Source organism: Balaenoptera acutorostrata, chromosome 19 (genome assembly GCF_949987535.1).
Source record: "Balaenoptera acutorostrata chromosome 19, mBalAcu1.1, whole genome shotgun sequence".
Taxonomy (NCBI): domain Eukaryota; kingdom Metazoa; phylum Chordata; class Mammalia; order Artiodactyla; family Balaenopteridae; genus Balaenoptera; species Balaenoptera acutorostrata.
This window is the reverse complement of record NC_080082.1, coordinates 32,314,478-32,458,656: the sequence shown is the minus strand read 5'-3', so window position 1 is coordinate 32,458,656 and position 144,179 is coordinate 32,314,478. Positions and strand designations below refer to the sequence as shown.

Genomic DNA, 144,179 nt, shown 5'->3' with positions numbered 1-144,179 from the left:
CTGTTTTCTAGAATGTGGAATGCAGCAGGTACCACTGGTGACACACAAATATTAAAGATAAGACGCTTTGGGTGGTCTGGAATATGTGATTTCAAATGACACTGGAATGCAATTTTAAATAATATTGAATCTCTTAGCAAAAAGTTAATCCTTTTCAAGCCTTCTCACTACTCAAGAAGACTCAGTTTAGTACTAATAGGCTCTCTAATATCTCTCTAACACTTGATAATCTCTCTTTTAAATAAAGACGTACCAGGACTCAGGCTCAGAACGTTTAGCATTCAATAGTATCAAGAGAGAATATGATTAATATCATTATATTTTATTTGGGTTATCTGTATAGGTTGCTTTCTATTTATCTCAAATGATACCACTTTTTATTGTGATATAAATTTCCCTTTCAATTATTTTTTCTGAAAGGAGAGTAAACGAATTTAAAAAGAAATACTAAGTAAATCATTTAAATAATAGAGTATGAATGACTCTCAAGAACTCACTTATAGGACAGGGAGGGCAGGCAATTTCCGGGGCTGTACTCCGTCAGTAGAGATTAAGCCTAATTTCCAATACCAGCTCAGCCTGTATCTCCAGGCCTTGACCTTCAGAAAGATGACCTAAAGCCTGAGGCATTTGTCATCAGTAAAGAAAAATTCCATTCTGGTTACTACACAAATTACTAAAGTAGAAAAGTGACTCACATATTTCAGAACAACTTCTAATCACAACATTTGAAATCAAAAGGGTTCTGGATTACCCAAAAAATTAAAATATCAGCAACAGTCAATTTCTCCAAATTCAGATTAATTGAATTTGGGTTGGTCTTGAAGAGAAAACTTATGTTTTCTAATTTTTATAAAAGCTACAAGTTTTTCAATATACACCTTGGAAAAAAACAGAAGAAAAGTATCACATCATCTATATAAATACAGATGTCCCTAAAAGGGACTATTAAGATTTTGGTCAATTTCCTTCTAGTCTTTTTTCCTCCATGAGATTATAGTACCAATATACATATAATTCTGTGCATGATAGTGTAACTTTTTCTTTTAGATTTTAATGAGGATTGTATTGTGTGAATAATAAAAGAATAAATAAATGACTTTATAATAAGGGTTTCTATGTCTACATTTTCTATATATAAAGTATATCTCTCAGCTTTGCTTTGGGCTACAAATAACAGAAAACCTATCTCAAATTGGCTAAAACAATAAAGACGTTTATCAGGTCACATAACAGAAAGCCCAAAGTAGAGCAGACTGCAGGACTTTGACATCAAGTATCCAGGTTCTTATGTCTTCCTAGCATGGGCTCCATCCTCAGACTCGTAGTAAAAAGTTTCAACAGTTCTAGGTATCAAGGCCAGCTTTCCACAGAAGAAGAAAACAATCTCTCCCTTTAGACCTTTCTTAGGAAAAAGAAAACTTTCAGCAGAAATTCCTCCAATAGACTTCTCACTTCTCATGAAATGGAGTTGGATTTCATGCCCACTTTTGACCCAGTCACTCCCTGGTCAAGAAAAAGGGCATACCCTGATTGGCTCACGCCAAGCTTCTTGGGCAGAATGTATTTTGGTGAATCAACTGCCATTCCCTTCAAAAAAGGAAAACAGGTAGGGAGGTCTTTTTAGTATATTGACATAGCAAATAGTGTGGTGCAATGTTTAAAGAAGATATTTAACCTCTCAATGGCTAATTGCTTTTGCAAAGGGCATAAAATTTAACTAGCCTCTAGATAACTTTGAATCCCTCTCTGCTTTGGTCCACTCTGTTTCTCTAGCTTTATTTACTCACCATTTCCAAGATATTTTTACATTCTAATCAATGTTTATTCTCTCTTGTTCCGTGAACACAGCATTTTCTTCCCCGATGATGTCCTAATCAAGTTTTACTTCAACTGCCACTCCATAACCAACCGCTTATACTTACTCATATTTATAGAGCACCTCTTAGTTAAACAGCAACCCCCCCGTCCTGTACATTTGTTGATTTACCTCCTACAGCCATGTCTTACATTTTTCTATCTAATATCTACTCTCCTGTGTGTCTTGCTGATGACACCCTAAATTTCCATGGAGAAATACCCCTACCCAACTGTCAATCCATGTGACTCTAATCTCTGCTCAACAGAGAATAAGGACCAGGCAGCCCCAAAGACTACTTTAAAGAGGGACACATGACCCAATCAGAGTCCATTGGGCTGAATCCCAGAAATTTTAGAACCGTTTAGAAGAGAGAATTTGCTTTTTGTTGGGATTGCTGATGAGATTTAAATCTGGAAATCCTGGCAGATATCTTGCTACCAAAGAGACAGCCTGTCTGGGAATGAAGGCAAAGCAGATGTAAATCAAGAGATGGAGAAGATGAGGGACTTCCCTGGCAGTCCAGTGGTTAAGACTCTGTGTTTTCCACTGGAGGGGGCATGGGTTTGATCCCTGGTCGGGGAACTAAGATCCTGCATGCTGCGAGGCAGGGCCAAAAAAAAAAAAAAAAAGAATAACACTGAACATCCAGGATCCAGCTATGCCTAACACAGTACTACCTCTGGGCTTTCAGCTGTGAATCAAAGCATTCCCTTTTTCACTTACCCCAGTTTGAATTTGATTCCACCACTTGCAAACAAGACAACCATGGTTAATATGGCCCCTTTTTCATCATTCTAATTCTGTTCATCCTTAAAGCCTTAGTTCAAGTACAGTGCCATCTCCTCCAAGAATTCTCCTCCATCCGTTCTAAGCTTCACTTTTCTCTCTTCTGAACGCATAGCACCCAACCCAGAAACAGTTTCAGCTACTTATGGCTTATTGTGCCTTTTATTAAAAAATGAGTTTTAACCCTAAGTAAAATATTGCAGGCAAAAGCCATGTTTCAGTGAGCTTTTGTATGCATATCAAGACTTGAAATAGAGCTTAGCACATAGTAGAGGCTCCCTAATTTACTGTATGACATTTTTTTAAATAAGCTAAAGATGCTTGCTATGCATAGGGTCCTTGAGAAGGGACCAAGATGTTATTGGACTTTTCAAATATAATGTGAGTTTCCTGCTATGACCCAAGAGGACACACCTGTTTCAATCTCAGAGGGAGGTCCTTGAAAATAGAGGCCCCAACCACAGCTGGCATCTACGTAAGCTGAAGAAACAAAGAAAAAAGATGAAGGCCAAAACATCCCTCTTATGAAATTAATGGAGACCAAAGTGGAAGATGAGCCATCAGGAATGGCAGTCCCATGAGTTCACTAATCCTAAAGCCCATATCAGAAAGAGTTAACTATCTAGTCTTGGCAGCACTGGGCTGGAGACGCTTCCCTTGGAGTGAAAGGAGAAGCAGAGAAATCATGCTCCCTGCGGACAGCTCACTCCCAAGAGGAATAAAGTCAGATTTGAGCCTACCGTAGCCAGTTATTGCCTTCATATTTACAATCAAATATGTCACTCTCCCTCCCCAAGGAAGGGATGGAGAGGAGAAAACCAGAGGTGCCACATCTGAAGCGCTCCCTCCACCTTGAAGGAAACATCAAGGGCAGGAAAGAAGCATTCCCAGCCCCAAAATGTGCTCATAGCCACTTACCTTGCTCAGACCTTAGGGGCACGTGACTGATGGTTGCTAATCTCTCCTCTTATGTTCCTAGTGGGTGAAAAAGGTTCTCCAAGTGATTTTGTGGAACTAGTCTAAGAGACTGGGTGATACCAATGAGGAGAAGTAGACACAGTGTCACTTCACATGAAAAATGTCTCCTCTTTCATTATTTCCTGGCTTTTTCTCCTTCAGGGTTTGCTTTCTAAATCTTTCTTTTCCATGTTTTTGGGACTATGCTGAAGTGGAATTTTATGCTTCAAGAAGAGACTTGATGAATCATGGAAAGTGTAATTGACAAAGAATTGGCATGTTTTTCACTCTTCTTTTTTCTGCATCAGCTGAATAAGATTAGTGTCTTACATGGATTATTTTTTCAATAATAGGGAAGGCTATGTTGGCAACAAAAATTGCAAAACAGCAACATCATAAGCTTGCCTAACCATCCAGTGGAAGAGAATTTCAACTTGAAAAGCACTCTTGGTCCAGCAAACCAAGGACCTGAGTAACAATTACAACTGACATCATTAAACATTCACTTTTTTTCCTATGGAAAAATCAGATCCTCTAGGATTCTTAGAGGGAAAAGCAGAAACATTAGGGGAAGACCTTACATGAAAACCTTTCTGTAAAGCTTGGATGGCACACATGATTTTGTGAGACATCCGAGTCACATGTCATTAATCAGAAATGACAGTCTTTATTCACATATATTTGACTGAAGCTGCATAATTTTAGACTCCAATAGGTCCAGATAAATGACCCTAAGTATTGTACTTTTTCAAATTGACAGTGATTGATGATAGAGGAAAAAAATAAATGCTGAAAAGGAACCCTGAAGTAAACATTGAAAATCAGTTACACTACCTTGGGGGAAAAAGTTTGGGGATTTTCTTCAAGACTTTTCCTCTTTCTTAGCATCTCTACCTCTTTAATTTTCAATTTCATCATTTGTGCATTGCCAAATGATCCATATTATAACTCAAATCTCAATGAAATACTGTGACTGATTTAGATATGCTTGTTGAAATAGGAAGGAAAGATAATGACTAATAAAAATTCATCCACTCAACAAATATTTCCTGGGACTATTCTATATACTAGGGATTCAGGAGTAACTGAGAAGGATACAGTTTTAGTTCTTTGGGAGCTCACATTTTAGTGGAGAGAGACAGGCAATATCCAAGTAAACAAATAAATAAATGAGATCATTTCAGAGTGCTAAGTTGCATAAAGAAAATAAAATAGAGTGATTTAACAGAAAGTGATGTGAGATTTTGGCTGAATAGGAGCCAGGTTTTTCAAAGAGCATATTATGCAGAGGGAGTAGCAAGTGCAAAGGCCCTGAGGCACAGACAAGCTTAGTACTTGGGAAGACTAGAAAGGAAGCCAGCATGGCTCCTTTAGTGAGTAAGATGAGAATGGTAGTAACTCAGGATGGAGAGGTGGTCAGGGTTCAGATGATATAAAGCCTTTTAGGTCATTATAAGGATTTTGGGTGTTAGGCTATGTGAGTTTTTAATAAAGTGAAAGGAAGACTCAATCCTATTAAAATAATATCTATAAACCATTGGACCTTTATGTGCAAGGCATTGTGCCAGATAACACTACATTTCCATTATTGTAGTACCTCCTTGCAAAGAAAGGGTTATCATTGCCTTTTAAAGATAAGGAAATAAGCTCTGAGTAAGATCACAGAGCTAGTAAGTAATGAAGGCAAGATTCATATTCAAACTTCAATCCATCTAGTTCCAGAGTCAAACACTGCCCACTACCCCACACTGAGTCCCATCATCTCTATTTTCTTATTTTCACAGAAATATTAAGGAACTAATAACACACATATACCATATTGTTGACCTTAATTAATATATAAGAATGTTTATGGACGTGGATAGAGTTCTCTTTATCCCCTGAAACTAGTTAATAATTATTTACATTAAACCTTCCCAGTTCAAATTACTCTATGGCTTCTGTCTCCTGACTGCACCCCGACTAATACCCATACCATTCATAGCCACATCCCCCATCCTGCCTGCAATGTCATATTGTTCACTGGTGTAATAAAGGCTCTAAAAAGTACCAGTTCAATTTTGTTTAACTATCAATAACTTTCCCAGGTTTATTTGACCATGAGACCTTTTTAATAGCTGAATACTTGTTACTCAAGTACCTTAAAGTGCACAGTATTCCACAATTCAGTTTCAGAAATGCTGCTTTGGGGACTCATCACTAATCTAATTAATGTTTCCTAAGAAGGTAAAAGTGCTCACAGCCTCCAAAGGTATTAATTTCAATTTAATACATTACTGAATATCTAAAATGTTCAGGATACAGAAAGCTTAACAATAAATGGAGATGGAAATGTGAAAGGTGAATGTGAAAAATGCCATAGAGAATTTTTGGTGGAAAAAGAGAGGAGTGAGCAATTCATCTTGACTAGAGGAAATATCAGGAAAATATGCTTTTTGGAAGCAGGGATATGTGAATTCAATAATAGAGAATGAGCAGATTTTGACAGAGATGCATACAATGGATTGGGAAAGGGAAGGAAAAGCTGACGTATGAAACAGGATGAAAAGAGGTATAAGCATTAGTCAGGACTCTTACGCTACAAATGACAAAACCCAACTCAGTGGCTTCAGGAGAAAAGGGAATTTATTGGCATGAAGACTTGAGAAGTCCAATCTATGATGCAGGCACCTGGATCCAGAGACCTACATCATGTCACCAGACTCAGGTTGACTCCCCCATCTCTTGGCTTTACTTTCCTTGGCTGGACATCATTTTCACTCCCGGAGTGTCTCTCCTAGAGTTAGCTGCAATAAACTTATGCTTGTTCCTGAGCAACCTGAGTTAACAAAGAGATTTTTCCAACCCTAGAGATCTAGACTGTGACTGAGTCACATGCCCATCTCTAAATCTAACCCTGTGACCAGTAACGTGTGATGCTCTGTTTGGTCAGGGCTGCTTCACATGTCCATCTTTGGGGCAAGAATGGAGTCACTAACACCCATACCACATAGAAAGGGGAGAACCAGGATTCAGTTACCAAAAGAAGAGGAATAGCTACTAAGCAAGCAAAAAACCTTACAGAGTCTACTTCACTACAAATATAGGAAAGAATAGATGAAATGATGCTAAATTTGATACTGAGGCTGATGACCCAAAAATTAAGGCGAGTCTTGTCCATACGTGAAATCATGATTTAACACGTGAAAAATAGAAAAGTCATAATTCACTCTAAGGCACACATCAACTTTCTCAAACTACCAACAAAACTGGGGGTGGGAGGTGGGGGAATCCATAAACGTAGATTAAAGACAGTTTCACGACAGCAGAAGAGACATCGAGATTTGAGGCTTTTCAGAAGTCATGGGGTTAATTCCACTCTGGTATTTTTTTGAGCAACTTTGACTGATGACACTTTTATGGGGAGGATGATAGGGACTTAAAAGTAGGACAAGATGATACTGCTTCCTGACAGTAGGTTCATAAAGCTGATATTACACATGCAGGTGCAATACAAAAATAAGGACAGCAAATATTGCCCCATTTGAATGTTCTTTCTCAATTCCTCATTACCCAGGAGCCTTAATATTAGATTAACAAACTAAAGCTGCCACAATGCTGATGGGCCCTGGTGAGGAACTGCTAACAAGATGTGAACACGCTTAATAAAATGACCAACTCTTGCTGATATAGAGCCAACTAATTACCTGCCACATAGCCAGGCTGTGTTCTCCTGGCTGGAATTGATAGCAGGCTGTCAGTGTGAGAGGGGACAAAAAAGCAGTTCAGGGCTGAGAATAAGAAGAAAGGGTTGATATATTACAGTGGACACTGTTACTTTATATCAAATTATCTTGGTTTGCCAAGAGCCACACTGTCAGGCAAGTCCAAACTAGTATTTTTAGGGAAGTCTAGAGTGACTTAGAATCCCAGCCACATACCAAATATTCGAGAGGGGGTGATGAAAGCTACTTTAAAGTTTGGCTTTCAGGAACAGAGAAAAGAGAAAGTATACTAGTGCTGTAGAACTCAATTCAAGAAACATATCTTTTTGCAGATATTCTGTACTCTGGGATCCTAAAATATGCATACATTACATTCCTGGTATAAAGAGATTCCTTCTTGCAAAAATAATGTCCATTTGGGAAACCTCTGCTTGTTGCATTGCTATTAATTTGAAGATCACTGAGTTGCAAATCTTCTAGTGTTTAAGACTGAAGTTTAGCTAGAGATTTCTGGTTAAGTAAAAAAAAAAACTAGCCAAGTAACATGACCGCTAGAGTTTGCCCTTTGGCAAGAAAATCCATGTGCATTTAGTAGACTCACCTCACTTAAGTAGGCAGAAGCTACCTCCCAGTGCCTGGGAATTAAGAAACTTTGAATGAAAACAGAACAACCCACTGACTATGTGCTCAAGTCAAGGCATTTGGCCTGCTGGCCTTTCTTGACCCAGCTGTCAAACAGGGGACCATGGTGCTTTTTTTTCAGCCACATGTTTATCTCATACATCAATGTTACATCCAAAGATGAACGTTCATTCTCACACAAAGGGGATATTGACCAAGAGAGCCTGGGGCATTGGCAACTTTCTGAAAATAAAATGATAGGAAGCAAAATAAGGCAGCAGACACATAATAATAGTTCACATAGGTCTGCAAAACAATAGCTACAGTTTGTTCATTTGCTTAAAGGGTCAAAGTCCCTCATTTATCATGTTTTTCTCCTTTCCAGGGCAAATGAATGGAGGGCATACTATAGAACGGAACCTTCTTTAACCAGCTAGTGGGTTTATTCCATTAGCCCATCTACTTCATATTCATCGGTAATGTCTTTCCTCCTCCAACTTCAGCATGTAATACCCTTTGGCTGGTCCCTCAAGACACGGTATATTTCCATATTAGCAGCCTTTCATTGTAAGTAGTAAAAACTAACTCTGATCAATTAAAAGACAAAGGAGAATGCATTAGGCTTATTTATGGAATGAAGTGTTGAACATTCACAAGAATTTGGCAAGGAAGAACCAAGCCTACTATGGAGATCCCATAGAGGAAGTTCCAAGACCTTCTCTTAACAAGTGTTTTCTAAATCAACGTGATGATAGGAATCACCTAAGATTCCTTGTTAAAACTATGATTCTTGGGTCCAATCTGGACCTCCTATATCAGAATTTTTCAGGGAGTAGCCTGAAATCTGCATACTTAACAGAAAAGACTAAGAAACACTGAAAAGTGGTAATATGAATTCCACTCCATTGGCCCTCTGGCTCTGTTCCAATTGGCAGTTCCAGGAAGGGATAATCTGATTGGCTCACCTGGGGACAGGGGTCCCTGATCCATCAGATATAACCAGAAGGGCTGTGTCAGAGGACTCTGTCCTATGCATCAAGAGGCAGTTCCAAAGAAGGAGAAATCGCGAACAGCAGGGAAACCACCACTAAGTCATTCTACCACCAGTAAAATAAGCCGAAGTGTGTAGAAATTCATTATCAGGTCTTTACAATGCATCCAGAGTTCTGAAATATTATATCAATAATTTTTAAAAATTATGAAACAGAACTGTGCTGGAAAGTTGGAGGAAATGTCCCATTTGCAAATCCAATCTGGATTAGGAGTTTGGATAGAGCAAGTGGAAAGAAATCAAAACATAGAGACTTATAGTGACAAATGCAACATCGGGGACATCATTTATGTTATGTAGGGCCAACCCCTCTCCCCAGTCCCCAGGCCCACACCCTGAAGTGTTCCCAAATAGGAATGCCTCCGTACTGCGCTGTATGGAAAGCATCAAGTCAGTGGACAAGCCTGGGACAGACCCAACACCCCACTCTCAGCTGGCTTTAGGGATGTTACCTTCCATGTCTTCTGCTCTTCCCCCAGGAGGCCCCACAAAGACTGATTTTGCCAATAATGGCAGCTTTACAGTCTTCTTTGTCCACAAGGTCTTAGTCACAGTGAACATTCAATAGATGGCTTTGCTGCAGGCGTACTTTCAAATGCCAGAAAAGCATCTGACGATGTTGGATGTTTGGAGAGCTATTGTTTGGAAGATTACGTGCTGTCCCATGTTCAATCATTTATTCGACAGCCAAACAGGGAACCTAATGGGAGGAGGCAAGTGAGGCCTGGGTGTTTCAGTGGATGTTGCAGGGAAGAATTTCTCTCCTTATTTTATACGTAAAACCAAGGACAGGGAACCTGAACAATCTGCAGGTTATATGGCCTCACTTTGAGGGACAGGCTACTGGAATAGACTCTAGGCAAAGTCCTCCCTTAAAAGGCAGGCTGAGGGCAAGAGGCTGAGGGCACATTCCCAAAGCCAGAAAACTAATTTTGGCACACAGCAAAAGCAAGTGTACCCTTTCCCTGGACTCCTGCTGGATGCATTGTATCAGCCAACTCTCTGAAAAGAATTTCCTTTGCAGAAAGTATTTCACGTGCACTGTTCATGCCATCCAGTGGGCACTCTCTCCTTCTGGCAACAGTACTCCGGTTTTCATAGGGGAACCACCTCTCCCTGTTCTCAGTCCATGTATTGATACTTCTAGGGGAGTTGAATCTATCCTCTCCAGGGATGAACAGGTGACTTGAGCTTAACCATTCAGAGCAGGACATTGCGGTAGTCCACAGTGATTGGTTTATGCTCGGGCACAAGACCCAATCAGAACCAAATTAACGCAGTGAGATTTTCCTGGGATGGTGAGAGGGTACATCCTTTCTTCCATTGAGAATGCCAGCAGTAAGGATATCGTGAGCTGGTACTTCCAAGAGTCAGTGAGTGGAACCTGAGGATGCAGATGGCACAGTAGACGGCAGAGCAAAGGCACAGAGAAAATGAGCCCTGACTTGTCTATGACTTGTTTGTGCTCTTGGCACCAGCTGAGCCTGAAGCCAATCCTGTCCCTGGACTTTTCATTTACTCAAGCAAATACATTCCCTTATTTTCCCTTGGCCAATTTGATTTTGGGTTTTTATCTCTTGCAACTGAGAGTCCTAATTAAAACAGGAATGAAGAGAATAATGCACTTTGTTAATCCTGTTTCTTTAAAAACTATCTATTGAGCACCTGTTCTGGGCTTCTAAAGAAGCAGAAGGCATCGTCCTTCCACCAAAATTTGCTTCGTCCCTGAAGGAAAAGACAATGTTCATGTGTGCACAAGGTATGGGGTCATTTCTACTTAAAACAATGAAGAGGGTCACTATACCAAATGATATACCAAGAGGTTGAGGTGCTACAAAGAGAAAGATCAACATGGAAGGTAAAAGGAGGTTGTCTTGGAAGTGAGATAAGCTGGGTTTCTTCCCCCTTATGGGCCTGGCGGAAAGGGCCTAAGCTTGACATAGTATTAAGTGCTTTGCTCAACTCTGTAATCCTCTTTGGTGCCACTGAGAAATCTAACGAATTCAGCTTCCCCTTCTCATGTGCTCTTTGGTAAGTTGGATTTGGGGAACCATTCCAATGCTCCAGAGGCTAGTTCAGATCAGCTGAAGTCATCTTGTCATCCCTCTGCAATAACTGTTAGGGAATGAACTATTCTTAAATGTCTTACTATTGATTTCTCATGAAATTATCTAGAAATCAGTCAATCAACATCTTTAAGTATTTTTTGTGGACCTAGCACTTTCCTTGGTGGTGAGGGTATACAAATGGTCATGTGTAAGACATGACCCGTGTATTCCCTGCGATGTAAAATCACTAGTGACCTACACAACAAATTAAAAGAATATTTAGGTGCTTATTTCGTATTAACTAAAGAGCAGAGGTTGGTTCAAGGAGAGGGAGGTCAAAATGTAAGCTCCCTAAAGACAGGGTTTGCATCTTAGGCAACTTATTCCCACTCAGTACAATTCATGGCCTTACAGAAGGCACACTCAGTGGATGGATGTGGATTGAACAAGGTTTATTGAAGGTTTGCTGAGAGTAATATTTGGAAGATACAAGCCAGGACGATGGGAAATGCTCCACTTCTACTTGTGGGATTCCGTCACATGGGAAAATATGCTAGACTGTCATTGAAAGACTGATTGGCTTGGCTGAACTTCCAAACCATTCTGTACATTCACAAGTGAGGGAAAGATGGTTTACGAGATGCTAGGTTTCTCCATATTGGACTCCAAAAGCATTTCTTCTTTCTAACCTTTAACTTTGCCCTTCTCATTAAAGATCAGAAATAGGGCAAAGATTGGAAAAGTAACTGGGACATAATTGCCTCAGGTAAAGGAAGTCAGAAGTCTTAAAGGACAAGTGACTTTCTCCTGCTGTGGGATTTTCCCTGGGTCATCTTACACTCACGTACTGTATTCTAGCCAATACCTGAATTACCATTACCCTTTCACAGTAAATCATCCTAGCATATTTTGGAATGTCCCTCGTCCAGGAGTGGTTGGGTAGAGTGAGAATATGTGTGCTCAGCCTACCTTTCTATGTGTCCAACATTCTATTACAGCCCTCACCAAACTGTTTCATAATTACTTTTGTCTATAATTGCCTAGATCTCCTTGCTTCTGCCCTTGCTGCCCTATAGTTTATTCTCAACCCAGAATGATCTGTTTCAAACATAAGTCAGGTTGTGTCATTCTACTGCTCAAAATTCTCACTCCCTTTTTCACTCAGAGGAAAAACCCAAGTCCTAATAATGGCCTAGAAGATCCTGTACCAGTTATTCTCAGGGGAATAGGAAATTAACAAAACCTAGGGAGGCTTAAAATAAACAAACAAAAACAACATCTATGCTGTACGCCAAACCACTTACACCAATCACTGGAGCTGTTATTTGTTTTTAAAGGTTCCCCAGGTGGTTTATTTTTTTGTTATTATTACAGTGAATTTTGAACGTACACAAAATTAGACAGAAAGTATACTGACATCCATAACTCAGCTCCCACATCTCGTAACCCATGGCCAAAGATGTTCCTTCCCCATCCCCATCCACTTCCCCCATCTTGCATTATTATGGAGCAAATCCCAGACATCATCTCATTCTATCTATAAATACTTCAGTAAGTAGCATGAAAAGCCAAGGACTCATTTTTTTCCAACATAAGCACAATACCATGATCACACCTGATATTGTGTGATCAGGAAAGAAATTAACAGCTATTGTGATCCACTGTAAGGACTGAGAACCCTCACCCTACACGGCCTGACTCCCTGCTTCCCGCTTGGAGTTCATCTGCTTTCTTCCACACTCATTCGCCTGCAGCCACACTGGCCGCCTTGCAGCATCTGAAACACACCAACTGTCTAGAGCCTTGCACTAGCCATTCTCCCTGCCTGGATGCTTTTCCCCCAGATGGACATCCGTTTTTTCCCTTGCCCATCATCACTCTCTCTGTGAGGCTTTCTTTGACTACTCTATTCATAACTGCCGTCCATCCTCTACTCATCCCTTGATACCCTCCCTATCCCACTTCCCTGCTTCTCTTCATCCACCGCATTTGATACCCAAATTCTTATTGAATTAATAAAACCATATCCCCAACACAATGTAATTCCATGAGAGAAGTCACCATGTAAATATTTGCTGAACAAATGCACGAGTGAATGACTCAATTGGGTAATATTATACCTACCTGTGAACCAATGAGACGGTGGGATAAAAGGTAAGAAGTAAAATAAATACTCTATTTCATAAAGATTAGAGAAAACCCATACAATTTGTAAACATGAAAAGGTAAGACTGATTAATAGGTAACGCATTCACAGAGAGCTATTAATGGAAGGTAGGGTGTTGGAAATAAAATCCTAAGCTCTGAGGTTAACATCAGAAAGGACAGCTGTTCTCTTTTATTAACAGTCCCTTGGGCTGCTTATACCAGAGAATTTAGCCAGGTTGGTAAAAAGGGACACCACACAAGACAGTCATAAAGAAACAGTTGGGATTTCCCTGGCCGACCAGTGGTTAAGACTCTACGCTTCCACTGCAGGGATCACGAGTTTGATCCCTGGTCGGGGAACTAAGATTCCACATGCCATGCAGCCAAAAAAAAACCAACAAAAAAACAGTTGCGATATATTGATCAAGCTTAGCAGTACATATGCACGTGTTGTTATACGTTCTACATAGAAATAAATGGAGTGTGCAAGACCGGGTCCAAGTAGGCAAAACCCCAGCATCCTTGCTCACTAAGCATTCATATTCTCTTTTGCAGGAGAACCTGATCTCAGGGCTCATTGTACGGGCTGCTGCTCTCATGGAATCAGGAGCATTCCTGGTCATCTTCCAGGTGTAGGAAACAGCAAGACGGTTGAGAATTTTTGAAAGGCTGGGGCTGCACACAGGCATAATACAGTACTAAAGCCATACTTCACTACCTTCCTCTTCTAGGGCCAAGGAGGACGATTGGAAGCAGTCCCTTTGGAAACCATAGTTAAAACAGGTTGTTTCAATCCAGACTTGGAACATTAAGTATTGGCTGCCGATATAACAAGAGAGGTAACCCTTACTCTCCCTGGCTGCTAAGGCACAGACGTCATGCTTGTTGGTACCTGGCGGGTAAATATTCAAGGGCACCATCATTAGGGCAACAGGTGGTGGATGTGCACGAATAATGGTCTCCCGCCTGGCACCCACTCCTCTGCCTTAGGAATCATGGAAACTAGAGGGGTGTCCAGACAGGAAAGATGCTTCTCACTTCTCAACTATAACATGGTGCACCTTGGAAACCTGTGATCCTACTGTAATAAAGACTCCAGTCATCAAAGCGTAGCAGTTACCTTTGAGAGTCTCAGGCAAAAATTCAGCAGTGGCTGCACACCCATGAGTCGGAGAGAGGGGCAACGGGAGAGCTGTATTCACTTCCATGCCCAATACACGTGTGTTGGAAAACAAGTCTCTCACCAAAGTCTTTTGTTCTGTAATTTACTGTCCATGCTCTACTGTTCCGTGCAAGAAGAGCCGCCGAGTTCTTTGTAAATGCAGGCCTGCTTTGTAAATGCAGTTAAGAGGAAATGAAGTTTCTCTTAAAACCCTAATGAATTTTCTTTTTGGTTGCTTTGCTTAGGGGTGATAGGGACCTAGGCTCATCATTTTTTTCCTTTTAGAAGACATGGGTGTTTATGTATATAATGATGGGATGTCTGTAGATTCATTAATTCCATCCAGAAACATTAAAATAAGCATTGGGCTGATGTGCAATGGCCACAATTTGGCCCAACAGAACTTTCTTTTGCTGGTTTGGAGAAAGCTGAAAAAATGAGTACTTTCCACAGAATAGACCCATTTTTTTTCTCTCTCTCTTCTTTTACCTGTTAAAATAGTTATTTGCGTCCACCCATTCATCTGGGTGGCCTAATGCAGTAAGCTCCTGAAGCCCCGTGGGTGACTAGAAAGTGAACTTACTGCTGGAGGTGAGTTAGGGTAAGTGGGTCTCCCAAGGATGCAAAAAAGAGAACCTGGCCTTTTATATTTGCAATTTTGCCAAACCTTGTATAAGTTTGTAAACATCATAAAATATGTTACAATGTTTATAGCATATGTCTCTTATTGTTAAGAACTATTGTGAAAGTAGGAGCAGAGTCTACTTCTTAAAATATTTTTTATATAATAGTTATGGCATCCAATTATACAATAGTAATTGTGAATAATTATACCAAACCCCAGTCTGTTTTATGACTACTTCTCACGCTGAGCTCGTATACTCTATATAAACACCATCTGTATCAAACATAAAACTCTTAGTTGTTCTAAGAACACAGGCTTACAAAACGTAGCTTATTAGTTCTGGAGCCAAGTAGTTTCATGGCTATTGCCCGGGTGCCCACAAACCCCATGAATCCAATGATCTCCTTCTTCTCGGGCTCCGTTCTATTTTTTTGACTCAGAGCCTAGTTACCTATGTGCTCAGGATCCTTGTGGGAATCGTGGCCCACGTGCCCAGACCACTGACACGCTCCCGCAGAGGTTTTGCTTATCATTCAATGTGCTTACTTTGCTCTGCAGAGTTCTGTTCATTTTCTGTATATGTGGTGGTGATTTAAGCACTTGAAGTGGGTCAAGAGCAGTGCTTCCTGAATTTCTCTTGGTCAAGTGGTATCGAGGTCTTTGGGTGCCAGACTGTTCCTCCAGAAATCTCCAAATGAAGCTTTCCCCTGAAGATGCTCCTCACTATGTAAAAAGTTTTTAACAATGAAAGGGAAGAGCAACTTGAAAAAACATGACTCTGGGCTCTGAACAGTTTTTGGTTCAAGAATTTAAACCATAAGATCCAGCAATCTCACTTGTGGGCATATATCTGGAGAAAATTATAATTCAAAAAGATACATGTATGCCAATGTTCATTGCAGCACTGTTTACAAGCCAAGACATGGAAACAACCTAAATGTCCATCGACAGATGAATGGATAAACAAGATGCGGTATATATATACAATAGAATATTACTCAGCCATAAAAACGAATGAAATAATGCCATTTGCAGCAACATGGATGGACGTAGAGAGTGTCATACTGAGTGAAGTAAGTCAGACAGAGAAAGACAAATATCATAAGATATCACTTATATGTGGAATCTAAAAAAATGGTACAAATGAACTTATTTACAAAACAGAAATAGAGTCACAGATGTAGAAAACAAACCTATGGTTGCCAGAGGTGGAAGGAGGGGGAGGGATAAATTGGGAGATTGGGACTAACATATACACACTGCTATATATAAAATAGATAATTAATAAGGAACTACTGTATAGCACAGGGAACTGTACTCAATACTCTGTAATGACCTCTATGGGAAAAGAAACTAAAAAAGAAAGTGGATATAAGTATAATTGATTCACTTTTCTGCATACCTGAAACTAACACAACATTGTAAATCAACTATATTCCAATTTTAAAAAATGAATAAAAATAAAATAAAATACTAAATTAAAAAAAAGAGAAAAGATAATGTGCACCCCAGTGTTTATTGCAGCAATGTTCACAATAGCCAAGACATGGAAGTAACCTAAATGTCCATTGACAGAGGAATGGATAAAGAAGTTGTGGTATATATATACAATGGAATATTACTCAGCTGTAAAAAAGAATGAAATAATGCCATTTGCAGCAACATGGATCGACCTAGAGATTATCATACTAAGTGAGCTAAGTCAGACAGAGAAAGACAAATATCATATATCACTTATATGTGGAATCTAAAAAAAAATGATACAAATGAACTTATTTGCAAAACAGAAACAGACTCAGACTTCAAAAACAAACTTATGGTTACCAAAGGGGAAATGTGGGGTGGAGGGAGGGATAAATTAGGAGTTTGGGATTAACATATACACACTACTATATATAAAATAGATAATCAACAAGGACCTACTGTATAGCACAGGGAACGCTAGTCAATATTCTGTAATAACCTATATGGGAAAAGAACCTGAAAAATAATGGATATATGTATATGTATAACTGAATCACTTTGCTGTACACCTGAAACTAACACAACATTGTAAATCAACTATACTCCAGTATAAAATAAAAATTAAAAAATTTTAAACCTCTTGTAAATCAAGTATACTTTAATAAAAAAATTAAAGAAAAAAAGAATGTAAACCTCTATAGACAATTACCTAACCACTTCAAGAATCTGACTTTCATATTTTGTCCAAAATATGAACAATGTATATATTTTGTCCCCAACAGACAAATAAGTTGTTATTTGGCAATAAACAAACTTCAGACATGACCAACAAATAAACAGAAATTTCTTCACAGTAATTAAGCCCAATCCCAAAAAGATCATTTGTTCCCACTCTAAAAAGTCATTCTGCTTTGACTGGTAATTTGTGTCCAGCAGTTAAATGAGCCCCAGATGCACATTTCTGGGCTCTTGAAGATCTAGAAGCAAATATTATTGCCACCTTTTTAACATACTAACGTCTTGCAAATTTTCCCTGATAGAAAGTCCTGATCTTCTTGCTAAGATTTTAGAATTTATGCTGCAAGAAAATGTAATAACTTTTTGGTAAGAAGTTTTCTCCAATTAGCATAAACAACAATGATTTTATTTTCTACATGCAAAAGGATAGTGCATTTCCCCCATGGAATTAGGTTCTGCTTTGGAGAGAACTGTAGTTGTACTCACATTCCTTGACCAAAATATTCTGAATATCATTAAAAAGTTCCATGCTAGGTATGCCAGCCTTCGGACACAATTTATGAAAATGGTGCAAGTCTTTCCAGGTAACTGTCCAAATGGCCAAAGATGGATATCTTAATTTGGCATCCAAAAAAGCACACAAGAGGTCAGACTGTATGTAGGTAATTTCCTCAGATGCTATTATTTGTCCCCCGGGATTCCACATACTCAATATGAATTGCAGAGGAGAGGATTAAGAGTGGGCAGAAAGGGTGAGGGTGGAACAGCAGGCCTGAATGATTTGGGCAAAGATCTTGTATCAGATTTGCAAATTACCAATGAGGACAGGTTTACAGCATGACATCATTTTTACTCATTGTGACAAACTGGAAATTAAGGTTCCCTCTGCATGTCAGAGGGATGACATTTAACAAGGAATGTTATCAAAAGACTCTTACTTGGTAACAATAGATCCTTGGAGGCAAGGCAGACTGACCAGAAAGAAAAAGTAGGCCAAAAATCTGAAAATAAACCTAAGACCTGGATCTCAACATAACCATGATCCTGCTGACTCTGTGTAAGTCACTCAAACACCTTGTGAATGAAAGCCTCAAAATATTCGTTCACCAGAGTGCTGGCGCCTGGTATTATGGTTGAATATGTTAGAACGTTATTCATTTTTATTTAACCTTAGCAAGTGATTGTTTTCAAGGTATCTTTAGAACTCTGTTCATCTAAAGTTAAGACAGTAATAAAATCTTGTGGACAGGGGACATAGGATTGGAGGTCCTTACTCCCATATTTCCTTTGACAAGTGGCGGCCTGTAGTAAAACACACCCTACTTAGCAAGGGGCCTTGGAAATGAAGAGGTAACTTGTGAAGCAGGGCACAAGGTCACTACCCATAATCCCCAGGGAGACGCATTCCCTATCCTGTCATTGATTTCCCGTGTTCAATATTGATTCACCAGATTCCTTAAATAATGCGTAACAATGCACACCTACCTGGTGTTTACCCATCTCAATCTTCCCTGAAACCTGCTTTTTCTCCCTTTATAAACACATAGAGAAATATTACGCTTCGGCACTTTTGTGGCACCTCCAGCCCCAACATTCGAAGCCCACAAGTCAAAGCTGTTTGCCCGAATACAAAATAATTACAGAGAGATCTTGGTAGGGAAAACAATCAGACTGGAAGGTATTCACACTGAAAAAAGTGCCATGTGGCATTATGCCCCATTGAGAACACGGGCTAGGGGGCATTCACTTTGGTTTACTGCCTGACTAGCCATGAGGAAAACATGGATTAATTATTCTCTTTGGTACTGTGATGGATTTCTGCCATCTATCTATTATCTATTTATATTTATCTATCACCCGTCTATTCACACACACATATTTATTTACACATCCTACATACAAATATACGACAGTTATAAATACATGTCAAATATATACGCCATACCTATACAAATATTAGAAGGTAAATGAAATAACAGGTCTAGAAGGAGAAGATTTCCATTTCAGTTCTGACTGTGTCTCTTATAAGCAAAGAGATACTGGAACAAGTCACAACCCTCTCTGTGCCTCAGTTTCCTTTTGTGACATGGGGTTCACTCCTGTCCTATCTAGAGCGGGAACTAAATGAGAGAATACACAGAAAACTGCTTTGAAAAGTACAGAGTGCTGTATAAATGCTGGGGATATAATGAGATGTTTTACAAAAGAGCATTATTCCTCTGCTAAGAAGTGTACATCCACATTCACGTTTTCTATCTGTGAACGTTCTTCTTTGAAATTAAATTGGGACCAGAACCAACATCCCTCCCAGTGCTGCCTGAGGTTTTACTCAAGCGAAAGAGCAAGGCCTTCTTTTTATCATTCATCGCATTTGAGTTCAAGCACCGAGAGGTACTTTTTACCAGTGGTGAAAATAGCTTTCTTTTCACAGCAGAAACACAGAAAAGGATCTCCCCCTGGATGTTAATATAAGGATGAGGTTTATTCTGCAGTTGTCACCAAAGATGCCTTGATTCGGATTTGTCGATGGTGTGTTCCTGCACCAGGAAGTCGGGAGTGGTGTGAGAGCACGCGTGAAGCCATCACTTTATTTATTTATGTGAAAAATTAAAATATTGAGATACGCTTTCAAGTGGGTATCTTGTTCCATTTTTCATTTGGCTTTTAGTGCCAACCGGATACTTCCTTCTCAAAAGTGAGTTAAGATAAAATCCTTCGTGCATTCAGTCAACTCTGATCCTACGTTCCTTACTCAGACACCTTCAGTGCTTTTTGAATTAAGCACAAGTCCCTGGCCGGGTGTACAAGAGTTTCTACAAATGTAATCCCAAACCTCCTTTCTAGCACTTTCTCCCGCTCACCTACCCCCAAAGCACTGTGTGTCCAATTTGCTGTATTCTCTCTCTCTTTTGTACTTTTGGCCTCACCGTGTGGCTTGCGGGACCTTAGTTTCCCAACGAGCCCCTGCAGTGGAAGCGCAGAGTCCTAACCACTGGACCGCCAGGGAAGTCCCTATTTGCTATATTCTCTACTGCTGTTTTGATGGTGCCTGTGCTTTCCACCCAGGTGGCTCTTCTCCTGTTCCCCTTTGTCTGTTCCCTCCTTCTTCTACCAGGATAGGACTTCCATCTTGGCCTGGTGAAATTCTACCTAACCTTTAAGTCACATCTTAAATGCCAGTAATCCCAGGCAGCTTTTGCTAATACCCCTAACCAACTGCAATCTCTTCCCTTTCTAAATAAATTGTGATTTTCTCAGATTACCAAAAAAAAAAAAACCAAACACCACCACACGCACACACAACAACCCACATGCGTTCTATATTGGCACACTGATCATCAACTACTGGGTGCTTTCCCTCACCACAATGAAAAAATAAAAGCTCCTAAAGTTAAGGATGGCTTTTATTTTTTTTAACATGTATTATGGAAAATTTCAAACATATACAAAGTCAACAGAAGGCCCTGTTTATTTTTGCATCTCTTTCGGGACCTATCATAGTGTTTGGCATGTAGCAGAAGTAAATTTAAGTAATTAGGGCCTTAGGCAAAGAGAGCTGTCGGTCTGCATATCTGACTCCACGTTTGCTGGATGGTTAAGCTTTTCCTCGGTAACACACCAGCACATACAACCCACACACCTGTAGGATCACAGTCAATATGGGTTAAACCCATTCACCAACTTTCAAAATTCAGGGAAAGTGCTTATTCTCAGGGTTACGTCAGAGAGTCAGCAAAGCAAACTGCGTCTGAGAGGATGAGGAGAAACACTTCTACGGTTAAGAATATTTTCTAAGAGAATTCTAATCTGGTTGTGTATCTGTGTGATTTTCCAGGTGAGGCACATTTCTTGTAAATGTGAAATATTTGACAGATAACCTACAAGTGTTAGGGCTCTCTCCACATATCAGTCTTAGCCTTTCTTTACCTTGCATTATTAACTGACACAAAATATCATCTTGAAGAATCCTCCCTTTTTCCAAACCCTCACCTCAGACCCTTAATTCTACTATTTTAGACAGACTTTTAAAGAAATTTTGTGCCTACTTAGCCCATTAATTTTTGCTATTATTGTGCGTGTGTGTGTGTTTTGGGGAGCAATGAAATCCTCCAAGCAAACCAGAATTCTAGAGTGATAGTTTACATGCCCATGCTGTGTCATCTCCAGTTAACTCAAATTGACTGTACACTTTGTTCTTCTGTGAGTGCGTGGAAGATCAATAAATACGGGGAATCTCCAGCCCAGCTCCCCACTTCCCCATCCGATGCGAGTAGGTCTGAGGCGGATCACGCTCCTGCGATGTGTGTGCTACAGCTCAGGCAGGCAGGTGGTGCGGGGACACCACTCAAGCTTGGCCTATTCAATCCCGAGTCCTGTACCGCGCATTCATGCATAGCAAAACACCATCTGGTCCTATTTTGCCTTTAGCAATCACAGCTGACCAAGAACGATAATAACAGCTGTTGCAAAACAAAAGCCAGACAAAGGGGGTGGGGACGGGGGCGAAGGAAAGGTTAGATGGAAGTCCAGTGCTGAAAAATGCTCCATGAAGTGAGAAATGGGAAAGAAACCATTCAGATGTCTGAATGGACACAGCAGAGGACTGCTACTTAAACTTGAGATATTAATCCATCTGTCTAGAACGCTTTCAACCCTCCGTCAGGTGGTAATATATTGCAGAAATTATGCTGCACGAAGGCATTTAAGCTTCTGTTCTTTGAGTCGGGAGCTAATGACCCCGTGTCAGCTAAAAACGAAAACTCCTTATCTTCTTTCATCATAAGGCAGGACAGGTTAATGCAAAAAAGAGAGTCTGTTTAGCCAGAGTAATAAAATAGTGTGCACATGGCAGGGGAGAGAAAAGGTGTGCGGTGGAGGACGGGGTGAGGGGGGGAGCCTCGTTAATGTCTGTGGACCACTTAAGAGGGAAAGCAGTTAGGCCGTTTAGGTGTCCCGCTAATCAGATACCACATTACTCATGCCTATTTTTCATTACCCTGATTCATTTCTGACCTGTAAAAGTACACCACGTACTTACTTATGTCTCAGAAATAGGAACCAATCCTGTGTACAAAGTGAAATACAAGTTGACTCATAATGTGCTTTATCGGATCCTGAGAATAATATGGTAACAAGGTTGGGGAATTCTTTTCATGATTCAAGCTTTTTGACATTTTCAAGACATAGTTTTGCCTGGTGATTAATTCTTTAAACTGTAGTAATTAAGCTATTTTTTTTTCTTGAAATTGACCATCAATGGCTTAGCAGTGTTTAATCAGATGTGATAAAACCCAAGATTTATAAAAATCATTTAATAGATGATACAACACCTGCTTCTAACTGCAAACAGTTGAAAACAGACTTCATTTGCAATTCAGTCTTATCACTAGTGACATTTTTTTTCCAAGCAATACTTCATGGGTTTTCAAAATGACAATTACAGAACTAATACACAATTACTGTCACATGTAGTTTAGCAATTAATTTTGAAGACATTTGTCTAAAGGTTTCACAACAGAATATAAAATGGTTCTTATTGTTATGTAACGTTAGTTTCAATTCACAGAAAATCTTTTACCATCAGCTCTGCTTCTGATGGGTTTGATGCAAGCAGCTCATTTCTTTGTGGAATACAATTGCTCCCTTGTAGATGCGATTAGGCATCATTCTTAGACTGTTTGAACACTGGTACCTGTCAACTAATACATCTTATGAAAAGCTTCAATTTAGACATAAATTTTCCTACAGCCAGAAATCTATAAATTTATAATTAGAATCTCTTGCTGTTCAATATTTGTACATAATGCAGGGGACGAGAAGATTATGAAATATTGAAAGCTGAATTCATTATTCATAGCCCACAACACACAGTAAATATTCTTTGAAATACAACAACAACTTTGAGGAATCCATATTCCATTATTTTTTGAATGTCTTGCACACAGTAGCCATGGATACCACTACTCACACCCTCATTTTTTTCCAGATTAGGATTCTGGTCAGGGTTGACACTTGCTGTTTTTAATTTTCATTTTATCATAAGCAGTTGAAGACTGTTGCCAGTGGTAATTTGCAATTTTTATCAAGACCTCTTCATTATAGCTTCTGACAGGACAGATGCTGTAATTAATCATGCAGGACAACTGGGGATAGTGGTCACACTGTTCTCAAAGAGGAGTCACTACAGAGCAGGAAAAGGGGGGAAGAAATGGGCACCGAAATAATTATTTTGGCTTAAGAATTAGCATTCACCATCTATTTTAACAGCAATAAAAACAGTGCCAGCTAGTCCGAGCCCCAAATAGAAGACAAGTGCTTTTCCCTCTATACTTACCTTGCCCTTGCATCTTAACAAAATGATAATCATAAAAAATTTCTAATGGTTCTATTTCTTTTCCTTTTTTTTTCTTTTTTGGCCGCACTGCTCAGCTTGCGGGATCTTAGTTCCCCGACCAGGGATCGAACCTGCGCCCTCGGCAGTGAAAGCGAGCAGTCCTAACCACTGGGCCGCCAGGGAATTCCACTAATGGTTCTATTTCTAATGGTTTATTTGTTTTTTTACAGGCTCTGGTTAGGGGCCATGCAATCCACATTCTTGGCTATGAATCTCTTATTTCCAGTTGAAAATGGAAGAAGATGCTTGGGCTCAAACACAGGTTGGTATGGGACCTATTTCCCCCATCTTCTACATACTCAAGGAACCAAAAGTGAAATTTGACATATTTTATTTTGAAAAGTGAACAGTAGTTGCCTGGTTGTTGCATCAAAATACAGTCTGCAGTTTTTACTGAAATGTGTTTATTCTATAGCAAGATAAAAGCATTTTTGTTTTAGTTAAGCAAAATACAAACAACTTAATTGCTGCTATCATAACTCATAAAAAAGTATAAAACAGCATAAAAACACAATAAGCAACGTAGCAATGAATGGTTTATGTCACCAGTGTTTACGTTAAAGCCTCGTTTATGAAAACTTTACAACACATGATATGAAAACTTACAACTTTGAAAGAAAATATTTACATTGATTATTCAGATGCGGTGCGCCTTTTAAATATTCTACCGGTATTACATCATAATAAAAACTCTTGCTCTTTTTTTTTTTTTAAATCTTAACTTTTGTAATAACTGTCTCCATTTAAGTGCATTTCCCTTTTAAAAATACAGTGTTTTTCATTTTCGAAACTTGTCACTCAAAACACAGAATATAATATTCACATTCTTTTCTTCTAATTGGAATGAATATAATGGGCTAACAGTGGTCATAGATATTGTTACAACATATACTGTGGCTTGATTTGGAGAAGTCATGGGTAAAAAGTGAAAAGGAGTCAATAATTGAAACTAATCACTTGCATTTTTTTTTTTTTTTCTGGAGAGATTTAAGGAAAAAAATAAGAGCTTTGGCAAAAGTCTGTGATTTACATTATTTTTTTCATGACAAAAAAATGCCATCAACGATTGACGTCATACAAATGTTTGTATGAAACTGGATTTTCGTATTTCAGGTAGTTACGACTGTGCTTTTTATTTTTAGGGCTTCGGAAGTTCCAATCGCCTTGAAGTGTAGTTTCTTCACTTCGGGAGAAATAAGGCCATTTGCTATGACTCAGAGAGGCCAGTTTATTATAATCATCAGTATGTCCCAGGATTCATTAAACGGTTTGATTCACATATTGTAGGTAGAGCCTGAATAAATAAAAAAAGGCATCACGTAAAAGAGCACAGCTTTTCTTGTTTAAAAACAAAGTGGTTTAGAGTCAGCTAGAAGATGATTTTCAGCTACACTGTAGTTCTTATTGCCTATCTAATAGACACTTGAGAGGACCGCGTGATCTTTTACACATTTCTGCATAACCAACACCGACTCACGAGTTGCAGCCACACATGGTTTACTCTCGGACGCCACTCTCCTCCAGATGCGCAAATCCGCCTGCCACGTGCGTCTTCAGAAAATACTGACCTGCGATAATACTTGAGTCTGTGTCTGAGACTGTATCTGTGACTGGTGCTGCTGAGAGGCTGGCTGGGGGCTCCCGATGGTGGGGATGGGGGATGTAATCTGGGAGGTGACAGGGGAGTGCTGCCGAGGAGAAGGCTGGGATTGATGCTGCATGTGCTGCAGCTGCTGCAGCTGGAGATGCTGCTGCAGCTGCTGCTGCAGCTGCTGTTGGTTGATTTGCTGCTGGAGGTGCTGCTGCTGCTGCAGGTGCTGCTGCATGTGGTGCTGAAAATGCTGCTGCTGCATCTGCTGCTGGATCTGCTGATGCATCTGGTGCTGCTGGAGCTGCTGCTGCTGCATCTGTTGCATCTGTTGTTGTTGTTGCTGCTGCTGCTGCTGCAGCTGCATCTGATGCTGCTGGGTCTGCACTGAAGGGCTCACTTGGGTGGAGGACGCCGAGCCCACCATGGAGCTGATCAGCGGAGCCCCAATGTTCGATGGCATGTTGGCTGCGATGGTGACCGAAGTGACGATCTGGTTCATGGGGAGTCTCATGGTTAAGGGTTTGGGAGCGATTGACCTAGGGAGCGATTGTTGGAGAGTCTGAGGGGAGGCCGACACTGTTCCGTGCTGAGACAGTGGAGGGTTGAGAAGGAGGGAGGAGGTCAAATTGGTGGACGCCAGGGTCTGCTGAACAGAACGAATGGTCTGGGCTTCTGCTGATTCGGCAGCAGCCTGCATTTTGGGGGAGAAGGTTGGGGGTATTTTTAGTATTGTAAACTGATGAAAAAAATGGCCACCATTATTCATGCTTCCCTGAACCCAAGCACTTTGTCACGTGGCTTTATAGCTCCTTCCAGAGGTGGAGTGGAACTCCCCACCCTTTGAATCTGGGCTGGCCTGGCACCTTTGCTCTGGTCAACAGAATGTGATGGAAGTGAGGCTTCAAAGTCTGTCTGTCTGTATCTCTCAGAACCTACCACCTCATGATGACAGCCATGTGGCCCAGTTACCCGTTCAAGAGCCAGCTCATTGCCAGCCAACTGCCACGTAGGTGTATGAGTCCAGCACCAACCCCCTGATGCTGACTGCACACAGACGAGCAGGACTAGCTGATCCTGCTGAGTCTTGCCCTAGATTTAAAGACCCAGCTAGTTAAATGGCACTTTCTGGGATAAATGCTTATCTTTTTAAGTCATTGGGCTTGGGGCTGGTTGTTACACAGCACTATTGTAGTAAAAGGTGACTGATACATATATTTAAGAGTAACAATTCTTTAGCATTTAAGTCTGAACTAATGTTACCACCAAGAACCATTTTGAAAGACAACAGAATATAGACTGCCTGAGTTCAAATCTAGCTCAACTACTCAACAACTCTGTGGCTTGGGGCAAGTTAATTCACTCATCTGTTCCTCAGTTTCCTCATATATAAAATAGCGTTATATGGTATTCACCTTGTATAGAGGTTGTGAGAATTAAACCAACTCATATTTATTAAGCATTTAGAACAGTGCCTGGCCTACAGAAAGCACTTTGTAAATGTTAGCTATTTTCATTAATTAACAATTACTACTACCAGAAAGCAACTGTTACCAGAAAACTTCAAAGCCCTGTATATAATAATCAAAGCCATGATTATTTATAACAGTGCTCACTTGAGTATAAGAAAAACATAACTGAATTCTTTAGAGACACTAAATTGAAGTACTTTACAATTTTAGAAATAGTTTTAGTTTACCAAATATTTTCAAAGATTTCCAAAATTCATCAAAGGAGTCATACATAAAGGGAGAAAGTTCAGCACTCATGTGACTGCATAACCTGTTATAAGATAAACAAATGACCTGGGGCTCAACATGGAGAGAAACTGCCTAATATATTTTGTACTAAAAACACATAATTACCTCCACAAAAATAAATTATTTTAAATGCAACTGGGATTAGGAATAATTCCTCTTAAAGACTATTTTTTTCCTCTTTTTCTTCATAAAATTTGGGTTTTTTGTAGGGGGGTGTGTACGGGGGGGACCTTGGTGGCATCAAGCTGCCATCCACTCTCTTTAATGATTCTGAATGTTTATTTCTAGATTTTTACTACTCACATGTATAAAATCTACTATTAGAAGAAACCTGAGGAGTGACTTTACATGGAGAATCACTCAAGGTAGGAAAAGCCATGGCCGATGGCTTCTGTTCGAACACCTGATCAGTGTAAAGCTCCGTCCATCGGTGGACAGTTCTCTGGTTTTGTACAAAAGCTCAGGGGGCGCTGCATGTTACTGGAGGGTCGTGTTCTGAAGCCTTTGGGTAAGAAGAAACCTGCAAATACTCATTATTATCTTTTAAAAAAACCATTAAATCACCCACAAAGTAGAATACACACAGTCTTCTACATATAAACATGAGCATTATTTTTATATACTCTAATATTTAAAAATTGCCAAGCCAGTCTTAAGGAAGAAACCACAAGGAGAGTCTATATTTAAACACCTGGGCAATCACACCATTATGCCTATGAGCTGCTCCCCTAGTGGAGAATGGAAAAGGGTGGATGGCTGTGAAGAGCTCCTGCTCACCTGCCGGGTCTACTCCCTCACGGTTGAATATTAAGCTTCTATTAATTTTGTTGGTTGTTGTGAAGATTAAAAGTGATAGTAGAGTCACATCTTAAGGGAAAGTCCCGGGCTCTGATGTAGAGACTTACGTTAAATGCACATGTGGTGTTTATTATTTCTAATGTTGAGGCTGAAATCTCGCTCCCTTGTAACCTCACTCCTTGGATGAGTTCTTCCATCCAGGGCACAGAGATCAAGCTTAGGCTTCCCTTCCATGATGGATCTCATATTTGAGGACCAAAATCATATGCCTCCAAATCTTTGCTTCCATGATTCTTTCAATTATTTAAGTATTATTGGATTTTCGGTCCTTACCATCGTGGAGGCAACCTGCTGGAGGGCCTTCAATTGGTCAACCATTGGGAACCAATTCTTTAGATGTGATCTAATCAGCAAGCTGTACAGTCAGATGCTGCTTCCTGTGAGATCCCATATTAGCAACTATTTCACACTTTGGGTTCAGGTTGAAATTATTCTAAATTTATACCTCAAGGACTATTTTAGTTGCCTGTCATGCCTCTGACTATAAATTTAGGGTGCTCTCAACTGCACTTACCTAATGAAAAAAACAAAACAAAAACACACCCCCTAAACAATTTGGATTTATTCTTTTTAAATTCCATCCTATTGAATAGTTTTTTAGAATCAGTGGAATCAATCAATCCATTTGGAAACATTTCCGAATTGGATTTTAGTATCCAATGTAAAATGTTTAAGTTATCCCTTCAGACCTGATCAGCCCAATTATGGATGCTATTTCCAGAATGCCTTTTGAGTTACTGGCTCTTGGCTTAAATCTATGTATGATCAATTATTCATGCTCTAATGCACAAAGATCACCTATACCTGCTTCTAGGTAAATGAATGAATAAACGATCCACGTAAGAAGTACATGCACATTGTTACTCTATTCATGTCACTCTGTCTAATTAGCCATCAAGTACACCTCAATTCTTAACATCTGTGGCCCACACATTCTACCAATGTGCAAATCTGCATCCAGAATAGGTTTTCTACCAATGTGCAAATCCCCATCCAGAATAGGTATATCTCTCAATGTGCACCTTCCAGAGTCTCAGAAAAAGCTTTTGCTATGGACCTGATGAATGTTTTCTCTTTCTAATGAAGTGGGAAGGGTCCTAAGAGCTATACCAACGAGGTATAGGAGTACCTCTCTTGATCTGGTTCTGAGCAGCTGCCGAAGGTAGATCTTACAATTCTGGTGAAGATGAGAAAAGAGGGCTAAACCCTTTCTAAGTGGCTCTGCCGGCAGCACTGACCATGCCCTGAGGCCCTATGTTGTACTCTGAGGCAACAACAATGACAAGGAAATGGGATCTCTGCTTGCCAGGGGAAATACATCACGAGCAAAAACATTAGTTCACATTATCCTCCCCAAAGCTTCTCTAAATTCTAGGAAGGCTAAGGACAAAGTTAATTAAATGTTAAAAATATAAGGTAACAGCTCATGCTCCTTTTGGATCAAGGTAATAATAATCCAGAGTGACATTTGCTTTGGACTACTGTTGCATTTTATAATACATCAGGGCCCATTGTATATTCTATGTATAATACATGCATACATGTCTTTTTAAAAGTACTTGGAGCATAATTTTATTTTAAATAATCGTGAGGCTTATTTATTTATATGATGTGGAAGAGTTTGGTCAAAAACGCAACATTCTCTATTATATTATATCCTCTATCATGCAACCATTGGAGAATTTATGACCTGATGTCCAAAAATGCCTGACAAAAATACTTCTCAGTTTAAATAGAGGACATTAACACAGATCTCAGTCCCCGACGGGAAGAAAGAGGCTGTTTGAAATCTGTCTAAATAGCTTCAACATACATATATAGAGATCAGTGACTCTTGGAAACAATTTGGATTCATCAGCTTGAGTGAACACTTATTTTCCATGCCATCCTTGGGGTGATCTCTAATGGGAACAAATAAGTTTATGAGTTGTTCGAGATGCTTTTTTTTTTTTTTAATCAACTCGAAGAGGAGTTGCATTTATGATTTCAATGCTCCAGGGCTCCTAACTCTCTCAGACACTGGCCGCCCCTGTCCGGGTTTACCTTAGAAACGAGGCTGGCCCTATACGCAGCCAGGGCTTTCAGGTATTCTTTTTTGGCGGCTTCCGTTTTCCTTTTATAGACCTATTAAAAGACCACAATTAGCACCACTTTTAGCACACACATTCTCAGCCATAAAATAACTGCTGGGCAAATTACGTCGCAAGAGAACTCACATAAAAAGTTGGTCTCCCTGGCTTTGATTTTTAAATGTAGAAACACACACACAGATATTAAAACGAAATGAAACTCTGCCACCCTCACTGGGGCCCAACTCTGACGTTTACTATGGCAAACAGAAAAAGATTTCAGGTTGCAGCATGGAATTCATGAGAGTAACAGCTAAGGGCCTCCTGTTCGGGCAGTAAATAAGGTAACAAGGATGAAATTTGTGGCAAATGGTTTAAATTATAGAAAGTTAACGAGCTTCTCCATCCATGTCTTCTTTCCCTCACACCCATCTCTAAGCGGAAACAAACCAGAGGATGAAAAACCAACAATAATAGGGAAAGTGTGTGAAGACAGAAGAGAAAAGATGGAGGCCTTTCAACCTGGGTTTTCTTTTGGAGAAAAAAAAAGAAAAATCAGAGATAGTGAAAGATGAAAGATTTCCATTAGTGAGACCAGTGAGTTCCATAAATATATTCCAGTATATTAAACCTCATTTGGGCTTCCTTTTCTTAAACCGTGGTGTCTGATGGCTGGCTGTTATACCAAAGTGCAACTATTCTTTTCTCCAGAATTTAAAAGTTAGATGCAGCAGTTTGCCAGCCCCCTTAGGATTACATTTCTAGGGTAGAAAATCAGTCTGCCGCATAGAGCATGAAGCTCAGTGCCAACAAACAGGCAGATTCTACAGTTGCACCATCCCAAGGTAACCAGTTGGTAGGAATGAGAAGGAAGAAAGAAAGAAAGAGAGAGAGAGAGAGAGAGAGGGAGGGAGGGAGAAAGGAAGGAAGGAAGGAAGGAAGGAAGGAAGGAAGAAAGAAAAAGAAAATCAAGGGTTTTCCACTCCTTATTCCTGAAACAATTATTCTGGTTTATTACTAATAGGGGTCTATTCTTGTGAGGATATGGAAAATCAACGCCTATGAATGGTCACTGGAGCTTCATGCAAGGAGCCAGGGGAGGACTGAGCCCCAAGGAAACCATTCTTCTCTCCATTTGTGTAGAGGACTTGCATGGGGAAAGATGGGAAGCTGGACCCTAAGGAAGTGTCTCCCACCAGCATGGCTAATCTCTCAATGCCTCTCATACAGCCACGCTTTCAAATGAACTTGGAATAAAATTTCAAATGCCCGATGACAATAATGAGACACGCAGAGTCAGCTTCAAAGTTTGGAAACCCCCCAGGAGAGCACAAGAGTTCAGAAAGATGATCAAAAAAAAGGCAAGCAGGATGGACCTAATCCCTTTGTAGTGCCTTTTTTGAACAAAGGGGGGAAAATTCCACATTATTTAAAATGAAAAGATTATCATCAAAAGTTGATGCTTGCAGGATACTGCCTGGATCTCCTCCAACTCTCTTCTGAATGGGTTCTGAACACACACCCTTAATGGAACTGAGAAATCCATATAACTGCAGAGTGGTTTGGGTTTATATGTTTGTGTTTTTTAATTCCATAGCTTAGAAAGGCTTTCATGAGAAGCAATCATAGTAAGTGGATGTATTCACTCAGAAAAGGTGTAAAGAATAATCTTGCAATGACCATGATGGATCTTTGCCTCACCTGCTTTTGCTCTTCTCCAAGGCTGTCCCACATAGATGCTACGATTTTTGAGACCTCTCCAAAGGTTGCGTTAGGGTTTTGACCTTTAATTGCAGCCTGTGTGTCTCTGAAAAACAGGGCATATGCTGACACTGGCTTCTGTGGCTCATTGGGATCTTTCTTTTTCTTTTTCTTTGGAGTCTTGGGCTTCTTGCCAGAATCTGGAGCAGCTCTTTTCTCTCCAATGGCCTGCAAAGCAGGAAGAAAATTCACTGCCTAGAATGTACTTGCAGAGAATGCAGAAAGACTTACTCAGGTCCCCAATCGTTCTTTTAAGGTTTTGTTAAACATCATCAACAGATGAATCACCACCAAATGTGGGGGAGGGGTAAATTTGCTTAGAGTTAACTGGACAGCAGAGATTAGCATTTAGAACATTGATTAATGAGACCCAGAAGTATCTTCAATGCATTCGCAACATATGCTCTAAATAGCAATTATGAATAATGAAAAACAGAACGCTCTGTACCAAGTAATGCCATATATATATGGGCTACACATGTACCCATAAACAAAATATTTTACATTTTCAAAGGTTTTAGAAGTAAACCTAAATACTATTCAGGATGTTGATCATATTCAGATATTTTATATAAGGTCCCTTAGCCATAGAGGCATACCATATGTATGATCAGTCTGAATTGATTTTTTTGAGGCTTGGTCTTTTATTTTACCAGAATATGACTTTGCTAATGGTCTCCGGAAACTCAAATGGAAATTAGTTCTAATCCCTAAGCTTGCACAATAAGGGAAAGGTCACTTTTATTTTCTAAAACAATAAAAAACTTCCTAAAGAATAGGATAACAAGAAATGTAAAAATGTCAAAACTCTAAGTAGAGCTAGAAAGGAAATTGATACTCTTCATAAAATTAAAAACCTGTAAAAGAGCAGCAACAGTAGATACTTAAAATTGCCAAGGCTAAAAAGAAGACTAATAAGACAATGTTTATTATTACATATAGTAAGTAACCCTGCCCACAAGAATTCTGGCCTAGAGACGCTCACACATATTCACAATGAACTCTGAAACTGAAACCATAGAGATGACATGGGTACAGTTCCCCAAATTTATATACCACTGAGCTCCAATACTCACCTGCTACCATCATCTAATTTCAACAATCATATAAAATACTCATCAGAGAAGCAGGGGAAATGATTTATCAACCTTGTTTTATCTCCCCCTAGATTATGATATGACTATATTGGAGATAATTTTGCAGTTAACTTCATCAAGAATGCTGAAGTGTTTGACAAAATCTGTTTTAAAAGCCAGCCTTGGGCAAGATCAACAGAGATAGATTCAAGTAGTAACAGATTGGTTTTTAATGGCCTTGAGTCTTGAATCTTAATTCAAATTTTCCAAGAGTATCATTACTTTCTGAAAGAGGGTCATTGGGAACTTAATCCAATTACTAGCATTCTTAGGGAGGAAACTGATAAGTAACTTTTCTTTGAGAGCTCTGAACCCTCAAGGTGTTAGGAAACCAAGATCCTACTTGTTGGTGGGCCTGTTGTTTGTACTGAGTGATAACCACACCCATACTTTATACAAGTAGTTTATGCACTTCAGTAGGTGTTAAGCTAGATCTCACCTCTCCTCCAAAATGCCATCTTTCATAACTCACACGATTAATTCAATAAAATTCTGTAGACCTCATAGTCTTTTTTCTAAATCCTCAGAATAAGTGCAACTTGTTTAATCTAGTTAATGAATCTGAACTTGCAAGGGAGTCAGATGTCTTTTCAATTAGAGCTTCAATTGGAGCCAAGTTATCCTTCAGTGAAAAAATATTACGTAAGCCACATGAAAAAAATATATATACACAGAGTTTTCTAACTGAGTCAAACAACTCTATTCTTTTCTTGGAAGAGAATTTGGCACTGTTTGCACCAACAATACCCTGTCCAATGGCAAGATGAAAGTTATTTCCAGTTAAAGCTTTTTCCAAATAAGAAGAGTTCTATTTCACTCTTTGTAAAACAACATTCAAGTGTTGACAACATTTGATGTCTTTCTTGGACAACCATGACTTCCCCTAATCATCATTAGCTTTTAAGAATAAACCCGAAATGAAGAATCTCACAGTGTAAATAAAAGCTCAGAATTAATTCTCCTAAAGAAACTTCTGCATAGTTGACTCAAAGGGCTGTGAAAAAATGGAGAAATAGCTTTACCCAAAAGACATAATCAACAATAATGTTAATCTTCCTTTTTCAGCTAAGTTGCTTAAGAGATATATTGGATTCCTTGTCTTTACACAAAACCTAGACCCTGGCTTAAAATGGAACAAGCTAAGAGTCACATAAAAGGTTCTCTTTAGAGGTGACAATTTCAGATTGATACAGAGGTAAGTATTAAGATCAGTTGGAATGTGAACCAAATGAAAGGACTCCACTTGTACTGTGTAATAGCCAGTTGTAACTCAGCTGTATCTTACACACATCCCTCGAGTTTCTTTATTACTTCCCACTTCATCCCACTGAAGTCCTTGTGAGTGTGAGCAGAGACTGCTAAGTGCATTTCCCCACCTTGTGTCCAGTGGGGAGTTAACATAATGGGATAGACCAAGCCCTCTTTCTTAAAATCCCTGCAACATTTCTCCTCTTTTCAGCTAAACTCCCTCCTCTTTTCATCACCCGCAATCTTTTCTAGCTCCTCTTCTTCCATTTCTATTTAAACATAAATGATGCTCAAGGTAAAAATAAATGATGCTCAATGTTCTGGCGTTGCTCCTTACGCACGCTGAGAAATCCTGATTACTTCTATGTGCTCACATCTATGTGCAGATGGTTCCCAAATCTATAGCTCCATCTCCAACAGACTGAGTTCTAGACTCACATGGAAGCAACTCAAATTCAACCCCCTAGCATGTCAAACTCTCATCTTCCCTGTCGGGAAAAAAACAACACTCCTCTCTTCCTGGGTTGAGCCTCTCCATTTACTGATATCCACGCTGGCTCTCAAACTAAAACCCAGTGTATCTTTTATTCCTTCAAATTCCAGGGGATCACCAAACCTTAATAGATGATTCTTTCTCTTGAATGTCTCACTAATCTGGCACCTCCTGTCCATGCCTTTCTTTGCTAAAATAAAAGCAAACACTTCATAACAAAAGGACGTTTTAATTGAGTTCCTTCTCTCTGGTCCCTCTCTTTATAACACATTCTATATACAGCCCAAGTTATCTTTCTAAAGCATAAATTTGCTTATGCCATTCCTCTATGCAAATCAATAATCAGCTCTCAACTACCAACAGGAGAAAGGCTACCACATTTCAGCCATTTCTTTCTTCAACTCATTTCTTTCTTCCCCCATGTCACACTGCTCACGATACCCATAAATGGACATGTAATTTCATTGCTCTTTCTACCAGAATGCTGGCCTCTCTCTTCTGCCTCACAAACTTTTATGTATCCTCTTAGACCTAATTCAAACATCACCTTCTCAATAAAGACTTCCTCAAATCACTCTCCTAAGCAGAATCGATGACCATCTCAGCACACCAGATACATCAATTATACCTCTAATCACATCTGGAGCTAGTTTTAAACATTGCTATTTGTTCCCAGTGGGAAGTCCCAGGGGCAATAATTCTCTTAGAAATCTTTGTATCACCAGAACGAAGTAAAACGTCAAGCACAGAGTAAGTGTACCACACATAATTAATAAATGAGGAATGAGTAATTGTGTACCTACAAGTAAGTTCAGTGAAACAGAATACTTTTCTAGGCATTCAGAAAAGTCATACCTGCAACTAAGTTTTTACTACACCTTGTGCATATTTGAATCATGTGTCATTTCCCTGACAAAAGCAAAGATGTAAAACGACTGGAACTTACTACGTGATAAACCTCGTCAAAGGTGCAAGACTGTCCAATGCGGTAGCAGTTCAGCCAACTAACCAGATGAAACTTGCCTACCTGGACATTAACTTAGAACCAGAGCAGTTCAGAATTTCTGGAAAGTCTAGTGCAAGCCTTCCCTTTTGCTGATTTAGGAAAATTAAGCCTACAAGAGTTAAGTGACTTACTCAATGCCTTACAACTACTAGGAGAAGCCAGATCTTCCGATTTTCAGTTGAATACACTTTCCACAGAAAATAAGTAAATATAAAAGAGTGAAGAAAAAAATTAAACCACCATAAATTCAAATGCTACTCCAAATCCATGAAGCAAAAGAAGGTACTACTGTGAATGAAATTCAAAGACATGCGCATGGGGTGATTCCCAATTCTCTGGTAGGTTATATACTAAAGGCAATTAACTCACTCTGTTGGATTCATCAGCATCCTCTTCGTTGATGGAGCTAGAAGGGGAGGGAGTCGCCGATTTGCTCGCTGGAGGTGAAGGAGACGTGTGGGGCACACTGGCACCTCCCAAATTCAACCCCAACTGGGCGCTGAGCTGAGACTGGTTGATGGTGGTGAGCTGGGCAGGAGGCATGATTCCAGAGCGAGCAGCATCGGTCATGTGGACGATGGACCTCATGATCAGGGAGGGATCCTGACGGTATTGTGAAACTTGTGTGTGGCTCTGATCCTAAAGGGGCAACAGCAAGGGGGGGAATTCTTAGTTTTCCCAAACATCAATGAGCTTACAGGGGTTGGGAACGAAACGGGGAAGGGGGATCAAAAGGTACCAACTGCCAGTTACAAAATAAGTACATCATAAGGATGTAATACACAGCGTGATGGCTGTAGGTAACGGGACTGTACTGCATATTGGAAAGTTGCTAAGAGAGTAGATCATAAAAGTCCTCTTCACAATAAAAAAAAAAAAACTTTTTTGTAACTGTATGATGACAAATGTTAACTAGACTTACTGTGGTGATAGTTTCACAATATATACAAATATCCGATCATTACACTGCACACCTGAAACTAATATAATATTAGATGTCAATTATACCTCAATTAAAAAAAACAATGAACTTATAATGTCAGCAATTCCTTAGATAGGTTTGACTTGTAATTTTGATAGATCTGACTTATCTCAGGATAGCTATGAATTATCTAGTTATTATCTAGTTATTAATTTATTAATGAGAAGGACTCATGCCAGAAAGCTGAAAGGTCAAAAGCACAAAGCCCAAATCATCCAGCCTAGTCTATTGCACCAGAGAACTATCACTGGATGACTTAACTAAGTGATAACAAAACACTACTAGCAAAGGGAAGAGAAACAGCCGCCTCTTGCTTCGTACTGAGGAAACTGATGACAAGGAAAGGGTGGAAACAGAGGTCTAACCCTTGCAGGCTCACCAGTTGGTTTGCCATCCTTCTCCGGCACAGTTCTGGTTCTATCACCCTTTCCCCAGCTCTGCGAAAGGGGAGAATCAGTTCTCTATTTCATCCTCCCAGGCATGCCTGTGCCATATAGAGAGGATGGGCTAGAGAAGCACAGAGCAAGCATCTGTTTGCTTCAGGGCACCCTCTCTGTAAAACCCTCTGTGGTTAACCAGAGGGTCAGTCCAATTCTGAATTACATTGTCAAGGGCATTTGGAAGTCATTCCATGTCCTCAGGATTGGATATCACTTTTTTCATCTTAAACCTGCTTTGTTTTCTTCTGTTCAACCCATCTGATTTAATGTACTAATGAATTTTTAAAAATATGTATAAGGAGGAGGTAAAGACAATCAGAATTAGCTTCTCGGAAAGTTACTGCCGTCACTTCAAACATAGCCTTCTCTGTTTTTGGGCAGTCATATAAAAGGCTTTAGAGTTGCTTCTTCTTCTTTTAATTCCAAAGAATCAAAAAATGAAGACATGCTTTTCAAATGACTTACTTTAAGACTTGTCATTTAGAGTGAGTCTGTGATTTTCTTGAAACCAAATTCTCCTGACTCACAGTGACCCAGAATCTAATTTTATACACAAGCCTATGAATTCCTCTTTTGAATCTTTCTGATAAGGCTTATTTTTCTCTTTAAAGAAACAAATGAATTTTAACTTGGAGCGTTAGGTTTCTTAATCTTAAATATTATAATGCCACTAAATAAGAAGCCAGAGCTATCAGTAGGAAACTAGTTGAATAAATCATGATCGACCATACTACAAAGTATTATGAAGCTTTATAAAATAATGAATTAGATTTATGTGTATTGACCTAGAGAAATGATTCTCAATTTTGGCTCTAATGACATTTTGGACCAGATAATTCTTTGCTGTGGGAGCTGTCCTTTGCATTGCAGGATGTTAACAGTAACCTTGGCCTCCACCTACTAGATGCCAGTAGCAACCTCCCTCCCCTCACCAGTCATGACAATCAAAAATGTCTCCAGACATTGCCCCCTGGAGGGCAAAACTGCTCCCAGTTCTAGAGAACCACTAATCTAGAGTGATATGCAAGATATAGCAAGTGAAAAAGCAAGTTGCAAAATAGAGTACAGCCCCTTTTTGTTTAAAAAAAAAAAGTGTATAAACAATGGTTGCATTATATTGAATTGGATTGGAGGGGTAAGGAGGGGAGCATCTTAACTTCTTCCATTTACAAAAACACAAAACAAAAGAAACAAAAACTAGAACACTCTAGTTAGGAAAAACTAAAAAGGGGGCTTCCCTGGTGGCACAGTGGTTGAGAGTCTGCCTCCCGATGCAGGGAACACGGGTTCAAGCCCTGGTCTGGGAGGATCCCACATGCCGCGGAGCAACTGGGCCCGTGAGCCACAACTACTGAGCCTGCGCGTCTGGAGCCTGTGCTCCACAACAAGAGAGGCCGCGATAGTGAGAGGCCCGCGCACTGCGATGAAGAGTGGCGCCCGCTCGCCGCAACTAGAGAAAGCCTGCGCACGGAAACGAAGACCCAACACAGCCAAAAATAAATTAATTAATTAATTAATTAAAAAAAAAAACTAAAAAGAGACAAGTAGTTAAAATAGTCTGCAGCTAATTGTTAGGGTTTAATATTAAACATACAAATTTTCCACTTCTTAACGATTTCTGAGTTACCAAATTCCTGTGGAATCCTGGAGAAATGTGTCACTCATACATATCAGAACAACCCCAACTGTTCTTTGTCTCACTGACAATATCCTTTTCCACTACTCCTAAAATATTACATTCTCCTGGCAGGCATCCTTCTGCAGACTGGTATGACAAAAGTGGATTTTACGCTATCAGTTTGTCCTAATTTCTTTTTATTAGCATTCTTCACACATTTAGCTATTTCTCTTCAAAAATCTGAGCTGACTGTCCACTCTTCTGCATTCTTTTAAAGTTCCACCATTTCTTGCTTACGTCACTTCCAGCCCCCCACTCCTGGGATTTAAGCTATCTTATTCTTTTCTTTTTTTTTTTTTTAAACATCTTTATTGGATTATAATTGCTTTACAATGGTGTGTTAGTTTCTGCTGTATAACTAAGTGAATCAGCTATTGTATACATATATCCCCATATCCCCTCCCTCTTGCACCTCCCTCCCACCCTCCCTATCCCACCCCTCTAGGTGGTCACAAAGCACCTAGCTGATCTCCCTGTGCTATGCGGCTGCTTCCCACTAGCTATCTGTTTTACATTTGGTAGTGTATATATGTCCATGCCACTCTCTCACTTCTTCCCAGCTTACCCTTCCCCCTCCCCGTGTCCTCAAGTCCATTCTCTACGTCTGCGTCTTTATTCCTGTTCTGCCCCTAGGTTCTTCAGAACCATTTTTTTCTTTAGGTTCCATATATATGTGTTAGCGTACGGTATTTGTTTTTCTCTTTCTGACTTACTTCACTCTGCATGACAGACTCTAGGTCCATCCACCTCACTACAAATAACTCAATTTCGTTTCTTTTTATGGCGGAGTAATATTCCATTGTATATATGTGCCACATCTTCTTTATCCATTCATCTGTCGATGGACACTTAGGTTGCTTCCATGTCCTGGCTATTGTAAACAGAGCTGCAATGAACATTGGGGTGCATGTGTCATTTTGAATTATGGCTTTCTCGGGGTATATGCCCAGTAGTGGGATTGCTGGGTCATATGGTAGTTCTATTTTTAGTTTTTTAAGGAACCTCCATACTGTTCTCCATAGTGGCTGTATCAATTTACATTCCCACCAACAGTACAAGAGGGTTCCCTTTTCTCCACACCCTCTCCAGCATTTATTGTTTGTAGATTTTTTTGATGATGGCCATTCTGACTGGTGTAAGGTGATACCTCACTGTAGTTTTGATTTGCATTTCTCTAATGATTAGTGATGTTGAGCATCTTTTCATGTGTTTGTTGGCAATCTGTATAACTTCTTGGGAGAAATGTCTATTTAGGTCTTCTGCCCATTTTTGGATTAGGTTTTTGTTTTTTTTTTATATTGAGCTGCATGAGCTTAAGCTATCTTATTCTTAATTTTAGTCTCCAAATACATCTTTCAGAAGGCTTTTTAAAAGTCCTTTCAGACTTCTTTAAATCTAAGTAGTTTAAAATATCTACAGGCCACTCTAGAGTATTTTAATTCTGACTGAATAATAATAAATTAGTTAACTGGCATGGCCATGAAATATGAGGATACGATTTACACAGTTTTCTCATTAACTGAGGAGTCACTTTGTTTTCTTTACTTCTATGCCCATGAACATCAGCACGTATAGGTACTTGACTGATGCATCCCAGGCCTACAGTATTTCAGAGGAATCTCATGGTCACACGGAAGGCGAAGGAGTTAGTTTTCTTGGCTTTATCAGCTCTTCCTGAATTCCACCTGCAATTTATGCCTTTATGATGGACCTGGTTGCCTGAGAGTTCCTGTTGACAAACAGCCAAGGTTCACAAACAAGGAACATTGACTGTATGTTTACTCGGGGCCAGGATTTGTGCTAAGCTTAATATGCATTTTCCAATTCAATCCTCTAACTTTCTGAATTAGATACTATTATACCTATTCTTGGCTAAGAGTGATTCCCTAGGCTACCGAGCTGGCTGGTGACTGCTTGATGGAGAAACTGTGCTCTAGGGAGCCATGGTGCCACCACAGTGGAAGCACGTACTGACGGGGAGACAGGTGAATGGGGCTCTGAGCTCTGCACTGCCACCATCCATCCCCCTTTAACAAAAGCAACTCAGTTTTCATTTGTTTTATAAATTGAGATTCCTCACAACATTTCACCAAGAAAAAAATGGGTTTTCCTGAAGCGGGGACAGTGTGAAAACCACTCCTGAAGCATACTGGTGGTGGGGCTAAGGTCTTGCCAAAACTTAGAGCCATCTACATGGTCTTCAGATCCAAAAACTGCTGGCCCACCTTTTCTAATCTCCCACAGGACAATACACCAAGGACCGTTAAAATATTGTCAAGTAACCTCTGAACCACGTAATCAATGCATCAAATTGTGCTAGCATTTACCACGGTACACAGCTCTCCAATAATAACTTCCTATGTGTAAGGATTACAGTATAAGATTAATGGTGAAAGTATCTCTTTAGAGAGTCAAGTGCCTTTAGGGCCACCAATTATTAACAACTTCCTTAGGGAACCTGGCGATCCTGAAAAGCTACAATCATTTTCTATTATAAAAAAAAAAGTAACCTTTAAAAGACACTTCCTTGGATCTTAGGATTTCTACCTAAAAAGAGAAAGATGTCAGCTCAGTTGAAAAGTGTTTACTGAGCACTTACTGTGTGCCACGCCAGATATCTTTGAAAACTAGAAAATTACCATACGATTCTTTTAAACATGACTCTAATTTAGAAGGGACTGATGAATTTACTATAACAAAGTGTAAGCAAGAATGATTCATATATACTCCTCCAAAATAGCTCACCATTTTTCCTACTAGTACTGACATGAGAAGAAAATGTATAACCATGGATATAGCCCTAAGAAATTTAATGCGTTTTTGAGACTTCCCTGGTGGCGCAGTGGTTAAGAATCCGCCTGCCAATGCAGGGGACACGGGTTCAAGCCCTGATCTGGGAAGATCTCACATGCTGCAAAGCAACTAAGCCCGTGCGCCACAACTACTGAGCCTGCACTCTAGAGCCCACGAGCCACAACTACTGAGCCCACGTGCCACAACTACTGAAGCCCGTGCGCCTAGAGTCCGTGCTCCACAACAGGAGAAGCCACCACAATGAGAAGCCCATGCACCCCAAAGAAGAGCAGCCCCCGCTCGCTGCAACTAGAGAAAGCCCGTGCGGCAACAAGACCCAACGCAGCCAAAAATGAATAAATTGATTTTAAAAAAAGATATTACATAGATATAGACTGTATTTCCCCACACTGTACATTAAAAAAAAAGAAATTTAATGCATTTTTGTAAATCATTATGTTTCACTTATTAAAATTAAGCCTTGAAAGATTTACCAATGATCACTGAAAGGCAAAGCAACTAGTGGGTTATAAGAGATTGCTATTAGCGCATCCAACAATAAGGACTGAATGCTGGTAGCTTCTTCAACTCCTTTCACAATTATGTTTCATATGGAGAGTTTACTTGTATCACTTCCTAAACTGTTCATCATTTGGAAACAACTCATTCTCTCTTCTTATCTCACTCTGTCTTCTAATTGATGATATTAGATAAGAGTTTCTCAACTTCTGCAGTAATGACATTTTGGTCTGGGTAATTCTTTGTTGGGAGAATGCATCATATTCTTTGCTTACAATGCACCTTGAGCATTGTAAATGCTTAACAGCATCTCTGGTCTCTACCCACTAGGTGCCAATAGCCTCCCCTCCCCCACAGGTTGTGACAACCATATGTCTCCAGACATTGGCAAATGTCCCCTGCTGGGCAAAATCCCCCCCCTTCCCGGTTTGAGAATGACTTTATTAGACAAATATAATGGAAATCATCTTCTTGAGGGGGAGGAGGAGGGAGTGTCCAAAGATTAGGTTCTGTCTGTGAAAACAGAACACATATGCATAAACAAGATTCAAACTGTGATACTGTGAAAAAAATAAGCTATACAAAAAAAAAAAATTATTCTGGGGAGGGTAGCTACATTTGATTAAGTCAGCAAGAAAGGCCTCTCCAAGATGACTTTTGAGCCGATATCTAAAGAATGAGGAGAAGCCAATCAGGAAATGAGGAGAAAGTATGTTCCCAGCAGAGGGAAGAGCATATGCAAAGTCTGAGGTGGGAGAGGGCTTGGCACTCTTGAGAAATGGAAAGGAGACCCGTAGAGGTGGGAGCCAGGTAGGCAGGTGAACAGCGAAATGCAATGGGATTGGAGAGATGGGAATGGGCCAGATCATGCAAGGTGGGGAAATCAGGGGATGCTTCCCTGCAGAGGTGACCCGCTGGGCTGAGGTGTAAAGGAAGAGAAGAAGCTAACTGAGCTAGAAAAGAGGGAAGAGCATCGTATGCAGAGAAGAAGAACTTGTACAAAGTCACGTGGCATAAGGAAGCACATCACGGATAAGTAAAGGAGAGGTCAGCATTACTGGCCAGGAAAAGCGAGGCTTGCTGTGAAGCTGGAGAGGCAAGTAATGGCCAAAGTAGCAGGCCTTGTAATCCATCCTAGATTTTATTCACGATGTAGAAGGATGCCACTCAAAGTTTAAAGGCTTGGTACCTATCCAGGGATATTACTCATTCCAATAAGTATTAACTGATCAGGGGACTTCCCTGGTGGTCCAGTGGTTATGACTCTGCCTTCCAGTGCAGGGGGTGGGGGTTCCATCCCTAGTTGGGGAACTAAGATCCCAGATGCCTTGCAGCCAAAACACCAAAACATAAAACAGAAGCAATACTGTAATAAATTCAATTAAGACTTTAAAAATGGTCCACATAAAAAAAAAAATCTTAAAAAAAATATTATCAGCGGACAAAAGACTAATCTCCAAAATATATAAACAGCTCATGCAGCTCAATATTAAAAAAACAAACAACCCAATCCAAAAATGGGCAGAAGACCTAAATAGACATTTCTCCAAAGAAGACATACCAATGGCCAAGAAGCACATGAAAAGCTGCTCAACATCACTAATGACCAGAGAAATGCAAATCAAAGCTACAATGAGGTATCACCTCACACCAGTTAGAATGGGAATCATCAGAAAATCTACAAACAACAAATGCTGGAGAGGGTGTGGAGAAAAGGGAACCCTCTTGTACTGTTGGTGGGAATGTAAATTGATATAGCCACTATGGAGAACAGTATGGAGGTTCCTTAAAAAACTAAAAATAGAATTACCATATGATGCAGCAATCCCACTACTGGGCATATACCCAGGAAAAACCATAATTCAAAAAGACACATGCACCCCAGTGTTCACTGCAGCACTATTTACAATAGCCAGGTCATGGAAGCAACCTAAATGCCCATCGACAGATGAATGGATAAAGAAGATGTGGTACATATATACAATGGAATATTACTCAGCCGTAAAAAGGAACGAAATTGGGACATTTGTAGAGACGTGGATGGACCTAGAGACTGTCATACAGAGTGAAGTAAGTCAGAAAGAGAAAAACAGATATCGTATATTAACGCATATATGTGGAACCTAGAAAACTGGTACAGATGAACCAGTTTGCAGGGCAGAAATAGAGACACAGATGTAGAGAACAAATGTATGGACACCAAGGGGGGAATGCGGCGGGAGGGGTGGGGTGGTGGTGGGATGAATTGGGAGATTGGGATTGACATGTATACACTAATATGAATAAAATAGATAACTAATGAGAACCTGTTGTATAAAAAATAAATAAAATAAAATTCAAAAAAGAAAGTATTAACTGATCATACTTCATGGGCATCCATCAATTGTGGACAACTTGGATTTAATTATAAATAGTATAAATATATAGCCTAACACCTCAACTTATGTTTTGAAGAGTACTCAAGGATTAATTTTTGCAATCAGAAAGGTCATTCAGAATGGGCAGGCCATGGACTTCTAACAGGAAGCACATTGCCTTCTATCTATAAGTACAATTCAACGAAGCCTTTGCGCAACAATGCCTTGATGGTTTGTGTATGTCTTGGTAGGGGGAGTGCTCAGCTGAGGCTTGCTTCTCTCTCTACCTGATGAAAGAGCCTCTTTGTCTTTTGTATTTTTAAAACAGGAAACCAAGGAATGGGGGATTTGGGGTAGAGGTCCCCCCGTTTTCTTAAATTGCCTGAAATCCAGTCTATTATTGAACATTAATCATTTGAGTGAATGGTTAAATATCTGAATAATTTTATATTAAAAAGGATACTTTACATCACTAGCATAAATTAAAAACTGGAATCACCATAATCAATGGAATGTCAGATAAATACTAAGTAAATGAAGTATTGAATAATTCCATTACAGTCCATCTAAATATGCAGATCTGCCTAAGGTTCTGAGCCAGAGTTCTGCTTTCTCTTTTTTAAAAAGGATGAAAGAGAGATGTGAAAGACTCATTAGCCCCAAACTGAAACTTCCTTCTTGACTTAAGATTGAAAGAGAACGGAAAGGTGAAAAAACATCCCTACTGTGTAAATCACTGTGTTATATTACCATGTCCATACTTCATATAAGATATGTGGGGTTTGGGGGGATGGGAATGGGTTGCTCTTATTTCTTTAGCCAAGAAAACTCTCCCTCCTCTACATATTCAAATCTTTTTCACTCCTACTTTCGGCCTGGGAGCAAGGACCTGTCCCTCCACGAAGTCCTCTCAGAGTGAATTTCCCTTTCCTTCCCATGCCTGGAATTTATCTTTGTGATGCGTACTTGGTGATACATAATCACACATCCTCCAGTTTTGCGTATTTGTTTCTTTTACAAATGTAAGATAGAAGCTTTCGAATAGATTTTTAAATTTTAAGTATCACACCTTATTCTATTTTATCTATTGATATTTTTACCAGTTCAATGATGCTTACTTCCATCTGAGTTGATTTTATCACAAAGGATTTTTAAAAATCTAACATGCAAATGTATTTAATGCACCTTCCATCGACATTTACAAGTAAATATTCTCTGTAACACTGCAACGTCAGGCTTTCATAATAAAGGGTAACATCTAATTAAGAAGCAGATAACCCAAATATATTAGAAAGTGCGACTAAATACATTTTCACTATGAGCTTTTTTAATCAATATTTCTTGAGAAATGGAGTAATTAATTATCAGTAATAAAAATTGCTCTGTATTAATAAATATCAGAGAACTACAAATAGGAAATCCAGTAATTTTATGCTCAATTATTTAATTATGTCCTATAGCGAGATTAAAATTTTATTTCCGAATAAACAATCAATCAACATTTACGCGCAGCGAGTGCATTCCTAACCCAAATAGAAACGGAAACAAACACAGTCGTGCCAAATACACCAATGATAATTACAGACCTGCATACCCTAAACGTTATATTTATCAAAATATCTGCACCGAAATAGATACTTTTTACTTAATAACTACTCTCAGGGTTATAATCAAACATACCTACACATGAAAGTTTTGTGACAACCAGTCTTCCCCAAAGTTAATGAATAGTTTCTTAGCAAAATAAAAATTTCAAGAGTTTATCATAAAACAATGGTATTTTCTTATGTACCCTCTAACTCCTTTGTTTTACCAAGGAGTCAGCTCTGTGTTGATTTTATTCAATCCTAAATTAAAATTTTAAAGAGGAATTCCATTTTTACAGCTGTTGATACTTTTTTAAAACTTTTTTTTTAAAATTATTTATTTATTTATTTTTGGCTGTGTTGGGTCTTCGTTTCTGTGTGAGGGCTTTCTCTAGTTGCGGCAAGTGGGGGCCACTCTTCATCACGGTGCGCAGGCCTCTCACTACCGCGGCCTCTCTTGTTGCGGAGCACAAGCTCCAGACGCGCAGGCTCAGTTATTGTGGCTCACGGGCCCAGTTGCTCCGCGGCATGTGGGATCTTCCCAGACCAGGGCTCGAACCCGTGTCCCCTGCATTGGCAGGCAGATTCTCAACCACTGCGCCACCAGGGAAGCCCCAGCTGTTGATACTTTAAACCTCCTCCCCACCTCCATTTTTATTTAGTATTAAGGTACGCTCTTAATAACAAATAAATATTCTTTCATTATCCTTTCATTCATTCATATATTCCACAAATATAATATTTATTGAGAGCCTCGTGTATTCCAGCCCAGACACTGTTCCAGGCCTGAGGATGACAGTAGCAAACAAGACAGATGAGGGGACAGGACAGGCTGTAAACAAGCAAAGGAGACCGTTTCTAAGGGTGACAAGTGAGGCCACAGTACAGGAGTAACTCTCATCCCTCTAAAAACTGTTTGAGCCATCAAGCCAGTTTTATTTGGGAATCTGAGTGATGTAGAATGGTGTGTCTTCTGTCCCTAACCCACAGGGAAATACTGCCAATGCTATAGAAGGTTATAACTGTAGAGTATATATGTTAAAAACAAGATACAGGGAAATAAACCATAGCCTAACTTTTTTTTTTTTTTTTGGAATTATAAATTATTTATTTTTATTGCTGAATAGTATTCTATTGTGTAAAGATATCACCATTCATTTATGCATTCCATTATCATTCATTACATCATTGTCCATTTGTACAGTTTCCAATTTGGGGCTACAAAGAACAGTGTTGCTATGAATATTCTAGTATATGTCTTTTGATAAATATATAAGCATATTTCTATTGTGTATATGCTTATGAGTGGAATTGCTGGGTCATAGGTATGTCTATAATCAACTTCAGTTGAAGAGTTTTCCAAAGTTGTTATATCAATTTACATTTGCGCCTATAGTGTGTGAATATTCCGGTTACTCCACATCCTTTTCAATACTTGCTACTTTTCAGCTTTTTCATTTTAGCCATTCCAAAAGAGCCAAAGGAACATATTACATACTCTAGACTGAGCTTCTAGGAATACAGTCATCCTAAAGAACTGGATTGCCTATTGAGCTGTGTCTTTGTTATGACCCTTACCAACAAAATGGATACCCTTTCTCTATTTCTCTTTTCTTTTTTCAACTTTTAAAAAATTGTGAAATATAGCATAGCATATATATGGAAAAGGTGTAAAGCTTAATAAATAACTACAGAGTGAACATTATCCAGTAGCGTCCAGGTTAAGAAAGAGAACATTGCTGCCAGCTCCCAGAAGACCCTGGCCGTCTCTTCTGATCTTAAATTTCTACCTCCAAAGAGTAATTGCCAACCTGACTTTTGTGATGACAGTTCTGTAACAATTTCCTTATATTTCTTAATAGTTCTACCACATATCTGTAAACATGTTAGTTTACTTTTTTTTTTGGTTTTGAAGAAAATCGTGCTTATCTATTCTTCTATTTCATGCTTCTCTGTGAGGTTCTTACATGTTGCGTGTAGCATAGTTCATTTTCATTGCTTTATGGTACCCCTTTGCAAAAATATACCAAGAATTATTTATCCATTCTACTGTTAAAAGACTTTTGGCTTGTTGCCAATTGTTAGCCATCCTAAACAATGCTGCTATGAGAATTCATATGTGTTCTTTGTAGATGTGGTTAGGTTTATGGTACATACATAACATCTTTTCACTTTTAATAGATAACGCCTAAATATTTTCAGAAGTGCTGCACTAATTTAAACTATTACAGGATGTTTACAATAATAGATATTGTTCTAAATTTTTACCCACACTTGTTATTGGTAGACTTTACTTGACCTAGCCATTATGTCATAATATTTCACTGTGGTTTTTAATTTGTATTTCCCTGATGATGGGAGAAGTTGAACACCTTTATTGGTTTATTGGTTCTTTGGATTTCCTTCTTTGTGAAAAGCCTGTTCAAGTCTTTTGCCCATTCTTCTATTGGGTAGTCTGTCTTACTGTTTTGATTTTCAGAAATACTTTATTATATTCTGGGTACTAGTTTTGTGCCATGCAACTATATTACAAATATATCATCTTCCATTGTGGGTGTTTTAATTTTCATTTCCTCTATGGCTCATGAAGTTCAACATCTTTTTATGTTTATTAAGCATTTGGATATTCTCCTGTGAGAAAGGTTCAACTCTTTTTGTACAGTTTTTTATGTGTTGTGTAATTTGCAGGACATAGCCTAACTTTTTAATAACACGTTTCCTTGAATGGGATAAATCAACCAAGTAATCACGTGTTGCCCTTCATAAGAGCTAATTGGGTTTTGTAGAAGTTTGGAACACGCCCTCCTTTAATACATGATCCTAAAGTTAACTCAACCTTAAAGACAACACTCATATGTTCGGGGTCAATAGGCATTTCCAGGCCGAGAATAAAGAATATTTCTTTTAAGCCGTGTATGGTACAAGGCTATTTGCTCTACCGAGAAAGGCAGCTCCTAAAATGTCTGTGGCTTGGGTATTTTGGGCAGACGATTGTCCAGGTGTAGCAACAGTTAATTAAAGTCGACTTTGGACAACATGCCTCTTTGAAGCAGTCATCAGACTCCGAATTTTTCTGTTACATGGAAGAGACACTGCTCACCAAGAACTCAGTTTGATAAATGATCAGTCTCTAATGATTAAGAACAATATATAGCACCTAGTAGGTGCTCAGCAAATGTCTGCTAGAGTTAATCTGGTTTTAATTATATACTTTGGCCTTGGAACAGATAGGTCCCATTCCACTCAAAGTGAGTTATTTTGCTTATATAAGATGTGCCTTTTCTATTGTTAATTTACAATAAGAATACATTTCGACCATGACCTGACCAAAAATAAACATTACTGAGTTAATCGTTCAATTTGTATGAGAACTTGTTGGTCCCCCCAATGGCTAAATGGTAATCGTCCTGTGGAATTTAGCTCTGCAGCCTCTATTGACAATGGCAATGAACCTGTCCATAACAATAATAAGGGCTTGTTTTAATAGAATGTTCCATGCATTAAACACATTAATGACCCATGAAATAACTGTTTTATCTGTAACACATTAAGCTACATTGCTAAAACGATGTATTAATTGTAAAGTCTGCGATTTCTCTTAACGTAAGATTTTGGATAGTACAAAAATGGCATGAAAGTTATTTTGTGAAAATAAAAATAATTCAGAATTAGACCCCTACTAAATGACTGTACAAAAAATCAAAACTTCTAAAATAAGCCTGGTAATTTTAGGAGTATTATTTTGATACATTCTTATTTTTCTGATCAAAAATGATGTCTGTCTGGATTATGACATAAGAGCTTTGTGAATATTTTAAAAGCTGGTACTTTTCTTCTCTGTGTGCATACCTTCTGTAGGACTTTTTTCCTCTTATTCTCTTTCCTTAACGGGTACAGAGACTGCCATACCCAAATTTAGCTCCCTTACTTCCATCTTTGTCAATTTTCTAGTACTATGATATTATCAGAGCACCAGTAGTGTTTTCTATAAATATGTGCTATCGCAATTAAGTCCAAAGCAATATCAAACAGGAAACGTCGCTCTTCCAAACACGAAACATAATGCACGAAGAAAAAGTATGTGAATTATCAGTGTGTTTTATAAATTCTCTTTTGGGGGGCATACAAAATATCAGACTAGAGACAATTATTTTACCGTCTGTTTCTTGGATATCAAAGAGAATTTTGAAATTCATCAAAGCTAACCTTCTGTTATGTACAACAGGCTAAGCTGAAAAGAATGTTAACAAGTTCAATTTTCATTCAATCAGCACTACTGCTCTCTGAAATGTTTCATTGCAGGAAAGAAATAAAAATAATCTATATGGTAATTATGAGGATGAATCCCCCAGTAACTTTCAGCTACATGAAAGGTCAGTTCTATTCAAGATATTTTATCAGTCCCCTGCACATACTCTTGTCCTGTCATTTTAAATCTGAACAGCATTTTATTTTCCCATTTACTGCTACCTGCAGAATTAAGTACTTAAGCCAAATAAGAAAAAAAAAAAAAAAAAGAAATGTTGAATGCTGGCAAAGGCTATAATAGCATAGAGATAAATCGTTCAGCTGCTCTCTCTCAAGCCTCTAGGGCTGCAGATTTTTCTTCTCCTGGTGCACTGTGGGTATTCAAAACTTGTTCAACATGATTTCATTTCATTTCAGGCACTGCCTGAGAAAACTAAATTACAGAATCAATCATACAGAAGGTCAGAGTGAGACTTCATTACAAGTATTGCATGCTTGCATGAATATCTTTCATTTATGACTGACCCAATATGTCACAATAGCTGTCTAGTAAAAATAATCCACTTTCTGAAATTGATGTACTACTGATGTCAATGCTACTCAGCAGGCTGGGCAGATTACAGAGAGGTGTTAAAAAAAAAAAAAAGAAAGAAACCCTTTGGAGCGCACCTTGTAGATTTTTAGGATTGCAATCTTTTGTAGAGTAAAATAATTTCCAGATGATCATCTGAACTGACAATAATGCTTAGAGGTAAAGAATTTTTAACCAAACTATGACTGTTGATTTCAACTTGCCAGCGACATCCTGTGTGAAAATACACCTATCCACAACAAGCAAATCAAGGTTGTTCTTTGAAGTCACAAATGCATCGACTTTCAATTTTTTCAACAATTCGCTTTTGAATACCAGGGCATAATTTGCATATTTTGAAATGGGAATGCTAATCATTAGACTCTTTTTAATCCCCCCTTTTCTTTTTTGTTCCTGCTTTCTGTTTTTTAAATATAATGGCAGGAACTTAAGGAAGATAAACATGTTGTGCTGGTTGCCAACAAAAATGCAGCTAATCAGTAATGTGACAAACTGTCACTCTTTCTAAAGGAAAACCAATGAAGCTCTGAAGAAAAGCTGGTTCAATACCCCATAAACAAGCTGGCTTTTCTTCTTATATGAAAGTCTTAATTCACCATAGCAATCCTTAACAGACAGCCATATTCATTTGGATAATAACACTTCTTACTTGCATAAGGTATGATAGCTGGTGCACACTGGGACGCTGAGTGCATGATGTATAAAGTATTATTTATTATTTTTATGGTGACCTTCCTAAGGGAAATCTCCGAGGAGTTGCTGTGGAGCATTATGATGTCGCCAGCCACCTCGGTACCCGGAGGGAAATATAGAAGAACCTTGACATAACCTATTTTTAACCATGCCTCTGGCGATTCTGAATTCAAGTTTATAGGTGAACACGTCAGGTAGTACATAGAACAAAGCCAACGACACATTGTATTCATCATAATTCTGTCCTGGTACATTTTATTTTTTCCAACACTTGTGATTTAAAATCCCATGACATTTCTTCAAGGTGAAATTCTACTAGAATTTTCAACAAGATTAGTTTGTTTCCAGCCAAAATAAATATCACTCGGGTTCAGCAAAACTTCAGAAAGGCACCAATAAATGTGATGAGGTCCACGTAAATACCATGACACCAGCTTGCACTTGGCTAAAGTACTCATACTTTTAAAAATCAATGAAATAAATTCAACGGCTTGAGTGATTAACAATACATTACACAAGAAGCATTAAAAATTGAGTCCTCTCTTCCAATGCCAGTCCGTGAAAGCATTGTTCTTTAAGTGTATGTGAATATCATAATTATTTTATGATTCCATCTTTAGTTCTTTCCAATATAGTAAATTCAATTGACCATGAAATGAAATTTCATAGTCAAAGTGCCTCCTTTACACTTTTTTTATAGCAGCAATAACAGTTTTATAGCTTTAAGGCAAGGTAATTCATCAGATGTTTAATTTAAAGGCAGATTCTTATATTATTAATAAATATTTACCAATTTAATAAAGCACACATTTTAGCATGCATTATATGGTCTTTTAACTATTTCCCTAACTTAAATGAGCCTCGCTGAGCATCTATGAATAATGGTGAACGCTGGGCAAACTCTCTTGGTGACTAAACACCCTTTTTATTTTTATTATTTTCCAGGCACAACACTGCAAGGCTGATTACAGAGGAACAGAGGACAGAACCCTCCCTTCCAGTGTCAAAGGGACAAAAATGTAAGAAAGTCCACAGGAAACAATTATTTGTGATGGCGAGGAACGTTTATGAATACTTAATGACCATTTCCCGACTGTTCCCTGCATTCTTTTCTGACAAAAAAGTAAAAATAAAAACCCTGATGTTCAGCTCAAACACAAAAGATCACAGGCAAAGAAAATTATGTTGCCGCAATCCTATTTGGGAAAGTAATCTTATATTTCAGAGAGCACACTGAATCTTTGCACTGCTAATCCACTACATATTTGGCAATCATCTGTTGTTATCTGGGGAATTAACAATGAAACCAATAAACATCGCTGGCATGGTCATAATGTGCACAGAAATATGTAAACAAGCAATAGGAATTGTTTTTTGCTATACCAACACATCTGTTTCATTTTATCAGGGTTAAAAAAAAAAGCCCTATAAACTATTAATCTTGTTTTAAAATGTCTGCCTAGTACCTCACCTAGATAGACACAAATGCATTATATACTATGGTAGAAAATAAAAAACAATCCCAGCAGAAGAGTTTAAAATACTTAAGCAGATTTACTCTGGTGATTGCTAACTATAATTGCACACTAAGAAAAACAGAACCAAAATTATTGCATTAGTAACCTTGGCTCTCTGGAGGGCCTTACTTGATGTTTACGACAATACCACAATTAGGTATATTTCACACAATAACCCGCTCTATATTTTTCTCTGCTGGTTATAAGCAATTATTCTTTCTCCCTTTCTCTGTACCACAGTTTGATATTTCATCTCAGGTAGGCGCAAATCATGTATCATAAACGTGATGCTTTAATCCAACAAATGCGAAAGACCCGGGCACTTGATAAGGGCTTACATTTCTAAAAACTCTCCTGGCCAAACTTTCAACTCAAGTACACCTCTTTGTCAAACCAAAGGCAAGGGAAGATGGGCTGCTTTCAAACCAATGAATCAGACTCCTCAGAAACTCATTTCAAACCAGAAGGATCTTGTTGGGTCCTCCTCTTTCAAGTCAACCAACCCTGCGCGCTCTTGTCCCACACCAGGGATTAATCCACTACCTGCATTTAAATGGCATTGGGAGGAACAATCCACACGTCCACCGGTGCATAGGCACGAGCATGTTTTAGAACATGGGCTCTCAGATCTTTACCCTGAGAAGTACAAACAATAACTAAAACATTTTCAAGCAGTAAATTTGCTGCCTACCATATGCAACCCACTGCTATGAAGCACGCCATCTTGTTCCACGAGATTTCTTGAGATTGTAATGGAAGGAAGATCCAGGCTTTGAGGGGGAAACTGGGGCGTGAATTCACTTCCCTGGGAAGGCAACGGATCGCTGAGGCCTTGAAAAGGTAGAAGTACATCAGGCATGCCCAGAGCGGGGTCCGACTCTGGAGGCGGCGTGATCGGGGGTATTTCAAACTCCTCATCCCCGAGGCTTGGTGTATGGAACGTCTGCTAAAGGAAACAAAATACAGATATCTTCATATTCTCTTCCTATATCTTATTTCTCCTTGGAGGGAAAAAGAAAAATTTCGCATGAAAATACTACATAGCTAGGCCAAATATTTATTTCTCAAATGAAAATATCTTAAACACAGATTTCCGTATATAAAGTTTTGCTGATCATTCTGATTAAAGATTTGAGTCTCATTATCATATGATTTTAATGGAGTATCAGTATTAACAGTTTTTTAATGCGTACTTAATTAGCAACATCTGTCTTTGTTGTTAGTTGCAGCACCAGCGACATTAGATTTGGCTATATAACAAATTGCCACTTTATTGATATGTTAGTGAAACGGCTCAAACGCTTACATTATCCACATGCTTCATCAAATGCTGACGATTTTGTGAAGCACACACACAACATTAATCCAGAAGTGAACATTACACATATTTACTTTCTGCCACAACATATAAAACAAGTGATATTGAATGTATGGTTTGCTTTTTAAATTTCCTTATTGGTATATTCTCAAGTGCAATGAATGCTTCCATGGAAATTGTTACTGTCTGTAAGAAAGTATTTCATATAAGGATTATCACAGTATATATATCTAGGGCTTTTATTTAAATTGTAAGGACAGTTATTTTCTTTTATAGGAAGATTTCGATATGTATTTATCAGAACACTTTTCTTCCAGTCTTCAGCTTTTAAAGACCATAGAACGAGCATAGAGATATATTGATAGAAATGTTCTAATTCCATGGATGTTGCTCAATTACCTAGACAAGTGTTATTTCTCAAGACCTAAGTAAATAATGCATTGTTTTCTTCATGGCTACTTAGATTCTTAAAGATAGTGTTTTCACATAGGGCCTTGGGATGCAAATCAGGGCTGCCTTGCTGAACCCCATGAATTATCTTTCTTAAAATAGAACTTGGATTTTGTGGGGAGAAGGGTCAAGGTCTAGAATATTTTTTTGGTAGGGTGAAGGGGTTCGGGGACAGCTCAGATACTTTTTATTCCTAGCTCAGAGGGTCAACATTATAGTTCATTTATTATTAATAGTATTTTTTGAAGAATGAATTGGTGCCAGATAATTTGAATCTGTTGTAACTGGTTAAAAGAACTAATTAAGAGCTGAAAATCATCCTTCTTCAAGCTATCAATGATGATGTAACTTAAGAACCATTTGAGAGAAAATAGAAACAAACGCAAGGGGAAAAAAAAAGCAAAACATTTCTTGCCTATAGAACCTGTCAACTACTATTTGTATCTCACCAGAAATAAAGAGGTCACAAGCTATGGGAGTCTATGGCAGGACAATTGAACATCTTGAGGTTCTTAGCAGATTCAATAGATGCAAAACATTAGAGCATAATAACACATTTGAAAGCTAGAATGAAATATTAGATTTTCTGACATATTTATTCTAATAATGACCCCCCAAAGGATGTCAATTTCTGACTGTGGTACCCCGAGTTCTCAAACACAAAGGGATGAATTGGCCACAAGCGTGGTTGGCTAATGAATGTAACCCTATGGCTGCATTTGCCGTTATTTTGGCACTAATGTGGTCTAGTAACAGATGCAACTGTAATTTGTGACTCATTTGCTACCCCATTACTGCTTAATGAAATCTAACATATCACATTAACAATACGGATAAACACTCATTCTTGATATGTGGCATTTGGCTGTTTTCATTACCACTGTAATTAACACTTGAAATATTATTTCAATAAATATTTAAAGTACTTTAAAAATGGTCAGGGTAATCATGACACAGACAGAAAACATAAAGCAAATGTGTGAATTTCAAACTCAGAGCATCCTGGTCCCCGCAGTGTTATCTACAGGGCGATACCTATGGGAAGGGAATCAGTTTCAGGCACAATTTCGACTTTACAGCATCAAACCTAAAGTCTTCCTGAATTAGTCTGTACTCATTAAAATGTTAAAAAAACAAATAAATTTACTTTTAATGCAGTGATTGGGAAATTAGGCACGTACTATAACATAGTGCATTAACATTTACTTGGGCTTTATTTTTTGTTCAAGAAAAGATGTACAGTGAAATAATTATATAAGATTACTTCTTAAATTCTAACATGTCTTAAGTGAGGTAGTTAAAATTAAGGAGGTTGTCATTTTTATTTTTGTTAAGGAATAAAGAGAGATCTTACATATTATGTGTTCCTCCAGTATATTTTTTTAAAGACAAATTAATTTTGAGCTAGAATTTAATATATTACTATTTCATAACCTAATAAAATAATACCATAATATTATATTATATAACTAAGAAAATACTAAAATCTTAAATGACTTTTAAAGAGGGGTAATCCATTAAATATAAAGCTAAACATTCCTTAGAGAAAAGAGTAATCACAACACTGGTTATCTGAGATAATAAAAATAACCAAGTATGGCAGCAACCAAAGAAAAAGACATTGACTTTTGCAACTATGCCATATGACCAATATCAGATTAATCAGTTAGAGTTTATATGATTACTTTTTACAGATATCGACTTTCCAGTGTTTACCTTGTACATGTTAAAGTAGTATGTACATGATTAAATACCATCTGTACTGAGATGTTCAAAACATTTGTTCCTTTTGATAAAAATGCAAATCTGGAGAACTGTTGTATCAACATATAACAGCCAATGTCTGACACGGTGAATTATCACAGCTGGAATTAAATTGTCTCTGAACAGCTGCTGGCAGTAGAGCTTTCATCAATGTTTGATTCAAATGTAGGGAAAAAAATCCTACAGAATGAAACATCATGTTGTCCTTACAGATGGGGTTTGTGCTCATTATCACAAACAACACAGCAGCCAGTGCCAAACAATCTTCCCTTATCTAGGCAGTCTCCTTGGTTAGAGAGATGATGGTCACTGCAAAAATGATTAATCTACGGATACCCTTAGTTCTCGATTCCCCAACTTTTTCCACTAATTTTTCCAAGTTAATTTCTTCCATACCACTTGCTTCCCTGCAACTGAGATCATTTACGAAGCCATTATGATTTTCATTCTCTGGGGTCAAGCTGGTCCAGTTTCCTATATTTGAATGTATTTGGAAAATGAATACTTTTTATTACAGGAATCACAAGAGGAAATGTTCCATTTGGACAAATTTCACTTCTGCTTGTTCTTGTTTTAAAATCTTAAATCTCACACTGTCTACCATATTTAGGAAACCATTTCTTTTTTTAAAAATTTGTATTGGATTATAGCTGATTCACAACGTTGTGTTACTTTCTGCTGTACAGCAAAGTGAGGCAGTTATACATGTACATATATCCACTCTTTCTTGATCTAGTCAAGATGGAGGTTGTTCTGGAGGGCAGGCCAATGAGACCAAGACAGCAGCCTTAAGTCACTAAGTAGGGAAGGCAGTGAAAACAGCAACAAAAATATGTTTGTTCCATGGGCACTGGTAAACTGCAGACAAACTCAGAGCCACCATGGTGTTGCATTTCAAATTCATCGACTAATTTTCCTAGCTATAGCCGAGTCTTGGAGCATGCCCATTCATTCATTCATTCATTCAATACATATTTATTGAGCATCTACTATGTGCCAGGCACCGTACTCGGGTGTGGGAATCTAACAAAAACACTCATTTTACACCACTCTCACTGAAGACCCCAGAAATTTTAATACTGTTCTGCCACACTGTTCCCAAACCATGTCAACTTAATGAAATTATCCCCAGAGCTGTGTGAAGTTTAAATATTTTCTGTTAGGAGTCCCTTCCATCCTAGTTTCCAAATATAGTTTGGATAGATATTCTATCCTTTCTTATATATTTACTTTTGCTTGCATCTATATTCTTTTCATCAAGAGATGTGTATGTGAATTACTAACGTTCCTAACAGCCTATGGACGAGTGATAAAGACTTGTCAGGTTATTTTCTCTTCCAATAGGTTTTTCTCGTTTTTCCTCCAAAGTCGTTACCTCGTGCCACGTAATAACAAGATAAATTCAATACTTGGCTTTTCCCTTCAAGCCTGTTAAATGATCTAAATAACACACAAAACATGAACAGATACATTAAGGCAGACACCTACCTCGCTGGCTGCAAAGAAAGCGTTGTTTGCTTCAGCCATATTCATGTAGTTATTGTTATTTCCAAACTGAAAGAAAACAGATCGTTTTATGTTAATATGCAGCATCATAAAGAATTCTGGGGGTTTACTTACTGCTCAGATGGGATCTGGAAAGAATGTTGGTGTTATGAGATAAAAGGGTGGTTTCACTCGGACCAAATGTGAACTGTGACAGATTGCACTATGCTATATGCTGTCGGCTGGTTCCCTCAGAAAATAAAGCACCGACTTAAGCTAATGCGATAATTCTAGAAAATAGTGTTGTTTCTCATCGAGACTAATAGCAAAGGGAGACAATTGTAAACATTTGGCCAACTGGTCACTAGTGGGTGTTGTTTATCGAACTAGCATTTGTCAGAGGTTAGCAGGAAAAGAGTTTCCAAGAAAATCACCCTGACACATTTTTAAAGCATGTTGGGATTTCATAGCTTACTTTTCAAGAACAGATGTCACAAGTGTGGGTAGGTTAAAATGTGAATTAAAGTGAATAGAATTCAATTCCCAGGACTCAAATTCTATTTTCCCGTGAATGGGGTGTGGCATGAATATAAATAAATAATAAGACTAAAGAATATTTTTTAAATCTCCAGAGTTTAAAACGATATCTGTATCCATCAGAGCTGTTGAAAACAGTGGTATTTAATCTCTCAATGTAACATTAAGTCCAAAGAGGTTTAAAAAATAAGCGGGATCCTATGAACACAGCAATTTTTATTTAATTCCCTAACACAATAGCCCATTCAGGCCATCACAAATAAGACTGTATCAGCATTTCAGACATAAGCTCTTTCCTTCTAGAGACCTGTTATCAAAATGTAAAACTTGGATTTTGGCAGAAACGTATTTTCAGGTTCAGATGGTCTAAGTAGGAACGTTTTGTTGCTTTAAACATTCTCTTATCAGTCTGGCAATGTGGAAAGGCTCTGTGAGCATAATTATCCAGAGCTATATTATTTTCATGATTTTTAAATGGTAAAAGAATGTCCTTCTTTTTATAAAGTGTATTATTTCCTTTCTTTCATGCATCAAATAACACATAGGTTTGGTCTCCACAGGGTGAAATGTATATCCATTCTCTATTATAAATAGAGCTAGTAATTATTTAAAGTAAAAGGCACAATTTTCCCAAAGAGATAGGTACACAGATAGATACAAACACACAGATAAATACAGAGAATCAATATAGATACAGACACATAGATATGAAAGACCCACATAATCCTCCTCCCAATAAACCCACAAGCACTTATTTCTGGGGGGCTCTCATCCTCCGACTCTGAACCTGTAGGATTCCTGCACGGAAGCGGGACTGACATGCTGCCCTTTCTCATGTCAGGGATCCAAGAACCAAGCAGGATTTATACGGAAGGCTCTAAGGGTTCCAGAACGCTGTTATGGTCTACAGAAGCAAAATCCCACCCTGTAAAATCACACCTAAATACATCCTCACACAACGAGCCCTCAGATTCTTTTGGATAAGTATCTTTATAAGGATTTATGAAAGATGTATTTGTTAGCACTTAAGAAAGCCCTTTATCTAGTTTCTCTGAGGGCATGTGATATCAAAAACACATGGTGATGGCTTCACCAATGTATACTTATCTCCAAACTCATCAAGTTGTATACATGAAATATGTACAGTTTTTTTGTAGGTCCATGATACCTCAATAAAGTGTTTTAAAAATCATTTAAAAAATAAACACGTGAGCAGGAGAGCATGAACACACACACACAGTTTTCCCCCATTTTTTTTTTTTTACAACGTTAAATATATGCAAGAAAAGGGATAGGTTTCTACCTTGGAATTTTTGATGAATGAATGATTTTAGAATTAAGATCTCGGGCCTCCATTTAGAATGTTCTTTTTGGAGATTTATGAGAACTTGGGCCACGATGTATATTCCGCGTACCAATTCCCGACTCAAACCTCGCGAAAGCCTGTATCACAACTTTACTGTTATTTAAATGTAGGTTTTGTTGGGGAATTAGAAATCCATTTAAGGCAAACAGCTCATTATCAGAGAGCATTTTTTTAAAGATTAAACTCACTTATTATCTAATAGCACCTAAAACAACAAAGAAAAATAAAATGGCTATTAAACGAAGGGCCTAAACAATTCCAAAAACAAATTAAGCTTAGAGTGAAATAAGAACTGGGTTAGAAATCCTCTTCTGAACAGTTAGTATGCGAATGTAATTACTGAAGAAACCACAGCTAATCAGCTGTGAATTGTATCCATTAATTAGTATTTGCCCTGGAGAAATGAGAAAATTCAGTAACAACGCTGGCACGGTGGCGTGCTGATGAGCCACGAGACGGCTCCCATCGCGGTTCCTCAAGCAGGTGGCTCCAATGGTCCACGTAATTTGAAAAGCTCTCACCTGAAGTACTGAGCTGGAATTACAAAGCACTCCTCGCATATCTTTTGTATCTCTAGAAGGCCTTAATTAATGGCTTTTAATTTGGAAACACTCGGCGATCAGGCGGGAACAGCTATAAATCATTTCAAATGGAAGCAAAGGTTCCTATTCTGTTTGGGGTAAAATATCTCCTCTGCACAGATGGATCCAAACGTTGACTTGTTGCAATCATCTTTCTTCTGTGCAGGGGGCTGGGCCCCTGGTTTAGAGAGGAAGGGTCGTCAGAAAAAAAAAACACAAAAAACAGGATGCCCAGTTAAATTTCATTTTTAAATATACCACTTTTTATTTTAGTATAAGTATGTCCCTTGCAGTATTTGGGATATACTTATAGAAAAAAAAGTATTCTTTATTTATGGGGGATTCAAATTTAACTGCATGTTGTATGTTTTTATTTGCTAAATCTGGCCACCCGACTGCCATGGTGGACCTGATCAGGAAGAAAGGGATCCCATGTTTTCCTGGCTTTACCTTATCGAGTAATGCTAGCTTAATTTTATTTATTTTCTTTTAAAACATGACCTCTGAATCTTGTGTTGCTTGTTTCATGTAAGAACAGGTTCAATTCTGAGAGAAAAAGTGATCCTTTGGGGCGGATCTCTAATATAATGACCTCAGACCAGTTAACTTTAACTGAATTGTGTACAATTAAATTTATGTTCTAAGAGACCATGACATCGGTAAACACATTATATTACAAAAACCCTAGGTCCACGAGGGAAGGGGCCTTAACTATGTTCACTGCTGTCTCCCCTAGAACTAAAAACAACGTCTGGCATATGAGAAGCCCTCCACTATTTGTTGAAGGAAGGGAGAGAGGGAGAAAGGTCGATCGCATTTTAACTTCAGTGTATCATAATCAACCATCCTAAATGGAGCAATTTTGTCCCTCACTTTTTTACGATGATAATGATAATAAGGGTTTACCCAGTGAAGTCCTCTACATAATTTCATTTGACTTTCCAGAGTGGGACCAAATGTAATTTATTTTCCCAAGAACCAGTTAGAGAAATATAATTACTATCCCTATTTTACAGATGAACACACTGAGGCTTTTCGGGGTCAGGCAACTTGCCCAAAATCACAGATACAAGCAATGAAGCCTGACATCCCTCCTGCCGCATAATCTGTATCACTTAGGTTCCAATCGCAGCAAAAAACTTGAATATTTCACTCAGTGATCAATTTCAAAACTTTATTTTTAACGATCTTACTCAAAGCTTGAATTTCCCAGAGGGTATCTCGTTTACTAAGTCTAGTAAAACGTTCCTCAAGAAAAGGGTTCCAAAGTCCAGTAAGTCTGGGAAAGGCTGCGATCACTGCGCTCTCTTGGGTCAATCACAGTGCTCGCTGTAAAGTTAAAGGCTCTGAGAAGTCCTGCAGTTCACTCTTCAGCAAATATTTCTATGCCTACAACATGCAAGACACTGGAGGCAAAATGATGCAAAAGATGGCAAGGTTCCTACTTGGACACACCTGACTCTTCTTTAAGTGGGAGACGGACAACTTCCCTCCCAGGTTCGCTGTGTAGCGCTTCTTTTTCGTTTCCCTCACGACACCCTGTGGGAACACACTCTGGGAAACCTTGTTCCAAATCCTTTATTGACAGTACTTTCTTACTCTCTCTGGAGCCTTCTTATAAAAGCTGATATCGTAATTTTGCACCATGGTAAAGTTTATGCATTTTGCAAATCAACTAAATGCGAATTTCTAAATTATGAGATTCTAAGTCACCTTAATTTGGCCTATTTCCAAACTTTTTCGATGGTGACTCTCCACTGATGTTCCTTCCAAGATCCCCTACCCAATGATATAAGGTTCTTCTACGCGATTCTAAGTCACCTTAATTTGGCCTATTTCCAAACTTTTTCGATGGTAACTCTCCACTGATGTTCCTTCTAGGATCCCCTACCCAATGATATAAGGTTCTTCTATGCGATTTCAAGAGTCAAAACAAAATATTTCAAATAAGTTAAATGAAACTCAGGTGAAACAGAGTTAACCACTCTAAAGAGCATTTAAAAACATTATGAAAGAAACAGGCCAATTCCAACTGTTTTAAAGACCTCATATATATTGGGAAATGGTCACTGTGAGGCAAGGGCATTTATGAGGTGCACTGGTGATGATCGGTCCTTTCCAATTTGATAGGCTCTAATAGGTGTGATCCCCAAAAGATATAATTATAAAGCAGAGCTAAAAAAATTACTCTGCGTGTCGAACTTCTGTATCTTAATAATTTCACAAAAGAACATCTTCATTGTACTTGGAGGTAGGTTTGCTTTCACTGCTTGATGAGTAATTACAGCTTTGGCAAATACAATTTATGAAGGACATCAATTAAAAAGGAGCATTGCAGGATTTAAAAAAAAATTATTAAAGACCATGGTGTTTGTGGCCTGACGAGCCATGTGAAATGCCAAAGTAAATTAATGGAGATTGTTAAGTCTAGCTCGTCCAGCAAAAAGGCTTGGAAGACAGTGAAACAGCAGACAATAACCCATCTGTAATCACAAGACGAAGACTTCAGCCTGATGAGTCCACACAACATCATTTTCACTGAAATTATTTTGACACCCATGTGAAGAACTGTATGGGCTTCTAATAAAGCAGCATTAACTACAGGGTATCAAACAGCTAAACGGCACAAATTCAATCCTAAAAAAAAAAAAAAAAAAAAAGGTAATCCTTTGAATTCTCTTTTCTTTTTTCCCATTAGATTTGTTAGCAGACACCATCCAATTGGATGCCTCAGTAAGGACATCTGTCAAGTTGCTTACACAAATGAACTGTGACATCGTGGATCAAGTGTGCCAAGCATGGTCACATGATAGAGAAGGCTGCGCCGCTAAGTTCACACACTCTCGAAGGCTCTGTTAACTGCCCCGCGGAAAAGAACTTACCAGAGATAATCAAGTTTTAACCATTTTCAGCAGTGGTAATCTGTTTCAAGATAGACAGCCCCAAAGAGTGAACACAAGCCCAGTATGGCGAATGATAGTAATACTGATGATAGTCAGGGGTAAATCTGGAGTGCCGTACCAGGAAACAGAGACTGACTTGGTCAATAAAGTCAGTCTGTACCAAAGGTTACGGGGTCAACAATAGGCTAGAAACAAAAAAACTGCAAACAGTGGAGTATGAGGTATAATTAGCAGAAGAACATACATACATATACACACATAATTCTGCTAATTATACAATTATGTATTGAGAGAATTATGCACACACATATATACAATTATACACACACATATATACATACGCACACATACATTAACAGGTTCAAGTACAAAGCAAGATTTTTTTTTTAAGGAAATAAACTTTCAAAAATATTATTTACCTTTGCATACGCTAAAAACTCCTAGATAATTATCTCCCGAGCACCAGACTCATATATTCAATTGCCCACAGCACTTCCCCTTGGTTGTCAATAGGCATCTCAATCATGCGAGCAAAACTGAATTCCTCCTCCTCTCCCCAAACCACTCCACCCGCAGCCTTTCCTCGTCTCCTTTGATGGGGAAGTGACTCAGTTCCGGTGACTCAGGCCAAAAATCATCCTTGAATCCAGTCTTTCTCTCTCCCTTCCCTCATCAAATCATCAAAGGACTCTGTTGGCTCATCTTTCCAATTATATCCAAAGCTGACCGCTTGCCACCCCTCCACAGGATTCAGGCAGGCCCCAGCCGTCCGTTCCCTCCTGCATCCCTGCTGCAGCCTCCTGGCAGGTCCCGCTGGCTCTGCCATGCTCCCACCACAGTCTATTCTCAGCACAGAGCCAAAGGAATCCAAAATCCAAGGCAGAGCACATCGCTCCTCTGCTCAAAACTTTGCAATGGCTGCCCATTCACCCAAGGGAAGAAGCCCAAGTCTGTACAATGGCCCCACTTCTTCTCTGACCTTTGCCAATGTTCTCCCCCACTTGCTTATCCTACCCTAGCCCTGCCGGCCTCCTTGCTGTTGCTTCAAGACCCTGGACACATTCCTGTCTCAGGGCCTTTGCACTGGCTGTTTCCTGTGCCCAGACTGTTGTCCCTCCAAGTGTCCCCATGGCTTGCTCACTTCCCTCCTTTTGAGTCTTTTCTCAAATGTCACCTTCTCTCTGACCACTGTATAAAATTTCTTTGCAGCCCTCCTCCACATCTAGAACTCTACCCTTCTTTCCCTACTCGATTTTTTCCATAACACTTTTCAACATATTTCTTGTCTTTCTCCCCCACTAGATTGTAAACTTAATAAGGATGTGTTATCTGTTGTTTACACTGATGTCCCAGTGCCAGGAAGAGTGTTTGATAAATAGTAGGTGTTCAATAAATCTCAATTGAATGAACAAACAGATGAATTAATTTCTAGATGTGAAATGATGAATGTATGTAGAATTGTCCTCCAAGCCAAGCAGGGCACAGAATAAGCACTTGAAATTCAAATGAAGAGGAGAAACCAAGCATCTGTCACCACAGGTCCCTCCAAAAACCACGTCTATGGGGAAAAAGTGGTAATAGGAAGAATTATACTTTCTAATAAAATGAATATTTGAAACACTAGGATACTTAGCTTGAAAAAAATGCTTTATTCTAGCAAATGCACTTACCCTTTTCTAGAAAAGATAAAGAGGCCTAGGTGGGTGGGGTTGGAATGTTAAGGATGGATGCCTTCAGTGGCCATAAACAAGCTGCATTGAAAAAAGAGGCAAAAAGAAAAGAGAAAGCCAACAATCTAACATCACTGGGGCAAGAATTTGAGCATTAAATTTGATAGTTAATTTTTTTCTCATTGAAAAAAATCCTGTTTTTTGAAATTTTTGCTTTGTAATCTAGGTCAGAGTTTCTCAAAGTGTGGTGCTAGGGACCATGGAATAAGCAGATGTCTGGTAATGGTGCCGATGACCTGATCCCCACCGTGGATTTACTATATCAGAACCTCTAGGCAGCAGGAAACTAAAAATCTGTATTTTTTTTTTACCGGCTTCTCAGGAACTCTAAAATACACTCATATTTGAAAATGATGAGCCTGATTAATTTTAGGCTAATGGGTAGAAATTTCTTTTTTTTTTTTTAATCCTTATAAAAGACTTCTACAGACAAGTTTATTGACCTAAATGGAACATTTTAGAAAAACATTTTCTAAATATTTACTGTAATGTATATTTAAATTTCCAAATGATAGTTAACCCAGGATTTTACAACTAAGCCTAGAATTTTGTTACCAAATGTAATAAAAAGCTTTTAAAACCCTTTAACAATCAATGGTATAAGTTTCACATTCTCCTGAATATATAAATTTGGTATACTTCACTTCTACTGATAACGTTTGTATTGTTTCTAAGAGACCTTAACTTTTAATTTTCTGGAACATATTATCGTTTTTAAAAAAACCTTTCCATATATCGGATGCTGATCTTCCCGAAATGCTGATATAGCACAGGCTGTAGTGTTTACAGTAATAAAGGCTTCGTTCAATTATTTACAATCTCTTATTACATTTCTTGCTTAGAGGAAAAAGTAATCACTTGTGAGGTGACCTCTCTCCCCTCCCCTCATGACCAGGAGGAGGGACAGAAACATCCTAACTTGGACCAAGTAGGAAATGCAAGTTCCACTGTTAGATTTTTCAACACGTTCTGTGGACCCACACAAGAAACAACAATGCCTAAACATATGGACTCTACCCAAACAGGGAGGCCTTTGGATTTTCATGATCTGGACACATTTGAGTCTGTGAATTGCATAGCCATCTGGACTAGTTAGAAGTAGCAAGAAAAAAAAAAAAAAAAGAAAAAAAAGTCCCAACAACTTCTGAAACCCAGCTGCACTTGTTTAATATCAGAAAAACAAATACAAGTAGAGGAGAGGGTACTAAGCTTCTCAAATCAAGTTTTCTTTTTAGCAAAAATGGAGCAATCCTTGGGACTGGCCCAGCAACCGAGCAACATTAACGTTCAGAAAATAGGAAAAGGCCTGATTTTCCTTAAATACACACCAACAGGGGCCAAATATGCTGTGGAGTGACCGTGCCTTTTGTGTAATTATAGTTCATCTCACTTGCTCCCGAAAGCCTTACCAACACTTCAGTGAGTACCTATTAGATGCGAATTAAAAGGATATGGTTGGGGCTATATCTACCTTTCTGAAGACGTCAAGAAGTAGAAGTAGAAGGCATGATTGTTGGTTTTAAGGGATGACAATTCAGTTAGGGTGATAGGACAAAAATAGTTAACAACCGAAGGGCCAGGTCAGTGAGTGACACTGACAAATGGTCTGCAAGTTTAGGAGACGGAATCAACAGGGAATGGCCTTTCCGAGGAACACGTCTTGAACCAAGGAAGAAGGCAGAAGGAGGGGGTGTCCCAGGCAGAGAGGATGGGGTAAGCGAAGCTGCAGAGCTCAGCGTGTACTGGCTTCTTTCCAGGAACAAACAGAGACCTACCTGGCTGCAGGGGAGGGGCAGGTATGGAGGGAAGGTGAGGTCAGCTGGGAGAGATGGTCGGCAGCCAGGCTCTGGAGGGCCCTGAAGGTCCCTGAAGGCCAGTCTAAGTATGTTGAAATGCACTGAACAGGAAGGTCCGGGAAGGATTTTGTTGGAGGGAAGAGGTAGCGAGAGAGATGGAAAGCCCGCCCCTGAGCACATAGCTAGTGGGAGGTATGCAAGATTGGTATCAGGAAAGACAGAAGCTGGGAGACCAGTTAACACGGCAAGCCTGGCGCAAAGTTGCAGATGCCAAGACTGGGCAGAGGCAATAGAAGGAAGAATGAAATACAGACAGCACTTCGAGATCACGAGTCAGACTAAGTGGCTTTGTGCTCCAATCCCGCCGAGCTAGTTACGGGATGGTAGGCAAGTTACCGAACTCATCTTAAGGACAAGTTCAAACCCCAGCTGGGCTACTTGCTAGCCATGTAATTGTGCACAAGCTACTTAGCCTCTGTGGCCTTCAGTTTTTCCATCTCTAATGCTGGGATAAGAATACCATTTGCCTCATCCTGGGGGTTTTGAGAACTAAATGGGTTAAAGCACAAAAAGCCACCTTTTCTATCTGTACTCATGGCTAACTCCCCATTTAGTTGTCTGTCTCTCATCTTACTAGAACGCAGTCCGTGGTGATAAGGAATTCGTCTGGTTCAATGTGGTTTCCTCTGGTCCCAGTGTAAGCATGGCTGCCCACAGTAAGTATGTATCAGTATTACCAGTGGAATGCACGAGTGAATGAATGAGCCAGAAAGATCCAAGTTCAAATCCCAGCTTTACCACTTACATGCTGGGTATCATCAGGTATGTTGCTTCATGTTACCTCTCTGAGCTTCTGTTTCCTCATTTCTAAGGAGGAAAGGATAGAACTTTGTGGGACTGCGCTACGTAAGGAGAAGTAACATAAGACAAAGCCCCCAGCAAAGGTTCTTATATGGAAGAGGCACGAGATCTAAAAAAAAAAAAAAAAAAGTTAAGAGTGAGGAGCCTGGAAAGGTAGGAATTTGGTAATGTGGGAAAAATAAATGGATCATTGAAACATTTCATGCAATATTTATTAAGTGCCTACAATATAAAAGACAGTAGATACTGGGTAAAAAATATGTGAATAAGACTCAGTTTCTACCCAAGAAGAGCTCTAATGGAAAAGATAAGTAGGACGCCACATGACAGGTGCTGCACTAGAGATATAAGCAAAGCACTCCCCCTGGAAAGTCAGCAGAAGTTTTCAAATAAGAGGAGCCATTTAAATGGGGGTCTTGAAGGATGTGTAGGAACTTGCCTATGAGACAAGAGCACTCAGGTAGAGAAAACTACTTGTCATAAAGTTGGCCTGGCAGACAAAGAAACGGGGATGCGTGCATTCTTGGCAGAGAGGACAGAGGGAGAGTAGATATGGGAACCAGTAAGTACAGACTGCTCTTTGGAGAGGTTTAGCTCAGACATGCTGTACGGATAAAAGGACACTTGCAGATGTTTGCAAGTAGAGGAAAGACTAAAGACAGAGGAGAAGGAATATCAGCCGACAATAAGCAGAAGAAAAGATTCAGAGTATAACTTCCAGAAGGTAAGAATAATGTTTTCTCTGTGTGTCTTCCATTGTATTTGGCAAACTGTGGGCATCTTTTATATAATGATAGCAGCTTGTAAATTAGACGTGCTTGGTCTGTTTTGGTTTCTTGAAAAGTACTGAAATGGGAGCTAAGAGTAGCCATTAATCTGGAGAGAAAAAGTGGCTACTTTCTTTGATGTCACTGTAAGAACCTGTCCCCAAAAGATCTGACATTCACATGCAAATTTCTGTTACCGGTAGTACATCACTTGGGTTTAGAAAGGGCTGTGTCTCGTAATAAATTCTAATCTCCCTGGGAGGAAGAACAACTTAGTTCTCATCTGTCATGGGCACTTTAGTGTGGATTCGTTTATAATAAGTAGATCCACTGATGCACACAGTAGGTATCATCTACAAGGATGCTCAGGAAACAACACCTTGGAATGCGGAGAAAAGGAAGGGAACCTTTCTGCACTGTTGGTGGGAATGTAAGTTGGTGCAGCCACTATGGAAAACAGTATGGAGATTCCTCAAAAAATTAAAAATAGAACTACCATAAGATCCAGTAATTCCACTCCCGGATATTTATCTGAAGAAAACAAAAACGCTAATTTGAAAAAATATATGCACCCTGATGTTCACTGCAGCATTATTCACAATAGCCAAGATATGGAAACAAGCTAAGTGTCCATCAATAGATGAATGGATAAAGAAGATGCGTATGTAGTAGTATACAATGGAATACTACTCAGCCATAAAAGAGAAAGAAATCTTGCCTTTTGCGACAACATGGATGGACCTAGAGGGTACTGTGATAAGTGCAGTAAGTCAAACAGGGAAAGACAAATACCATATGATTTCATTTATATGTGAATCTAAAAAACAAACAACAAAAAAGAACAAACCTAACAAAACAGAAACAGACTCACAGATACAGAGAACAGATGGCTGCTAGAGGGGAGGTGGTGGGGGGGAGGATAGAAATAGGTTTCTGAGAGTAAAAGGTACAAACTTCCAGTTGCAAAACAAAGTAAATGAGTCACAGGTATGAAATGTACAGTGTGGGGAATATAGTCAATAACTATGTAGCATCTTTGTATGGTGACATATTGCAGTGATCATTTTCAAATGCATAGAAATGTCGAATCACTATGCTGTGTAACAGGAACTAACATAGTGTTGTAGGTCAATTATACTTCAAAAACAAACAAATTCATAGAGAAAGAGATCAGATTTGTGGTTACGGCGGGGGAGGGGGAGAAGGAATTGAATAAACATGGTCAAAAGGTACAAAATTCCAGTATAAGATATATAAGTACTAGGGATGTAGCATACAACATAATAAATATAATTAACACTGCTGCATGTTATATATGAAACTCATTAAGAGAATAAATCCTAAGAGTTCTCATCGCTTGGAAAAAAATTGTTTTCTATTTCTTTAATTTGGTATCTGAATGAGATGATAAATGTTCCCGAAACTTATTGTGATAATCATCTCATAATGTAAGTCAAATCATTATACTGCACACCTTAAACTTATACCGTGCTGTATGTCAATTGTATCTCAATAAAACTGAAAGAAAAAAAAAGAAAACACCACCTTGGAAAAGCCTTCCTTGGCACCACGTTGCCCACCCCTGGCTGCACTGGATTCTCTTCTTCCAAGCTCTGAGGCAACCTGTACATCACTCTACACTGTGCTAAAATGATCCATTTTCATGTCTCCCTCGAGGGCAGAGGCTGTATGTGACCCACTGGCCATTGCAGCACCATGGCCTGGCCCACAGGAAATACTCAACTGTTACGGCCTCAGTATCAACTCAGGGGTCCTTGCAATTGGCAGCTTCGGTGTGTAGCTAAGCCATTTATTTTTTTGGGCACATGACTCAGTCCACTTCAAATTCAGGTGAACCACTGTGAGGGTTTGCCAAAGCACTGCCAAGTCTTAAAACAAAATAGAAATGGAAAGTCATCTAAGATAAAATCTGAGTTATTTTCCTTGTACTGCCAGACTTTGTAGTTCATGCTGCAATCAAAAGACTAAGGACCTCAGAGACTTTCCACTGAAAGCAAACTTTCAGGTCTCTAATGACATGACATATTTATACTGAATACCTTCAATCAGTCTCCTGGGCCTTGCTTCTCACACAACCCTATGAAATTTCAAATGTAAAAACGGAACCACACGTTAAGCAAAATGTTCCTCAGTATTTTTAAATGAAAACATTTCAACTAATTACAGCATTTCTCTAGTTCAGTAACCAAACTCTACCAACCAAAGGTAAAACAACGTATTCTCTAATTTCAATCAATCCCTCTAATTATGAGTTAGTATGAATTCCATCAAAACATCAATGATTTTCTACATTGTCTTCCACTCTTTGATCGCTAAAGTATAAAATGTAATGCTCCTAAACTGTGTCATGTCATGTTTGGGTGCCTAAAACAAATATGCTCACATAGAGATGCAGATAAAGCTATAGATATACAGATACAAATACACAGGTATACGGCTCAGTGGTTCCCAACCAGGGGCAATTTTGCCCCCCAGGGGATATTTGATCCTGACTGGAGAGAGTTTTTATTGTCATGACCAGAGAGGTTCTGGCATTTAGTGGGTAAAAGCCAGGGATGTTGCTAAACATCCTGCAATGCACTGAGCAGCTCCCGCCTCCAAAAATTATCCCATCCAAAATGCTAATAGTGCCAAGACTGAGAAATCCTGATATAGATCAATTCATACATTAAGCATAAACAAAAGCTATTTAAAGTATTTTAAAATACATATTACAGGATTATTGCTTCTACACTATCCAAACACAATCAGTGTTCTTTCTTCAAGTGGGCATTATGCTGATTTTGGATATATCTACTTATAAGATTATTGACTGCAATTAAGGATTATCTTAAATGTGTTTCAAATATGTATCAACTAGTTGGTTGTCAGCTCCGAAGCTTTCCATTTATATAAATACTCGGTTGCGTGTTTTTTCCCTGTTTTGAATAAGTCAAGAAGTAGAAATAGTTTAAGACGTTATTCTAAGGCTAACATTTTAAAAAGAGCAATAAACCTATAAATTCTTCCCGAAGAATGATAAGTGACTTAATGTGTTTATTTTCCAGTCTCAGTCATATTTGTTACACCAAATACTGGAAGCCCACTTAACTCAAAAATCATCAATGAGAAGAGTTGGCCAGCATATATAATACATAATCATTTAAATCAAACAGGATTACATATGATGTCTATTAATTCACATCTATCATTTCCAAAAGCTTAAGAACAAGTCTCAGATACTTGATAAGAAATTGTAAGAGTGTACGAGAACCCTGGTTCTGTTCTGGCTACGGAAACATGTCAAGGCTAGTGTTTTACAGTGTAGGGCTGGGAGTTTTTGCTCACACTGCAAGAATATCTTGATTACATACATTTTTCTGTGATTTTATGATTGCTTGAATTCTGCAGGGACAACTTTTTACCAGATGGGCGATCGTATAGCTTTCATTAGTTCTCTGTATCTTACCAGTTATGTTTGCTTATTTATCTAAAACCTTTTACTAGGAAAGGGCTCACACGAGACTCAATCCCACTTCTGATAAGGTCTCGGGGCAGGAGGGAGGGAAATTACATTCCTCCCAAACAGCTATCCCGAAATCCGTAACTTAAGATTTTATATCTTATATTTATTTTTAAAGGAGGTTCCCCCACCACTTCTAGGCCTATATTTCAATTAGTTTGAGTATGAGGCTAATGGTTTTTTAAACATAATCATAAAATAAAATCCCTTCAAAGTAGGAACTGTTGGCTTTCATCTTGAAGACAAATAATGGAATTCAGTCAAGATGTCAGTGTTAATCTGGTATATAGCTCAAACTTATTTTAGCATTTTACATAAAATAACCATGAATTTAAGTATCCCTAAATAAGGGAAGCATTTTATTCTTGGAATCCCAAACAGTCGTTGTATACCAGTACATTCAAGATTACCTTAACATTTCTTTGCATGAATTTAAAAAGATGTGATTATACAGCAATTTATAAGCAGCTATTCTTAAATCATATATCAAATTTTACTCACTTCAGCAAAATCCAAATTCTATTCCAGAAGAGTGACTCAACTATATGAAGGCAAATTATATCAAGTTGTAAATGCAAAAGTTACCCCAAAGGAGGTAAGACATGTAAAAATCTTAAAACAATCACAAAGGGATATTAGCTAGGCTGCATGTTAAACTAAAAACAGTATGTGCAACCTATCTAAAAATGTACTCATTCTCCTGCTAGCCACAGTTAAAATACAACCTATTAGGGGAGGAAATTTTTGCTCAGAAACTTCTTAAAAAAGACAAACTACTTGGCTTCAAAGTAAAATGTTAGCACCTTATTTACAGTGACTCTTATAAAAATGTACATATTTATCAACCTATACTGACTCCATTTATTCCTAGGAAGAGATTTTTTTTCTCATTGCCACTAGGAAGAATATATATGGCACAAAGGAAAAATTACTACACATTCTACAGTGCTGGTTAATAACAGAGGAAAAAAGTAAGATCCATCTATAATGCCTATCTATAAATTTCTTTGGCCATGATAAAAATAATGTAGGGTATGAGTTTTTAAAGAACTGCAGCTGTCTTCATATCAAGATTAATATTGAAAATAAACCCTGTATAATAGGGCCCCTGGGATAAGGAACAGATTCCATGAGGGATGTCCATCTGGCACTGGCCACGAGCTGTTCCCTTCACTGTGCTGTCTAAACACTCCATACCCAAAATAAGTGCCCACAGAAAGACCATGCCCTCAAAAACTACACCTACCGCCCAAACTGTTTCACTTTTATCATGTTTTAATGACTTTCATCAGATTATAAAGAGGTGAAGCTGCATATCCTAATGCACAACTAGGGGGGAAAAGGTACATATAAAAGGGAAACTCTCAACATAAAAGATCAGACTTCTACATGGGAAAATAAACCCCCCAGAGATAACAGGAAATGTATTCTATTAAGTCAAAGTTCTTGACCCTTGCAATGACCAGAAAAGAAGGGCTGACAAAACACCAAGTGTTCATCTCATTCTGGCATTGAACAACTATCAACTCCCTGCACGTGCCTTTCGAAAACAAGAGCTACAAGGAAAGCCTCACCTGCTTTCTCTCCACTGTTGGGCAAAAGTTTTTAAAGTTGCTTCCCCTACTAGTCAGGGCAGTTTTTAACACAAGGAAAGTAACTTTACCAAAGAGACAAGATTTAATTTCTAATGGCAGAACCTGAAGTGGATGCTGTAGATGGCCATCTGGAACTATATCAAGTGTTAATTTGGGACAGATATTAACCAGGGAATGCTCACCCTGGTCTTGAGAAATCTGAATGATGGAAGGTCCAGATAACAACATGGAGTTTTACAAAGTAGCAGTTGTACTGAAGTAGAAAACATATCTTTGACAATAAGCAAAATGTCACGTATTTTAAATGATGCCTAACAGTCATCAAACCTTAGGAACTCCAACAGTTCACAACTCCATTAGCTAAACAAGGTCTTCCCAAGAATGACACTGCATCAAATATAAACATTCTAGAAAGGCTGTATGCCGTGGATTTTATTTTAAACAATTCTAAAGTGGTTTTAATGTCGTAGGAAAATGGTCATGGTTTAATAGAAAACCATGACTCAAAACCATATACAGTGTGAAATCATTTTTTCTTTTTTTTATGCTTTCTAAAGTTAGCACCTACTAGTTCTGTAATCAGAAAAACTATATGTCTTCAATGGAACTGCTCCCAAGAAGGATTTCTTTAATCTCTATCAGCACAAAGCACATAATAAATAAAAATATTGAAAAAAAGAAACAGCAATAATCAATTTTTACTGTTCATTCATTTACTCATTCTTGCAACAAATATATTCTGATAACATCTATGTGCCAGGGAGTTTGCTTAAATACTGAGAATACGACATGAGCCAAAAAAGATGGTCCCTGACTCCATGGAACATATAGTCCAGAGAAGAGAGATAAAATAGCAATTAAATGACTATAGAAATATTTGGTGAGACTTCACCTGGGAAGCATGCCTTGAAGAAGGACAGAGGGTACAGAGTGGATTAGAATAGATGCTGGTAGACCAGAAGGAAGATATTGCAACAGACGAGATGAGAGGTGATAGTAGCATTAACTAAGGTGGGAATGGTGGGGGTAGGGAAGTGAAGATGGGGAAAGTTGAGGAGTGGCTGGAATCCAGGGATTTCCCTGGGACTCCATAATGAGTTGAGAGGGGTGAGGGAGAAGGGGCTGCTATCAAGGAAGATGGCTAGGTTTGGGGCTCGTGTAACTGGAGGGTGGCAGTACCATTCATCCAAACAGAGGAAGCGGAACAGAATCAGACTTGGGGTTGCGGGGTGGGCTGAATCATGGGTGCATTTTAAATGTGTTGAGATTGAGGGACCAAGAAACATCTGTAGTTTTATAATAGGCAAGAACAAGCGACTCCATATTAGATCCGTTCTACTGCTTAGTCATGCTGGCTCTGCACCTTTTGTAAAAAAAAAAAATTTTTGCCTACAGCCTGCAATATACAGGGTAGCCTAGTCTCAGGGCTCTGACATTTAAGAGTCCATTCATATAGAGATAAAAAGTCGCAGAACAGAGAATAGCATTTGTTCTGTTGGAGGTTTACAGGAACATGTGACCTGACCTGTACGGACAGCTACGAGAACAAAGGATTCCGAAACCAAGAAGTCTGCAACAACTAATCACACCTCTCCCTCACCTTGCCTTTAAAAGTGCTTTGCTGAAACCCTTAGAGGAGTTCAAGGTTTTATGGGCACAAGCCACCTGTCTCCTTGCATGGCCCTGCATTAAACCTTTCCCTGCTCTAAACTCCGATGTTTAGGTATTGTTTGGCCTCACGGTGCATTGGGCACACGAACTTGTGTTTGGTAACAACTGGGATTGAGGGACCAAGAAACATCTGTAGTTTATGGGAAAGGTCTGGAATAGAGACAATTTTTTTGTGAGAATCTTTGTAAGACTCATGGGTGCAGATGTTCAGTGAAGCCATGAACATGAATGGCACTGGGAAGAGAAGAGGCCTAGAACAGAACCTTGAGCAACTCCAATATTTAAAGTCCAGGATGTTGACTCAGCAAAGGAGCCTGTGAAAGCGTGGCGAGGGTTGTAGAAGTGCGGCCTAGAGAGAGTGGCATTCCCAACGTCAAGAGAAACTACAGTAAGAAGAGAGGAATTGGCCCTGTTAAATACTGAGAAAACTTAAAGTACGATGAAGTATTTCAACGTCTGTTGGATTTAGTGACACCAAGACACTTTGCTGTTCACAAAAGGCACTCAGCAGAAAGATAAGGGAGGGGTAGTACCAGCTGCCCTCAAGGGGTAGTGAAGACAACATAGACACACAGGCAATGACACTGAACCACGTCCAGAAGAAACTCTAATACTCAACTCCAGTTTTGGTGGGAGAAGAGAAAAGTGAAGAAGCGAGAGGGAAGGTTATGGCTACAGAAGATTTTACTTATATAAAGAAAATATGATGAAACTTATTTAATGTTTTAAATCAATGTTGTAATAAAGAAATGAACAAACAAAGTAAGTAAATAAATGTGATGAATGCCTATCCTGCAATCTTGATTTATTTTGGGAGAAAAAATAATAAGCATTATGCTCTTAGCATATAAATTATCCCTCAATAGATAAACAGAGTCCAACAACATCTTTAAAAGAAAAACCCTTACAACAAAGGGACAAAACAGATTTTCTTATAATAAAGCAGAAGATGCATTTGCTGGGATTAGTGAAAAAGCCTTGTTTGCCAATGAGCTGGAAGAGCTGTATGGCCCAGGAACTGTTGGTTTCGGGCCATGATAAACACACGGCAGTGCCATGCTTGCCCCTCCACCTCACATCCCTCCCCACCGGAGCAGCTGAGTCACAGATGAAAGAAAAGGAAAAAGGAAGACATCCGCTTCATCATGAGTGGTGGCAAAAGGAAGAAAAATGAGCTTTCCCAATACCCTTTCACAGCTAGGAAATGTCATATGTTAAAAGGTATTGTAGATTGATTTCACCGCAGTACTTAATTCTAAAATAGGGGTAGCTCAAAATTAAACATACATGTAATGGAGCAAGAAATACTTCCCCTCTCCAATTTTATTCACCCACACCCTTTAAATATGAGGAATTATCCAGATGTGTTCAGAAGGAAATGACATCTAGAAGACATAGGGTTAAAAGGATTGCTTCTATCTCTAGGACAACAAATTTGGAAGCCTGAAACTGCCACTGTCACATTATCTTCTCAATATTGTTTTAAAAACAAGAGAATCAGACTAGATTTTGTAGTTAAAGTTAATGCATGAAATATTAACTGGAAATTGGAGGAAATTTCTAATAAATTTGAAACCACTTCTTACAAAGCAATTTGGTTGTGATAAATGTTGATGTTGGGGCCCTTTACAACTCACAGTTTGTCTATGAAGCCATCAATATGAATTCTTACAAGTCTTTAATTTTTGGAATCAAAAATTTAGTGACTAATAGAGAAAAGTAAAATTTCCCCCAGATTCTGATATGTATAAAGAGTGGAATTCAGAAATAATGCCATTTGCAGCAACATGGATGGACCTAGAGATTATCGTATCAAGTGAAGTAAGTCAGACAGAGGAAGACAAATATTATATGATATCACTTATATGTGGAATCTAAAATATAGTACAAATGAATTTATTTACGAACCAGAAACAGCCTCACAGACATAGAAAACAAACTTATGGCCACCAAAGGGGAAGGAGCGGGGGAGGGATAAATTGGGAGTATGGGATTAACAGATGCACACTACCATATATAAAACAGATAAACGATAAGGGTTTACTATAAAGCACAGGGAACTATATTCAATATCTTGTAATAAACTATAATGGAAAAGAATTGAAAAAAATATAGATATATACATGTATGTGTGTAACTGAATCACTTTGCTATACACCTGAAACTAACACTATACGCCAATAATAAAAAAAAAAAGAATGAAATTCATCCACCTTGAATCTTCCACCTTTCATCTGAGGTCCTGTGAGCTCTATTAAGTAAGCAAAGGATAAACTTCCAGGTCCCCGAACTTGAAAATGAGTAACTAACTGTACTTTCTCCATCTGTAGCCTCCTGGTATATATTTTCTTTCTTGAATACATCCCACTCTTTCCCAGCTTCAGGCCACCTCCTCCATCTGAAACGCTGCTTCTCTCCACCCCCATCCCAACATACTCCTGCCCCCAGCTAATGGCCTCCTGTTGAAATTCCATGCTTTCATCAAGATGCAGTGCAAACACTTCCTCTCCTGCAGGACTCTTCCCAGCTCAGGCTACCAGAGTTGCTGTCTCTTTCTTTGGAATCTTCAAAGCCCTTCCTTCCCATCTCTTTTATGATGCTCAGCATGTGCTGATAATGACGAATTCTTCCTATGCTTTATCCCACCGCCCACATCTCCTACCACACTGGAAGGTCCTTAAGGGCAAGGACGATCTTGTCCCCTCTGACTCTTTTGCAAGACAAGCTATCTACAATGCGTTATCCATAGAAGAGACACAATAAGTATTTGGATTTACTTTTTCACTCTGACATGAACTTTTTTTTTTTTTTTAGTGGAAGAGAAAATATCAACTGAAGAGAAAGAAAACCAGGGTCACAAAAGTAAAGCATAACAAGGAAAAGGGATTCAAATCTTGACATATGACTTGGGTCCCAAGAAAGAGACTCCCCCAAATTGTCTGCAGATCTACAACGACTGACACATTTATTCAACAAATGTGTACAGAGCCTTCATTACAGAATACACACACACACACACACACACACACACACACACACACACACACACAAAGGACTATGGAAACACGAGCACCAAAAATATGTATCTCCCAATAGGAATGATCTCTATATTATTAGGTTTCTGATCTCAGCAGAGCCCCTGCAAACACTCAGCAGTCCCTTGTAACTGTTGATCCATTTCCCAGAGCATTTCTGCTGAACCTCTCCCCGCCCCTCCAGCTCTCAGCCAATCCTCACCTCCTCCTCCACTAGAGGACTTTGTCCCTTACCAAAGAAAGCAGAGGCCATCAACTGAATTCTTCAACTGTCTACCCCAAACCAGCACCTCAAATCACCCTTTTCCTTCCTTTGCCAAGGAGAACGTGTTCTTCTGCCTCTACTCTACGTCCCATTCCCATCTAGACTGACTCTATCAATTTACCTCTTGTTTGATTCTTAACTTTTCCCACTTCACTGCTTCCTCCCTAGACTTATAAAAATATTCAAATCCTTGGAGGGAAGGGGAACCAAAGACCACTGAGACCACTGAGCCCCTCTCAAATTAATCCCCTCCCCTCCCCGCCATCCCCACCAACCCAGATTCCACCTCCACACCTTGATCTTTCATTCACTCCTAAGGCTGCAATCTGTCTTCTTCTATTTAATGAACTGCTGTTGTTGAGTCTACCATGGACTCCTAATTACCAAATCCCAGGGACACTTCCCTGTAGTATCTCTGTCTCAAATAATCACTTTCCCTCCTCTGACACTTTCAACCATTCCCTTTATGAAAGAGTATTTTTCATTTGGAAACTGTGACTCTCCGCCAGTTTTCTTATCCCCCTGAAGATTTCTCAGTTTCTTCTTAACACATGCTCTGATAATTCATCACGTCCAATGCATCAGCCACCACCAACACTCTCCAGGCTAAATATCTGTCATTGTACTGAGTTGCAATTTTCCAATTCCTACTGAATATTGCAATGGATGTCTTATCAACTCAAATTCAACACATGCAGTGCAGAACTAATCTTTACCAATTTCAGCCATATTTCTCTCAAGTAACCATCCCAAACAACACCTTTGATCTCCTCTCTCATCTTCCACATAAGGTCTGCAGCTCTGCCAACATCTTTCACATCGCTTCTTCTAATGGCACTGCTAATCCTAACCAACCCTCAGACTCCAGTTTCTCTCTTTCTAATCCATCCCCCACATGACATCTAGAGTTACCTTTCTCTCAATTTATCTTCTAAACAGCATTTTTATTACATTATTAAAAAAATGGAAGATACTGAAAAGCATGACAAACAGAAAAAGCCTTTCTCATAACAACACGATCATTCAATCTTTTGGTGTAATACTTTCCCAATCTTTTCTGGTTTGCCTTTCCACAATATATATAATCTTTAAAACAAGATCAGGATCAAGGTGTATATTTAATACATTTTTTAAACTTAAAGATATTCCACAACCGTTTTCCTCACTGTTACCATCTAGGAGGTGATTTTGCACAGCCATGCTGGATGCCAAGTCATGGCTTCAGTATCATTTACTTCATCAATTCTCAGTGGGGTTAGCCTTCCAAAATGGAACTCTGATCGCACATGCCCCTGTGGGGCTTAAAATCCTTCAAGGCTGCCCACAGCTTACTGATTACAAACTTTCATCAGTAGGGAAAAGAGGCCATTCACAAGTCCACACCACCTTATCCATACAGCCTCATTCCCTTCTGCTCCTCTTCCCTGCTGGCAACCTCACCCCCTTTATTTCTATGATCTTTCACTTCTTTGGTTCTGCCAGTCTCTCTCCTAGAAGTGCCCTTTCCTCTTACCATCCAACTGTCCCATCCATGCCCGGGCTGTCTTTCACACTAAGTATGACTGCTTCCTTCATCCTTCTCCCTAATTAGGCTTTAAACCCCTCCAGAAGACATATCATCTTATCGCATAGCTAAAGACTTATAGCAGCCCCTCGAATTTGTGTTAAATACGTGGGGACAAAGGCTTTTCATGGGGGTACGTTACCAGTGTAGGACTTAGTATGTAATATTTATAAGAAGAGCTCAATTTACTGAATGCTAAGTATGTGCCATGTCAGCTGTTGTTTGAGCTTCAGAGTTGCAGTTGTATATGTATTTGGATAATTATTTGATGGATGTGCTTCACCCGCCCATTGACTGTAAATGTCACAAAGGAATTGCATCCCTTTTTGCTATTTTGTTTTGAGTACTGGATACACTCTGTGGGACTAGACAGCTGCTAAATAAATATTTCCTGAAAAAAATGAATAAATGACTCCATGAGGTCACTGACAGTGTGATCGCCATCCTTAGAGAGTGGAAACTGAAGTACAGACACTTTAATTGAGGTTTCATATCAAAAATCAGAAGATGACACATCAGTATGCTTCAATGTCCCATAATAATTTTTCGGAAGGTTTCTTGTTTCTTGTGAAAGAAGGCACTTTCAGCCGTGTGCCAAGCTGCTTTCAGGGCTACATGCCACGTTGCTGGGAGCAAGAGGAAGTTTGGCTTTTGAAGGGCTCCAATCTGAACAGTTCTGCTGGGCCCCCTTGACACGACAAAGGCTGACTTTGAAATATTATTCCCTCAGTTGTTGCAGGCTTTATAAATTACATCTCTTTCTCAAAATGGATCTGTATAATGAATCTTGGTATCAAATTACTTTGGCAATATTTTTAAAACTTTTTAATGGCGCTGCTGTTGTCAGTCACTTTTAAAGCTACACAAAAATTCCTTAATTTTCCTTTTATGTAGAACATTCATGAGCAACTGAATTTTCACACACTGTATCTGGGACCTAAGACAGATGGCCAATCAAAATAAAGTCACTCTTCCCCTTCCCTATTGAGTCAGGGCTCCAAACGTTACCAGGTGTTATCGGATATGACGAGAAAAATGAAAGGCCATATCTTTGCTTCTGATTTGCAGAATGATGAAAAGCGTCTTTATTTTTTTTTCCTCAAGAGTAGACTCTTTCAACTCCCAGTTTTGTTTTCATGAGAGGCACAAGGTAGATCAGACAACCCAACTAAAAAAAAAAGTTCACCCCAGCTTTCTTTCTGAGAACAGTCAGATGAAAAGAATTTTTCTAAAGGCAAAACAGGTGGATTTTTCCCCTTTATACTTACAAGTGAAACAAACATGTACTTTGTACTTTCACTGAACACAGAACAAGTGGACAGAAGCAAGCTTCCCTCTGCTTCGTTAATACTCACACCTGCAAAGGACTCCTTTCCTGCAAAAGGCAGAGGCATGTGAAACTAGTGACTTAAAATTGGGGCAAAGGAAACAGGATCTTAGTGCAGTATTCCAGACAACATGTGAAGAATAATGTACAGGGGAGAAATAAATGTGAGGTAATGTTAAGAAATATTTAAACTTGGACACACAGTCCCTTCCCACCCCCCCCCCAAAACACACACTTATACGCCCACATGCACATCCACCCCCTTTTTCTCAGAAACTAGTTCTCTGGAAGAGTGAGAGCTACAGTCTTTATTCAAGTTCCGCATATTCATAAATTGGACCATAACATAAAAGTAGTAACGGTGAGTTCCCAGGAGAGGTTAAAAAATAAATGCACAAATAAACTACAGGGTGATGAGAAGCCATAAAGCCCATTTTATATCAAATATCATCTCAAGAGAATTACTTACTGGCAAGAAGAGAGGCAATCAGTTATAAATATTTGACCACCTTGAAGAGTCTCTTTTGTCCTTCCCAACCTCTCTTTTTCTCACGAGAAAATTTCCTCAATTTCTTTATTTTCACCCCAGTCCATTTCAGAATCTTCTTAAAAACTGTCTTGTTTACAGAAGATGCCTTTTCATCCAAATACTCAGCACCTTTGCTTCTATCTCTTGAAACCCTACCTTTCCTACAAAGTGTCCCCCTTCATATGGAAGAAAGATGGTAATTATTTCCCAAAGTCCTAGCCATTTAAGCCCACAATCATCCAGACAGCTCTTCTGTCATTGCCACACTCCCTATATTCAGTGTCAATACTTCAGATGCTTTTTCAGTGTTTATAACTCTCCCTGTGTTTAAATGCTCTTTAAACATTTATCTTCACCAATATTGAAAGGCTTGAATTTTATACCTTAGGAGAACAGATATTTATTTTCTGACTGATAATCCAAAACTCCCCTACAACCCTTCCACCCACAATTTTAAGAATAATTTTATAATCTCTTTTTCCAACTCCCCAAAGAATCCCCTAATACTAGCAAACAAATCTGCTTGTCATGTGTGGCAGCTCCAGCTAATTATTTTCTAAAAGTCAGGCTCCTCTCTCCATGGTATAGAATTACTGGCTGTTTCTAAACCCCTTTTGGCCGGGCCATGCAACTAGCTCTCACCACTGCAGAAGGAATGTGTGTCACTTCTGGGAGAAAACAGTTGAGAAGTAAGTGTGGCTTCTCCACCTTCTACTTTCCTTTCTATCCCAGCTGGTTGCTGGCACTTAAAAGAAGATGACAGAATCTCCACCAGCCTAGCTTCCCTGCCAACAGGACCAAACTTGAACTGCATGGGTGAACAAGAACTACACCTCTATTATGTGTACCTCGTTACACATTTGGGGCTATTTGTTATAGCTGTTAGGCTATTCTGACTGTATCACCACCTCCTATTTGCTCATTTCTAATCTCGTAACTTTTGAGGCCATCTCAATGGTCCTACATGACTCATTCGGTGTCCATCTTGACCTTCAAAGCTCTGATCAAATCCATCTGTCTAATAAAAAGTTCCACCAAAGACCACCCTCTCAACACTTGTATATTGTTCGTATTACACTCATTTGCATCTGGTCAAATGACTCTTTCAGTCCCTCCATCAATAAATATTTATTTAGTACTCTTACGTCAGAGGCAAAGTTATCTGTCAACCTGATGATATCATACTGGAGGAGAGAGGAAGTTTTTTTTTAGTTTGCTCACTTTCCTGTGACAAACCGTTTACCTGTGTCATACACCAGCAGGTTCAAGAGTTTGTGTCAAGTGGCCAACAGGGTGTCATTAGCTCGTTGACGACAGCACCCTCCTCAGCACCATACAGGGAGGCCTGGTTAACAGATCTTCCATAGAGAAGGTTTTCTCCTAACAATAGGATGACTGCCTGCTGTAGCTGAAGAGGGCATGGGTTTGCAGCCCGCAGCACCTGGGTTCAAATCCGACCCACCAGCTGGGGTTATATAAGCTCCTTATAAGTTCCTTAAATCCTCTAAGCTCCTGTTTCCTCATCCAGAGGACAGAGATAACACTGACCCAGACCTTGCAGGACTGTCGACCATCTGCTGATAAGAGACGTGAAGAAACCCCTTTTACCTTTAAGACTTTTTTTTATATATACTGTGATTTTAAAAATTTTTTATTGGAGTATAGAGTTGTTTTACAATGTTGTGTTAGTTTCAGGTGTACAGCGAAGTGAATCAGTTATACATATACATATATCCACTTTTTTTTTTTTAAGATTCTTTTCCCATATAGGCCATTACAGAAGTATTGAGTAGAGTTCCCTGTGCTATACAGCAGGTTATTAATTATCTATTTTCCTTTAAGACATTTTTACCTTTACATTACCTTCAAAGAAGTCAGTTCAGAAAGTACTTTTGGAAACAGAGATCTTCCTATCTCCTCAAAACGCAATTCCCTGATACCTAATTTTTGTCTTCCAAACACACTTCTTCAGAAGATATGAAGAATCGCCATGTGACCTTCCTAATGATGATCAAGTAATTATCAAATACTTGGCTGGTGAAATGAAAGTAAGTACTAACCACTCTGGACCCGCTTTCCCAAATCTCACTAGTTCTAAAACATCTCACAGACAGACCACACTAATAGTAACATTTACTGGCATTGCAGCACATTTCACATGGGTCATAACCCTAAATGAGGGAAGTACTACTGTCTCCTCCGCTTGCAGATGCAGAAGCTGACGCTCAGAGGAGTTTAGCATCTTGTTTGAAAGTCACACGGTGCGTGCACGTGTGGTGGACACAAGATTCGAAGCCAGGCTGGATCCTGCCAGATGGCGTGCTCTCGGCGACCACCACAGTGTTTATACACACCCCTATCCTTCCACTACACAGCTGGTCCGTTGATAATCTCCAAATTCTTGCAGCAAGGCACTTGATCCTGAAATCCCCCACCCCAAATTCATCTAGAAATGCTTGAACTGACCATGGAGGGAGGGTAAAAGAGGATCTATAAATGACTATTTCAGTAGAGTGATACCTGAGTATTACATTTTCTTCCAGTTATTCTCACTAGAAGTTTGGTCTGAGAAACTTTGAAAACGACCTCCACCACAACAATCAAACCTTATCACCATGAACCGCAGGCCGTAGAAAGAGGTGCTATACCCAGTTTTACTAAATGCTGTTCACAGAAGAGTATGGAATTCTACCCGTGAGATTCTTGCATTCTTTTCTAACTAAAGACTAAAAAGCCTACACAAAATAGTAACTGGGAGCTTCTAAAAAAAAAAAAACCTGTAAAATACCATATAATCAAGATTGTTTAAATGTATAAAACTGTCAAGTAGATTATCCTTTATGCAATTCAAATGAGCCTTTGGGAGACAGAATTAACTGAGGGCAAACAAGAGCTTAACTTTAAAAGACAAAGACTTGGCTTATATCAAGTTGACAATTCCAGATAAGATACTGCATTATACCAGGTTATATACTCGCAATAATAATTTTTGATTGGCATATCATTTGCCACTAACTACTGCTTGGTTTCCACGGAGCACATGCAACATACTATAAACTGTTATGAAAGATGTCTTTGTATTGTTCAATATTTACAGGGTGCCTTATTTTATAAATGCTCGAGTTGGCATAAGCAAAAAAAAAAAAAAAAAAAGCATTAAAACATTTCAGATCAAAATGATCCCCTTCGCCTTACAAAAGAAGTACTTTCTAAAGACAGGTGACAATTCTGTTCAGAAATTTTCACACCAAGGCTAAGTAAATGTTCAGCAGTAAAAACAGAATTGCTTTGTTCAGCTGCACAAACAGATTTCTCTATCGCCTCTATTTGCGTATTCCTGAATATCCTCTTTCAGATCCCACTTTTATGGGAAGCAAAATCAATTTTCTTTTGGACAAAAAAAAAAGTGAGATCTGGTCTAATGATCTTAATCTTTTAAATAAACATGAACTGAACTTGGAGCACAAGCTTTTCTCTTAAGAAAAGATGTTTGTTGTCCAGAAAGATCTCTTTCAACCTATGAACGGTTAATGCCAGTGACAATCGAACCTGGGAAAAAAACGGAAAACACGTATTTATACCCCTGTTCTTTTAAAAGAAATAGCAAACGTTTAAAAACACACACACAAAAACCCTGCAACCAAATTATCCTGCCCCAAATGTAGACTGATGTTAAGTTTAATTTTTGAAACCAATTAGGTTCCCCAATTCAATTTTAAACAAATAGAAAATGAGAAACAGAAAACTATAACATAAAACTTTTATGGCTACTTTGCTAAAAAAGCACACTCATGTTTATGAAATAGAGTCTCCCTCAGCCTCCAAAGGGGAATTATTCTGAAATTCGGCAATACTTCAGGATCCTCACAAACACCCGCCCAGAGTAGCTTTTCCAGGCCTGTTTCAGCCCTGCTAATAGTTATTGTTTGTACAACTGTAACTAAGTACATTACCAACCAGTTGTTCAATCTATATAAATTTAAGAAACACACATTGCCAAGGAGTGACTCATATATCAGTCTATTATATGCTACAGGGCTGACTGTTTTAAACAAATCACTCTGCCTACAGCTGAAGAATAGAAGCTATATACAGAGCAGAGGTTATTGTCTAATTTAAATCTTGGCTCGCTTCCCAGTGCTGTACAAGATTCCAATTTGTGGAAATGTGCTCTTTGCTACTGCCAGAAAGGCTGCAGAAAATGGTATTGGGAGCCTTCCAGAAATATGTCTGCAAAATGCCAATCAACAAGTCACTAAAGATTAACAGTATGACTGTACCAAATTAATTTAAATTATAGAAACATATGGCTAGGATGTTTGCTTTGCACTTAAGACAACACCTACCTCACAAAGAGCTAGGTTTGTTCCACAGTATAAAATAATATCCCAATGTTCAGATTCCTGCAAAATGTATCAGCTAATAAATCGGGATGTCCCTGCAGAGCCAATCTTTTCGAATGTTTAGGGTTTTATCTTTAATATATTCAAAGCATAGGAGAAAATAATTTGTGTAACAAGGTATTTTTCTCCCACAAAGATAGAAAGAAAAAAAATCAACATTATTCAGTGACTGAAAACAATTTGCTCTATAATGTGACGAAAATTCTAGCTTTATTGAGATTCGCCGTAGAACCCAGAGGATGATGCGATCTATTGCACATTATTCCCAATTCTAAAATGTGATATTGGGCTAAGAATTTAATATATAGCCAAGAGAAATTCACCAATTATATGACCAAATCAGGAAAATCAAAAGACAACACAATTTATACCCCGCCAGCTGCTCTCAATATATATTATATTCACGCCGCTTCCTCATTATTTTCATGGGAATCTCTAATGTATACAATCATGTCATCAACCAAAAGGGGGGAAATCAATGGCACTTCAAGCCGTAGTTATACATTAGTGGACGCTGTATTTCAACTGAATAGGAAGGGAACTGTTTTATGATTCTCTCCACTGCTTTTCTATTATTGCCTAGCTAATGGAAATACATCAAACAAATGTTCTACAAGAGCAATAAATATTAACGTTGACCCATCCATCTGGGAGAAATGAGAACAATACTGCTCACTTTTAGCCCAAATATGACACTGATAAATGAAGCGATGAGATTCCATCACACTTTCAACAACCTGGGCCGGGAGCCCCCGCGTGATCCTGGTACCGGCAATTTTCTTCATTCATCTTCATTAGGCAGTCACTTGACCTGCCTCCCAACATCCCTGTCAGATCAGAACCTTTGGGGGGCTTGTTGTACTTTCTAACAATGTAGCCTAAAAGTGTTCTTCAAGTTGGCTTTTTTTTTTTTTTTTAAGCCAGAGGAAGGCCTGGATGAGCATGAAAGAGGGCGCAAACAATTCCTCTGGAAGCAAAGAGACATCAAATGTTACTCATGATTAAAAGGGAAGCCGCGGTATAAAACTGGTCATGCAGCCTCCGGCTCGCCAGCCGGAACATCACCCTGGTGGCAGGAAGGCCTCCGAGTGTGCAGACCAGCCCTCCCTGAGCCATAAAGAGACAATTATGTATTCAAATGAAGAATATACGCGGGACCTTATCACAGATGTAGAAATGCTTTCCATTTCCTTCCTCAATCACAGTTTCAAGTGAGCTGGAACAAGAAAGGAGGACATTCTTACCCTAACACAATGAGCGAGTTTCATCACATTAGCAGTTTTACATTACAGTCCATTATTTTCTATTTCAACAGCATAATAAGAGAGGTGCTGATTTGATTATTCCGTAATAGTGAAAATGAATACCAATGCAATATAAAATTGCTATTATAACACCAAGCTACTAATATGATTCACAAGACCCCCTGGAAATTAGGTTTTATAACTATGATCACAGGGGAAAAATTAGAAAGCCAGTAGGCAAGAAGGGAATTAGGTGCTCCCACACCAGTCTTAGCGATGCAGAGAGCTGCTCAAAGGAAGCCAGGCGGCATTTACTTGGGAACAACACGTTAACATCCCATCCTTGTGAATTATTTGAAAGGTATTCCTTCGTTTTTCTTCATGGCGTGTGTTCCAAATGCTCATGATGTTAACTAAAGCTATGTTCGCCTATACTATTGATGTAAGGTTTCTGATTCAAAAAAAAAAAAACCATAACATAACCAACAAGGGACCTACTGTACAGCACAAGAACTATACTCAACATTTTGTAATAACCTATAAGGGAAAAGAAGCTGAAAAAGAATAGACGTATATATGTATAACTGAATCACTGCGCTGTAACTAACACGATATGGCAAATTGACTATACTTCAATAAAATTTTTAAAAATTAAAAAGATAATTAAAAATCATAAACGAGAGGATTCTAAACGAAGGATGAAGAATCCATCACTTCTGGAATCAGATTTTTTAAGACCAGGGTGATTCTAAAAACCCATGATAAACAAAATGATGAAGTAAAACTGCCTGAAGGCTTTTGGTCAAAGGCCCTCTTTTCTCCCTGTCCTCCAGCCCAAATAAAAAGGATGTAAACTTGGCTGGATTATTTATTTCTAAACCAATCTCCTCTCTAGCAGTCTGGAAGGATCTAAGACCCACCTCAGGATACTCTTGGTGTCTGGCAGAGCGCACACCTGGGCTAGTGGTTCTAGCAAGCTGAAAATGTGCCTTCCCTATGGTCTCAAATATATACCTGCCCAGACAGGTAGAGGGTGAGCAGAGAAGCACTGAAGAGCAACTCTAGCATCACCCTAAGTATGAGGGAAGGATGCGTGGCCCTTCACAAAAGCTTTTTCCAAGTCAGTTCTCTGTCAGTTTCTGAGAGTGTATAAGATGTCTGGGACAAACAGAAAACCATGGGAAGCATCAATCTTTGGTTTAAACATAAAAGTCACTGGCTTCAAAGTGGTAACTATGAATTTCTTCTCTGGTTCCATGTAAGAATGGATACTATAATGTAGGCCAGAAGTTTTCCATCTTTGCAAAGACAGGGCATTCTAGAACTGGAAAAGGGTTTGCTGACCATGGTTTTCCTCTCCAAATAAAAGAGAGTGTGCTATATTTAAGAGATTTAAAAGAAGTAACTCACTAGTTGGCCTAGAAAGTCACATTGTGTCAAATTGTACCCTGTATCTGCACATGTCCTTCTTGTGTTTGAACATCTCAGTTATTGGAGGAGGTGGCAATATGACAGGAACAAACACCAAACAGTATGTAACTAAAACGTGTACATCTTGTGCATATCAACTCCTCAGCATAGGCCGTAACTCCTGACATAGCCTTATATTCAACAAATACCCAGCTAACTTACCAGTACTGGTACTACCTCATCAGCATTTGATCATATGAACCAATAGTATCACACAGGATGTTTCACAAAGATTTCTGGAGAACATTAAAATGCTGCCACATTTCTCAAGCTGGGTACCATAGAAGCATTTCCAAGTGTGTGAAGGCTGAAATCTATACTCCCACTAGGTATCAAGAGCTGATCTCCAAAAACCTTCCAACGACTGTCACTGCATTTTGCTTTCTCACCTCCCTTTTAGAATAATCCATATGCCAATGTGTCTTAATAACAACAGTTAATATTTATTGAGCACCTTCTGTATGTTAGGCATTCTGCTAATCATTTCCCATTAATTATCTAATTCATCCTTCACAACATCTTTACGAGGTAAAAAAAACGATCATATTTTATGAAACCTAGGACACCACTGATTGTAAAATACAATCCAACTACAGACATGTTAAAATGTGAATAAATGTGTGCCTTAGTCAATAAAATATGGTATTTTTATTTTTACTATCCCCATTTATAGCTAAGGAGACAAAGCTCAGAGAAGTTAAGTAACTTGTCCACAGTTGCACAGCAAGAAAAACTGGACTCAAACTAAGAACAGTCTGATTCTGAAACCTTAAATTCTAATTAAGTAGTCTCCAATTATTTTTTATTACACACCTCTACTAAAAATATTCTCATAAATAATAATAGCTAACACTTTCATATTACTTACCAAGTTACCAGGCACAGTTCAAAGCCCTTTCCATATGCTAATTCATTACTTCCTCACAACAACCTCTGAGAAAGGTACCATGACTATATCCATCCTACGAACTGAGGACCTAGACCAAGGCAACCTGGTGATGCAGAAAGCTGGCTCCACACTCTTGAGTCACTGAACTGTCTCCCTAAAACCACTGGCATCCACTGCCAACATAAGCAGGTTTATTTAGTTATAATGTATACACCTAATTACCCCCATTCTGACATATTATGCATATTTAAAAACATATCAAAAATTGTAATTAAAAAGGATGAGAAACACAGAATTACTAATATTTTCTTCTCCAATCCTAAAGTCACTCCCTGAGCTACGTGAGACCATACTGGGGAAACTCCTGCTAAACAAATTCCTTTTGACAACCCTCCTTATCTAGAATGATCTATAAGAGACAACCACACCACCAACTAAGGCTTCCTCTGCCTTCCTTCCTGGGGTGGCACGGACTTGTCTCACCATCCTGCAATTACTTGAGGGAAGGAAGCAACAGAAAAGGGAAGGAAGATATCAGTTTCCTGTAATTTGAATACCCACCAAACAAAACGTGGGTATGTCAGTGAGTCCTGTAAGTAAAGTGGCCACATCATCCCAGGTGGCTTATCAATGCATGGTTTTCTGGGACACTGCAACTCCACTTTTTCCTGAAAGTTCCTTCTAACCCAACAATAAGACAAATAGTCAAGCATTTCCTGAGTGCCTACTGTTTGCCAGCCCGTGTGCAGTACCAGGAACACACACACACACACACACACACACACACACACAGGCTGCAGCCATAAAAAACAGGAAGAAAATCTAACATGTCTAGAAAAAGCTACACTCTTTCATGCTTCAAGTTTAACTCTTACTTCTAAAATGTCTTCTCTTGTATATTGGCCAGAAGGCCAGTTTCCCACAGGATAAGCAGTAGTAAATATTATGCAGATCAAACCTACAAGAATGGGTCTTCAAGAAAAGAAAATAATTTTCAGTTAAAATGTAGAAGCCTATTCTCAACAAAAAGGACAGATTGAGAAACTATTTCAGTAGCAAAGAAGGAAAATTACTATTGATCCTGGCTGCCACGTCTAACGAACACACTAAGGTTTTTAAGGGTAATCTTTAGTAGTGAAGTTCAACCACATAAATTGATTATGCTGTAGTCAAAATAAAGAATTCCAGAATTAGCTCTTAAATATCACTCTTAATAAAACTAAAAGCAGAGGAAGTATTTTACAATTATTACAAAATTTTCTTGAGAGACTAAGATAAGAATACCATAATATCCTAATGAAGACTGAACCTTGGTAACTCAGTTTCTAGGAATTTCAAAACATTATCAAACAGTACTGCTTCTTGCTTTAAGTATAACATTGGTTTGCTGGTATAATATTAATATGAATAATAACAATAACAATGCATTTTTACATGTTACAGAGATCAGCAAACTTTTTCTTAAAGGACCAGATAGTAAATATTTTAGGCTCTATGAGCCATCTGGTCTGTATTGCAACTACTCAGCTCTGCCTGATGGAGCATGAAAGCAGCCACAGAAGACAGACTTACATAAATGGATGAGTGTGGCTGTGTTCCAATAAAACTTTATTTACAAAACCAGGTGACCAGCCCATGGGCCATAGTTCGCCAACCTCTGGTTTAAATTATTACTTGTATCTACTTAATTTTTTAAAGCTTGATGTTTATTGGGATCATTCCACCATAAAAATTATGTTTGCTCATTAAAGAAATTTAGAAAGTATAAAAATGCAGAATGAAGAAAGAGCCTTGGGCTATGACGTCAAACAGGGCTGCGTTCCAGGACAGCTGTGTGACACTGGGCAAGTGACCTACCATAGCAAGGTGTCAGTTTCCTCACCTGTAAAATGGAGATGATGATAGTCCTGACCTCATACTGTCATTCCTTGTGAGGACCAGACAATGAATATACGTAAAGCATATTCCTTCTACCCACCCTATCACAACTGTTGCTATCAACTTTCTTCCAGCTTATCTCTAATGATATTAAAAACCCAGCACAATGCCAACATACCTAGTTACTCATATTGAATGCATGAGCAAATGAAACAAATGAAAGGGAAGGAAATGGCAAAATGTTACCTTAGTTTCCAAATCAAAGTATAACCTGGATCTTCTAATGTTTTACAAGAGAGAAAGGCAACAGAAAATAATAGTTAATATTTCAACTGTATTGATAGATATTCCAGAGCAAATTCTATATAATTTGTTTCTCTTCAACTTTCAAAGAATAAGAAATAAACAGTAATGAAAAGAGCTGTTATTTTACAACATTACTTGAACCAAGGGATGCATTTATGGGAACAACACACATATTGTAAGTTAACCAGTTTCAACACTACAAAACAATACTCCAAGGACAAAAGTGTGAGATAATTGCACATCACTCCAAAGCCTGATTTATTGTTGCTTTTGAAATCAAGTAGTCATATTCTGGTATTTGTTCTCTAACAGAATCACTACTTTCATATTCACTACAGCAGGAGATGAGATATTTAATAAATAATAGGTCTTGAAAGTCCAGGGATTAAGTAGTTTCTTTTAGCAAAATTGAACATCAGGGCAGCATATGCCAACGATTCCTAGTTGTGCAACAATTTTTGTGGTTGGGAAAGGATGAAAAGGCCTGGCGTATTCCCTTAAGATGCTCATGTTCTAAAATGAAGAGAATGAGAAATGTCTGTGTGTATGCAGGGCTACACACACACACGCACACGCACACACACACACACACACACACTGGTTGGAGAGCATAGTCATGGCTACATTCTTTCCCGCTCACATGCCAACACTGCAAAGCACAGGTGAGATTCAAAGGATGGAAGGGATGTTGTTTGTTACACTGTTGGGATAAAGGAGCCTCTTAAAGACCTGTTGGGATGGACAAGTAAAGGATCAAGCATGAGAGACAGAAAGACAAGGCAAGGGACTCGATCTAGGGAAATGGAGAGTGGAGATGAAAGAAGTCCGACAGAACAGCAGTGATATATTAAAAGGAGAGAAACTTTTAAAGAAGTAAGATAATGAAGATCAGGTAAGGAGCCCAATACATGGGAAAGAAAAAGCCTGGCTAGGAATCCTTGACTCTTACCTTTTTGCTACTCTCATTTTTGTCATCAATGCAGTTAAGATGTAATGATTAATTTATGCCACCAATAGTTCTGATTTATTAGCTTCCCAAATCACAATAATAACTGGCTAATCCATTTTTTTCAGAGGGATTACTTGTTTGCTTGTATCTTTAGCTATAATAAATTCTGAATGCCAGGGTCTCCAAACTAAACATTAAACAAACTGATTGACAATTTGGAAGCACAGGAATAATTACAGATTATGCTAGACAATGTAACTAAATTGAGTTTTCATAAAGCTGATGACTGGATTTTGCCACAGAAATCACCAACTGCTTTGACGTCCAGAGAACAGCCTCATGGATAAGCCCCAAGTTCCTTCTGGAGAATGCAAAACAGTCAGAATCACAATCAACTAGCTAATAATTTTATATCACAAGAAGAATTAAGAATCTCTAGGAGAATCTCAATTTTTATCTAAATCTATTTGAGACCTCAATGATGAATTTTATTAACTTAGCCCTGAATTGACACTCCCAGTCAGAATTACAATCACCAGAGGAGAAAGGTCTCAATATTAAATTCCAAGTCTATTTTATCTACATCCAAGAATTATGGGAGCAGTGCAATTAAAACTCTTCTCATGCTAAAAACAATGCACAAAGTGCCTCTTGGTTTCAAGTCTTAGCAGGCACATGCCTGAAACACACAAACTGCTCAAGCTTCATTACCCATGTGCCCAAAGGTCTAACTACCGAAAGACATGAACAAATACAACAGATAAAGAGGAGCATTTTCTCCAACTGCTAGAAGCCAGGTCCAAGGCAAGAAAAGAGGAAAGAACAAGAAGGTAAACAACCTCCCATAGGTAAGAATTCGAAACACATAGTCATCAGAGACTTCATCTCAACCCAACTCACCAAGTGATGCATCAGATTGAATGGTAGACAGATTAGAGGCATTATGAAAGGGCTACAGTGCATGACTCAAGAGTCTCGTGGATTCTTGGCCTTTCTTTTGAAGCTCACAGGGTCATGGTAGCCAGCCCCCTACCATAAGTTATTTATCACAAACATATCAGTCAGGTTCATAAAGTAATCAGAGACCGAAGGCAAGGTGCAGGTAAGAGAACTTTCATGGGGGCTAAGGGGGATGTAGTTATTGTGGAGGCCTCCCACGATGAGATACCACTTATAATCATTTAAAAGATTCAAAAACATGATTAAATCACACGTTAATATTCTCCTCCGTAGAACTCTGACTTCCCTTAGGATGTCCTTCTAAATCTACTTCATCTAAGAAGCGCTACCATTTATAATGTAGAATTGTTTGTGTCGAGTTCTCAAAGAGGTCATCATGGAGACTAATGGATTTAAGTGGTTGGAACCTGTGATTAGAGTCCTCCACAGAGATCTGAATTCTCTTCACACTGTTCAAAGGCTTCCAACAAAGTGGTCATTGGCTCTCAAGATGATGAGATTCACATAGTTCATATTTAATGCTAAAATGTGTGGCACCCCACTATTTAACTGGGGTACACAGCAGACATGTAGGATATACATAATAGTGTTTTCAGAGTTACAGAATGAAGTTGACAGTTTTCCAGATAATCAATTTTACTCAAAGAATGTGGTGGGGGGGGAGAGTCATGGCTTTTGTATTATAGCAAACGTGGAGAAATTACGTTAAAAAATTGCAAAAACTGTGTTAAAAATAAAACAAGAGACTTTAAAGAATTGCTGGCAGCTAAGTGACCTTGAAGAATGTGAGTCCTCTGCCTTCTTTGCCATCGGGGGGCTTCTGTGATAAAGTGTTAGGAAGGTGAACCTTAAAGGAGTCATGAAATCTTCATTTCAACATTTATGCTTAATTGTTTGCACACATTTCAATAAGCAAAATAAGCCACAAACAAGAAAAGAAATATTTAGGAAAACATTATGTCAAAAATAGAAAATGAGGTATACAATTATTTCCGTATTAATAGAGCAAAGAAATGCCATAGGTAACCCAAAGTATCAGTTCATCCAGAACTGGTACTAAAGTCCAGAAGTTACATACTGAGGATTTGATTTATACATTAGATCATTTTTACAGTTTATCTATGATCTTAATTACATTTTACTAGGGCTAATACTATCTTTTTTCCTTTCTTTTTGGTATCTAGATTATATTACTTGAAAATAGTGACTTTCAATCATGTTAGGTGGTAGAAGAAAGCTCAGGAAGGAGTGAAAGTAAATCAAAGGACTCAACTCTATCACAACTAAGTTATGGAATTTGCATAACTATAACAATATTATGAATGAGTTTCAGGCTTGCTTCTGAACGTATTTAATATTTGATCAAAAATACTGAGCACTTTTGACTAAGCACTGTAATCAAAGAATTATGCTAACATAGCAGAACTCCTATAAGTTTCCATTATATAGGAAAAGTTTCCCTTTGACTTAATTAGATAATTAATTAATCATACAAGTATCTGGAGACATTAATACAAAGGCTGTTTTGGAGGAGACGTCTAACATCTTGGGTGGGAGTGTAAATTAGTACAATCACTCCGGAAAACAGTTCAACATCATCTAGTCAAGCACAAACCCTACCCTAAAACCCATGAGTTCCACTTCTAAGCAAACACATGAGAGAAACTCTTGTATGCTGCACTTTGGTACAGATACAAGATGTGTGCAGGGATACTGTTCATAATAGCAAAATGTTGGTAATAAAGTCAAGTGTCCACTGACAGAAATGGTACATCCATACAATGCAATAGTGTACAGCAGTGAATACCAAAAAAGTACAGCCACATGCATCAACTTAGATGATGCAGAGTATAAAGCACAGTATAATTCCATTTATTTAAAAGATTAGAAATATGCAAAATTAAACAATATGTTGTTGAGAGATAACTAGATGTATGGTAAAACTATAAAGAAAAAACAAGGGAATGATAAATGAAAAATTCAGGAAAGTGACTGCCTCTGGGGGTGGGGATGGAGGGAGTTGCAATTGAGAATGACATGGAGGAGGCTTCAATGTTATTGATAACTTTCAATTAAGTTGGGTGTTGGGCAGATAGGTGATGGCTTTATTATTATTCTTGAAACATACTCATTAATTATACACTTGTATGTGAAATATATTAACTTAAATTCACACATATAGTCATATATACACACATATATCATATATATATATATATATATATATATATATATATATATAACAATTAAGAGGCTTAAAATGCACTAAAAGAGTGAGTAAGTCCAAATCTCTTGCACGCTGACAATCAAAAGATGATTGTTGGGCTTCCCTGGTGGCGCAGTGGTTGAGAATCTGCCTGCCAATGCAGGGGACACGGGTTCGAGCCCTGGTCTGGGAAGATCCCACATGCCACAGAGCAACTGGGCCCGTGAGCCACAACTACTGAGCCTGCGCGTCTGGAGCCTGTGCTTCGCAACAAGAGAGGCCGCTGTAGTGAGAGGCCCGCGCACTGCAATGAAGAGTGGCCCCCGCTTGCCGCAACTGGAGAAAGCCCTCGCACAGAAACGAAGACCCAACACAGCCATAGATAAATAAATAAATAAATAAAATTTTAAAAAAAAAGATGATTGTTATTAAGGAAGTAATTCAAAAGGAAGCATTAGACTATTTCCAGAAATACTGGTTCTTGTGATGTTCTTTCAACCCAAGATAATAAAGTTTAGGGAAGTTCCACTTCGTGTATCTTTCTTATAAGCTGAAAATATGAATAAATGTTTACTTGGAATTATCTCTATAACTATGCTTGAAGCTAATGTTGCAAGTAAAGCTATTTATATAGCCTCATCATTGGTCTGAATGCTTATCACTGCAGTTTTATTATAAAGAACATCTAATAGACTTCTTTCCAAGCTAAGAAAAAAACAGTACTATAATAAGGTATCGTACATTCGTGGGTAAAAATACTCCTTTTAGAGAACATAACATAATTAGTTTCTATTCCAAGTCTGTCAGTGTGCACTGTTAACCTCTGACAACTATACATGAACCTTTTAATTAGTATGTTATCTTTGGTGCAATTAATAACTTGTACCTCACGTTATAGGCAAATTAATGTTTTCCCACTAAAGCCAAATTCTTCAGTGTAGTTCTAAAAGTGTCTTGCCATTTAAATGAAATTTTACCATTCAGACTTCTTGCTCCCAAAACACATAAGCCATTTTTTCCCGAAGCTAGACAGCTTTTCGCTATCAACGTTCTTTCAAATATTTTACTTAAGACAGAGAATCTCATATTAAATTCAATTTCACACTTGCCAATCACACACACCTACTCACAATTCCTCTAGATGATGCAGTGGGGCCTAACGTGTGTGTGTGTGTATGTGTGCACACACAAACACACAATGCTTTAATACGTATAAACACATTAACTGTTAGGTATTGGTTAAAACAGATTTTAGCATATCATCTTATTATATATTGAACATAATGGTTGATGTTAGCAGTTCTACTAATATAATTAACTTTTAAACAGGAATTGGCAAGTCCAAAGTCTAAGATCCATAGCAGTATTTCTCAAGCTGGTGCTATAACAGCACAGTCATGATATTTGCGAGATGCATTTAAAAGGATCCCCAGTCCCACCTCCACCCCCAGAAACCAGAGCTATTTCCTGCTGATAATGGTAAGGAGGGAGCATCTAAGTACAAAGTCAGCTATATTCCTCCAATCCCTCGAATTCTATCCCCCCCTTATACTCAAAGGAATATCTGTTGCATTTCCAAGAGAAACAACAAAGACATAAGCCTTGGTAAAAATGATGCCACTTACAAGATAAAATGCAAGGCTCTTTTTCACGCCTTTCCCTTTTCTCTTATGACAAGCATGGATAATCTCAAAATATTTGTGTCAATAAACTGATTACAATAAAGTGATGGCAAGACAGTAAAGATTAAAGAAGAGAAAGGAATAAAATGACCTAATACTTAGAGGACAAGGGCCTTAAAAATCTAGACTAGGTCTGCTGAGCAGAAATATATACAAAAATTGTATATTAGAACAAAATAAAGATGGATTTAGTAATGCTGGATTTAAACTGGAAATAGCTACTTGAACTCCTGACCTTGACCTTTTCAGCGCTCACCCTACAATGACCTAACAGGGGAGTCATTTCTTCTTTCCAGAGGCACTTGAATGGCACAGCATCCAAATTTTAGACTCTAATACTATTCTCTACTAAAAGGATTCAGAGCTCCTTGGAGAATAGCTGATTCCATGTGTTGAGATAGGAAAAAAAATCAAGGTCAACTGGAACTCGTGGTTCTCAGAAAATAAAAGTGCTTTCAGGAATGCCTGGGGTGATGTTGAGAGGACCAAGAAGGAAGCTTAAGAAGACTCCCACAGTTCATGCTGTGACCATCTGAGCATCAACCTGAGAATACGAATCATAATTAATTAGAACAAGAACAGCCTATAAAAAGCTCTGAGTTCAGGATGCTAGAATAGAAAAGTTAATGTAAAGTATACCCAAAAGAAAGATATTTGTAATACAAAAGAAGAGTATGTGAAGATATCTTAAAATCAATTGTAATAGGTGGTGCAATGTTCGCAGATTTGGATGTTCTGTTTCTCCTATTAGGCATGTGCTTCCTTATAAAGTACGGGTCTGCATTTTTCATTATGCGTGTTTGTAGGAAAGAATGAATACGAGAACTCTGAGTAACCCAAATAGTCCTAGAAAAGTACGAACTATTCCAAGGAAACATGAAGAATCCCAGCAACAGTTGGGAGAGTGAGTCTTAAGGTCTCAAGAAGTTTGAGAACTATTAGCCCATACTCCAATGACTCAAAAATTGAGTGTACTTGAAAAAAAACTCTTCAGTGTAAAACTGTGTTTGACTGTATAATTTCAAAGAATGCTCAAAACCAAGCAAGATAGTTAAGGCCTAACTGGATACATTCAGGACTCCTGAGGAAGGCAGCAGAACACACGGAGAAGTGAACTTGGAATCGGAGAGTCCAGGTTCAAGTACCACTTCGCCTATTTTCCATTGTTTTCAAATGTTAATACCTGTCAGACCTCCCTCCAGGGTAAATATGAGGATCAAATGTGAGATAATATATGCAAAGTGACCATCCCTGTATCTTGTATTTGTTTGTTCATGTATACAGAACCATCTGTATTTAGTGGTTCATCCTTAAGACAGTTTAACTATGAAAAGAGTAAGATATTTTTTATTCCTATATCCCAGAAATCAGGACACATTCTGGAAAAGACACAGAAATATGGGCTCCAATTGATTTTCTTTCAACTGAGTCAAGGGAATAAAAATTTGCCTTAGAAATAGTTGCCAAAACACCATGAAGGTTTTTGAAGGAAAAACTACAAAGCTGATGGGTTGTGTTCAACCCTCTGAAAAATGATCCCAACCCCAAATGCTCTATAACCCAGAACTTTACTCCAGGGATATTCCAACCAACATGAGCCTCTGTTTCCTCTTTACCCAGAGCATAGTTACTGCTCAGTACATCTATTTATGCATCAAAGGCCATATTTATTATCACTAGCCTATGTGCTTAAGATGCAGCTAGCAATGAAAGAGACCAAGGTCCCTGCCCCTGATGAGGGGCGACAGACAAAGATAGGTGACAATAAATAAGAATTTCAGATGAAGAAAATAAAATAAGATTATGTTACTAAAAAGGCCTTGTGGGAAGGATACTTTTGAGAGGGGGAAGAGGAAAGGCTTCTGGGAGGAGGTGACATTTTGTGCTAAGACATCAACAATGAGAAGGAGCCAGCCTTGCCAAGAGCTGGAAGAAGATCCCTTGCAGAAGAAAGAACAAGCAGAAAAGCCTTGAATTAGGAATGTGCCTGGCATGAGGCTGGAAGGAAGGAGAGAAGAGAAGAGAAAAAGGAAGAAAAGAAAGAGAAAAAGAGATAAGAAAAAAAGAAAGGTAAGATGGCTTAAGCAAAGGGAGTGCCAGGGACGATTATGACATGAGCTTGGACAGGATGGAAAGGACTGTAGAAAATGATGTGAGCAAGGTAAGCAAAAAGAATAAATAGCACCCCTCGTAACAGTCAATAGTAGATCAATTCTCTTTCTGCAATTCCGAAAACTATACAAGTACATAACACCATATTGTGCACCATAGCAGTGGATCACAAGGAAAGAAGAGCTATAATGCAAACAGACAGCAACTGATTCTTTGGGGGGCTTAAGAAAAAAGAAGTGGACACACCAACACAAAAGGCTGAGTCAATCACAGCTTTTCCCAAAGCACAATATTAAGGCTGTATGCTGTAGAAAACGCAACTGGATCTCCATTTTCATTCCTGCCCACTGAGAGCCATCACTACCGGTAGCACCACCTTCCAAACAACTGGAAATACAATGTTACCTGTGTTCCAGAAACACTTTGTGTTATGATACCTGGTGATGTATAATATATTTATCACAAAGATGATAAATAACCATTTCCTCTTTGTATATTCAATGTACAGAAATAGCTAGGACCAGGCCCATACTTCACAAACATTCACATAATTAGAACTGTTACAAGGGTAAAGGCATGAGTTAAAATTACAGAAGCCTAGATGAGAGAGAAATTGGAAACATACTGAAAACTATTCCTTTCATCATTAAAATGGGATAATAAATGCCAAGATCCTAGCAGAGTACCTAGGGTCCTATAAGGGCTCAGTAAATGTTGGTTTCCTCTCCAAAATAAAAGTGACATGATTTTTCTGTGTTGCTTCTATTGTAGTTCTAAAACTAAAATTCTACTGAGTAAAAGCAGAGTGACCTAGAATTGGGATGGAAAGGCCAATCTAAAATTGAAAAATCTAAAACGTAGAACTTTTACAATAAGGGGAAGTTCACTACTCATAAAATACTTAAAAGGAGGGCAGGGAATTTACATATATTTTTCTACACGCTTTACATTCATTAAGACTTACAATGGTCCTGAGTAGGTATTACTCTCCCCTTATTTCTGAAGAAATCATGGTTCAGAGATATAAATAACATAAACAAAGGAACCAAGCTAATAAATGGTAATCATGGGAGTCAAACCGAGGGCTATTAGGCTCCAAATCTATGTTTTTCCACTATATCAGACTGTTTCTCAAATATAATACAAGTTTAGCAAATTCCAAATTATTGAGGCCTAAATAGATATCTTTTTAATTAAACATTGTACGTCTTCTCTTCTGTTTCTGGGTATCATTTCAGCCATAATTCAAGAGCCAATGCTTACAAATTTAACTCCACGTGACTGGTTTTGAGCAAGATCCCAACTGGTACTTAACCACTAAACTACTCAGAGCACCCTTCATTCATCTTTAGAAAAGCCATTTAAAAACAAGGAAAATAGGTACTGTTTTCTCAATATGGTTGTAAAAGCTGAGATAAGAACAGTACTCACAAGTTCAATTACGCCAGAAATAGAAGACTTGCGAAAACCAGGGGAGGGTGAGTATAGTGGACGAAGACCAGTGAGTTGAGAATCTAAGAGGGGGTATTTATATGGAAGATAGGAATTACCTTGGAGGACGAGCTAAGCCCCAGAAGAAAAGGAGCATGTAACTTTACAAAAGAGCTAACTTTATAAAAGCACCCAAGAGAATACAAGTTCCATGAGAGTGGGGCTCTGCTCTGTCTTGTTTTGTCACATAGTAGATACTCAATAGGTAATTGCTGAATGAGTAAATGAAGCAAATGGAAATACTTAAAAGCACAGCTATGAAGAGTTTACCAAAAAAAAAAAAAAAAAAAAAAAGTTTTAAGAGGGAAGAGGCATGCCTGTGTCCCTGTCCTTGGTGCTGAATAACTGTGTTTGGCTAGGTATGACAGTATCCTGAACCCAGTTCACTGGTGTCCAAATTCTACTCATGTTTCTTTGTTTGAATTTTCAACTTTATTAAATTTTAGAAATAGTCTGATTTTTTGAGCTGCAGAACAAATCATTTCATGACTTCTGTTCGGAGTTGGCATAGCTGACTGCGTGTACTTTCGACAGTTCTACCATGTTTGACACATGTTTTCCCTACTCCCATTGGGAAGTTAAGCATTATGTGTTTCTCATCCTTCTCTGATGTTATACTTTAGTTTAAAAATAACAGTCATTATCACTCAATTATTCAGTGATCAAGTGTAACACCAGGTGCAAAAAACGTTCTGACAACACTAAAACATGCCCTTGTTACTGCAAAGGATTTGAGAGCTTGGCATTTATGAAGCTAGTGATCATGTTACTCTAAATTTGAAGGAGGTGAAACAGAAGAACAGAATAAGATGATTTGTTTTTCTTTTTGCCCTTTTAACTTCCTTTTTCTTGATATTAAGGGTACCTATAGCAAAATGTTACTCTTGCAAATCAACTATACTCCAATAAAAAAAAAGTTACTCAGCTTTACTTCATCACTGTTCTCATTGGTATAATCAACATATAGAATGTTTATTTTAATGATCTCTACAATTTTCTGAACTTGATAGCTCTAAAATAGTTACAGCTCAATCACTTTGGTTTTTCTCTTTTCTTTCCATTTATAATCCATGTGTGTGTGAATCTGTATACACACACTTATACAGACACACCTATACACACAAACATAAATCAAACATGCACACATATATTTGTAAAAAAAAAAAAACTCAAAGAGTTGTATATTTCAGAACTGAAAAGTCATTTGAGCTCATCTGATTAAAGCCTTGGTACTGCAGATGACCTCAAATAACTTTCAAATTCCACACAGATATCCAACACGGTCATGGATACGATACCTAAGAAAATCAACCAAAGATGAACATTAATGTACTTAGATTTTAAAAATTACCTCATTTAATATTTTTAATCAATTTTCAAATTTCAGGAAGGAGGTCTATATAGCCCTGTGGATCTAACTAACATTATCAAAGAAAAATTACGATATTTTTCCCATGTAGAAATAGACACACAAGTGAAAAAATTTAATTGCAGGAGAAAGGGACCTGGATGCATCACTTACATGTTTTTAGAAAAATCTGTCTCATTCATCAGCAACAATGAAGCAGAAAAGTTGGCAACAGAGTCAATTATATTATTTTCTAAGTAACAAATAATTTGGGACTTTTAAAACTCCTTTTTCCTATAATTGATATAAAATTTTTACTCAAATTTCTGAGATTTCCTCTTTCTGGTAATGACTCGACATTACCAAAATGTGGCAAAAGATTGAAAAAACAAAACATTTATGCTAACCATAAAGGTTTGCCAATATGGATATATCTAAACATTTACATACTTATTGATTTAACCTAGTTCTCTTAAACATAAATGCATATCATAAACACCATGCAGACAGAGAGCGGACCAGTGTTTGGGGGTACGTTGTGCTAAAGGGCACGAAGAAACCTTTCTGGTGATGGAAATGTTCTACAATCACGGTGATGGTTGTTCACAACTGCATATATTCGTCAAAATTTAAACTGTGCACTAAAAATCAGCAGATTTTATTGTATGTAAATTACATCTCAGTAAATCTGACAAAATAAGACCCCAAACCCTAAATGTACCATGACGCCTAAAGAATAATTTCTATCGAGTACCTGCCATGTACAGACAAATATTAATTATGACCCAACATAATACCACCAAGAATGCATTAAGTAAATAGTGATTCTCCTATTAAATACACACACACGGATTATATGTTAAGGAATAGTAAGTACAAAAATTAGGTTAGACACTGTTAATACAGAGCAGAAAATGGATTTCCTACCCCCTGCCCTAACTATCCCTTACCAGTGCTCAGTCTAATTTAGGATAGAGTTGGGGGAACTTCCAGGAGTGTCTTAACTCACTTCCTCTAGACACCACCACTCAAAGCTTCCCTTGGACACTTCAGTCTAGTCTGATTGACAGTCATCATTATTTTGATCAGGAAAGAAGAGTGGCCCACCTCCAGCTATGCCTCTGCCCCTATACTGAAAGAATTAGAGAAAGAAACTCAAATCCTGCAAAAGGATGTAGTGGCAAGCTAGGGTGGTTTGCTATGGCAAAATCTTCTCCTCTTGCCATGCTGAGAGCTCCCTTCACCTTGGCGGTGCCCTAGCCAGCCCCCGAGAGTGTCTATAAATATGCAGGAGAAGAGAAAAGCACTAATAATGATGAATGTTACAAAATTAAATAATTTATGAAGGATAAAATATTGGAGCCACGGGAGCTGTGAAGGAACAGATAGGCTACATGTATCTTATCTGCAAGTTCAGTATTTAAGTCCTAACTGTCCTCTGCCATCACACCAAAAAAAAAAAAAAAAAAAATTGGGAACGACCCAATCTTTTCCATCAGATTAAACACACCAAGACCGCTTTGAAAATATATAGGAAAACATACAATTAAGAACAAAAACGATATTTAAAAAATATAAACTATGAAGAGTATGAAAAAAGTTTCTATTTATTCCATCTGTGATCCTTCTCCCAAACCCCCAAGCAAAGGAGACACAGATTTCTGCTTCCAAAAAATGATTTCTTGCAAACCATATAATACATATGCTTTCAATTTTATTTAATAAAAAGTAGGGCAAAGTAAAAAACAGGTGCTTACAGATGGAGTAGTATGCTAAACACATGTAACACCTCTGATAATGTTGAATCCCACCCTCCCTTTGGAATTTAAAACATCCCTAAAAACCTGCATGTCAAATATTACCAAATATTTAGAGTCTAAAAGGATGAAGTTCGTTATTTTGCACAGTAACGCATCTTCAAATAATATTTCAGTCTCATTTTGAAGAACTGCAATTGATATCTTTTCCATATATATTTAACCTCCTACAGATTTATTTGATTCTCAATAATTACTATTCTCTGGTAAAAGGCATATGTTATTACAGTACACTACGCTCCCACAAGCTGTCCATTCAGTGTATTTTAATAAATCTCTGCCAGAGCTGTATAAATTTGATCCTGTTTAAATTTAATAAGGATCAGAATATATCAAAGCACAAATACCCATGGGAGAAATAGATATTTTGCATAGTTATTGAATGGCCTATTCAGGGATACAATATGTAAGACCCAGACCATCAACCTTGAATTAAAAAGAGAGATTAATGTGCTTAAAGCCAGCTACTTGTTAAATAACATATGAAATTAGTATTTAATAAAACATCTTCTCTATATTGCTGCTAATGGTATCAGTTCTAATACAGCTTTAATATCAATATTCCCGTACAGAATTCTAATATTTACAAGAATTGCCAGCAACATATTTCTTAAATATCTACATTTACTTTTATAAAACACAATACTATGTGGCACAGAGATGGAAAGTACCCTATAGTAACTTAGAATCGGGGGATTTAATGTCAATCTGAAGAATATAAATAAAAAGAACAACTGCTTTACTTGGTATATTTCTCACAGATTTCAAGCATGATGAACAATGTACTGCTTTTCCAAACATTCTCTTCTATGGTAGGATGGGATGTTTCTGATTTGAATCATATTTCAATGATCATTAATATTCTGCAGTTAAGTAAATCACTTCAATTCTTTGTTCTACCAAAATTTACACTTGAGTGTAAACACCAAGGACAATGACAAATGAGCCTGGGTTTAGAACCTGGAAGAAGTTAGAGAAGGGTTAAATGTCAGTTATCAGGAAATCCTTCCTCTCAGTGAGGACGATTAGGAGACAACTATTGCCAAGAAGATCAAAGAGAAACAGTATCACTCAAGGCACGTAAAACCAACCTTTTCTAGCACTAAATGTCCTTGGCAGATGGGTGGGCTAAACTGTCTTGAGTCATCTACAAACAGTTTGGAGGCTACAAATTGTTTAAAGCCCATGAAATCTACATCAGCTCATGCATGTTATATTGAAATCTACACCTCCTTATTCCCAAACACTTTCATCTTATTTAAACTAGAAATGCAAGGATCAGTTCACTCATCAGGCAAAGTGAGAAAAACACTGTCGATTGGCCCACCAAGATCCATTAGCCAACCGTACCAGAAGATTGGGTCTTTCAATGGGACAGGTGGTTATCAGGTAACCAAGGCAATATGTCCTGCTCCTGAGCCAGGCTGCCCCCAATCGCTTCTCACTGTATCCTCTGTGAGCCCCTGAGTCTTCCTTCTCTACCACTGTTGTCTCTTCTCTGCTGGATTGGGCTGCATGAAAAGAAGTGAATCCTAGCTGAGCCAAATAAAAGGATGTGATGGTTGGGCAATCAGCCATTTTTCACACTGAGAAGACAAGCTTAAACACCAGATATCACTTCTTACAAGAAGTGGTAAAATGACCTACAAATACCATGGCCTAATGGCCGATGGAAACTGGAATATGGGTCTAGATATCGCATGACAGATATGCCCAGTTTTATGAAGCACTGGTATATAAGATCCAAACATAAAAAGCAAATCCATAGGTGTAATTAGCACATTAAAAAATCCTGAGATAGTATCTCTAAATCCATTTAAAAACTGGCTCTTGGATGAATGTCTTCAGTTTGCCAATGAAAGTGGTGTCATTTATTACAACTTTCCTGAAGAGCTTTTATTTTAAAAGATCAGGCTTAGCAGCAGGACTAACACTTATCTTATGCAAAATAGTTGCAACAAATAGAGATGCAACACTACCAACTGTTAATAACAAGCCAAAGCTGAGAAACTCCATTAAATCTTATGTTTGTTCTGCTGGTGCTAATACACTCACCTCAAATTACAGTTCTTCACCCTAGATCAGTGTCGGTCAAATTTCAATTATTAGTATACCACCTTTATGAATTTTTCCATTTAAAGCAGGTCCACATTCTTCCTTCTCCAAAATCTTGGGGCCAGATGGGTTTTACAGTTGAACGTTTTTAAGGTTTAGAAAAGTAATACAATGCATATTCCATCTATGACATAATACCTCTAGTGGTCTGGGGCGGCATCCCATAATCAAATAGACAAATATTTCTGCAGCAAGATGTCTGAATATTCACACAAAGGGAGATGAATAGAGAATAAAAACAGCCTCGCCTAAGTTCGGTTCAGATTTTGTTGCAAATGTGTTGCCATAAATTTTTTTTAAAAAACTTTGTTTTTCAGAGCTTTCAGAATTTGGGAATTATGGATACGGCATTGTGAGCCTTTATTTCTCTTTAACTCAGCCATTTGAATAAGAACAATTGTGCTTTTTTTGTGAACAAAAGGAAAATTTATATCATAAGTGGAAAACCAGTATTCTTTGCCATAAATAGAACATAACCACCAAAAGTAATACAATAAAAGAACAATGATGAATTTCATTCTAGCAAGCCATTAGCTACAGAAGGTTTGTGACCAAGTCCTGTGTTTCCTCCCTGCCTCCTCTTTCTCTCTGCCTCTCTCTCTCCCTCCTTTATCCCTCCTTCTCTCCCTCCCTCCCTCTGCTTTTGCCTCTCCTTCTTTCAATCTCTCTGTTAAAAAAAAAAAAAGAGAGAGAGAGAGTAGCAAGTGTTAGGTGTTAAAAGCATAGCGGCACCACACTGAGACTTTTCTCATTGATGTAATAAGGAAGACTGAAAGGGAAATGGAAAAGAAACCCTTCCTACGTAATTCAGTGTGGTTTAACGCCACATCCTCTTAGCTAAGAATCAGATCACGTCCCACCAATGGTAGAAGCTCACCACCACCTACCTCGCTTTAGTCTTACACAAACGCATCCCACTGTTTGCTCCCGTCCCCGGCCAGCCCTACCTTCTCTTGTCAGATGTTTGGAAACACACGGAGGTCTTCAGTACGCAGCTGCAAAGAAACTTAAGTTGTGTAAGACCAGAAGGGTCCAGGAAGCGCTTCATTTTACGTGAAACCCACTTTATACCTGTTAGATGTGTTTTTTGCCTTTGTCTATGGCTGCCTGTGTGGAAGACACTGTAATTACCAGAGTAGGCAAGCATGACTGGAGAGATCAACTGTGTGTACACAACTCCGGTGGCTGCGAGTATATTCTCCTCGATGGTCCCTGGTCCCTTCAGAGGCCTCGGGATGGTTCAGAGCAGTGGTTGCTCAGACTGAGATCCTGTGACAGCGGCATTAGCATCACCAGGGAACTTGGTAGACATGCAAATTCTTTGGCCCCAGCCCAGACCAACTGAATCATGAACTCTGGATGTGAGACCCAGCAATCTGGATTCTAACAAGCCCTCTAGGTGATTCTGATGTTCATTAAAATTTGAGAAGCATGGGGGAAAGGAGTACAGGCTCTGAACCAGCCTGCTGAGTTTGAATCCCAGATCTACCCCCTCCTAGCCTGTGACCTTGAATAGGTTATTTAATCTAGCCACGCTCTATTTCCTCATCTGTAAATTGGGACCTTAATAGTACTTACCTTATGAGTTGAGGATTAATTTATTAATAGATGTAAAGTGCTCAGAATAGGTGTTGGAAATATTCCACAAATATTCATATTCCAAATTTCCACATAAAACCTTTACTTACAACTAACAATGATATTGCTTTTCTCCAAACAATAAAGACATTTTTTTTTTTAACAAGAAAGCGTGCTATCGGTGTATTCTTTTTTTTTTTTAAATGGTAAGTTACCTTTTTATTTATTTATTTATTTATTTATTTTTGGCTGTGTTGGGTCTTCGTTTCTGTGCGAGGGCTTTCTCTAGTTGCGGCGAGTGGGGGCCCCTCCTCATCGCGGTGCGCGGGCCTCTCACTATCGCGGCCTCTCTTGTTGCGGAGCACAGGCTCCAGACGCGCAGGCTCAGTAATTGTGCCTCACGGGCCCAGCTGCTCCGTGGCATGTGGGATCTTCCCAGACCAGGGCTCGAACCCGTGTCCCCTGCATTAGCAGGAAGATTCTCAACCACTGCACCACCAAGGAAGCCCCCAATAAAGACATTTAATAACTATGTTTTCATCTCGTGCTTAAAATTAAGGTTCACAGGCCTTGTCTTCTAAAGAATTGGGAGCTCAAGTCTACTTCAGCAGAGGTAGCCAAATGACGGCCCACAGGCCATACACAATCCTTAGACGGTTTCAAATTAGTTGCCAACACTTAAAAATTGAAAAATATCACAGAATCAAGATTTCTGGATCCCCTTGAAAACTCTGGAGCTCAGACAACACTGGCGTCTAACTCCCTAGAGCTGTGGTTGGCCTGAGTGGAGTTGCACCCACGCCCTTTAGAGGGGCCCGTATTCTACTCATCAGGGTCCCCAGCCACACACAGGCAAGTCAGCTGCAGTCACGTGTCATCTTCCTGGTGTCTATGACAGGTGGGTTTGTGAGCCCTGTCCTCCTGCAAACTCCAGAAGCTTCTGGTATGTTCTCTGTGCACAGAGTAACCAACTGTCCCAATCTACCTGAGACTGAGGGGGTTCCCAGGACATGGGTCTTTCATGCTAAAACTGGGAGAGTCCCAGGAAACCCACGACGAGTTGGTCACCCTATCCGTGCTGCTCACTCCCAAATCCACATCCCAGGAGTCTTTCCTGATATTCTGGTCCCCATTCCCCACTACCATGGAAAATATCTCCCCTGCAAACTCCACGTTTACCTGAAAACACACTTTCTTCATTCATTTGTGCATTCCACAAATAACTTCTTGAACGTTCCCTCTATAGCAGGCACAGCTCTGGGCAATGGGGATAAAGCAATGAAGAAAAGAGGCAGAAATCTCTGCCCTTACGAGGTTATGTCCTAGCACAGGGGAGACAGGCAATCAGTAAAAGAAATGTGGTGTATGTTATAAGACCAGATGCGTGGAGAAAAATGAAGAGGGGAAGGGGGATGGAGAATATCATGGAAAGGGAAGGGGGTTCATAGAAGGGTTCCCTGAGTAAAGGACATTTGAGAAAAGACCTTAAGAAGATGAGGAAGGGAGACATGAAAATATCTGTCGAAAAGGGGTTCGGGGCAGGGTGAAAGGCCCTGAGATGGGAGTGTGCCTGGAGTTTAAGACTGTGGCAGGACCACAGTGAGCCTCACCTAGGAGATGAGGTCAAGGAGATCACGGCGGCCACCCAGTTAAGACTGTTTAGGCCTTTATGTGGACCTTGGCTTTTAGTCTGAGTGAGTCAGAGGGCCACTGGAGAGCTCTGAGCAGGGGAGTAATAGGAGTAATAGGACCTAGCTCAATTATTTTTCTAGAATAGTCATCAATATATAACAGTTGTTTTTTCTTCATATCCAAGTAAGTCAGTTCAAGGAAACTCCTGTAATTTCAGCATCTTTCCTGTTAAAGACAGGAACCCCGTTTAACATCATGGGGTCCTCAGGCAACAAAGATTGATGTAGAACCAGACAGTGAAAAGAAAGACTTACCTCAGTTCATCTACTGAGATTTATGGACTGCAGGCTAATATGCTTTTGCACAGGAATATTTGTGTTTATGAAGACATTCTGATGAATGATACTTTTTTTCCCGTTCATGAAATTTTCAACATAAAAGAACCCAGAATTCCTATTTTGAAATCCATTGTGCCATTTTTATTCTGCCTGTATTTTAATATAGCATCAATATTTAACTACTCATTAAATGAAGTGTGACTTTTATAGTGAAAATGTCAGTCTTTGCAGTTCATTAAATTCATTTAAAGTATAGCTGCTTGATATTTTTTTTCCCCTGGAAGAATAAAAGGACTACGAATTGAAGGCATAAACTTTAAATTTAAGCATGTGTTTTCTTCAAAATTAACATTCAGGATCTGTAACATTATTCATAAGACCAAGGGAGTGTTTGCATCTTCCTGCATTTTACTTAGTGACTGTCGTCTTTATAGAGTACGGAGCTGTTTATCACAGTTGGATATGACCAGTGGAATGTCACTGTGGACATTAAGATGTCATAAGCTATTATGAATCTCTGGAATTCTGCATGTGGTATTAAAAAACATTATCTTGAACTATGGCATCAGAAAAAATACACCCTGGAAGATGTGAAATTTAATAACTTGCTGAATCCAATAGGCCCTAAAAGTAGTCTATTTCAGTTTTTAAAAATAATTATGATATGACATTTGATCACCTGAAAGAAAAGGATATATTAGAGGTGGAATCTGAGAAATGAATTCTAATGAATTTTTTAGATGTTTGTGATTCCTTCGTCCTAAAATGACTATACTTTACACGTAGGGGGCAGTAAAATGCAAATGATGTCAGATCACCACGGGTACGTGTTCACGATGACAAAATCTCTTAATGAGATTTCAGAAGACTTCAGCATTTCTGAACAAGACATAAAGGAAATGAACACCCCCAGGTCCACCTCTTCCAACAGAGGCTAAAAGGGACCCAAGTCTTGTGACAAGAACACAGCCACACACACACACACACACACACCCCGCTGCCCTGTTACCCTCCCCTCCCCAGGCCAACCCTCATGCCAGGTCCACCCACCCTCCAAAACAGAAATCTAAGCACAACCCTTGGAGCAAAGTGCCTGAAAGATAAACCTCAAACTCTGAAGCGTGCAGGGAGAGACCTTTCGAAATCCAGCCTCTGTCTTCCCCTCCGGGTGTCCATGAGAACCCCCGTCCTCTGCCTCGTCATGGCTCTATGACTTTGCGTGATGCTGCGTCCTCCCCCCGGATACCCACCCTGAAGTTCTGTTAAGGTAAAATTCCCAAAACAGTTTCCTTACCTGGAATGATTATTATAAAAGAAAAATTTTACTTTGTTCTATTCTGGTTTCAAAAGTCTAAAAGGCGTTATATTTGAGAAAAAAACAAGGTCTGGGGGGTTGGCTTTTGAAAAAGAAATATGCAGGACCTGACTGCCACTGTATGTGCTGAACTCACTGCACCTAATCAGCTAGAGTAAATAAAATGACTGGAGAATCTTTCTGATGAACCCAAAGGTTGATGGCTGGAGGAGGGCTATCCATGTATTTGTTAAAAATGTAATGATCCACTTGAAGAAGTTTGTGGGGTTGTTTTCTCTTTTACTTCTGCCCTTTTCCCTGAAGCCCTCCTACTGGAAAGGAAATGGGAAAAAAAAAAAACTTATCTGGAGTCCAGAGCACCTACCTAAATTACTAAGACAGTAGAACACATACAAAATAAAATAATAAATCAAATTCTACTTCAGGCATCTGGCCGCTTGCTAAGAAGCATGCAGCCTGCCATCAGCAACTTTACCAGCTACACCTAGAGGGGCAAACATTAATTTCAAATCAGTGGCTATTGCCAAGCATGTATGAATGTATTTCATTGCTTCTTTGTGATCAGTGACAGTGGACTGGGTGGGTTACAAAGGCAGTAACTAAAGGGAGGGCCTCTTCTCACGCCTCTGCTGCTTTCCACCACTGGGAAGTCCATCCGAGTCCCATGGAGTGTAGTACACATGCGTGTGCGTGCACACACACACACACACACACACAGACATACAGACGCACACAGACACACACACACCCTTCCAACATTTCCCAAAATTTTTGTATTTTCCCCACTCCTTCCCTTCCCTGTTATAAATATTAATACTATATTAATTTATAACACAAACCTGCCAGGTAAATCCAAAAGGAAAAGAAAATGAAAAAATGTACGATACATCCCATTGAAAGATACCCACAACTGAATTATCTGTGCCTCTCTTTAAATAGCAAAAATTTTGGTGTGCCCATAAAGAACTAAACGTTCATTTGTTTTTATTTAGATCTTCCAGGATTGGCTCTCCAGGAACTGCCCATATTGGCCAAAGTAGCTACTTTTTATAAGCTACTGCTGCCTCTAAGACATTCTCCCACATTCCCATTGGCTTAAGTATTCTCGTACTTTTCTCAAATTTGTAGCTGCCCAAGTTTAATTACCCCAGAACAATCCAGTCATCGACAGCTAACTAAAAGAGTGTGAAGTTTTTCTTCCCCCATAAATCTATTCATTGAGATTCCACCAAGCCTGGAATGTCCAGGGAAAGATTCAATAATCAGGGGAGAAATGAGTTGCAGAAACTCAAAGAGAACAGAATAGCCAAGGCAGGAGATTACAAAGCCAAGCGATGAGGACTCACTGAATTAAACATTCTTAAGCAGACTTACATACATAATGAATTGGTCAATTCTGTCCAATGTTTCTGAAAGAGATTACCCTTCCAACAAGCCAAACGAGTGTTCAAGGATGGTAGCTCGGATGGATTCCCGAACAAAATAAGTGTTAATCACTTTATCTCCCCCGATCTTTTTTTTGTGAAGAAGAGCAACTTTTCATTTCCATAAAGCCTTGAACTCGTTGGCTGGTAGGGGATGGGGGTGGAGCTGCGGTTGAGAGAGGGCTGGTTCGAGGATGCGGACAATGAAGTCCCTGAAAAGGGGGATTTCCTGACAATAAAACCCTCCTGATCAGGGCAAGAGAGGGGACATTGTTGTCTGCAGCGCTCCCCCTTTCCTTTGGGAATTCCAAGCGTGGTAGAGAGGGGAGGGTCATGGTGACAACTGCTCTGGGAAGGATCAGCCAGGTAGGCTTTGCGATTTATTGCTTGCAAAACGCAGGACCACCACAGTACATGTTCTTGGAATTTGTTCTTTTAAACACATTGCTACGGGTTCCTTAAGACATCCTGTCAGTTGTTCAAGGAATGTGTAAAGTAATCAGCCTATAAAATCTTTAAGCAAAGGGATACCGACAATTAGCATAAAACCTTCCAACTAGTTGTGACTGGAGATTTTTCTGTACACCAGACACAGTGCTGGGTTCTGAGGACAGAGCATCCAATAAGACAGACATGGTCACTCCTCTCAGGAGCTCACAGTTTAGAAGGCCGACACTATTTCTTAAGCTTCTATGCACGCCATACCATAGAGAGTAGCCACTGCAAAATATTTGAGGGACGAATGAAGAAAAGACTTCTGAGTTTGGGGTTCATGTGGCTCAAGACTAAAAAATAATAATAACAACTAGCAAGTAGACTGGGAATGACCAAATATATGAAATAATCAACCTGAATGTGCCCCCCAAGTTAGAAGAAATGGGATGAGAAACAGAAATCGCCCTGACATCCAGATCCTATCTGTTATTTCATGCAATCACTGCATAGAACCAGTCATCGGTGGTGTTTTAACAATTCACTCCAAAGAGCTTTGTGACTGACTTACTTCAAGTATCTAGAGACACAGGTGAACCCTAATTGAGCCAAGTCCCAAGTTCATGAACAATTATTCCAATTATTCCCTCTAGTGAACACAGACCTTCTCTTCTCAATCTGCTATATCACACAGCTTTGCAAATTCAAAAGTTATTTCTATTAACCCAGAGAGATCCCCAAACAAAAGAGAGAGAAGGAAAAAGAAAGAAAACAGTTGCCAGAGGTCAAGACAAGTGTTGATTCTTTTACCTGGTCCAGGGACTTCCTTCCCTGGTGACTCCCCCAAAATGGACACTGGCCTTCTTAGCTATTCCGAGGCACACACAGTGAGGGAGCCTCCTTTTAGCTCCATCAGGCCCTAGAGAAATAACTGCCCTATATTTAGATAAATGCCCTTTGTAACGAAGGAGTAATTCATCCCAGTTAGCACTTTCTAAATGACAAAACCGGAAAGTTTTCCAAAATATTCCTCTAGCTCAGTGGTTCCCAACCAGGGGCGATTCTGCCCCCCAAAGGATATTCGGCAATGTCTAGAGATGGTTTTGGTTGTTTTACTGGAGGTACTACAGGCATCTAGTGGGTAGAGGCCAGGGTTGCTGCTAAACATCCAAAAATGCACAAAAAGCCCCCAAACAAAGAATTATCTGACCCCAAACATCAATAGTGCTGAGGTTGAGAAACCCTGACCTAGTTATATATTAAGCAAAGAACAGAGGGTCCACATATAAATGTTTAAGGTGTAAAGTCCTCCAAATAGTTCTGTTCATGTCGGGATATTCTGGGGCAAGATTCTTTTCCCACTGTCTATGTTCCACAATCTATCCGTATCTTAAGAAATTTACCTGATCTTCGGCTAAAAATAATAACCTAGAATAATAACGATGATAATATGTAATATTAATGAAGTGCTTAGTATATAGAAGTTACAGTCAATATTTACAACAATGCTACGTTATAGATGCTACCATTATTCTCTACAAAGTAAGCTTATTTATTGCACACAATGATCCCACATAGCAGCTGGGTTTATAAGCCTCTAAAATGTTAGTGCTATGGGGCAGGATTTTCTCTGTTTCGTTCACCAATGTCTATCCACCACCCAGCAGAGTAGAATCACCATTTTAGAGATGTGGACACTGAAAGGCTCAGGAGCAAGCTGGAGATCACAGAGCCCATCCGTGGTGAAAAGTGGCTCAAACCTGGCCTCTGCCCTCACACCCTGCCAGCCTGCCAACTGTTCGATATTTGGAGTCATTAAAATCCATTAGACCTCTTGGGCCAACCTTAGATAAACAACCTAAGGAGGAATGAGTCAGGCTGCTTTCCAAAGTTACCAAAATAAAGTTTTCCACTTTTCAGGAAGCTGATTAAACAAAACAGTGGCCCCAAGACAATGGTAAAGTACATCTGCATTGCCATGAGTCACTTTAAAGCAATCTAAGAGGGTGGTTGGTTTTATGAGAGGTTAACTGCTTCTCTTAATTTGGGCAGGGCTCACGTGGCATCAGAAAGGCTTCCCCGAGCCAAGACAGCAGGGTTTTCTCAAAGATCAAATGCCCTGGGTGTGCTCAGAAATGCTTTCCAGTCCCTAGGGAGCCAATTCGTGGATCCTAGGATGCATGTGTGGACCAGTCTCCACTTGACAACTGGTCCAACGGACCCCCAATGCTGGGGTAATCTTAGCAGTCTTCAGGTAAAATTAAAACTACATCTACTCAATTAAGATAGATGCTAATGATGGCAGGATGTGAACATTTAGGAATTAGTACTTTTTGAATGATAAGAGAGCTCAAACACTGATTTGAAGGCTCAGGGACTATCCCAATTTCCCTGTTTTCATCATTTCAATAGATTCCCTAACTCTGGGGGAAATATCCTAAAGGAGATGAACTCTGGCAAGCGCTATAAATTGAGAGTTATACTCGTCCTTATAAAAAGACCAAAAGGGGAAGGGATATGTTTGTTTTTTATTTTTACAATATTGACACAACCAGTAGACTTTAATTTCCTAAGTGGAAATTTCTCTTGTAGAAAGATACTCAAAGTATTCTTGACACTATGCAAACATGCTCATTGTACTTAGAAGTATTTTAAGTATTTATTCATAAGCTGCTTTTCTCCACAAAAGAATTGGGTGACTTTTAAAAGTACAATTGATTCTAAAGAGAGAGGTAATATTTCTAAGAATCAAGGCAAAAAAAAATTAAGAAAATAATAAAGCCAAGATTACTAGCACTCAGGAATGCATATCCTACTCTTCTGGATAGTTACTAAATAAGTTTCATGCTGGACTCCAAGCTTCTTGACAGCCAATGCAAAGAAATGAGAATAACAAGATTAATAATACCCATTAGATAAAACTAAGTGATTTTTTTTTCCAGCTCTTCTTCCTGATACAGTAACCTAAAAAGATCCTCTGGTAAGTCATCCTAAAAAAAAGACACTATGAATATGTAATGGACTATAATTAAACAGAACCCAAAAAAAAGGATGTTCATGAAACTATTATTCATAATTCCGTTCAATGCAAAGTCCTAGGAGTGTGCAATTAATACCTGAGAGAGACCCAGTGAAGGCAACTGTGGAGTGGGGTGTACAACAGTGTGTCGTCCTAAGCATTCAGCTCCCAGGCTGGCAGAAGCCTCACATTAAGTTAGGTTATCTGGATGAATGGATGCACTGCATCTTTTTCAGGCCATTCTCCATAAATATATTATTTCTTAAAACAGTTTTTAATAGGGACTGAGCACCAGATTTAAGGGACTTCCCTGGTGGTGCAGTGGTTAAGAATCTGCCTGCCAATGCAGGGGACATGCATTCGATCCCTGGCCCGGGAAGATCCCACAGGCCGCGTAGCAACTAAGCCCGTGTGCCACAACTACTGAGCCTGAGCTCTAGAGCTCGGGAGCCACAACTACTGAGCCTGTGCACCATAACTACTGAAGCCTGTGTGACCAGAGCCCATGCTCCCCAACAAGAGAAGCCACCAGAATGAGAAGCCTGCACACCACAATGAAGAGTAGCCCCTGCTCGACGCAACTAGAGAAAAGCCCGCGTGCAGCAACAAAGACCCAACAGAGCCAAAAATAAATAAATAATTTTTTTCAAAGAAAGGACCATCATTTCTGATAAGAAACTAAAGGACAAGAATTCTGCATCAACCATCGAGTATGATGGCCAAACATCATCAGAAAAAAATTTCCCAGAAAGTTAAATTCTCATATATGGGTTATGCTACGCTGGGAAATTTTAGTAGTCAAGCGATGAGGTGTTGTCTATGGTCCAAAAGTTATCTGTTAACTTAGGGTTGAACTGGCTTCTTTTTTTAAAAAAAATACCCTTTTCTTTTTCCTCTCCACACCTGGACACTGTTTTTTGTCTCTCTTTCTAGATAAGAATCTTCTCGATCACTCTCAACTATTGTCACTCTTCTTGTCTTCTGTTGTCACTCTTCTTACTTTTCGTATTAGTCTATCAGAATTCCTTTAACCTGACTTGGTTTTCCTTCACTTGGTTTCTGCCCTGAACTTCCACAAGTTTCACCCTAATAAACACACAGGCTCAAGAATCGTAGGGAAGCGGGATGGATGCCAACTACAACCCGCCATCTTGCACCTGCTCGAGGGCCAGTGTTTTCAAAGTGTCTAACCATGAAGATATGTTCAGATGATCAAAATGGTATACATCACAACTACAGTGTTTCCTAGGACTCTAGGATTAAGACAAGCCATAAAAAAGGGAATGTGTAGTATAAAATTTAGCCCACCGGCAGTTAAAAAACCTGTTAAGCCAAAGCCAGAATTGGAAACAGTATTTGAAACATTATTAATGCAGACAGAGCAAGGCTATTATGCCACCAAGAAAGTTATTTACTGTGAACAACTGGGCTTTGAGGGCCAGCAAAAAGAGCTATTTCAAATTAATATTTTCAAAACAACTGATATGTCTAAGCAATGCACGAAAATATTAAGACAGGCAATCCTACTTTGTGGTGCTGATCTATAACCACTGAAATGACCCTGAGCAGAACTCTAATGTTTAATAAAATTCAACAATTTTTTTCTAAGGAATTTTGTTTTTGCTTAATGTGGTTAACTTTGATACTAGATATGGAGGGTCTTCAATGTCAAGTTGAGGACAAAGCAATTTATCTTGTAGGCCAATACTCCCATACCTATTATGCATACTGGATTAATTTAATTGATATATAAATTTTTTAATTTTAATAGTTTTGCATTTATTGTATGGGTAATTTTTACATGTTGCCAGCAGTACAAGGTTCCCTTATGCAATAGTGATATAAGTTAAAAAGTGAGTCAATGTAAAAAAATTTTTAATAAATAATACTGGTGGTATGTAGATACGGCCAAAAGGAGGTGGCAAGTCTGAGAAAGCATTGGTATAAACAAAGACGAGCCATTGGAAGTGCTTTTAGAAGGAGAATGATGCTTAGACTAATATCCTTTTGAGGATCAAACTGAAGTGGAGTGCAGATTTGATTGCAGGTGGGAGAAATTTAGAAAATACAGAGAGTCAGTGAGGAGCTTGTGGCTATGGCAGAGGCCTTGGCTAGGACACTGGCAGTGGAAAGAAAGAAGACAGATGCAAAAGAGGTCATGAGAAGAAAAATGAAGACGGCATGAAGAGTTATTGCCTTAAGGGAATGAAAGGGGCCAAGTAATCACAATTAATTTTTTGTATCTGAAAATGATGAGGGCATTGAGAGAAGTGGTGAAAACTTGAAGGGGAGCTCTGGGGCAGAGGGATGCAGGTTGCCATATGGCTTATGTTTGATTTAAATTGATGGCAGGCAGGGAAGTGGCGATAACCTATAGAGAGCTGCCATATAGGGGATAAGAAATGTAGATCAAGCCAGAGATGAAGATTTGAGGCCTTGGGGTAGACTGCAAAAAAGGCCCCAGTTCTTCCACCTCCCTGTATCCACGCCCCTTTGTCATGTGATTTTGCAGCAGCTCCTTTCAAGAAATGGAATCTACCTACTCTCCCCCTGAATCTGGCTTTAGGCAGTAGAACGTGGTAGAAGGAACAGAATTTCTGAGCCTGAGCTCAAGGGCTCTCTGCACTTCTCAGAATGCTACTACCATGCAGGCACTTGTGTACATCTTGGCACACTGGAGGGGAGAGACTACACGTATGTGCAGGAGAAGCAAGGGGCCCCAGTGGTCAGCCAATCTCCAGAAACAAAGCCTCATAGCCAACCTGCTACTGCCCACAAACACATTAGAGAATCCAGCCAAGATGAGAATAACTGCCCCACTGGGCCCAGACTAAATTACTGACTTGCAGAATCACAAGCAAAACATGTTTTTTGTTTTAAGCCACAAGGTCTACTTTGTTACACAGCAATGGATAGCCGATACAAACAACATCAGAGAGGGAACAGCTAAAGGCAGAAAGCAAGATCCACATACAAAGTGAAAATAATACAGGGACAAAAGAGCAAGAAGCCAAGCTTTGGGAGGACATTCCCACTGCCTGGGAAGAGGAGGGAAAGCCGCAGACAAGACAACAGAGCAGGAGTACCCAAATATGTCAATACAATATTTGGGAACCAGAGACATGGGAGATCACAGGAGACAGAAGGATAGTCATCAGAAAAGCATGGCCCCAGGGCTTAGAGCAGGATCTAGCTTAAGTAGGCACTCCACATTCTTGCATGAATGAATGAAGTTTGATCGGGCAAGGCAGAGCTCACAGGAGAAGAGGAAAAAGATAGCGTCAGTAATGCAAGAAGGAACAGAAGCAGACTGAAGGGTGTTGAGGTGGGCCTGAGTGGGAAAGACATGGAACCCCAGGGAGAGATTTCTTGTTTGCGCCATTGTTCAGAGAGATGTTAAAAAGGGGGTCCACGGAGTCAGATAAAAGAGTTGATGTGGATGGCCCTTTCTCTAGGACTCACAGCTACCAGCATAGACAGACCAGCAGCAACAACATCACCTGGGAATGGGTTAGCGATACCAACCCTCCGGCCCACCCAGACCCGCTCATCTGCATTTTATCCTGACCCCCAGCTGACCTGCATGCATATCCCAGTTTGAGAAGCACTGCTCTGCAAGGTCCAGAGACAAGGAAGAAAGAATGTTTAATTACATCTTGAGAAAGTCATTCTGTTTTGAACTCCTTTCAAGCCCCCAGATAAAATCAAAGCCAGAGTCTCAGTCTGGTGCTAACACATCTTCCACACCTCCCTAACACTTGCAAATCCCCCTTTTCAACAAACAGAGAGCAGAGCCTGAGGCCAGCAAGGTCTCCAGTGAGCTCTCCAGAATACTGTTTACTCCCCTGGTATTTATCTTTAGGATTTTCTTCTATGTCTGGGAAGTGATAGGGTTTTCCATTTGTGATGGTCTTCATTTCACATTAATTTATGTAAGGGAAAAAAGTGACTTAAACAAAACCATGACATGTACTATAATGTGGGTAGAATGAGGAGACAGCCAAAGCTGTGACAAGTGAGGTGTCCCTCAACAAACTGAAGATTGGAAAATCTGTAGTGGAGGTCAGAGGACATCTGGGCACATTTGAAAGTAGAAAAAGGACTAAGACGGGAAAGGTGGGAGCTGTCCGCAGAACCAATATTCAACAATCAGAAAGGGAACGACGCTGTTGGGGGAATTTCTCCCAAAGAGTAGAAACTGCTCTCCTCTGGGTCTGGATAAAAGAGAGAAGCGGTTCCTACACGAGTGAGAATGACACATGAGCAATCCCTAGCAGATAATATCAACGTTCCTCATGAAGTGGAAGATGAGAGTTCCCTCCTAAGAGTGAGGGGAGAGCTGGTCCGACTGTGATTTAAAAAGAGTGGAGAGGACTTGGACTCTCCGCTTGGAGAACATCCAAGAGAATAAACAGATAAACAGAAGGACCCAAGTACACTCAGAGCTTTCGTTTTTAGTAAGGAAAATGGACACAGTGTTCAGTTACCCTAAAGTTGAGAAATGAGGCTGACCAAAGGCTGACACAGCCTACACAGCAAAAGGAGAGGGGGCTGAGGAAGCTGCCGTGTCTTTGCAGTCGAGGTTGCATGGTCAAGGGTAAAAGAAAGGGGCCAGAGAGTTAAGTGAGGAGAAAGGGCGCAAAGAACTGCAGGTTTCTGGGGAAGAAGATTTGGTGAATGTGTGGATACGATGAGTCACAGGTAATCTGGGTTTGATCAAAAAGGAAACGCATCAGTTGAAAAACAATCTAGTTTTAAAAAACGCAACTGAAGATTGACTCGTGCGCGAAACTCTATTACCCAGAGTTAGGACTTGAGAAATGGTGGTGTAAAAATTCAAGAGGTATTTTGAAAAGAAGAGAAATTTGGGCTTAAAATATAGGTAATCAATTAATATTAGGACATCGGATTTGCAGTTCCTACAAAGACGCAGATCAATCGCTGGGTATTTTAAGCATGCCCAAAATAAAACCCCAAAGCTGAAGAAAGGATTGAAAAGATAGCACAGTGTATCTCTTTCACCAAAAGAGGACCCTCCAAGGAGCAAATAAAACCTAAAATATTGAATGAAGTTTAGCAAAATACAATATTACAGTTTGTACACAAAATCTCCAACTTTGAGGTACCCGAAAGGGTTCCTTGGACCTCACCCATCACTCACTCATAGGCACTCACCCCTGCTTCTGCAGTAACTGAGTGTTCCCTGGGCACGAGGCCAGCCACAACCTGCAAGTCACAGGTGTGGCCGTGTGTCTCAGTTCTGGCCAGTGAGAAATAAGCAAGTGTCCTGTGGCAGCCTCTGGAGACCTCCCTTGACCACATTTCCTTCCTGCCGGTTGGACCACGATGATGACCGGCACTCTACCTTGGACCATAAGGACAAGGGTCACATGAAAGTTACAGACAGCTTGGGTCCCAGCTGTCTATGAAGCCCACATAACAGCCCAGTACTACTTACCTCTGGTCTTCATTAGGGACAAGAGAAAATCTATCTCATTTAAGCCACTGCTGCTCAAGTGGTTTGGGGGGTGTTTCTGTTTGTTTTGTTTTGTTTTTATTTGGCTGCACTGCACAGCTTGTGGGATTTCAGTTCCCCGACCAGGGATGGAACCCGGGCCCTCGGCAGTGAGAGTGCGGAGCCCTAACCACTGGACCACCAGGGAATTCCCTCAAGTTATTTTTCTGTTACTTGCAGATGAACCCTAACTAACGGCCCTTTCTTTGCCTGCATTGAAGTTTCCCCTTCCTGGACCATTTCTGGAACACTTTCACCAAACCAACCATTGGCTTCTGCCTAGAACATCTCCCTATGTACACACATTCACACACACACACACACGCACATGAACTTCATGAACACTCACATATGCACACCTGCTCTCCTACCAAACTAGAGGTCTCCTGAAGGCAGACCACATCTAATCTCAGCCCCTCACAAGAAGTGCATTCCTAATAAATGCTTGGTAAATAACAATGATGACATTTGCATTAAATAAGCACAGGCTATTTCTGGTTTCCACAAAGAATAAGAAACATGGACAACTCAGATCCTCAAAAATCGTCAAAATCGTCAAGCATTTAGCAGTTTAAATGGACTTTTTTTTTTTTTTTTTTTTTACTACCTCACGCCGACTTCCCTTTGCTGTGACATCAGCGTTTTGCTCTCCCTCTGAGGATCCATTGCTCCCGACTCTTGGCCTATGTGGTTTCCGTGGGGCTGCCAGTATGCGCCCCTGATCCTGAGATGGGTATGTGATGTTGGGCCTGGGCACGTGACCCAAGTGTGTCCAATGAGACTCAGTGCAGAGGAGGTACAGAAACAAGCAGGGAAGAGAATCTCCCCTTCTTGGGGAAGCTGAGCCGTGCAGGTGTGACTTGGAGCTGCTACTGAACATCTTCCCACCACCCAAGTATAACCTGACTGAGAAAGAAGCCGAACAGATGAAAACAGAACTAATATAAAGGAGTCTTGACGGCATCCCTTTGTAACACCTGGATCCAGCTATGCCTGAAGCAAAACTTACAACCCCTTTTCTATTTAACTCAGTTTGAGGACTTTTCCCCCCTTGGAGTCCAAAGAATTTTTACTTATACAACCGTTTAACCACTTCTCCATTAAACACTGCTGTTAGAATTTTTTGAGTAAGCCAAATAATGAGTTGAGTTTCTCCCTGGAGACAGGCATAAAGGAGTAGCAAAACAGATCTACTAGTACGCTTTATGAGTACTCAATAGTTCTAAATTTAACTCATCCTTTTTTCGAGAAAAACCAACTTCCAACCAAACATACATATTTCATAAAAGTGTTCTAGCCAGGTCAGCATTTGAGACTTCTCCTTCCTATACCTAGAAGATTTTTAAAAGAGAGTGAAAAAATTTTGTTATTCTGCAGCACACCAAAATCCCCTGCTCATTACAAATTAGCTGTAGAAATTGCTGGAAAAATCTCACAATATAGTACAGTTACACTACATCAATTTAAAATATTTTGAAAACTCACTTCCATTACAATATTTAATATAATTCTTCTATATAAACAATTTATAGTCAACATAGAAAAGGCCACATTAAACTTGCAAGATATGGAATAGAAGGGCCCACCTTAAAATCTATCTCCTCCAAAAGAACAAATCTATATCATTCAAATATGTATTTAGAGTGAAATCCAAATACTTCTTGATATTGGCCAATTTCTTTAACTTATGGATTATCAAGACATGACAAGTATTCTTTTATAAACAAAGTAAAATTAAATTAAGATTAAAGATAGAATGTTAGTCATACAAGAAGGGCCATTTTCCAATGGCTAATGTGTTTTACACCAGAGTGGAACATATCTAAAAGAACATGGCCTCCCAAAGGAAGGGATTAGGATACAAACCTAGGAAACAAAGAAAATAAAATGACCTACTACAAAGAGAGAAGATAAAACCTGTCAGAAGCTCATGCAGACCTTGAATAAAAGCCTCCACTCCTTTTATTTTAATAGGGTTTTTTTAAAGAGTGCTGAATCCACCTTTAAAATACACTGAATTTATAAGCATACTTAGCAGAAATCCTGTCCTTCCTTATTAACCACACTCAAAACAGATTCCCCAAGATACTTATGACATCACGAACATGTCACAAAATGCAGTTTGAAGTTGCATCTCTTACACACAAAAAAAACACATGAAATGTTTCAATTCATAAATGGCTGACGTGGTTGTAAAGTATGGTATTGCAAATTTTGCATTATTCCCACTTGATGATAGCCATTTAAGACTGTTTCTTTCCAAATAACTGTTAAGATAGAAAAGATATATCATCTCACACACACACACACACACACACACACACACACACACTCCTTTTTTATACCATCCTTGTTATGGTACAGTAAGATTTCCAAATTTTCTGAGTTTCACGTGTTACGTCCTAAAATACTGCCTCCCTAACTGGGAAGTTGGATTACCAAACACCGCACCAGCCAACCCTCAAGACCAAGGATGCGTCCTTGCCACCCCGTCTCCTTACTCTTAGAGAAGTCACTTCTGTTTCCAGCGCTTTATCACTTACAGGAAGCCCCCGACTTTGGTTCTCCAACCCTGAGCTCTCTCTCTGAGTTCCAAGGCACGGGTAGGTTCCAGGGCACCTACTTGACATCTCTGTGGGAATGTTCCATGCAAATATCCCATATCAGCGTTATCTTTCCTTCAACCCCAGCTTCTCCTCTGGCCTCTCTGCTTCTGTTTGAAGTCCTAACATTCATTCAGGTCCCCAGTTCAAACACCCTGAGTCGTCTCCACCTCCTCTTTCTCCTTCTTAAGCTACAGAGATGCTCTGTTCGGTGCCCTCCTCTCCTTCACATCCATATTCACATCTCCTTAGTTCAAATCCTTCTCGCACCTTTATCTCGACTGGCTAGTGGCGTCCTCCCTGGTCCCCCCCGTCCGCCACCTCCTGTCGGGCCCCACGCTAATCTAGTCAAAAAGTCAGATTCATCTTCACAAAATTCAACCCCAACCACGTGCTAGCCCACTCAAAATTCTTCAAACGTGCTCAGCAGCAGACATGGGTGTCCTTCCAACAGCCTCCTTCCTTGCTAACAGAGCGTAACATCAATTATGCTCATGTGACAAGTGTCCAGCCCCAGGGGCTGACATGGGATTGGTCTACGCTGATCACAGCAATCCCCTTCTTCTTTGCCAATGACTGGCCTAGGGTGGGCATGTGATCCATTTCTGAACAGTAAGACGAAAGAGTCTAGTGGAACTGTTTCCAAGAAAGCTATTCTTTCTTAATAAGAGATGTGTAGAAAGAGAAAGTGCTCATTTACTACCACTGCCACCCACACCACTACCCTGCTTCTCATTTCGCATGCTATCGTGTGAGGATGTGACACCTAGAGCTACAGCAGCCAACCTGTGACCATGAGGAGAATGTTGAAATTCCAAGGATGGCAGAATAAAGAGAAAAGTAAAGGGGGTCCTTGAAGACATGATTGAACCATCCAAAACAGCCTGAAATGGCCTACCTAAAGACTTACTAGTAAACAAATGTCCTTAGGGTTTATGCACTGTTTGTTGTTCATTCTGTTACCTGCAGCCCAAAGCATTCTAGCTGATAAACTTACAAAGAACAAACTAATTCCCTTACCACTGAAGGCCCTCTGTGCCAAGCTACTCACAGCGTGACATCATCACCTGAGAGCCCCACCCCAGACCTATGATTCAGAAACTCTAGAGGTAAAGTCCAATGGTCTGTGTTACAAAAAGCACTCTGGGTATTACGCATGTATGCTAAAGTTTGAGGAGCACGGCTCTATAACATGATCACAAATTATTCTTTTCCATTTCATCCACTATCCTACATACTGCAAGGAACACTGGGTCTGTATTTCTCCGATGACAGTGACCTCATTTCACTAGGTCTGAGCATCATTTGATGTTTCCTTAATTTCATCTCTTTCTAATCAAAGTTTTCAAACTCGAAGCCTCCTGGGACCTGAGAGGTATACAGAGGGCTAAGTATGAGGAAGAGGGAGTGGAGAGGACCACGGTGAACTGTGGAGGACATAGCCATCTGAATCAGGGCAACTGGCAGATGATGCCATGCAAGGGTACAGGTCCAGTATTTATGATGAAAGAAAAACTGGAAATCCAGATTTATATGCAAAGATTTTTAGAAACAGACAACTAATTTATTTTTTTAAATACTGGTGCAAAGTAAACAAAACAAGTCCTCAAGTGGATTCAGTGTCCCCCTGACAGTTTGTGACCTGGAGTAGATAGTTCTTGAAATAACCACACATACTTTGAATGCTGTGGCCATGTACAACCACTGACTTCACCTGAAATGACTAAAATTAACATTCTTTGGCTAACTGTATATTAGGCTTCACTGAGCACAGGGTTCTCATCAATATTCCACTGGCTGACGTGGCAAAATGGGGAGTTTCTGGACCTCAAGTTTGTGTCAGCAGGACTGCTTTATCCGTTAGTCACCATAGACGGGACACCTACAGCTATAAGCTTCTCAGGAGCCTACAGAAATGTTTAAAATGTAGAAAAAAGTAATTGGCCACACAGCACAGAAGCAAGCGTGCGTGCACGCACACACACACGCTACAAAATTAAAACTAATAGATGCTCAATTAAATGCCTACAAAATACAAACATAAGCCACCTAATCAACATCAACTCAGATATGGTACCATGTCATATTGTATTAAATGCAGGATGTGGAGGGGACCCCAGATCAATAGGGCTTAGGAATTGCCAAGGGCCTCAAAAGGCCCTGAGTGCCAACCAGGAACCAACCATTCTGTCCTAGGTCTTGTCTTCTTTATAGCAATCACAAACTTCGTACCCAGTTTTACTGCCCCTGGACGTTGCTCACTTCAGGATCCTCAGCCTAAAACAAAGTTTCCAACCATAGCTGCGTGTTGGAATCACCTAGGGAGCTTTTAAACACACTGCTGCCTGGATCCCATCCCCAGAGATTCTTACTGAACTAGTCTGGGGTAAGGCTGAGCTTGAGTATCTTCTACAAGCCTTCTCCTACCCAACCATGGCTGAAGCCAGGGCTGAGACCCCACTGTTCTAGAAGCATTTCCAGAAACATTCTCTGAGATAGTCATCTTTCCAGTTAGGCCATCTTGATTTTCTTTCTACTGCCTTGGCCTGGAACAAAGGAAGATCACGGTACCGTCAGTGGACTGATTATCTAGAACAGGGGTTGGCAACCTTTTTCTATAAATAATAAATGTTTTAGGCTTTGCAAGCCATGCAGTCTCTGTCACAATGACTCAACTCCACCACTGTGGCATGAAAGCAGCCCCAGACAAGATGTAAACAAATGAGTGGGGCTGTGTTCCAATTAAAGTTTACTTATGGACACAAAAGTCAATTTCATGTAGTTTTCACAGTCACGAAATATTATTCTTCTTTCGAATTCTTTCAACAGTTTAAAAACCAACCTTAACTTGCAGACCATGACCTGTGGGCTGCAGTTTGCCAACTCCTGACCTAGAATGACTATTCCATTGGCTTGAGACCATAAAACTAATGAATGATAGAATCCAAATTATTAGATTAGAACTACACTGAAAGTGGTTAAATTATACCTCCTCCACTCACTCAACTGAATTAGCCACATAGTCGAACACTGTAGTAGAACTGCCCACATAGTTGAACGTAAACTAGAAATGATTTATTTAAAAATGATTTTTGAATCCTCATCTGCATATGAGTTTGTTAAGACAAAAGTTGCAAAGGAGCAGTACACAGGCATGCTTTGAGGGTCCCACATAACGATTTCAAGTATTTGTTAATTTGCAGCCAATACTTAAAATTCAGGATATTTCCCATAAAAACCCAGATTATCATTTTCTTGAAAAAAAAGAATTGCAGAATGTAGAGATACTGGGTCAAATGTTGGCATGGCAACAATCTACTAATGCTGAGCAAGGCTCCCCCTTTAAATGGGGCACGTTCTCCACTTGACCACAACCTCTAGCTTCATGAAGGTTAACTGGCTGTCCCTACAGACAGAGTTTATGATCCTTGCTCTAAGGTCCCTAGAAAAACCTTTTATTTCTTTCACAATGTGGTTTCCACATCTTGGTTAAACACCTGACATGGAAATCTCTCAATCTGCTCTCAAAATTCAACACCCCCATACTCCGGACCCTAGAAAAAATCATGAGTTCTCATGCTAGTGCAAGATATCAACTAAAGGAGAGTTTCAATCAAATCCCCCTCCCCTCTCAATATGTTCTCAACTTGAACCATGGTCTCCAATAAGATAGACCAATGACAAACCACCCTTCAGGTCCTCTTATTCTTCAAGCTAGCCAAGGTAGAGGCCCATGAGGTGGAGGGAAAGTGCTCACATCAGAACATCTTAATTAAGCAGAGTGATAAATAACACATATAATAATTAGAAAGAAATGTTTGGGACAGATGGAGTTACAACAGCATAGGACTATTCTACATAGGGTAAGAAGTCAACAGCCATATTTTGAAAGGGGGTGGGGAAGCCCTAAGAGTATGCAGAAAAGCTAGTAACTAGAGTTTAGTCTAAACTCATTATTAACCCAATGCGTGATTTTACCTTGCTTACACCTACATTAAATGTAACAGTGTATTTGGCGGGGGGGTGAGGAGGGCAGACTTCTGACCACTACATGCCGATTGATATGTTGCATATTATCTTCTTACTGGTGAAGACAAATTGAACCCAGGAAAAGAAAAGTTCCAGATATATAGACAATGGGTCACTAATTCACTTGAATAACATAAGGCTTTTTTTAAAAAAAAGATATAGGTGTTAGTTTAATTTGTTAGCTGCATCAGAAAAAGAAATGTTCAAACAGTAGATTTTCCACTTGAAATTAAAATGGAAATTAGCCCTGAGGAAATAGAGATGACTTTAAGTTTATACATCAGTGGCTGGTTCATGAATTATTAACTGATTTTAATGATCCTGGCTATATTTTATTTGAAGTTATTCTCCTACTTGCAATGACTTTTGAACCCTCAAAACTCTTTCATCCATTCTCCATAGACAGAGTACACACTTTCATGAGCGCTGACATTTAAAAAGGATCCATATACTCACAGAATGTGAAGATAATACACATGCATATAAGTTATACAAAGGACTCGGGTCATTTGTTAAAGAGAGAAATGAATGAAACCCTATTATTCACGGTTTGTAAATAAATTTAACGATAAGCGCTAACTTTTCCCTTGTTAAGCCTGGAGCGGAGGGTTCTGTATTTCTTCTAAAGTTTCCCAGATGGTCGTTAAAACAAGAAAGGGCAGAAACAGACTTTCTTTGAAAGCCATCACTTCCCATCCGGAAAGATAACGCACATGATCAAAAGTTAAGTCTTAAAAGATTAATGATTACAGGTGTTTTCAAATAAGATACATGCATGTCTTCATACGCTGGTTTTTACATTTTCAATATAAATCTATATTGAATAACGTCACTTCAGACACACAAGTTAGCTATGAAATGAAATGCTATAAACCTTTAACTAGCACTTGCTGTTTTATACCCGTGAAGTTAATACTACTTCTTCTACTGCATTCTCCCCATAAGGAAAAATTACGGGGAGTAAGGTTGGGTTTTTCACTTCTGAGATTAAGAGTAGGAAAATACAGTATCGTGGCTCAATTTAAAGATTATTGTATTTTTATCTGCAAGGAATGAAATGTGAACATCCCTTAAAATAAGTACAATCTGATTTCTACCAATATTAAGCACTAACTTTCATAAGTTGGGTACACAGAGCACTTAAGACGACAGATTGCTGAATAACTAAGAAACCGAGTTATTTCAGGCGAATCGCTGCATTAGGAAAATATGACAGCAATCCAACTTGCCTCCTCACTCCTGAAATTGAACAAGCATCTCAATAAATATTGTCTGTTTTTAAGCCATCTAGACGCTCTCAGAAGTAAATGTTCTGAGTTTAAATTGACTCGAAATAGCCTTTCTCAAAAAATAAAAAGAGACACACACAAAACACCCACAATTTCCTCTGGTCCCTTGAAGTACCCTTGGGATCCTAGTGAACAGAGAGATTTGCCACGCATTGCAGTGACTGGATTAGTACAAAAGGTTTCTGTTTTGGTGTCATTCGAGTGTTGCTGATCTTAAATCAGAGAAAGAAGTAGTTACATTAGGCAAGGTATTGGCTTCCAAAAATAAGAGCATGCCCAGCTATACAAGGCTTGAATACACAAGGCTAAGTTGTAAGGAGATAAATAATACCCCACTGGAACAATTAGGTGGATTCTCAGAAACACTACATACATAATTAGGCTGCCTAAGTCCCTAACTGAGCATACATGGGAGACTTTTTAAAGCATTTAATAACCTGAGTAAATCCAAAATCAGAGGGCCGAAACTAAACCTTAACTCTGGCTACAGGGATAGGCCTTTTCTTGCTTCTCTTTCAATGCTAAATGTATCACTCTAGGAATTTTGAGAGCATGAACGCCCACCATCACCAAAGGGTTAAAACACACTGAATGATATCCCTTCCTTCTATACTTGTTGGGAGGCCCCTCCGTGCCAGGCGCAGAGCCGGGTGATGATGACACAGGGGAGAGGGGTGAGAAAGAGAGACCCTAATGGTGTTTCACAAACTTCAGCACTGGAGTTGGGAACGGAGTATAAACAAACAGAAAGGAACACGAGCCTCCATCAGCCACGGGGCACAGCAAACTGTTCCTCACGCTTAGATACAAATCCTCCTCTTCCTGCTATGTATTCATTAGTTTTGTATAGCACCTTTCTTTCTGCAGGCTCCTTATTTCCTCCTCTGTTATCCAAGCAATCATAAACAAACTGCGATTTGAAAGAAAAAGGAGGGGAGGAGGGAGGAGCAGGGGGGAAGGAGAAAGAAAAACCACATTCAAAAGGCACAGGCCATCCAGAGCACAGCTCTTTCTCTGAATATCGCCCTCGGGGTGATGTTTCCTCTAAAGCTTGGCCTTGGGGGCTTCAGGAAAGGATAGAGAACGGGAGTCCGCGCTGCACTGGCCCAAGGGCCGCGGTTCTCGCACCGACTCGCCGCTCCGAGCTGCGGCCAGCTGCCCTTCTGAGATCCACCTTTGGCCACCTGAAACGCTGGGTCCTCGAAGTTGGAACAGGGGGAGGTGAAGGAGGTGGGGTGACCCAGGGCGTGGTGTGGAGGTCTCCAACCCTGATCTCCCCGAAATGCCAAACTTACCCCTCCCCCAAAAATGAAAGATAAGAAGCCACTTGTGCTAACCAGGGAGGGGCGGGCACCTCCACTGCATGGTCCAGAGCGCCCTAGCGAGAGGGCAGCAAAGGCCACCTGCGGGGGTCCCACCTCTTCGCGGCTCCCCTCTTCCCCCATCCAGGCACGCTCAAAAGTTAGTTCCTTTCCTTCGCTAAGCGGCCCTGGGTTCAGCTCTCGGGGGCGTAGGGGAGGTGAGATGGGCTGGGGGGGGGGGGCGGCGAAGTCATCAGACCACGAGATGGGGGACTCCTGCGTTGCCCCCTTCCCCCCCAAACTCAGGGGGACTGCGATCGTGTTTACTAATAACAACAACAAAGAATCACACGCGAGTCCCCCCCTTGCAGTTGTTGGGCTGCTCTTCCCTTCTTTGGGGCAGCCAAAGAGAGTCGGCCGGGGAGGGGGGGTGGAGAGAGACAGTGGGAGGAGAGGCGGAGGGGAGAGGGGAGCGCCGGCTGAGGGACAAAAAGGGGGGTGGGAAGGGGGCAGAAAGAGTAGAGCGGGAGAGTTGGACAGAAACGAAGGCGCAAAGGGAAAGGAGCGGAGAGGGGAGAGAAAAGTGCAGCAGGCGGAGATCTGGAGCGCGGGGCGCGCCCGGGATGGGGAGGTGGCCCCCGACCCGCCGCCCCCCGGCCCCGGCCCGGCCCGGTCACCTTGCTGTAGCCGTAGTACCCCAGGCACTGCGCGAAGTCCAGGCCGGCGGGGTCCCCGGCCGCCGCGGGGTAGAATCTCACATCCATGCCGGAGCCGGGCCCGGGGCCGGGGGCCGGGACTGGGGCTCGCCGGGACCGGTGCCCGCCTCCTCGAAGCCGCTAGATCCACCGTCGGGGGCGCCCGGCCGGGGTTGTCCGGGGGGCGGCGCGCGGGACTTGGGCCGGAGGGGCGCCGCGACCGGGAGCCAGAGGAGCCCGGGAGCCGCGGCCGCCGCACACAAAGGCGCGGCCACGCGAGCCGCGGGAGAGCGGGAGGCGGCCCGGGGGACGCGCCCCGCCGGGGCACCAAGGCAGCGCTGCGCACCGGCCGGGCGCCCGGGGCGCGGGGCGCGGCGCGGGGGCCCGGGGCGGCGCGGCGAGTTCAGGTGCGCGGGGCGAGGCTGGGACGACGACGGCGGCGGCGGCGGCGGCTGGCCCCGCTCCTCCTCCTCCTCCCCGGGCGGACTGAGGAGAGGAGCCGCGGAGACAAGGGGCCCGGCCCCTCCCCTCCTTCTCCCCCTCCTGCCTCCCTCCGCCGCCGGTCCCCTCCCCGCGCCGCCGCCGCTCCGCCCCTCCCACCGCGGGCAGCTGGCGCGCCGCCCGCCCCGCCGGTGCGCTCTCGGCCCGGACCGCCTCCGGGCGCGCGGACCCCGCCCCGCCGGCCCCTGCCCCGCGCGGCCCCTCGCGGCTCACCCCGCGCCTCGCGCAGCCCTCGACCGCCCCGTCGCCCGCGCCGCGGCCTCCCCCTCTCCGGGGCCCCTCTTCTTCCCACCGCGCCCCCCTTCCCTCTCCGGTCCTCTTTGTCCCCGCTGCCTCGGAGCGCTCCTCGCTCCCCTCCTTCCCTCGGCCGCTTCGGCCAGTCCCGTGCCCGGTGTGGACCCCCGCCCCCTTTCGGACCCTCGCTGCCCTGGGCCCCCGGCCCCTGCCAGCAGCATCCACGCGCCGTCCGCTCCCTTCCCACCACCCCTCTTTCCCTCGGGTTCCACTCCTTGTCCCCATTCCTTCCTCGTGGGTCCCCCGATCCCTCTACCCCACTCCGCCTTCCCCCACGAGTGTCCCCTTCTTGGAGGCACCTAAGCCAGCAGGTAATCTGCACGATTGCCTCCGAAGAGCCGGGAGCTGGGAGCCCCGTGTACACCTGTGGTGTTTTCCAGGAGGGGTATGGGGGCCTGACCTTTCACAGGTAGGCAGACTTGAAGCTCCCCGGGTTAAGCCTCATGTCGCTTCTCTTCGTATTTTCTTTGCTCTTGTTTGTATTCGAAAGGCATTTGAGTAACTGGATCTAGGCGGATCACTCACCGCTCTCTGAGAGAAAATGTCCCTATTTTCCTAAAAGGTTCTGGGTGATTAACTTCTTCACAGTGCACTCACCCACCCCCCTCTTGATTTCTTTCTCTTTCTTTAAGCTACATCTTTCCCCCCACCCCCTTGCTTTGGGTTCATCTGACAGTTTGGCCCTCAGCCTTGGCGAAGGGAAGGGATTTGCTACCAGATGAGAACGTTAAGGAGAGGCTGTGAGATTTGCCCCCCTCCCCAATATGGTTGTCTGGTAACTACTTTAACAGGAAGGGAGAAATTTACAAATATTTTAGCTGACACTCACTCACACTTTCGTCCCTGATCACACTTTGCTGGCCCAAGGCCTGAAGTTTTTCAGACAAGCATCACAGGACTTTCTCTTCATTTCGTCTGTTCTCCAAAATAGGCACCCTGGATTGGTGACACCTTGCGTTATGTACCTTTGCCCAATATTATCGTTCTGGAACCAAGCAGGAAAAATAAACTTCAATTAGGCGAAAGTTTGTGTATTTGCTCTTCTCTTAGCAGAGTCGGGTGTTTGGAGACTGCGTGAGAGAGCGGTGTGTATTCAGGAAAGGAACAACTGCTTACGTTGTCGCTGGGTTGACTCCAATCCCCCCCCCCTCCTGAAAAAGCTTTGGTCTCCTCTCCCGAGTCTCCATTTAACGTTGACAACCCAGCGGCGCTCCCTAATGGCCCAGCGGGTTGCACAAATTGGCAGTGAGCTGAGATATTATCAGGACAACACCCCATTGAGCAGGTTCTTGAAACGCAGAAGTGGAGGCCCTTTCTCCGGGCCACTGGGCGCCTGTGGCCTTTCCACCAATCAGAGCTGGAGGTTGCAGTGGCCACCTGTTGTCTCGCAAGAGTACATCTTTTAAGTTTCACTATTAGTATTTAACAATGGCGTAGAGTGCAGCATCTGGCCACAGGCGAGGAGCAGCCTGCTGATCTGAGGTACCAAAACAGAAATTATAATTCTTTTCCGGATAGTTGTTGAAAGGAGCCCCCAAAAGGCTGGAAAGCGGAGTTTTTCTTTGCACACTCACATTCCTCACCTTCTTCTCATTCTGTCGTGCATCTGCAGCAATCTGAGCTTGATTACAGAGGATGAAGCAAAGTATAATCAAAGTTACATAGAGACTGAACCTTAAGTTGTAATCAGACCTCGAGGATCAGGAATACAGATATTCGCACTGGAAACCCCACTAGCTGCGAGACGGGGAATTGCATGTGGGCGCCTGCGTGGCATTGAACGTTGAGCTGTGGAGACTGGAAACTGAGGGGACAACCTTCTCCCAGGAGGCTCCCAGGAGGCTGGAATGCCCGGTGCTAGGGATACCACCTCCCGGCCATTGTTGTGGGGAAGGCTTGCTCTTAAAATCCCCCTCCCTGTCACAATGCAAATGTCTTGGGGAAGGAAACAATATTCGGTCAGTCAATATTTTAAGATGATGATGATTTAGGAAGTAATGTAAGCGAAAGTTCTGAGTGTAGATCTTGATTAAGGAGAGAGGAAAAAAGAAACTGATGAGTCCGAAGATACATATGTTGAGGCACTTTGAATGAAAAAAATCATTAGAACAGAAACAGTCATTTGGGAAGGCTGCGTACCGACCACGTGATTTTGCCCACAGTCGGTCTCCATGCACTCAACAGCTACTTTTTGCATGCTTCCTCTGTGCTGGACACTGTTTTAGGCACTTGTGAATGAGAAAAAGGAGCCCAAAGTGACACACATGGAAGCCTTCAAAGGAGAATTGGACCCATCACACTCCTACACACACACACACACACACACACACACACACACTCACCCACATGCATGTACACATGCCCTGTCCCATCCAGGTACCTGGAGATCCCGTCATGACATGGCTACTGCTGCTATGGGGAGAAACAATCTGACAAGCAAATTTGCATCATGGTATTTTTAAAAGAAAGCTCCAGGGAGGGGGCCAGACACGCTGCTCAAGAGCCCAAGCAGGATCACTGCTGTATCCCAAGAACCTTGGACCACGCTTGGTACTTAGGTGGTTTGCAATAAATAAATATTCATTTAAGGAAGGAAAGTGAGAAGGAAGAAAGGGGGTGGGGGGGGAGGGAGAGAGAGGGAGGGAAGAAAGACAGGTTTTTGTAGTGGAATATCCCTCCCAGGGAACCCGGTCAAGGTAAGATTTGAAAAGAGTGAACCCAACACTTCTGATCTGGAGAAGAACAAACTACCTGAGGGTTGGGAGAAGAGAGCCTTTTGCACCCTGCTGTTTTAGATCTTTTGTACACATTAAAACTAGAATTATATGTTGTTTCATTTAGAGCTGTTCTGATTAACCATTGCATTCAGAATGCCCCCCAATTATAAGGGTGCCACTGGATTTGAAGCCCATCCATTAAAAACTTTAGAATGATGCTTTTAAAAATTTAATGCAATTGTAACTGTCATGCTATTTGTCATCGTAAGGGTGTCACCTTTTTCAGGCTGTCAGCGTTTTGTTTCTGAAATGCCACAGACAAAGGCTTCCTTTGTACTATGTTAGCCTTGAATTTGAAGAAACCTCCAAGAACATATCTTAAATATGCTTTGAATTTAAGCTGCACGGTGCTAACGGTCATTGATTTAGAAGAGGGCAGTACGAGAATCAGTTTTGAACCCAAAATACAACTTCTGGGCATAAGAAGATTCCTGTAGGGTTTTTATATGATTTGGGTCAAAAACGTCAGTCTTATTAGCTTGATGTTTGTAACTGGATAGTGGGTGTCATCCAAGAATCTCTAAAATATGGGGGGGGAAAATACGCAAACTTTACATAATAGGAACACCATTTTTACATCTTGACAGAACTCAAAAACTTTATTTCTCTACTTTATGTGGCTCCAAATTAAGCAAGAAAGTCCCCATGAGGACTGCATTAAACTTGCTGAGTTTCATAACTAAAGATCTGAGACTCCCACTTTTAGGGATCTATGAACAGTAATTTAACCTGTGTTCTGCTTCCTCAGTTGAGATGACGATTGTATTAAACATTACATACAGTTTAATTTTCTTGAGTTTTGGTCATGAAAAGTTCTATCCAAATATTATAATCCTTGTTTGCAATATGTAATGCAGCCAAATTAACAGCAGCTCCAAATGGAAATTAACAGGGCCAGAGCTCCTCAAGTTTCTTTTCTTTTTCCATAGTAACAGCTAATGTATTATATTCGTAAAATGTCTTATACTTGGTTTTATATCTGAATTTGGCTTCATGTCATAAAGCATAGCATTTCTATCTAGCATGGATTCTTAGTGTCTGTATAACTCATCTCCATGAAATTTAAGAGAGTTTCATGCCGAGAATCAACACTTCACGTTCATAGTCTAAATCACATGCAGATAAAATCAAGTCAGGACCTACCAAGGCTCTCACAATAGTGAATGTACACATGGTATAGAGGAAGCATTCTGACCTTGGGGCCCTCATTACACGTCTCCAGCGCAGGCTTAAAAACTAATCACCAGGAGAGAGTTTCACACAGGAATTATAGTGTGAAAAAAATCCCCAAGCACTGTCATTGTTAGTTTCAGTTTTCAGTGAATCCAAACTTTTCTGGTCTGGAAATGTGAATTATTTTGATAGTTTTACTTAGGTCAAGAAATACAGACACATGAGCAAATGGGAAAAAAAAATAAGCAAACTTTTCATTCATGGTAATAAATATATTGTTATGTATATGAGGTGGTTTCTCGTATTACAACCAATTTTGGCCATATTGGTTTCTGTGCTACCAGGCACAAGAAGAGCTCTAGAAAACAAATCATTTTCCCAGCTGAGTATGACTTTAGCTAAGAATAGATACACCCATAGGTTCTGACAGATACATAGTAATTATAGAATGGTAACCCCCAAAACCTTAGTAGCAAAAAAAGTACTGAGCTGAGAATTCATTCCCGGAAATATGAAATGTAGCAAGTATTTGCTTGTGACCTAAGTAGCTCTTTAATAAAGCTATTTTAAAAACCAATACACTCCACACAATCAGGAGGTGTGCAATTTTCAGCGTGTTTACACCCTGCCTTAAAAAAATATATCCTGTGTTCACAGAAATCCTAAACTGTTGTCCTGCCTGTTTTCTGAAATGTATTCTATTTTTTTAAAGTGAAAGAATGACCTCTTTTGCAGGAACAATTTTCAGAGACAGCGTGTTTATCGAATGGTTTCTCTGCTTTCATAAAAACAATTTATTTTCACTGAACTCTTCAAGATAAGCATCAAAGCCAGGAAGAATGTACAATGAAGTTTATAATTACACTCCAGAAACAAATACTGGGTAGTTTTTATTTTGCTCGAGTGAAAAAGGTTTTTTTTCCCCCAAAGAGACAAAGGTAGTGATGGGGGAGGAGGCTTATGCAGGAGTGGAAATCAGGAAGCTCAGAGGATTTCCAGCAAGAGGGGCCCTGCAGTGTCGCCCACAAAGCCCACTGGCTGAACAATGAAAGCTGAGGACCCAGAACTCTCTTAGCGATGGGTGGGGGTCAGTACATTTTTTAATTCTTCACGAAAGGACAGCTATTGGGGCCTTACGGAGAGAAAATCATTAGACAGATATTAATTAACTCCTTCCATGACAGATCTATATACCATTGTACATAAATATCTCCCAGAGTTGGAGCCTCTGATGACATGCTTTCTTTGATAAGCACCCATGTTTCTAGGTTTAATTTATAGGGTATGTTATTTTTAATAACCATAGAGCAATAAAATTGTAAAAAAAAAAAAAAAAAAAAAAACAGAGAAAAGAACTGAGTCTAATAAAGATTCTGTTTCTTACAAATTGGGAAACCATTGCATTTTGATCACAGAACAGCCAAGGACTAGCAACAAAATAATCTCCCCTAATTTACATAGATCTGTGCGTGCCAAACAGACGAGTGTTTGCTTTTCGAGTAATAGTGCAGGTGCATATCCTGCAGTAACGAAATCTCTAACTCATCAAACTGTTTCACCAGAGTGGGACATGCCCTCTTTTCTGGAACTGTTTCAAGCTTTCTCCCCAGCATTCCAGCCACCTGTTTATGGAGTTCATCCTGGGGAGTAGATGCATGGAGTTAGAAACAAGAAAATGAAAATAAATGACCTTGTTTGTTATTTATAACAAAGAAACTCAACAAAATTAATGCCCTGGAGCTTGACCTCTTGACCTGGGAGAAAGAGCCACCTCATGGCTTTGTGGCCAATGAACAATAGTCCGGCAGCTCCCATTGTCCAGCCAGCCTGACTTTTGGATGGTCATGAAAGCCATATATCCAAAATATTAAATGTTTTACAAGTTAGCTTACAGGATTTGTGTTTTTTTTTCTTTTTTTTAAAACATGTTTAAAGAAGCGAGGCTAGTTAGCAAAAGAGCTTTTCTGTTTAAGGTGAGCAGGTAAAATCATTTTGTTTTATCTACTCAGTGTGTCCTGTGTCAACAACATGTTTAAAGAAAAGGAAAATATTAAAAATTTCGAACCAGGACTCTGAGAATTGAAGAACGGTTACGTATATAATAGAAATCAAATAGAAAGATAGGCTTGGCAAGTGGTTCAGGGAAAACATCATGTTTCCTCCTTTTACAACTATCAGTGGGAAAGGAGAATGCAACTTCCTTCTGTTACATAAATGCAGTGTGGATGGTGTCCCCTAGAGTTGTTCAGTGAAATAGCACCGCCTTTCCCTTCTTCCACTTACCTCAACCCACACCCCAGAAACCCAGGGCAGGCAGGAAATGAAGGCTCTTCAGAACTGAGGCCTGCTTGAAACATCTTGAAGTAGAATCTCTAGTAAAAATGACACCCTCCTACCTTGTGTAGCTGGTCCTAAGGCTGGCCTCTGCCACCGCCTACCGCCTTCCTTCCTGCTTTTGGTTCCTTCCCTCGTTCACCTACAACACACCCCATGAGTGTCTTGGATTCTTCTAGATCTTAAATCACAAAATCCAAATTTAACTTTTCCCCTCATATTGCTTATTTATTGCTCTATCGGTCCAGTGCTACTATGCCTTTAACTGTTTTATTTTTCCCCAGGAGTAAATAGCTGTTTTTTTTAAGGATTCTCTACTGTTCCTCAAATATCTTTTTCACTATAAAATGAAGCCGGTTTCACAAGCTACACAGATCACCATGCAGACACTACCCCAAGTATTATAGGCCATCCCTCCTCACCCATTTTTCTTTTTTGACCCCAAGGGGTGGTTAATCACCTTTCACTGGGGATGCTGCCTTCATAAATCCAGAGAGAGCCCTACAAACCCTTTTTGTTCTCTCACATACCCACAAAGCAACAACAAAATTATAGCCATAAATGGTCCAACTTTCTGGCTAACATTTGTGGGACTAGCCAATGCTCAGTCCCAGGGAAAGGAGCTTCAGGAAGTTTTTGCATTTAACTGGTCTAAAGAAACCCATTCCACTGTCCAGAGCCACATGTCAGCTCTTGTTTTACTGAAAGACTCTCTTAATCTAGGAACACCACCAAATGAGTTCCCACTGTGTGCTTGAAGTACCAAGTAGCTGCGCTTAGTGGGAGACATAGGGGAGAATGTTATTACTCCATCTTACTCAGAATTGAAACTCACGTCATTTATTGTTCAAATTTTTACTATGCCTTTCTACATACCTGGTGCTAAATTTCCAGAAATGGAAACAAGTGTGATCCCTGTTCACACAGTGAAGATTATAAGACACAGGGGAAGTATTATAATGATGAAAAAATTTTTTTCTTACTTTTTTTTGGCCGTGCTGTGCAACGGCATGTGGGATCTTAATTCCCCGACCAGGGATCAAATCTGTGCCCCTTGCATTGGAAGCATGGAGTCTTAACCACTGGACTGCCAGGGAAGTCCCAGTGATCAAATATTGTCATCAGGGTCATAGGAGAAGCATTCCCTCCCTAATGTAGCCAACAAACATTTATTCACAGATATGATTGCAGATAACATGTTGGGGTGTTGCTTAGAGAAGGGAGAGATTGTTTGAGATCAGGATCATCAAGGGAAGCTTCATGGAGAAAACACTTGAAAGCAGGAAGCATTTGGGGGAGGCAAGAGGGAGGAAAAAGTGTCCTAGGGGAGGGAGCTTTTGAACACACAGTCATTAAAAAGAAGAGCTCATCTATTTACAATAGCCAGGACATGGAAGCAACCTAAGTGTCCATCATCGGATGAATGGATAAAGTAGATGTGGCACATATATACTATGGAATATTACTCAGCCATAAAAAGAAATGGAATGGAGGTATTTGTAATGAGGTGGATGGAGTTAGAGTCTGTCATACAGAGTGAAGTAAGTCAGAAAGAGAAAAACAAATACAGTATGCTAACACATATATATGGAATCTAAGGAAAAAAAAAAAAGGCCATGAAGAACCTAGTGGCAAGATGGGAATAAAGACACAGACCTACTAGAGAATGGACTTGAGGATATGGGGAGGGGGAGGGGTGAGATGTGACAGGGTGAGAGAGTGTCATGGACATATATACACTACCAAATGTAAAATAGATAGCTAGTGGGAAGCAGCCGCGTAGCACAGGGAGATCAGCTCGGTGCTTTGTGACCACCTAGAAGGGTGGGATGGGGAGGGACGGAGGGAGGGAGATGCAAGAGGGAAGAGATATGGGAACATATGTATATGTATAACTGATTTACTTTGTTATAAAGCAGAAACTAACACACCATTGTAAAGCAATTATACTTCAATAAAGATGTTTAAAAAAAAAAAAAGAAGAGCTCATATGTGTGGTGGGGACATGGGGTTGTGTCAGCCATCTCTTGGATAGATTATGCTCCAGTAACAAATAACCCCTAATATCTTAGTGGATAACCACTACAAAGGACTGTTTCTCACTCACATTTTTGTCTACCAGCAGCCACATTTTCACTTCAGGGCCAAAGCTGACACAGAAGCTTGTATCTGGTCTTGTGGAAGAGAAAAAAGAGGTAGTGGAAGCATGCTATGCCTCTCGAAGCTTCTTCTCACATCACTTCCACTCACTTTTTACTGGTCAAAGCCAGTCAGATAGTCAGACGGCCAAGCCTGATGTCAACGGGACAGAACGTATGGTACTCCCATAGGGAATGGTCTGATACGGAGGGGCCCCCAATATTTTGAAAAAATGCAATCAGTGACAAGGGAAGAGTTTTAAAGAGACTTATCAAATGTCTCAGGCAGCAAGTAAAATTGTTTAGCCAGAGCGGTGAGTGAATATTGAAGAACTTGGTGAGATAAGACGCTGGGAAGTTGTAGGGGGGAAGAGGCAGGATGAGAAGGTAATGGAGTTTTGAAGCCCAGGCAGCTGAGTTAGATTTCATGCCAGAGTCTACGTGGAGAATGACGTGAAAACACGGCTGGGTGCTCTGATCTAAAATTTGCTTTGACTCATATACAGCAGGCTCATTTAACATTTAATGAGTTTATCCTGTGTGCCAGTTGTGGTGCGATGTAGACACTTGCATATGTATATTTAAAATTTTAATCCTCATGACATCTCTCTGAAGTAGATAGCATTATTCCTTTTTTTTTTTTTTTAAGTTGAAGAAGTAAGCTCCCAGAGGTTAAATGACTTGCTTAAGGACACAGAAGGAGCATGTAGGAGAGCCGTGATGCAAATTGAGGTCTTTTCTTTCTACTGCATCACTGCAGGGCAAAGAAATAAAAATGCCACCTTTCTTTAGTATTGACTTGTTATTCTTTATCTTCTCCTTATACCCACAGTCTGAAAGCAAGGTTAACATGATACTTTTTCTCCTCAAGCAGAAGCTGTCATTAAAATGCTGTTTATATAACCACTCCTTGCATAGGACAACTTTATAAGTGACTAAAGAAGAAACAAATCTTTACTTGAGTTTGTTTATTATAAAATCCTATGGCAGAGACAGTTACCGTTTTCAGAGTGTTTATGTGCTGCCCCCTCCCCCAACCAAATATTTCCCAACCCTTTTTGTCATGAAACAAGGGGTCATGTGATCAGTTCTGGCCAATGGACTGTGAGGAGACATGTGTCACTTCCAGGCTGAGACAATTAAGAACTGACATGCTTCCTCCCTATTTCTCTTGCCCTGCTGTGTTGTCATTGGATACCAGGTGTTTCAAATGTCGTAGGTGGAAGCTAGAGGAGGGCCATTCACGCCTCAGAATTTACATGAACAAAAACACATCTTTATGGTTTTGAGCCAAATCAGTGTTTGTTACTGCAGCATAGCCTAGCCTATCCTGATCAATACAGATCCCCCTGACTTTTAAGTGACACAAGGAAAGGCACCGTATCTGTCTCGATTATTCCCTGATCCCTACTGCTGAATACAGGGCCTGCCTGCTACGTAGTATGTGCTCAATAAACCTTGGTGAAGAATAATGAATGAATCCATAATTGAGTATGGTCCCTATATGCTATTTATTTAAGCCACCTGTGAACTGCTTTTGGAAACGAGCTGTTGATCAGTCTTCCTGAAATACCATTGCATGTTGTCACTCCTCAGATTAAGATCTTACTATGTAGTTAATCAGTTTTAAACTCCTCTCCCCAACATGCAAGGTCCTCATAATGTGACCTAGATTCCTATGATTTTACATCTCTGATTTTATATCTCTAATCTAGTCTATCATTGCTCACTGACATGTGCCCACTAGTCATTTTTCCATTGTTCCAGGAGTAAATCTGTTCTTGAGCAAATTATTTGAAGTCTCTGAGCCTCAGTTTCTCATTCTTGTAAAATGTAGCAGATGAGAGAATGCATACAAAATTGTTAAATTATGCAAGATTATGAAAATACGAACATCCAAACTTATTTTTATTTGTTTTTGTTGTACACATTAACAAGATTAATAGATTAGAGGAGAGATATTAAAGAAGTATTTCTATTTCAGCAACATATCTGTCAAATTTTTCTATAATAATCTTGTACATACTGTTGTGATCTAGGGAACACTGGTAAAAGGAACCAGAAAGACAGTCGGTTACCTACTCCAAATTCATTTCCCCTTCTTTTTGCTTAACCCTGCCTCCATTTTATGTAGGCCGTTTCCTCCTCCATGCAGCCAAATTCATTCAGGGTTGATCCTATCACGATGTCCCCATTTTTCACTGCTAGTGATTAGTTTAGGCATTGGCTAGTACGCATTTCTGTTTGATGAGATGTGCAAAAGAGTGCAGGAGGGCTTCTAAGAAGCGTTTCTTTGCTTTTAAAAGGAAACACTCAAAAAGATAAAATAATTTCTTCTTCTGGACTGTGTCATGTCTGGAAATGTTGCAACCATCTTGTCAACGTGAAGGGATCTAGCCTAAGGTCAGAGCTGACATACTGAGATAAGAATGGTGAAGCAGAAACATGCAAAGAACATAGATTCTTGACAATGTCATGAGTCACTGAATTAACCAACCCTGGAGCTCTTTTTCCTCCTGCTTTCTAGTCATGTGAAATAATATATATTCTATCCTTTGAGCCAATTAAGTCTAAGTCTTCTGTTACTGAAAGCAGGGACACCCACCTAACTTGCTGTATTAGTTTGTCATGATCGCCATATAAAATACCAAAAACTGGGTGGCTTAAACAACAGAAATGTATTTTTTCACAGTTCTGGAGGCTGGAAGCACCAGATCAAGGTGTTGGCAGGTTTGGTATCTCCTGAGACCTCTGTCCTTGGCTTGCGGATGGCCAGCCTCACGCTGCCTCTTCTCATGGTCATCGCTCTGTGCTAGTGCATCTCTGCTATCTCCCTGTATGTCCTAATCTCTCCTTACAAGGGCAAAAGTCAGATGTGTTACAGACCACCCTAAAGGCCTCATTTGAACTTAGTCACCTCTTTAAAGGCCCTATCTCCAAATACAATCACATTCTGAGGTACTGAGAGTCGG

General features: G+C 39.8%; 1 protein-coding gene across 2 annotated transcripts; it reads right to left on the bottom strand.

Moving 5' to 3' along the window:
* Nucleotides 1-23,873: 23,873 nt before the first annotated feature.
* Nucleotides 23,874-132,518, bottom strand: TOX3 (TOX high mobility group box family member 3). Of its 2 annotated transcripts, none has more exons than XM_057535087.1 (7): nucleotides 131,973-132,518; nucleotides 57,904-57,969; nucleotides 53,575-53,829; nucleotides 35,848-36,117; nucleotides 31,536-31,763; nucleotides 29,809-29,889; nucleotides 23,874-25,841 (listed from the first exon to the last, which is right to left on the bottom strand). In XM_057535087.1, exons 1-7 carry the CDS (start codon nucleotides 132,057-132,059, stop codon nucleotides 25,113-25,115), a joined length of 1,716 nt encoding a protein of 571 aa, XP_057391070.1. In that variant the 5' UTR covers nucleotides 132,060-132,518; the 3' UTR covers nucleotides 23,874-25,112. The 2 variants fall into 2 exon arrangements, with proteins under 2 accessions (XP_057391070.1, XP_057391071.1); XM_057535088.1 differs by having other exon boundaries at nucleotides 53,575-53,826.
* Nucleotides 132,519-144,179: the final 11,661 nt, after the last annotated feature.

Excerpts from the sequence above, each read along its gene's own strand:
- TOX3 (XM_057535087.1), bottom strand. The coding sequence starts at position 132,059 with ATGGATGTGAGATTCTACCCCGCGGCGGCCGGGGACCCCGCCGGCCTG. Across the intron at positions 57,970-131,972 it reads GGTACTACGGCTACAGCAAG|TTTGGAAATAACAATAACTA; the intron begins GTGACCGGGCCG and ends GTTTTCTTTCAG. Across the intron at positions 29,890-31,535 it reads TTGGAGAAGAGCAAAAGCAG|GTCTATAAAAGGAAAACGGA; the intron begins GTGAGGCAAAGA and ends GTCTTTTAATAG.